We start from the raw sequence: 144,179 nt of genomic DNA, 5'->3' as shown, positions 1-144,179 counted from the left end.
AAAACAGGGATTTGTTTGTGCTCTGAAGAAGTCCATTTATGGTCTCAAACAAAGTGCACAGTGCTGGCACACTAAACTCACTGAAGTATTGTTTTCTCTAGGTTTTCAGCAAGGGAAAGCTGATCTATGTGTATTTGTCAAAGAGGAAGGGCAAAGGAAGCTGTATTGCTTGTTTTATGTTGATGATATTCTGTTCTTTTGGAAGGATGTCAAAATGTACAATGTACGACCTAGCTCAACTGAAAGAGCACTTTGACATGAAAGATCTTGGTGAGGTAACCAACTACCTATTTCTGGAACTAGAGAGAGGTCAAGATGGTAACATTCCAGTACACCAGTCATTAACCTGATGGATGCTAACCCTGTAGACACACCGATGACAACAGGTTATCAGGTAGATGACACTGAAGAAGCATTTTCTGACACTACACTGTACAGAAGTGTGCTAGGCAAACTAAACTTCATTGCCAGATGTTCAAGACCTGATATTGCTGTTAGCTGTAATTTGCTAAGCAGACAAGTCAACAATCCTACTGTTAAGGATTGGAAAGCTCTGAAACGCATAGCACACTATTTGAAAGGCAGTATGCATTACAGACTGAGATATAGCAATCAGAAGTCTGGTGGTCTTGAGATATTTGCAGATGAAAGTTTTGGAAGTGACACTACAGACAGGAAAAGCCTGTCTGGAGTTTGCTACATGTACAATCAGGGTCTATTTGATTGGTCATGCAAGAAGCAAACAACAGTTAGCTTAAGTACTTTTGAAGCTGAATTGAATGCACTGTCTTATTCACTGAAGGATTGTGAATGGTTGTTACAATTGTGCAAAGACATGAAAATTCCTGTCAAATGTCCAATCCAGGTTTATCAGGACAACAAAGCATGTTTGGCTTTGCTGAATTCTGAAGGTTGTAAGCAAAGCACGAAGCACTTGCAGTTGAAACTGCAACATGCTAGGGAATGTGTTCAGAAGGGACTCGTAACGGTGTCCTATATGCCAGGTAATGAAATTCCTGCTGATGTATTGTCCAAGGTTGTATCAAGGGATCAACACTGTACCTATGTGCAGAAGTTGGGTTTGTACTGATACTGTACGAACATGCTGCCCAGTGATGTTCACAGAAAGGGGGAGGATGTTGGTTTCTGTTTCCCTCACTGAGCAGCAAAATGCTTGTCACAAGACAATTGTTTACATTCCACAGTCAAAGTTACTGTTGGGTTCCCACGGGAATGGGAGACTGGATGTGACGTACACTGGTTTCCTGTTTTTCAGTGTTCTCTCGGCTTTCTTTGTGTCGGGAGGGGTAGTTGCTTCTCTGCTCTTGCAGAGGCAGGATACATGTTTGTATGCTCTCAGTATAGCTTGTAAATAAAGTCAGCATGTGGCACATTACCTGCTTATCCTTCTGCTGTGTGACGATGCTCTGCTTGGGCTCAAGATAAGACGAGCCTGTATCAGCTTCAGATGGGCCGAAGCTGGTCAAAATCTCACACCTCCATGGGCAGGCTGCTAGAAGGCCGCACACACTGCTGTGGGGTACAATCCCCTCTTAAAAGGCCCATGCTTCACCTGAAGGTCTAAATAGGCGAATAAACCATATTTCTTAAAGCCACAACATTCTCTGATATGTCTCAGTTATCCAAAGGAGCACAAACCTTGTGTGAGTGCCTGGAATGCCCTGGGCTCTTGCCACCCAACTTTTGTAACCATACCCATTCCTTCCCTCTGCAAAGACTGCCCTTCCCCACCATCCCCAACACCACCAAAGACCCTTTATTTGGCAAATTCTTCATGTGTCCCCTCCATGAGAGGTCCAAAGGGCTTCAACATGAGAAAAGGAGCTTATTCTTTATTTGACCAATACAGACACAGAACACAGTTTTATTTGCCATACCATTTTATTGTGATCATGATCAAGAGAAGTTTAAGCATACACTATAATATCATGAGGAAGAGTACCCAAGCCCCACTTTTCTACTTTAGCTTATCCATCCCTGCATCCCATTCACCCTACACTAAATGCCAAATAGGGGACTCTGCAGACCTGTGAACCCCACTTTCTCTGCACTCCCAATATCAGGTAAGCAACTTCCTCCCCCAATGCAGCTGCAAATCATGGATGTCAAAGGGGAAGACTTTGCTATCTTCTAATTACTCATCAAGGTTGGACTTCTTTACTCTTCAAGGTTGGTGGTGCTGCAGTATGACAGCATTGTGCTTGATAGATTCTGCCAAAAATGTAATCATAAGCCACTGATGTCCTTGCCAGCGTGCAAAAATCCCGTGTTGCACAGCCTTTGAAAGCCATATCAGAACGACTAAAGCCATCTAATAAAGAGAAAAAAGCATAGTCATACAAATCCTTGGGTAGTACCAAGGTCACAGGGTGCAGGAGACAGAGAATGGGAACATTTTAATCATTATAAACTGTATTGTGCATATAGAATCATGTTAAAATCACATCCTAATATCATACTGATGTTTAAATAAATAAATAAAAGTCAACTTTGTTCTTATGTAGCAGGGGCCCAACCCACATGGATATGGAATTCAAAATCCATGGCTGCTTTAAGTTGTTTATATTTAAGGCTCTTTAAATTTCTCTCTCTCTGTGTGTGTGGGTGGGTGTGGGTGGGTGTGTGGGTGTATGTGGGTGTGTGTTTGTAATTTAACAAACAGATTATTTGTCTCTTTCTCATATACATGTACACACCAGAGGCAGAAGCACATAGTCTCATCCAGATGCCCCATGGGACACAGAAGCCGTTTAACTGGCCATGAGCCGCCCCAGAACTGAACAACCCACTTGGTGAGTTCCTGCGCCGCACTGTGGCATGTCACGTAACAGCACAGGGACTCACTTCCGCGGCGTTGGAAATCACGCACGCAGATGCCAGAATTGTGTCTTCACATGCGCAGACTTGCAAGGATGCTGGAAATCGCGTCTGTGCATGTGCAGACTCAGGCAAATGCCAGAGATCGCAGGATTTGCACCCTCACGCACACTCACTATCCAACCCACGGAGGGGCTCCGTGGGACAGATCCAGTCCAGGCAAGGTAAATCTTGCCAACACCTGGTCTCTTCCATATAAGTAAAGATGGTCAAGGACCCCTGGACGGTTCAGTCCAGTAAAAGGCAACTGTGGGGTTGTGGCGCTTATCTCGCTTTCAGGCTGAGGGAGCTGGCATTTGTCCACAGACAGCTTTCTGGGTCATGAGGCCAGCATGACTAAACTGCTTCTGGTGCAACAGGACACCATGATGGAAGCCAGAGCACACAGCAACACCATTTACCTTCCCACTGCAGCAGTATTTACCTACTCGCACAGGAGTGCTTTTGAACTGCTAGGTTGGCAGGAGCTTTGACCGAGCAACGGGAGTTCACCCCATCACGCGGATTCCAACCACTGACCTACCGATCGGCAAGCCCAAGAGGCTCAGTGGTTTAGACCACAGCGCCACCCACTCACATTATATGCAAAGCCTATTGGAATGCTAATATTATTTGGGGAAAGAAAACTCCCCTTCCCGTACACATACTATGTATTTTCTGGCAGGAAGCCACAGATTGAATGAGAGAGCATCCCCACACACACCCTAGCAAACTGCGTCCACCTCCCACCTCTGACTCAATGGTTAACCAGAGTACTTACAATAAGCCATCACAAACTCTATGCACAGATTCTCTTCTCCTCTACACCTGACAGTCTCTGAGTCCTGACAATCTTCAAAGCTGGAAGAAATACAGCCTGGGCACACCAAACCGTTGTAGGGCGGATCCGACTCTGCCAAAAGCAACCATTAGAATCAACACCTGAATCCAGACCAGATGTCTCTATTTTAATTCCTAGGCTTCAGTTATCTAATCCTATGAGACGTTGGCAGTGTTTCCATCACATTCTGCTTCTAGAATCAAGTGTGCATTCAATGCAGTTGAAGAGTCTGACAACCAGCTTATGAAGAAAAGGGAGCAATTTTAGTTGCTGCTGTCCTGAGATAGACTGGAGAGACTCTACCCACACTATGGGTGAATTTCACTCTTGAGGGAAGGACTTACTGCAGGAGGTGACAAAGAAACCTCTTGGCATCAATATCTTGGCAAGATTCTTGTGGGAAGTTGAGATTTACCAGGTTGTAAGGCTAGGTGAGAAAATGAACGCTCCCAGAAGATAACTGAAGATGGTCTGTCATTTGGGGTGAGAGATTAGGAACTACTTTTGCACTTATTTTCTCTCACTCTCTTTCTCTCTTCTCTTTCATGCTGTTGATAAATAAGTGTTATGTTTAATAGTTGCATCTGAGTTGAATGGTCCTAAATGGAGTAACTATGCCCCTGAAGGACCAGGTGCACAGCCTGGGCCTCATTCTGGACTCACAGCTGTCCATGGAGGAACAAGTTAATTCTGTGTCCAGGGCAGCTGTTTACCAGATCCATTTGTTAGGCAGGCTGAGACCCTGTCTGCCTGTACACTCTCCTGCCAGAGGGGCGCATGCTCTGGTTATCTCCCACTTGGACTACTGCAGCACACTATGTGGGGCAGCACACTATGTGGGGCTGTCAGACCTCACCTGGAGTACTGTGTCCAGTTCTGGGCACCACAATTCAAGAAGGACACTGACAAACTGGAACGTGTCCAGAGGAGGGCAACGAAAATGGTCAAAGGCCTGGAAACGATGCCTTATGAGGAACGGCTAAGGGAGCTGGGCATGTTTAGCCTGGAGAAGAGGTGGTTAAGGGGTGATATGATAGCCATGTTCAAATATATAAAAGGATGTCACATAGAGGAGGGAGAAAGGTTGTTTTCTGCTGCTCCAGAGAAGCAGACATGGAGCAATGGATCCAAACTACAAGAAAGAAGATTCCACCTAAACATTAGGAAGAACTTCCTGACAGTAAGAGCTGTTCGACAGTGGAATTTGCTGCCGAGGAGTGTGGTGGAGTCTCCTTCTTTGGAGGTCTTTAAGCAGAGGCTTGACAACCATATGTCAGGAGTGCTCTGATGGTGTTTCCTGCTTGGCAGGGGGTTGGACTCGATGGCCCTTGTGGTCTATTCCAACTCTATGATTCTATGATTCTATGATTGGTGAGTGGGAGCAGCTGCCGGAACCATATAACACTGCATCCTGGCGCCAGTGGACAGAAATTATGGACAGTAGGACGGAGAGCACTGGATCCCTGCCAGCTCTTCTAGGGCCCGGAGGAGCTGGAGGGGGTTCTTTTGATCTTGGAGGAATTCAAATAATTCTCACATAACATAGAGTCGGGAAGCATGCACCACAATACAGCATTTTATACAGACATATGCAGATATCAGGTCATTAAGAGGCATCAGAGAGAATTTGTTGACTTGCCATTTATAAACTCTATTTTTGGAAAGCCACTCCTGACCTAAAGAGGGGGCAGGGTTTCAGGCTCACTCCCCCATCTACAATCTTGCGGGGCTGGCGTCAGCTCCGTGGGACTCGGGGATTCCCCTTCTCATTAATATTCATTGCCCTCGGTGCCAGCCAATCGGCTGGCGCTAGGGACGGGCTTACCACGTGCTCTTAAGGTCGGGGCAGCCCTGGCTCGCCCCTTTTCTTTCCTACAGCAGCTGCGGTTTCCCATCCACCCACCCTCTAGGTTTGCACTCGGACTTTGCTATGGGCTTCGGCTGATCACCGTAAGGGGCCTGGTAGGAGTTTTTCCATTTGGCTAATTGGCTGTATGTTGAAGCCACTTGGTTTTTTCGCCTACCTCATAGCAAAACGTCACAACTCCTTGGTTTTGGCGGTTAGGCATTGGCAGGGGTATTGTTATGCAAATGAAGTCGGGGGAGGAACGCCATCACCTCCCCCAAATCTTGAAGGGTAGTTCGTTAAAGGACTCCGAGGGGCGTCGCCTCGTCCGAAACCTACGGAGGCTAGGGCCTAAAGCGCGCTCCCGAGCGCTAACCCCTTGGGGAGTGCCTAGGGATGTGCATCTCGGAGGCTCCCCCTGATGATGCTTAACCCTTCCCGGTTAGACCGGATAGTCTGTTAGGGCCAATGCCTAAAAGCCAATACCGCTCTTACCTGTAATCAATAAAGTTGTGGCCATTTTCACCCATTAACCTAAATTCTGGTGTCTGGTGTCTTTATTTACTCCATCTGTGGGAGGGGGCGGGAATCGCCACGCAACAAAGCCTGTTGCCATTAATGAGAACTTGGCAGTCAAAGGAGAGATAAGAGGACTGAATACCAAAATAATTGGACAGAGAAGGAGATGAATTAAAAAATGCCTGCTGTGTGTTAACAATACAAAAACTTTGCTACAGAAGATGTGAGCCACAGAAACGACTGATTAGACTGAGAATCAGGATGAATAATATTAGTTTTGAATTTGGAAAAATAGCCGAAACATGAGAGACATGAATGAGGATGAATATCTCTAGACAACTAGAACATGGGAATTCCCCAAAATTATTTATTATTGGAATATATAATTGGTGGTATTGTTATTATTGTAATATGCATTGATTTGATTTGATATTAATTGGAAGATTGTTATTGAAAGTGAATAAAAAAATTAACACAAACACTGGCTCCCAGTATGTTTCTGGGCATAAACAGCCACAAACCAGTATACCTGAAGAAGCATCTCTACCCCGATCATTCAGCCTGGACATTCTGTATTGGAAGGCTTTTAACATTTTATGTTTTATTATGTTTTTGTTTAAGCTGGAAGCCACTAAGTTTGGCTGGGACAACCCAGTCAGATGGGTGGGGTACAAATATTATTAGTATTACAAACCCAAGGAGACATTGAAACTCATCATTTATTGAAATAGCCATTCTAATTACCACCCAAGACTCACACAGATCTACTGTTCCCAACAGCAAACAGGCGCTCTCATAAATTGCCATCTCCCACCAAAGGATAGGTGGAGCTGCACACATCTGCTACCTGGTTCTCATCCTTTCCACCAAGGAGTGCACTCAGACAATTCAACCCACACAAGATGAACCCCCCCCCAAAAAAAAACCCCTTTGCAGAGGGCACCCTCAACCCAACCCCTCAGCAGGGCTGCTTTGTAGTTTTCTAGATGGCCATTAGTACCAACAGATGGTTCCCCTCACTTCCTCCTCGGATCTGCACAACAGAATAACACCCAGGGTCAGCACGGCTATCAAGGAACAAGGAGGACATTTGTTCTTCTCTCTCTCTTTCTCTCTCTCTCAAATCCCCCAATTTATCCAAGGTGTTTTCTCCACATTCTCAGGGGTCATCTGAAGCTGTTGATCAATCAACAGTTAACATAGGCTATCCGCTTTCTCTTTGAGAAACAGGTGGTGAGGGTGATTCTAACCGTATGTAGTTGCAAAAGCATGCAGATATTTACCAGGTGCAGATTGGTTATTGCAATTATTACCCTTGCAGCAGTGTATTCTACGTCGGAAATATATATCTTCTAGTGTAGTAAAGCTGTAATCCCCTGGCGTACAATTTGAAGTGCATCCCCTCATATCTGTTTTTATTATCGTATCATCTGTGAGAGGGACAAAGAAAGAAATAGGTATAATTCAAAACCCAAATTTTTCAAATCATCCCCCTAATGATTGAAATTTATATGATGCTTCCTAATACAGTGTTACCTCGGGTTAAGTACTTAATTCATTCCGGAGGTCCTTTCTTAACCTGAAACTGTTCTTAACCTGAAGCACCACTTTAGCTAATGGGGCCTCCTGCTGCTGCCATGCCACTGGAGCACAATTTCTGTTCTCATCCTGAAGCAAAGTTCTTAACCCAAGGTACTATTTATTTGTTAGCAGAGTCTGTAACCTGAAGCGTATGTAACCTGAAGAGTATGTAACCCGAGGTACCACTGTATACATATTGATGCAACAGAGAAGTCAGATAAATGCTGCTGAGTGACAACATCTTTACCCAAAAGAAAAGTGCCTAACCTGCTGATAACATAATAAAGAATGTAAGGAGGGAGCTGGAGCCCAAGAAAGGAAAAGAGGTGGTAAGGGAACAACTAGCTATTTTAAGTCAATTCCAATCTCAAGTGCCCGATGAGCTGCACCCAATGATACTAAAGGAGTTTGTGGATGTAATAGAAATACAATTTAGAATCACCTAGCATATTACACTCTTTGCTTAAAACAGGCAAGTGATTCATGGGGGGGGGGGAAGGATGGGGCCCTGTGGCTATGGACTCTCTAGTCCAATTTTCAAACTATGGCATGATAGAGTTAACTCATTCAAATCGAGATGCCCCAGAAACATTAAATTCCTGTTTTATGGTTACACTACAATATTGTTTGTTGTTACAACATTGTTACAATATTTATTGCTAAAATACAGAAAATAGAGTTGGTTTGTCCTCTCTATATACAGTATTGTTCCTACTTCCTGAAGAGCCCCGGCAGGTTGTATTATTTCCTGTTCTTTCCTTTTCCCTCTACTCTTTTCATTCCATTGATCTCGCCTCAATCTGGCTCTCACAAAATGAAAAATGTTTTGCAAGTAAGCCTTTGTGGGGATGGATGATAGATAAATGTTTGTTCTTTTAAAAATAGATCTCTTATGGCTTCATTTGATTTTAGAATGTATCTGTCGGAGTTTGAAGATGTGAGCTGTCACCGGATTGTTGCACTTCTTGACATTTTGACAAGAGCACAGTCTGTGGTCATTTTGCATTCATACATGCACATCATCTATTATTATTATTATTATAATCCCCTGATAATACAGGACCCACACACTCAGCTTTATTGGACTAAGAGGCTTTACACTCACCTATATTAAATCGAGTAAAATTTGAAATGCAGCTATCCTCTCCAATACGACAGAACTCTGACACTCCCCTTCCACGGTAAATATGCCAGTAACATTGATGCCATACATCTAGGAGGAAAGAGTAGGAAACAATCAGTGCCATGGGTTTCTCATTCCTTGAGAAATGACATCTACATACATTCACAGAGAGAAATCTGACCTTGATCTCAGCTGTTGGATGCAAACCACTATTAACAGACACGAGGAATCTTACATATCTCAAGATTCCACATGTGTACACAAACACACACACACACACACACACACACACACACCATCTCGTCTATCTCTCTCTCACACAAATATACACAGACACAGACACATGCACAGCCTTATTCCCATGCACACACATTTCCCTGCACCTCAACACATGGCAATAGGAAGATTCAAACCTCCCTCTCATAGTCCCAGTGTTGTTCTCAGTTCTTGCCATCACCAACCATTTGAGCAGTGACATTTTAGATAGGATTTCATAAGTACTATCACACACTTCCATACACAGCCACGTTATTGGTGCTGGTAAGTGTGCTACCAACAGCCAAAAAAATAGCTGTTGGCTGGATGGGGAGGGCCTGAAGGTTATAGGAAGAAAGGTGCACCAGGAGAGACTACCCCATCCACCTTCCTTCCCAAACACTGTCAATTACCAACACAGGGATGGCAGGTAGGCAACCTGTTACAGGCTGCATGAGGTCTTCATGAACAGTGTATCAATCCCAAACAGGGTAGCCAGAACAGCACAGGAAGCGCAACTGTTTACCTTGAAGTCAAGCAGCACCTGAGATCCCTGTGTTTTATTCCACCCACTCCCCATTTCTCCATTTGGTGTCACCAATCACTGCTTCAGGAAGAAAAAATATGAAAGAATCTGGGTGTCACATTGTTGAGCTGACCTCAAGTAACAGAAATACCCTCTACTAGTGTAATAGTCACCTTTACAAAATTTGCTACACCATCTGAATGTGAGGTATGTATGAGGTGCATGTCCATGATGCATGTTGGACACATTTGTGCCCCATTCTAAACTCCTAATACTCCACTCTTCTATTTACACTTGTTTTACTCTGAATGACAAGAAATAATGACTCACTGCCTTGTGGTTGAGTTCAGTTGTTTGCAATTTGGAGCGGTCCCTTTATTCTGCTGGGCCACTGATTCCTTACAGCTGAAACTGAGTTGAGATTCTATGGGTCATTCACAAATCCTTGTGAATGAACCATAGTCTTCACTCTTTTTAACACTCAGATCCATGTTCGCTTGGCTCCTTTAATCCACCTCTAACCCATTCAACTCAACCAAGCTCCCAGTCAAAAGAAAATAAACATAAAAGCAGTGCTCCTTTCCAGACTTCAAAATGAGGTCTGTAACTTAGAACATGTAACTGAAGTTTGCTGGTCTTCTCCCCTCTCCAAAATTTAGAGTCCAGATTCTCAGATCCTCCTATTCTTATCCATATTTTCAGCTCCTTTTCTCTTCCAAAAACCTATTTCAGTCTTTCCATTCTGACCCCTGCTAACACCCATCCAGATATGATTAAGAGAAACATTCCTACTCACCAGAAGAAACTAGGACAAAGAGAAAGCACATACTCAGGAAAGCCTTCATAATGGCAGAGCGATCAAAAGCCAAGGAGCACTTGAAACAAACCACCAGGTGAGCTGTGGAAGAAGAAGCTGGCTTGGGAAAATTTATAGGAGAAGGAAAGGTGCCTGAGAATTCTAGCTGGGAAGGAGTGGTGGGATATTATGGAAACAGAGAGTGCATGCTGTCCCCAAAATCCTGTTTTTTTTAAAATTGGAACACAAAGCTCCCTTTTTGATTGTGGATGCAATCATTTTTAGGACTTCTGTGGCAGCCAGCCAGATGCCTCTTCCAGTCCAACCGCACCCTCATTGTTAGTCATCTGGAACTTTAAAGAAGTGAATTCTTTCCAGTCTTTTCTCCAGCTCTGTTTTATCACAAGGCCTGTGGAGGTAACCTATTCCCAACAAGGCACAAAGTAATCAACAATCACACACACACATCTCTTTATCTTCCCAGCAATCAGGTGAACCTGGAACCTGCTTGCATCCATGGAACCACTCCTTTGCATTGTCAGTTTTGTAGCTTCTCAGTATCTTTTTAAACGTAGTCATGGTGGCTACCTTCCCTCCAGTATGAGAGGCAGTAAGCCTCTTACTACCAGTTGCTGCAGATCACATGTTGAGAATGTGATGCCCAAAGGGATGCGAACACAGCACCACTGCTTTCTGGGCCTACGGATCAATTTGAAAGTGAGGAGACCCAGAGATTTGTGTGTGTCAGACACTTCCTCTCCTAACAGGGATGGCTGCCTGAGGCTCAGAAGAGAGAGAAAATAAAAGTTTCAGATCTCTGTGGCAGGGCTGATAGGGCCGATCTTACTCAGGGCTTGCTCTACAACAATGGCTCCAGCCTCGGATGAAGTTTTTTTTGGGGGGGCGGGGTCCATGGACAATCACACATTCTAAAGAATAGCCCCCAGAGGAAGACAAACACTAGAGAAGCATGTGGGAGAGCAACTGAAAACAGGTTGGACAACACAACCCGAAGCTGCACAAGAGAAACATGCCTACATGATAGGAATGAATCAGTTTTCTGATTTGACTGACACAATGTTTAGGCAGGAAATGCTTAAGTTCAGTCCTAAGTGGGGCCATCACTTAATACTGTTCCTGGCACACTCAATATTGTTAGATGGAAGTATGTTTTGAATTGTAATTGTTTTTAGAATGTATTAATCTGTTTCTACTTCATTTTTGTTTTTCAATCTTATGCCTCTTTGCTGACCTAGGCCCCTTGAGGAGGAAGGGTGGGATATAAATTCAATAAATAGTAATTGTGTGTTCAGACTTTTAAACCTTCCCTTTAAACAAATTCTGACAAGACTCAAATTTTGGTTTGGTTTTTGGCAGAATTTAGGCCACAACTTTATTTATTACAGCATGTGAGTGGTTGCATAGGCCCTGATTCGACTAGCTGCCTGCACCGTTGCAGGTAGCGCTGACCCAGAGCACCAGCATAGGTCAGCCTAGGGTGAACATCCACATAGGCGGAAAGCTGGGAACAGGTTATGTCCACCAGCCAGATGTCCCCCTGGACTCTGGCACGGGCACAACCCCCTCACAGGGTTGACCAAACCATTGAGTCCCTGGATTCCTTTAATGGAATACCCTTCACATAGGGATGGCGAGAGTGTATCCCTATCACCTGAACCAGAGCCTATCCTCCACACGAGCCCCGTGCTCGCCAACAACCACTCACACCTGTAACCAATCCCTTAACCCTGCTGACACGGAGGTCAGCCAAAAAAATCATTCCCAGTCACAGACAGATGAACCCCATCAAGCTTGTAAAGGGACGCATCATGGAAGGTAATGCTTGGGTGAAAGCTCACCATCCCTGCCCAAGGCCAGAACTTTTTTGGCCACTGTGCTCTGGGTGCTCATCTTGGCCCTCCTGGTGGCAGCTGGGCATTGGCTACCTTGCCACATGTCACTGCCATCAGTGACCAAATTTTGAGTCCAGGAAGAGCCTCCTTCAACTCTTCAAAGTCCTCCTGCAAGCGGGACCGCAAGCTCAGCCAGGGGCTTCCGCCAATTGCGCTCAGCTGCACCACCACCACCGCAGGCGTGCCTCCACAGACACCTTCGTCTGCACCATTGGGAGAAGCCCCTCCCAAGGCATTCCTCATCTGGACACCCAGAAGACGCTCACGTGGTCAGGGAGCCCGAACCTGCATCCGAATTCAGACTCCGCTGCCCTCTTGCTGACCCAGTGGACAATGCTGTGCCCAACTATCCAGACATGCAGGATAGCCAGACCTAGGAATGAACAAAATAACATTAGCAACTGCACCGCAACACCACATCTGAACATAAGCCTTGTATGCTTCAGATTTCCAGCGGCCTAGGTCCTTAATCCTGTCGACGGACAGGCCCCAATGTGCAGCGGTGGTAGCTGCCCCAATACGAAAGGAATGAGGTGTGAACTCGCTGGCCGACAGGAGGCATGCTGCGATAGCCTTACGCATTAAAAGAAGAAGAGAAGAAGAAGAGTTTGGATTTGATATCCTGCTTTATCACTACTCGAAGGAGTCTCAAAGCGGCTAACATTCTCCTTTCCCTTCCTCCCCCACAACAAACACTCTGTGAGGTGAGTGGAGCTGAGAGACTTCAGAGAAGTGTGACTGGCCCAAGGTCACCCACAGCTGCATGTGGAGGAGCGGAGACACGAACCCGGTTCCCCAGATTACGAGTCTATCGCTCTTAACCACTACACCACACTGGCTCTCAATTAGAGCAGCAAATTGATGCCTCCTTAACATGGATCCATCCTCGTGAACCAGGAAGGGACCATCCCCAGGTAGGCAAAGTGACAATATTTCTTGGCATCCTTAACTGGACATGGGCCGGGCTTACCAGTGGCAGGCAGCCTCATCAAGGCGCCTTTGCCCAACTGATCAGTTTTTGAATTGTGAATAGTGAGCACCAGATCAGCATCAGACAGCTGAATGTTCTGCAAAAACAAGCCCATAGGAGCCCCTCCACCTGCTGACTCCAGCATCACTTCACCCACACGCAGTGCACCAAAAAATGCAATTGAAAATGCTGCCAAAAAGAGTCTCACTTCATAAGTAGACCAGCAAATTACCCTCAGCATGTTGCGCATAGCACAAATAATGTCCAATGCGACCGTCCGTCTTCCTGGTGCCCTAGGTGGCCGCAATTTGGCCCAGCCCTCCAGAGCCTTGTGCACCACAAACTTTGCACAAGGGTCTCAGGAGTAAAGGGACTTACAGAAAAATAAAATGGCAGACGAATGAATTCGGATGGACTTCACAGCACGACCCATAAAACGCAGGTGAGCCAAATACTGCAACACCTGCTGTGTAGAAGATGACTCTGTGCTAGGACTAGTTGTGAGCTGCACTCTGAAAGCTAAAAAGTCCATCCAGGCCTTCTTATAAGACCTCAAAGTAGAAGGAGAAATAGATGCCACCACTCCCTGGAAAACTAGCTGCTGCCAAGTTTCCAAAGTTGGACTGGGAAATATTCCAGAAGCTTCTGGGCACCTGGAGCCAGGGATCTGAAGCGCTCCATCTGAAAGCAGGATAGGGCATCAGCAATATCATTATTAGCACCAGGAATAAAACGTGCGGAAAACACAATATTAAACCCGAGGCATCGCAGCAGAAAAGTGTGCAAGAGGGCAAAGACTCTGCCAGAGTGGGATGACTGCCTTGCCCACCACGGCCTGCTTATCTGATGAGAAACAGACCCACTGGTACTTGAACTCCTTGGTCCAGATGTGCACTGCTACTACAATGGGGAAAAACTCAAGAAAGGTTAAATCGCGGGTAACAGCAGTGTCTTGCCAATGCTCTGAGTGTACCAGCATCCACGGAAATAGAGCCCCAAACCCAATGAGCCAGCAGTATCCAAATGGTCCTGAAAATCAACTTGCAGATTCAAGGTATCCTGCCACAAGGATAGACCATTGAACTCCCTCAGGAATTCCAGCCACATCTGGAGGTCTATCTTGACCTCCCTATGCAATTGCACCCGATGATGAGCAGAACGCAGGCCTGCGGTAAGCCTAGTCAGTGTGTCCAGGGCTGAGTCGGGGTGGCCGTCCATCAGCAGGTAGAGCTGAGTGTCATCAGTGTATTGGTGACAACCCAGCCCAAAGCTCTGGACAATCGGGGGGGCCACCAGGTGGTGCATTGGAAGATGGCCGACAATAACATCTCTCTGACCCACATGAGGTAATTAAGAGGCTGCTATGGGAAGTATGCAGCCTTCCCGCCCACCCCCCAAGGAGATGGGGGGACTGCCTTGCCAGCGGTGTCCATAATGCACCCCCGGATTCGAAAGAAGGGGGTCTGGTCACTTGGCACAAGCCCTCGGTGAAGTCAGCTCTTCCTGACGCCATCTCCAATCAGCGCCTGGGTTCGCTTTAGCTCGAAAATATAATTGGAAACATATAATTGGAAAGAAGCTAAAGCACATACATCAAGCGAAATTCGGGAGATAAGACTGCTGATTAATTGATCTCTGTGACCGGAGCGACGGATGGGACAAATAAATCAAGTGATGAACCACCATTAAGAGACTGCTATGTTTGGAGTGAAACGGAAGGGGGGTGGAGGAAGAAACTTTTCTTTTCTTTGCCTTATGTGAGTATTAATAACCCTCCACCCCAGAAAGAAGTTCGTTGCATTTTATTAATCACAAGCAGGAATTCAAGAACTCTGTGGAGTGAATTATAGATCAACGAGATAATGGGTAAACAATGGAGAACGGAGGAAAGTTTTATGACGCAGTTTTAAATGGTGTCTCGCTAAGACAGGCTTGTCTAAGAAAGACGGGGGGAAGAGGACCAGGATCATCGGAATGTGAATCATGACTGGAATGTGATCTAAACCTGGCAGAGCCCTCCTGATATACTTGGCAAGCCGGGAAAATTAAAGGACAGACCGAGGATAATTTTTTTACAGAAGTGTGGAATGGTGTCTGTCCCTAAGTGATATGATTTATGGAGAGTGTAAAACCCACACAGAGGATGTTTGTTTCCAACCCGCTTGTGAAGATTATCAGAGATCGCAAAGAAAGGATTATATGATAACAACAAGAAGATGAAGAAAGTAATAAAGAGACTATCTGGACAGAACTGGATAGAACTGTTTAATTAAAGCAGCAACATAAGTGATGCTTGGACCCCCGTTTGGAGCTTGAAGTATGGGTACCCCCAACAAAATTTAAAAATTTGGCTGTATAATTTGGAACTAATGTGATTTGGAAATAATGTGATTTGATTAGCCTGTTAATAAAAATTATTATAAAAAAAACAAAAACAAAGCTCTGGACAATCTGGGGGAGGGAGTGCATTAAGATATTGAAAAGCATCGGGGAAAGGATTGCACCCTGCCGCACTCCACACACCAAGGAGTGGCATGATGACATCTCCCTCCCTAGCGCCACCCTCTGTCCCCAACAGAGATGAAGGAGTGCAGCCATTGTCAGGCTGTGCCCTGAATCCCCACGTCCAGAAGATCATGATTGACCATGTCAAAGGCTGCTGACAAATCTAAAAGAATCAGCAGTCCCGACCTGCCTCGATCCAGTTGTCTACGGAGGTCATCTGTTAGGGCGACCAGAGCCGTCTTGGTCCCAAAACCAGGACGGAAACCAGACTGAAATGGATCTAAAGCTGATGTTTCGTCCAGAAACCTACCAAGCTGTTCAGCAACTGCTCTCTCAATTACCTTACCCAGATATTAAAGATTCGAAACTGGGCAGTAATTGGATAGATCTAAAGGATCTAATGAAGTTTTCTTTAAGAGCAGACACACCACTCCTTCCTTCAACTCTCCTGGGAACATCCCCGTGCCAAGGGACAAATTGATGATTTCAACTGGGGGGCCCGCACGATGTCTGGACATGCTCTAATCAGCCGAGACGGGCACGGGTGAATCAGAAAAGTGGTGGGCCTACCAGCTTGGAGGAATCTGTCCACATCAGCGGGGAGTATCCAATCGAAATGGTCCAACAATGGACCTGAAGACAGTCAAGGGGCCTCCAGTTCCGTTACTGTATCCAAATTGGCAGGGAGGTCACAGCGGAGCAGCAGGACTTTCTCTGCAAAAAATCTCGCAAATGCCTCACAGCTATGAGTCGAATTTGTGTTTAAATTTGGTTGTCCCCCTAAGGACGTTATCAACCTGATTATTGTAAAAAGTTGTGCCAGGCGAGAGCTAGCAGATGCAATGGAAGCTGTGAAGTAAGATTTCTTAGCAGCTTCCATTGCAATCTCATAGGCTTTCATAAGCATCCTATAAGTTCCTGAAGCTCCGTCACGAGTCTGTTGCCATACCCGCTCTAGCCGTCTGAGGTCCGCTTCATTTTCAGGAGCCCTTCAGTGAACCAAGGGGCCTGGTTTCAGCGGGGTCGCAGAGGGTGCTTAGGTGCGATCTCATCTATGGCTGCCAAGAACTGGTTGTTCCAGTCCTTGACAAGGTCATCTAATGAGTCGCCAGGGGGAGCAGGGTCCCACATGATGGAATCTATCAGGATCCATCAGCCTCTGTGGGCAAGCCCAAAGCAGGGGAGGAGCGGGAAGTCAATCTTGGCTTTCAGAGCATAATGATCATATACCATGGCACTTCCACGGCACTTCCATGGCACTTCCACGGGGGGGACATGATCACATGCCGGCACCAAAGATCAAATCTAGCGTGTGGTCTGCTTGATGAATGGGGCCCAAAACAAACTGGGAGAGCCCTAGTGTAGCCATGGAAGGCACTAAGTCCAGAGCCCGGGGGGCAGCATCGGCATGGATGTTGAAGTCCTCCAAAACCAATAAGTTTGGGAACTCCAAGGCCCAGCCTGCCGCCAACTCCAGCAGGTCTGACAGGGTGGCTGCTGGTGTGCCAGACAGCCAAGCTCTCCTTGGTACCCCACACGAGACTGACACATTCAGTGACAGGGATTGATGGTGCTGGCAGAGCCCTGAAAGAACAATCCTCCTGGATTAACAACGCTAAGGAACCCGTTCTGTGAGTCAGGAGTGGAAGGTATAGTGATAAAGTGATTCAGATCCCATTTCCACAGCTGATTTCTGATAGGAGTAATAATATATTTCTGTTTGACCCCTTAGAACTTGTGCTCTGGAGTCCTTCAGGCTTCCATTGTATCCTCCTTGTTTTCACCATTTATTTGAAACTATGTGATAACGACAGTCAGGTATTTAGAGTAATGTGCCATCAGTATGCTGATTAAATTCAGTTCTGCTTGAAGCTCTTCCTCCATGCACCTCTCCTTTCACTGAACTGGTGTTATTAATTCCTATTTGTAAATCCCTCTCTTACCTTTGAATTTTGATGTGCGACAAAAATACTTAATTTCACATATCCCCTCATGGAGTCTGAACTGGCAGTGTCTGACTGGGAACAAGATCTTGAAGTCGTATTGGATAGAGGTTAATAAAGACCAGCTCTGTATATAGCAGTTGTGAAAAAGGCAAATTCCTTACCTAGGCTCACTGTGAGAGGAACTGAATATAAAACGAAAGATATCACAATACCAGTATACAAATATTTGTTGTTTAATGCCAGTAAAGGAGTTTGGATTGGATTATTTGCAATTAGTGTACTTGCAATATTGTGTACAGTTGCCTCCACCCAAAAAGGATATTGTAGAGTTGGAAAGGGTTCAGAAATGGGGAGTCATGATGCTGAAGGGGAAGGACTAACTCCCTGTGAGGAAAGATTACAAGATTTGGGGCATTTTAGTTTAGAAGGAAGGCAAATTACAAGATGATAGAGGTGTATAAGATCATGATGCCTTAAACCTAGTGTTCACCTCTATGGACGTGGATGATCTAAGAAAAAGCAAAACAAAAGAAATACCATGGTTGGATCACTTCCTGGTGCAACTGGACTTCTCTATGACCCTTCCCCTCTGCAGGGAGGTGGGACCGATTCGGATGGCCCGCCTATGCCACTTAATGGCTCCAAAAGGTTCCAGAGTGTGGTTATGTTGTTGTTTAGTTGTTTAGTCGTTTAGTCATGTCCAACTCTTCGTGACCCCATGGACCAGAGGGGGTGGGGTCATGTGCAGGTATCCCTTCACTGGCCCTGAAGGCCCAACCCAGGCATGGCTTGCCTCCCTGTGCCTGTGACCTCGATAAGGGAACCTGTCATGAGGTTACCTTTGTTGCACTCCCTCAGAAATTTGCACCCAGGGCCACAGTCCCCTGATCCCCCATGCTATGCTGCTGTCTGAACGTCTGTTGCTGGGATTCACAAGTGGGCAGAGTGGTGTTGCTGTCCAGTCCCGCTTTTAGGCTTTGCACAGGCATCTGGTTAGCCATTGCAACAACAGGGTTTTGCAACAGAAAGCCCTGGCCAACTGAAGCTGGTGGGGAATCTAACTTCAGCCAAAATATTAATTGCCTCAAAGTGGTACTCACCCAGTGTACCTGCTGAAGAAGAGGAGACTCATAATGAACTTGCTGAAGAAATGTGGTTTCACAATTTTGTCTAAAATCACCAGCCTGCTCACTTGGCTGAGTAAGGGAGGCCAACAGAGAGAAATAATTGAGAGAATATAGAGCCCTTTTGTAATATGTACCAGGGGTGGATAACCTGTGTTGTGGGGGTGAAATGTGGCCCCTGCATTCCTACATGTCACAGGGGAAAGACTGGGAAGAGGAGGTGTCAGAAGCTTAAGGGATACCACAGCTTCTTAGTGAGCTGGGAGAGTCTATGGCAGAAAGAAAGCTGAAGCTGGCAAATGGCACGAGGGAGGTCAAAAGGGAAAGATGAGCCTGACAGTTGAAGAGTCATGCGTGTCTCCCCCTCCTGCTGTGACAAGTTCCCCTTCAACCTCCCCACAAGAACCAGGAGAGGGATGAAAAGGACGAAAGTCTCTGATTGCTTGTAAAAAAAACCCTGGAGAGCAGGAGACATAGACAGGTGTGGGGAGTCAGGGATCTTTAGTCTCAGCAACTGATTTCATGGAGTATGACCCACAGGGAATGAGTTGCTGTGCTCATAGGTCTGACACACAGCCGTCTGTGAAGATCATGTTTTTGCTAATAAAGAGTTAATTCCAGCTTGAACTGCATGATTTACTGAGTATGTGAGACATACAGACATATGACATATGGCAGACATGTCCAACACATCGATCACGATCTAATGGTCGATCGCTGGATGGATTTTGGTCAATTGCACTATGGCCAGGCAGCCTTTGCTCCTCCCTCACAGCTGGGGCTCTTGCCATCCCATGGGCTTGCAAGGCAGCTGCAAAAGGGATAGAGTTGCACCTCCACTTTCACCTCCCATGAGCTCCAGTGTGCGCACCAGTGGGTTAAATGGGACTTGCAAGGGGCTCGGCTGCAGGAGGGAGAGAGCTGTGCCTCCGTTTTTGCTGTCCTGTGAGCTCCAGAGCTTGCACCTCTCTCGCTTTGCTCTGCTAAGGAAGCCGCCCTTGGCTGGGTGGTCCTCGCTGGGTGCTGCATGGCCTCACTCGTGCGGCGGGAAGAGCGTGCAGTGGTCCCCCTAGGGAGCGAAGTAAAGTGGGGTGTGAGGGTGCCGATGTTCTGCATTTGGGACGAGGCTGATAAAAGGAGAGTGCCTTTCCTTCCTCCTCCATGCAGAGTGGCCTGTAGCTTAATCAGCTGTCATCTCCATTTGTGCAATACATGCAAGAAGATGATGGAATCCACCACGAATCTGTGCTAAGAAAGGGTTTTTTCCTGGCCACCAACAACGCCTTATCACTTGCCCCTAAAGTGAAGATATGAAGGATGACCATGGGAGAGTGGGGTCAATCACTGCCAGTTTTTGATACTGGATACTTGAAGTTGGACATGCCTGACATATGGAACTGAATTTGGAAGGTGAGTAGAGGAATCATAAAATAAGCCTTGCCACTGGCTGTATCACAAGCGAGTTTCCATCTCCAAAGGAAATAGAAAAATATATTGCAGAAAGTGAAAAAGGGGGTCAAAAAATGCTCTTTCAGGTTGCATTAACTGCAATTTTAAAAAATTCATCAGTATACTCAAATATGGAATTGTAGCAAGAAACTGATGGCAACCTTATCTCCAAACAAGGAGCTGCTGATCTGGATAACCTTGCACAGTATTTTGATAGTGGGGTAGATTCAGAAAATGAGACTGACAAAGGAAAAGACATACAAACAAATGGGGAAGTGATCTTAGAAGGTGAGAGGAGTAATCGCAATGAAGGCCTTGGCACCTCAAATTTCAGTGGCGGTGCCAAAACTCAGCACCCCCTGTCTCTTGCCTTCTGTTGGGGCACCTGCTGCAGCACCCCAGAAGCTCTGTATCTTACCAGACATGCTCCCCTAGATCCACCTTTGCATAGGATGTATCACAATTGAGTTTCCAACTCAAAAGCAAATAGAAAAGTATATCACAAAGAGTCTCATCCCTGAGCCTAAAACATTCCTAAAATATACCTGCAATCAAATTTTCCCAGAAAGCATCCTGAAAATTTCAGGGTACTAATGGAGAAGCACATGCACAAGAGTGCCTTGTCTGGAGTCAACAAAAGTAGCTTTATATTGCTTTCCATGTTGATTATTTTGGAACTAGGCAGTCAAAATTAGCACTTCTGTGTCTAAGCCTGCACTGGTATCTGCTGAAGGCTGGGATTTTAATGGGAAGTGGTGGAAACTTTCCCATAGGATCCTCAAACCATAAAAAGGCAACAACAACAACAACAACAATTTATACCTGACCCATCTAACTGGGTTGCCCCAGCCACTGTGGGTGGATTCCAACATAATATACAGCAACACAACAAAAACAACAGAACAGAACGGAAGGATTGAATCTTTTGAAACAATGTGTTTTGCTTGAGAGGCCATCTGCAAAGTACTTTGCAATATGAGTATATTCTAAGCCAGATTGTTCCCATATCAACATTTATTTTGAGATATATACTTTTTAAAGAAATACAGTATGAGATTCAAGAAAGATTTCTCAAGTTGGCAGGTTGTAGCAACAAAAGTTGAATAAATTGCTCATTTCATAACATTAAATGAAACATGGTCAGTGTTTGTCAAGCTCAAGCCTACAATAATGGGGCAAATATGACTGCAAAATACAATGGTGCACAAGCAAACATTCAAGAAGAATACTCAACGTCTCCACCCCCCTTGTGGTTGTCACACAATCAACTGATGTGGAAATTATGCTGTTGAATGCCTACCTGAAGAATTACCTTTTTTTTGGGGGGGGGGGGGTAATTCAACCTGTTTCCTACCTTTCAATTCCAGTCCTGACTGAAAGGAATTCCAGGAACAGTAGCTTCTGCAGAGAGGTCATTTAGCAAACTTAAGTTAATTAATAATTATTAATTATTTAAGGACTACAATGTCTCAGGAACATCTTGTGGATTTGGAAAGGCTAAGTAAATTAAATAATCAAGCATTGCCAGAACAATTAGTTTTCATGCTGTGATTCTAAAGTTTTCACAGAAACGGCCAGAAACAATCCTTTTCTAAAGTACTCTGTAAATAGTATGTTTATCCATCTATCATCTTTCTATCTATCTTTACTAATGCTAATGTTTTGTGATTATCTGATCTGCATTTCAATATAAAAGGATGTTTTGATGTGAATTCATTCTCCTTATTTGTATTGTAGCACAAAGAAAGGTGTTCAAATCAAATGTGCTTTCATTCCATCATGGGACTGAAACCACCTTGGTCGTGCTGGGCGATGATCTTCAACAGGCTAGGTACAGAGGTAAAAGTTGTTTCCTGGTTCTGCTAGATCTCTTAGAGGCTTTTGATACCATTGACTGTGACTGTGGTATCCTGCTGGACTGTCTAGAGGAGTTGGGAGGTGGGGGCACTGTTATGCAGTGGTTCCACTCCTTCCTCATGGGCAGTGTCCTGAATGTGTAGCTGGGGAATAAATGTTCGGATCGCTGAGTGCTCACTTGTGGGATATCTCAGTACTCCATCCTCTCCCTCATGCTTTTTAACATCTATATGAAACCACTGTGAGAGATCAACAGGGTTTTTTTGTGAGTGATATCCAGCTCTACCTCTCCTTTAAATTGTTATCAGTGAAGGCACTGAATGTCCTGTGCGAGTATCTGGAGGTGGTTGGAGGATGGATGGCAGTTGACAGATTGAGGCTGAATCCCAACAAGACAGAGGTACTGTTTCTGAGGGACAGGAGCTGGCGGGTGTTGGGGACTCTGTAGTCTTGAAGGACCAAGTGCACAGTCTGTGTGTCATTTTGGACTCACTGCTTGCTGTCCATGGAGGCACAGGTCAAGTCTGTGTCCAGGGCAGCTGTCTACCATCTCCTTCTGGTAGGCCAGCTGAGACCCTACCCCCCCCCTGCACACTGTCTTGTCAGCTTGGTTATCTCCCACTTGGATTACTGCAATGCACAATAGGGACTACCTTTGAAGGTGACTTGGAAACTACAACTAATCCAGAATGCAGCTGCTATACTTACGACTGGGAGCGGCTGCCAGCAGCATATAACACCAGTCCTAATGGATGTACATACTCCCAGTATGTTTCTGGGCACAATTCAAAGTGTTGGTGCTGCCCTAAACAGCCTCAGCCCTGTATACCTGAAGGAGTGTCTCCACCCCTATCATTCAGACTGGACACTGAGGTCCAGCTCTGAGGGCCTTCTGGCACTTTCCTCATTGCGAGAAGTGAAGTTATACAGAACAAGGCAGAGGGCCTTCTCAGGAATGATGCCCTCCTTGTGGAATGCCCTCCCATCACATATCAAGTAGATCAATAACTATATAACATTGAGATGACATCTGAAGGCAACCCAATATCAGTGAGTTTTTAATGTTTGATGGTTTATTATGTTTTTATGTGTGTTGGAAGTCAACCAGGATGGCTGGAGTGACCCAGCTGCATGGGCAGGGTTTAAATGTAAATCTCATCATCATCATCATCATCTCTGACATAAAATGAGGTAATGATGTATATGATTGGTGGAAATTGAAATGCTTTGTCTGAAGTTTTTAAATACCACTTCCTGGACCACTGGGCAAGGTTGCAGTTTTGCAGAACGATCCGACTGTAACCTTGCATTGCAATAAACAACGTTGGACCCCAAACTCCTCTCATTTCTGAGTTTTATTGGCATTAACTCAGGAGATAAGCCATTTTCTGGCTTATAACATTTGGTGCTGTGACTTGGATGTACCAGGAAAATTTGGGGACATTCTTTTCTTTTCCTTTACTTTTCTTTTTCTGGATTTTATTTTATTTTAATTAAATTAAATTTTTATTGATTTTCAACCAGAATACATTTATGTACACTTGTTATACAAATAGATCTCATATAAAACCTTTAGCTCTGCCGAGCTTCAGACTTCCTTCCCCCCCCTTTGGTAAGTATCTTATAATTTCATTACATCTCGTACTTTATTCGTTTATCTAATTAACCATATGCTGTTGAAGTTAATCAAACCCTGCCAGTGTCTTTAAAGATTTACAATTATCTCTTATATACACCAAATATTTACTCCAATTTTCAGAAAACTTCTGATCTTCCTGATCTCGTATTCTCCCTGATAATCTAGCCAGTTCTGCATAATTTATCAATTTAACCTGCCAGTCCGAAATAGTTGGTAATACATTTGTCTTCCAATTCGGGCCAACATAATCCTTGCTGCCGTCGTGGCATACAAAAATAAATTATTATCCTTCTTTTTAACCTCCTTTCCCACTAATCCCAAAAGAAAGGCTTCGGGGTTTTTTTGAAAGGTATACTTAAAGATTTTTTTAAGCTCGTTATAAATTAAATCCCAAAAGCCCTTCACCTTTCGACATTTCCACCACATGTGGTAGAAATCTTTTTCTGGATTTTAAACATCCAGTGTGATATTAGGATGGTGATTTTAACATGTTTCTATATGTACAATACATTTTATAATGATTAAAATGTTCCCATTCTCTGTCTTCTGCACCCTGTGACTCTGGTACTACCCAAGGACTTTTATGACTATGCTTTTTTCTCTTTATTAGATGACCGTAAATGTTCTGATAAGGTTTAGGAAGGCTGTGCAACACAGGATTTTTGTACGCTGGCAAAGATAACAACGGATTATGACTTTTTTGGCAGTATCAGCCAAGCACGATGCTGTGATACTCCAGCACCACCAAAGAAGTCCAACCTTGATGAGTAATTAGAAGATAGCAAAGTCTTCCCCTTTGACATTTATGATTTGCAGCGGCAGTGAAGGAGGAAGATGCTTGCCTGATATTGGGAGTGCAGATAAAGTGGGGTTCACAGGACTGCAGAGTTCCCTATTTAGCATTTAGTGTAGGGTGAATGGGATGCAGGGATAGATATGCTAAAGTAGAAAAGTGGGGCTTGGGGACTCTTCCTCATGATAATATAGCATTTGTTGATGTTTAGTCTTTTAGTCGTGTCTGACTCTTCGTGACCCCATGGACCAGAGCATGCCAGGCACTCCTGTCTTCCACTGCCTCCCACAGTTTGGTCAGACTCATGCTGGTAGCTTCGAGAACATTGTCCAACCACCTCATCCTTTGTCGTCCCCTTCTCCTTGTGCCCTCCATCATTCCCAACATCAGGGTCTTTTCCAGGGAGTCTTCTCTTCTCATGAGGTGGCCAAACTATTGGAGCCTCAGCTTCACAATCTGTCCTTCCAGTGAGCACTCAGGGCTGATTTCCTTAAGAATGGAGATGTTTGATCTTCTTGCAGTCCATTGGACTCTCAAGAGTCTCCTCCAGCACCATAATTCAAAAGCATCAATTCTTCGGCGATCAGCCTTCTTTATGGTCCAGCTCTCACTTCCACACATCACTACTGGGAAAACCATAGCTTTAACTATACAGACCTTTGTTGGCAAGGTGATGTCTCTACTTTTTAAGCTGCTGTCTAGGTTTGTCATTGCTTTTCTCCGAAGAAGCAGGTGTCTTTTAATTTCGTGGCTGCTGTCACCATCTGCAGTGATCATGGAGCCCAAGAAAGTAAAATCACTGCCTCCATTTCTTCCCCTTCTATTTGCCAGAAGGTGATGGGACCAGTGGCCATGATCTACATTTTTTTAATGTTGAGCTTCAGACCATATTTTGCGCTCTCCTCTTTCACCCTCATTAAAAGGTTCTTTAATTCCTCCTCAATTTCTGCCATCAATGTTGTGTCATCTGCATATCTGAGGTTGTTGATATTTCTTCCGGCAATCTTAATTCCGGCTACGGATTCATCCAGCCCAGCCTTTCGCATGATGAATTCTGCATATAAGTTAAATAAGCAGGGAGACAATATACAGCCTTGTCGTACTCCTTTCCCAATTTTGAACCAATCAGTTGTTCCATATTCAGTTCTAACTGTAGCTTCTTGTCCCACATAGAGATTTATCAGGATACAGATGAGGTGATCAGGCACTCCCATTTCTTTAAGAACTTGCCATAGTTTGCTGTGGTCGACACAGTCAAAGGCTTTTGCATAGTCAATGAAGCAGAAGTAGATGTCTTTCTGGAACTCTCTAGCTTTCTCCATAATCCAGCGCATGTTTGCAATTTGGTCTCTGGTTCCTCTGCCTCTTCTAAATCCAGCTTGCACTTCTGGGATTTCTCGGTCCACACACTGCTTGAGCCTTCCTTGTAGAATTTTAAGCATAACCTTGCTAGCGTGTGAAATGAGTGCAATTGTGCGGTAGTTGGAGCATTCTTTGGCACTGCCCTTCTTTGGGATTGGGATGTAGACTGATCTTCTGTCAAGTGTCTCTTTCATCAAGCATCCGGGGCTCCGGAACAGATCCCGGACTAAAAACAAGGTACCACTGTACTTGAAGAAAATAAACTTGTTCATAAACAGCATAGTCAAAGAGTATACAAAGAGTGCTCATAGCAGCTATCTGACTCTTCACAGAGGCACAGTCTTAGTGATTTACTAGAATCCTGCAACCACTCTGTCTGCCTTAGCTTTATATAGCAATAACAACAGCATTATTCCACAGACTACTCCATACATAATCCATACAGCTCTCTGACTGAGGCCCATAGAGAGGCTGGCTACTTTTTATAGGAAGAATGAGTCATCACCTAAGATGAGTCATGAGTCACAGTGACTTAGCAGTTTGCTGTTAGCAGTTAACCAGTTAGCAGGCTTAGGCTTGAATAAGGTCTTATAGGCCTTACTGCTTCTTCTGCTCTCAAGAACCTTTGTCTCATGACACAATCTAGATATTAATTCAAAATGTGGATTTTATGTTAAACTGTATAAGTGTATTGGGTAATCGGGCTGGAGGGAAAAGGGTTAGGAGGGTGGAAAAGTACAGGAAATTCTGTTTACTGGAAAGTGTTACTTGGTGCCATTGACAAACTGATAAGGTATTGCTGGAAAACTGGCTGTTTTGAGAACAAGGGAAAGGGAAGAATACGGCAATTTAAAAGCAGTCAACCTCAAGTTTGGATAGAAGGGACTCTGAACAGGACCCGGGAGGTAAGTCCTATTTCGAATTGGTAGAGCTTTTCTTTGAATTGAAAAGACAGCTGATAAAAGAGATGAAGGAAAATTTAGACAAGTTAACAGACAAGTTACTAGCCCAAATGGATAAAAACACTGGAATGGTGACAGAACTATTAAGATAGAACCATTGACAAAGAAAACAGAAGTGGGGTGTGTTTTTTATGCAAGGATTTGACATGAAGAAAGATCAGGAGATACCCATGGTAGAGATGGATGGTATGGGTGGCAGGTAGGAATCATTTGGGAATGCCTTGGTGGCAGAAAGTACAGGCTCTGAGACTGAGAAAAGCCTGTGTGGAAGGTGAGCAGGATCTTAAATCTGATCCAATTGCCTTCCGGTGAAATTTAAGTACCGTATTTTTCCATGTATTGGACGCCCCCATGTATAGGACACCTCCTATTTTGGGGGACCCCAAATTAAGAAAATGGGGGGAAATTGACCTGACTTGTTGAATTTTTAGGGAGGAGGATTGCCCAGATGCTAACAGCCCCATGTGTCTAACAGGCCGCCTATCAGCTGTTCCCTCACCAGCAATCGCTGAGCTTTTGGGGGGCAGAGTTGAGCTTTGGGGTGGGGAGAGTGGTGAAGCTTTTTTTCCAATTACTTTTAGCACTTTTTGCCTTTCCCATGGAGCCTCCATACAGTATTCTGCTTGCCTCCTCCCACTCTGCCCACCATACAGCTGGGAGGGAGGCTGTAGGCAGTCCACTTTTGCTGTGCGGTGTCTTCGCGCGGTTTCATTTGTGCACGGGCAGCATAAAGTTACACAGGAGGAGCACGGTGATTGAAGTAATATCCCCCTCTATGCCTTTAGCATCAGCGAAACATCACGCCTTGCACTCCTCCTGTGTAATATTGCACCACCTGCACACAAATGGAGCCGCGCGGAGATGCCACACAGAAAAAACAGATCACACCTGCAGCCTCTGCCTGTAGGGTGGACAGAGTGGGAAGAGGCAAGCAGACTGAGAATGCCCCACGGGAAAGGCACTGTCTCTCCATTTGGCCGCGGTGATCAAAGATATCTCTCCCCTCCGTGTCTTTCCCGTGGGGCATTATTTTCAAAATACAGTGCATGATTACCAAAATCAACAGCTCCTTGTTGGGGGACGAGGTTTTCCACAGGGTTATCTTGCTGCAATCCTACAGGTAAGTAAGAAATGAAATGAAACTTCACTTATTTCAAATTGAAAGAGCGTTTGTTGACCCCCTTTTTTCATTTGTCTTTTCTTCTCATTTCTTCTCTTTTATGGTCTCCTGATCTTTTTTTTAAAAAAATTTTTTTATTGGTTTTACAAATTTTAAAAAACAGACAAACACTTAAGAAAACAAACATACACGTATAAATTCATAACATATTTTCATAAACCTCTTTTCTGGGACTTCCCCATACCCCCCCTTTCTGCATCCCAATGTCTATAATTTTATAGCAACTCCCAGTTGTTACTTTCCAACCTCAGTCATCTTAGTCATCTCTATATTCTAACCTTATGTCACTGTATCCCTTTGTTCCTAAGAACCAAAACACTCTAACATTCATTGAGTTTATAATAGTCCTTAAGGTAACTTTTGAATTTTCTCCATTCTTCTTCCGCTGTCTCTTTTCCTTGGTCACGGATTCTGCCTGTCATCTCAGCTAATGTCATATAGTCCATCACTTTCATCTGCCATTCTTCCAGAGTGGGTAGATCTTGTGTCTTCCAATGCTTTGCGATGAGTATTCTTGCTGCTGTTGTAGCGTACATGAAAAAAGCTCTATCCTTCTTTGACACCAATTGGCCGACAATGCCCAAGAGAAAGGCCTCTGGTTTTTTAGGAAAAGTACATTTAAGTACCTTTTTCATTTCATTATAGATCATTTCCCAGAAAGCCTTTATCTTCGGGCATGTCCACCAAAGGTGGTAGAAGGTACCTTCAGTCTCTTTGCATTTCCAACATTTGTTATCGGGCAAATGATAAATTTTTGCCAGCTTGACTGGGGTCATGTACCACCTGTATACCATTTTCATAATGTTTTCCTTTAAGGCATTACATGCCGTAAATTTGATACCGGTGTTCCATAACCATTCCCAGTCATCTGACATGATGTTATGACCAACATCCTGTGCCCACTTAATCATGGCTGATTTGACTGTTTCCTCCTGTGTGTTCCATTTCAGCAACAAGTTATACATTCTAGATAAATTCTTAGTACTAGGTTCTAACAATTCAGTTTCTAGTTTTGATTTTTCCATCTGGAAGCCAATTTTCCTGTCCTGTTTGAAAAATTCCACTATTTGATGGTATTGAAACCAATTTTGTACCTTATGCTTCAGTTTCTCATAACTTTGCAATTTCAACTTATCTCCATCCTGTTCCAAAATTTCCCAATACTTCGGCCATCCGACCTCCATATTGAGTTTCTTCACTGCCTTGGCCTCCACTGGCGAGACCCATCTAGGGGTTTTGTTTTCCAACAGATCTTTATATCTTCTCCAAACATTAAACAGTGCTTTTCTAACAATGTGATTCTTAAAGACACTATTAACTTTGTCATACCATAGATATGCATGCCAACCAAAAGCATTGTTAAAACCTTCCAGATCTAAGATGTCCGTATTTTCGAGGAGCATCCATTCTTTCAGCCAGCAAAATGCTGCTGCCTCATAGTACAATTTCAAGTCCGGCAGGGCAAAACCCCCTCTTTCTTTAGCGTCTGTCAATATTTTAAATTTAATTCTGGGCTTTTTGCCCTGCCAGACAAATTTCGAAATATCTTTCTGCCACCTCTTAAAACATTCCATCTTATCCAGGATCTGCAAGGTCTGGAACAAAAATAACATTCTAGGCAATACATTCATTTTGATCACAGCAATTCGGCCTAACATTGACAATTTCAGATTTGACCATATTTCTAGATCTTTTTTAATCTCCGACCAGCATTTTTCATAGTTGTCTTTATACAAATTCACATTTTTAGATGTCAAATAAACCCCTAGATATTTCACCTTCTTAACCAGTGTCAACCCTGTCTCCTCTTGAAACTTCTCCTTTTCTGCCTCTGTTAAGTTTTTTCCTAAGACTTTGGTTTTTTGTTTATTCAGCTTAAATCCAGCTACCTGGCCAAACTGTTGTATTATTTCTAAAACCTTTTTCGTACTAGTGTTTGGCTCTTGCAAAGTCAATACTAGGTCATCTGCAAACGCTCTTAGCTTGTAATGTTTAGCTCCGACCTGCACTCCCTTAACCTGCTGGTCTTCCCTTATCATATTCAGCAACACCTCCAGAACTGTGATAAAAAGTAATGGGGAAATTGGACACCCCTGTCGTGTTCCTTTTTCTATCTTAAGTTCCTCCGTCACTACATTATTTACAATCAATTTAGCTTTTTGTTCAGAGTATATTGCGGCCATACCATTCTCAAAACCTTGACCTACCCCCATCCCATGGAGATTCTTTATCATGAAGCTCCAAGAAATATTGTCAAAGGCTTTCTCCGCGTCCACAAAGATCAATACTGCTTTAGTGTTTATATTCACCTCTAGCTTTTCCAAAATATCTATCACATTCCTTACATTGTCCGCTAGGTGTCTTTTAGGGAGAAAGCCTGCTTGGTCCCCATGAATCTTCTCCATCAACACTCTTTTAAATCTTTTTGCCAAAATGTCTGCAAAGATTTTGTAATCCACATTAAGTAGTGATATTGGGCGGTAGTTCTTCAGTTGAGTCTTTTCAGTCTCTGTCTTTGGTATGAGTGAAATATATGCTTCTTTCCACGATTCAGGTGTCTTTTTCCCCTCAAGGATCTCATTGCAGACTTCTTTCAGTGGTTGAATCAGCCATTCCTTCAGCGATTTGTAGTATCTTGAAGTCAATCCATCTGGTCCTGGGGACTTGCCCAGTTGCATATTCTGAATGGCAGCCTCTATCTCTTGTTCTGTTATTCTCTGGTTCAAATCCATCTTATTTTGATGAGAGATCTTTTGTAATCCATATTTATCAAGGAATTTATCTATAACTTCTTCATTTTGCGGGCCTTGAGTATAAAGCTTTTTAAAATAACTCAGGAAGCAATTTCTAATTTCATTAGGTTTAGATATATTCTTTCCATCCACTTCTAAGCTTGTGACTGTATTTAGTTTCTGCCTTTTCTTCAGTTGCCAAGCCAGAAGTTTACCACATTTATTTGCTGATTCAAATGTCTTTTGCTTCATCTGCTTTATCTTCCATTCAATCTCCAAGTTCATCAGTTCCATATATTGTGATTGATATAACTTGATCTCTCTTAAAATCTCCTGGGACTTTGGTTTTACTCTTAGTTTTTTCTCTGCTTCTTTTATCTTTTCCAAAATCTTTTCTTTTTTCTCATTTTGTTTTTTCCTCATTATTGAGTTTTGTTGAATCAAGAAACCTCGCATCACCGCTTTGCTTGCGTCCCAGATCACTCTTTTCTCAACGTCAGCCCTCAAATTTATTTCAAAATAGTCTTTTAAGGTTTTTTGGGCCTTCATCAGGATTTCCTTGTCTCGAAAGAGGGCGTCATTCATTCTCCATCTAAATTGACCAGTTGTTGTTAGTTTCATTTCCATCTTCACGGCGTTATGGTCGGAGCAAGTTTTTGGGCAGATTTCTACCTTCTTAATCTTTGGAGCCATGCCACTAGTAATCCAAATTTGATCAATTCTGGTCCAGGTCAACATTGCTTGGGAGAAAAAGGTTCCCTCTCTCTCCAGAGGGTTCCTTGTTCTCCATATATCTATCAAGTCCATGTTTTCAGTCATTTCAAAGAAAGTCTTAGGAAGTCTCCCTTCCTTACTGATTGTTAGTCTTTGTGCCTTATCCATATTAGTGGAGACCACGCCATTCATGTCTCCCATAATTATCATATTGTAATCCAGGTAGTCCGTCAGGGTTTCATGAAGTCTCTTAAAGAAGTCAGATTTGCCTTCATTTGGTGCATAAATTCCAACAACTAAAAGTTTTTCTCCTTGTACTTGTATCTCCACTGCCAAGTATCTCCCTTGTTCATCTTTAAATATCATTTTTGGAGCCCATTTTTCTTTCACATATATTACAACTCCTCTTTTCTTAACTTTGTCTGATGAAACAAATTCTTGTCCTAGCCTTTTATTTGTAAGTAGTCTCCTGTGGGCTCTAGTTATGTGCGTTTCTTGTAGGCATATCAAGTCCAATTGTTCTCTGTTCAAAATATGAAATACTTGTCTTCTCTTCAATGGCCCATTCAGTCCATTACAATTCCAACTAAGGAATTGCAAAGCCATCTTGTTATTTTCTTAAGGCTCCTCCAACAGCTCCAAGTTGTTGCTCTTCTTCTGATGGTGGTGGTTTTTGTCCAATCGAGAGATTCAGGATATCTAGTGCTCTCCTCTGTTCTGCCAGTACATCCACAGTCCCCTTCTGTAAGTCCTCCTGATTTCTTGCCAAAAATTTGTCTTTATCTTGAATTGTCTTTATTTTCACCTTTTTTGCCTTGTAATCAAATGACAATCCTTGTGGAAATTCCCACCTGAAGCGGATGGAATTTTTCTTTAACAGAAGAGCCAGGTCCTTGTAGAAGTTTCTTAAGTCCAAGATATATTTTGGGATATCTTTGAAAATCTGTACAGTTGAGTTGCCAATTTGCAGGGCCTTTTCAAAATGTAGTCCTAATATTTTGTCTCTTTCCTCCTTGGTTCTAAATGTAATCAGGCAGTCTCTCGGGGTCTTTCTGTCCAGTTTTTTACCCAGTCTAAAGGCTGTTGTAATTTTAAATTCGTCTTCCTCCAGATCCCAGCAGTCCGCAAACTCCCGTGTCAGGTATTCCGCAAGGTTGTCTCTCTCGTTCTCCGGGATCGATCTTAATTTCAAATTTCTCTCTTTTCTCTGTAACTCCCACAAGGCCAGAGTTGCATCATGCTCATAGACCTTCTTGGCAATCGGCTCTAATTTCTCTTGCGTCTCTCCAGCAACAGCTTTGGCATCTTCGGCAATTTGGCGTGTAGTAGCGTTTTCCTCGACCAATTTATTAATAGATTCTGTGTTCTGGTTTAATCTTACTGATATTTCTGTTAATTTTTGTGTATTTTCTGAAGTCTGTTTTGTCAAAGACTCCAGAGTTTGATTTATCTTAAGCAAAGCATCTGTCACAGCTTCCATAGAGGCAGCTGCTCCTTTTTCCTGTTCTGTTATTCCTGCTGGTCCTGGAGTTGCAGCTGAAATTGAGCCTCTTTTCTTTGTCTGTTGCTGTTGCAGCTGTTGTTGTTGTTGCCTAATTTTGGCTCTTGTGACAATCTCTTCTTGTGCGCCACTCATGTCAAGGTCACTTCCCACGGGAGCTGTTTCCTGTTGGAAAATTCCACTGTCCTAGGCCGTGTCGAACTTTACTTACCCTCTAGGGGGAGCAAATCAAAATGGCCATAAAATAAAGTGTCCAAATACAAGAACAAAGGAGAATGTCCAAAGGTATAGAAAAAAAGAGATTAACACAGTCAAAGTCAATATTGCTATAAGCTTGTAGCTATAAATTGCCACAGTTTCCCAGTCTATGCTGTTTCTCCTTGTAATACACTGTAGCCAGTCACTATGTGGACTTTGTTTCACAGTATCACTTTGCGGGCAAAAGTCAGTTCAGTGACCTATTGTTCTGAGAAGGCAGACCGTTTCGTGCTTTCAATAGATGAGACAGCAGAGGATTTTACTTCAGGTAAATCATGCAGTTTTTAAAGTCTTATTCACCTCCCCTCTGCCCTGCTAGCTAGAGGGGAGATCCAAAGTCTCAGTGCCCGGTTAAGTTAATTAAAAAGCGGGTTTCATCGGATGCAAGTTTAAAGTTCCGTTGCTTTCACTTTCATGCAGTCGGGGGGAGGCAGACTTCCTTGATTTAATCCCCCGCTTTCAGCTCAATTTTCAAAATTTAAAAGGGTCCCAATTGTTTTTCAAATCCTACTCACGGGAATTCCGTCCAGAATTTCTTTTCAGGAAGAAATCGGCGCTCTCCGCTTATGGCGACGCGGCTTCACTTCGCAGGCTGGGTAACGACTCTCAGCACCGCGCTCACTCCCGATGTCGATCCGTAGCCTTTAAAAAGGCTCTTTCACGGTACCGGGGGGCGCAAAGGTGCCCACCGAGTCTCCTTGTTCTCAGGCTTCAGCGCCTGAGATTTTAGGGGTCCCCCGCTCGCCGTAGCGGGTAGGACCCGAACTTGCGAAGCAGTCCTTCTCCGGAGCTCGGAGGCAGGACCGCCATTAAGCGCTGGCACCGACCGGAAGCTATGGTCTCCTGATCTGTGATACAATTTGGATGGGTGATTTATAAATTATTTGGGGGTTTTATATATCTGCATAAAGGGAGAGAGGAAAGCAAGACAAAAAAATTTATATCCTAATAATTTAGTATATAAAAAATTTTTATATACTAATAATTTAGTAGAAGAAGAAGTTGCGGCAGCAGTGGTAGTAGGCTAGTAGTAGCGGGGGCACATTGGCCATGAGTTCTAGTGTTATGAGTGTCAGGAGCATCTTACACATGAGTAGGCATCTGGCAGAGACACATTGTGATGGCCTGGGAATCTGATTCAGAGGCTTAACCGGAGGATTCCCAGCCTGTACAGGGGCACGGCCTTGAATCTGAAGGGCCCGCACCTACGCCGGATCCTCAGGAGCATACACCAGATGAATCCACTCTGGCTCCGGGGGTGATTGAGGACCCATTGCCTACAGGTGCTCCTCTCCCAGCCCGGTCAGGGGAAGGTAAGGGTGCCTCTGGGTCCAGTAACCCTCCAGCCTCTTCTGAGCTGCAGAGGCTCAGGGCAGAGAGGCGGAAGGAGTTCTATCAGGAGGAGTGCTCGCCTTAAGGCCAGGAGAGGCGGGTCACCTGTGGGCCGGGACCACCCCTGGCCTCAGACGAGATAAAGGCCAGTCAGCCCAGTCCCTGGTTGCAGGAGCAACATCATTGGAAACCTGTTTCTGCCAGCACCCAGACCTGTTCTTCCAGAGTTCCCAACCACACCGGGCTTCTTGCTTTGGACCCCGCTTCACCCTTTGTGGACAGACTCCAGACCCTTGACCCAGGACCGAACTCTGACCATGCCTCATGGTAACCTCCCCCCGGGACCAGCACACACATGCCTGACTGGCATGTTCTCTCCCTCCTGGTCAGTCGTTCGGGAACTTCAAAAGCTTTCTCCAGCCCGAACATCACAGTGACTGATACCAAGAGGCACCAGGACACTTTAGGATCAGCAGAGTGTGTGCAGTTCGCGTGTTGGACTCAGTAGCGCAGCATTTTGGCTAAACTACTTTATTTACATATAATACACTCGGAACATTCTTCCTTCCTCATCAGCATCAAACAGCAAAGAGAAAGAACAAAAAACAATAATCCTACATCACGGAACACAGTAATACAAACATGCTGTCTCCATCACTTCCCACTATGTGGAATGAAAACATACACTGTCATGTGATAAAAAACAATCCCATGACTGCAAGCATGGGAAAAGCATCCTAACAATGAGAGATGAATAAAAAGTTTTCTTTATCCATTTTTCCACACTATCAACAAATTTGTATACCTCTTCATGCCCCTTACTTGCCTTCTTTTTAAACTGAAAAGCCCCAAATTTTGCAACCTCATTAGTGACTTGCTCTTGATCAATTACTCCTCCTTTTCTGAAACGTTTCAACTCTACAATAGCCTTTGAGGTGGGAAGATGGTACATCATATTCCTAATATTTGCATAATGGCATCATGATATTGGAAGATTTGTTCAAAGGTAGCCAAGATATCTACAAATAAGAATAAAAATTCACACCATTGCAGTGATAGACGTTTTAATGCTGTGAACCCCTCTGTCATAGGCTCAGGTTGAATAGATGTGAAAATAGACCATCTCTCATTAAGACACTACAATGTCTACTGTGCCTCATTCCCAAAGGAAACACAAACCCGGCTTAAACACCTGGAACCCCTAAACTGTCACACTGCTCAGAGACTGGGGTGGTGTGCAACAATAAAATGATAATAATACAGCAGAGTGTACCTGTGCAAGAGACAATGGCATGATGATGGTTGAACTTTTTTATTTTTATTTTTGAATGTCAGAGACAGGGGCCCCCGAGTGAAGAGGATGATGATGTTGGGGACAGAGAGTCTGAGTTTGCCTGAGACAGGGCTCTCCAGAGAGACAGAGGAAGAAGGAGTAGTTCTCTTTCCTTCTCAGGCATTTGAAGACAGTCCCCCGCAACCACCTTTCTCCTCAGCCGGAGGAGAGGAATTCTCATGGAAGCAAGAGAGGGCTGGAGAGAGGCCAAGGCACTGATAAGTGGTCTCTAGTAACAACACAGAGGAGGGGTGAATTGTTAGAGGAAGAGGTAGTTCACCAGCCAGAATCCCCCTCGTGCTCGTAGGTTAACGAGGGTCAAGGAAAGACGTCAATCAAAGAAACAAAAGGGGGGTTTCTGGAAGACATCCTGTTGGCGCTGGAATCGGAGTCCAGTCCAGGAGTCTTGTAAGGAGTTGGTAGCCGTGTGAACTGCTCTGGGTGTGATTACAGTGTATAATAAATCTGCTTGAAAACTGACGAAGTCTGCTTGCTGCCTGATTAAGCCAAGGAGCCAACTAGATTGTGACAGCTGGGGACATTCATCTCTATTTCTCCTTTACATCTGCAGGTGAGGCAGTGAAAGTGCTGTTCTGGTGCCTTGCCTCAATAATGGACTGAATCAGAGCCAAGAAACTGAAACTCAATCCAGATAAGACTGAGGCACTGTGGCCTAGACCAGATGGGTGGAAGATTGCCTCTTGATGGGGTTGCACTTCCTTTGAAGGAACAGCTTCATAGCTTGAGGGTACTCCTGAATCCTTTGCTCTCACTTGAGGCTCAGCTGGCCTCAGTGACATGGAGTCCCTTCCATCAGCTTTGGCTGGTGGCCCAGCTACACCCCTATCTGGAGAGGGATAGCCTTACTACTGTTGTGTATGCTCTGTTAACCTCAAGGTTAGATTACTGAAATGCGTTATATGTAGGCCTGTCTCTGAAGACAGTTCGGAAGCTTCAGATAGTGCAGAATTCAGCAGCCAGGTTGCTCAACGGAGCAAGACGGTTTGAGCATATTACACTGATATAAGAATTAGAAATCCCAGGTCTTTATTTTATTATTCTAATAATGTTTCAATGTTTCACTTCAATTGCATTTATTTATTTATTTTTAAAAAAAATTGGGGTTTTACATTTTTATCACAATCACATCATAACCGGTAATAACAAATTACATTCCCCGCTCTCTCCCCCTCCATGACTACCCTCATCTTCCCCTTCTGGGTTTTTTTACAAATGAACTTGTCCTGCTTGCTATACTATGCTTCAATATTATATTCTTTACATTAAATGTTGTTATATTCTTATCATTTTAACATCATCTTTATAACTTCTATATTAATTTTGTTAATTGTATGTGTTTACTCAAAACCTACTAGTGAGTCCATTTCTTTTTTTTTATTTATTTTTTTATAATAGTTTTTTTATTTGCTTTTTTCCAGGGTAAAAATACAACATCAGTAACACAACAAAAGCGGTTTTACAGAAAAGAAAAGAAATTATAAAGAGAAAGAAGAAATTCACTTTTTCAGATCAATTTTCATAATCAACCAGACTTCCCCACGTCCTCCATCCCCTGCTTTCTTTACAATAAAAAATAAACAGCAAATTAATACCTTATTTCAGTTGTTTTTGTGTTTTCATTTAGTTATATAGTCCGTAATTTATACGTTTCCAAATCTTAAAACTTAGTTTCAATCATTTACCAATTTCAATACTGAAGCGTGTTTTTCCAAAGCACTTAGCAAACTCTCAACATTCATATAACTTATAATGTTTTTGTAAATAGTCCTTAAATTTTTTCCAGTCCTCTTCCACTGCATCTTCTCCCAGGTTTCGGATTCTGCCTGTCATTTCGGCTAATTCCATATAGTCAATCAGCTGCGAATGCCATTCTTCCAGCGTGGGTAGTTCCTGTGCTTTCCAGTATTTAGCTATAAGAATCCTTGCTGCTGTGGTTGCATATAAGAAGAAAGTTCTATCTTTTTTTAACACTCTCTGGCCCACAATGCCCAGGAGGAAGGCCTCTGGTTTCTTACAAAAGGTGTATTTAAACACCTTTTTCAACTCGTTATAAATCATTTCCCAAAAAGCCTTCACCCTCGGGCATGTCCACCAGAGGTGAAAAAAAGTTCCTTCAGCCTCCTTGCATTTCCAACATTTATTATCAGACAAATGATAAATCTTTGCAAGTTTGACTGGGGTCATGTACCACCTGTATACCATTTTCATAATGTTTTCCTTTAAGGCACTACATGCCGTAAATTTCATACCGGTGGTCCACAACCTTTCCCAGTCTTCAGACATAATGTTGTACCCAATGTCTTGTGCCCATTTTATCATTGCTGATTTAACTATCTCATCTTGGGTATTCCATTCAAGCAACAAGTTATACATTCTTGAAAGCACTTTCGTCTTAGGTTCAAGTAGTTCTGTCTCTAATTTTGATTTCTCCACCTGGAAACCAATTTTTTTGTCCTTTTTAAAAATCTCTAGAATTTGGGCATAATGAAACCAGTCTCGCACCTTTCCTTTCAATTTTTCAAAGCTCTGCAACCTCCAAGTATCACCATCTCTCTCAATTATATCACAATATCTCAACCAGCCACTCCCCATATTACGTAGTTTTATGGCCTTGGCCTCCGTCGGTGATAACCACCTCGGGGTCTTGCTTTCAAGTAAGTCCTTGTATTTAGTCCAGACAATAAGTAAGGCTTTCCTGACAATATGGCTTTTAAACAATTTATGAGACTTTGCCTTGTCGTACCACAAATATGCATGCCACCCATAGTGAGTCCATTTCTTTACACTGATTCTGTAAACACAACATAAATGGTTCCGTCTTTTTGGCTAACCTGATCCTAAAACACCCACTCACCCCACCCACACATGAAAGAAAGTTCACCACAGCCAATCACAAACAACCATACCCTAGGCCACCCCAATCTCTCTCACTGCCAAAGGAACACAAGCAAATAGCAAAGAGAATCTGCACAAGCGACGCTGACACAAAACTCCACACATACATTAAGTAAAATAGAAACATTGCCACCCAACCCTGCACCCACCCCCCATGGCCCCCTCCACCTCTACCCCCCTTTTCTTCCTAATGTAACACTAATGTCTCAACAAATGAAACTGGTCTGTAGAAAATGTAACTTGAAAAAAGAGACATTGTACATACTTTTGTAAAGCAAGAAATCTTTAATAAAAAATACATGGAAAATACATGGGAAAAAAGAATCCATTAGGCTTGATTTTCATGTGTTCTGCATTTGTAAGTCTCTCCCTCCTACACTGCATTCCATGTCTCCTTATCTAACCCTGAAAGTGGTACTAATGGCAGGATGTTTTAGCACAAGAGTTTTAGCACATGAGTATATATCAGCTATCTTAGAAGTTTTCTGAGACCCAGGAAGAGGATTTTATGATGCTCTTCCCTCACTTAATGCTAGTTTGCCAAGGTAATGCTGGACATCCAAAACCTAAAATGGTCAAATGGTCTGGGCACATCGGGGCCACTCTAAGGTCATTGGAGGGGTGAAGATATCAGTATGGAGCCATAAATGTGTTATTTCTCCAGACATCTAACCTTTCCTGATGTATGCGAAGATGTTTTATGACCCTTTGTTGGCTGTTTGAGAACTACTATCTAAGCTTTTGTTCTGAGGTGCCTCGGGGCAGACCTTCTCAACTGGCACGTTGAGTTGAGTGAGCTCTGTCTTGTTGCTATAGCTATAATAAATGCTGGGTCCTTAAATCTGGATGCTAGACTTGAAAATTGTTACCTTGGTTCTGTGGTCTATTCAAAAGTTGGTTGTTCCTCACCTTGGTAATGAACAAGGTGGTGTAGAGGTGAATTCTTACTACAACACCAATCCTAGGCTGAATGCAATGGCTACCAATTAGTTTCCAGGCCCAAATCAAAGTGCTGGGTTTGACCTATAAAGCCTTAAACAGCTCAGGACCGGGACTTCCGGGGTGGCGCCATCGGTAATGGCGGATTCCCTCTGATCCGGAGGGACTGGCTCCATGGAAAACGGGTCTGTTCCGCTACGGCGAAGCAGGAACCCTTTAAAAAATCACAGGTGGATGAAGCCTGTGACCATGGGACTCGGCGGGCACCTTTTGCACCCCCCCAATTCGTAAAGGAACCCAATTACGGGCTCCGGAGCGAAGAGGGGCTAGTGGTGTGGTGCTGAGAGTCAACTGCTTCTTTCGTGGAGCGAAGACGCACAGCCGTTGCCGGAGAGCGCTACCTTTTTCCTGGGACAATTTGGCTACAAAACAACTACCCGTGAGCAGATCGAATTTGGACAATTGGACTTTAAACAACGATCTGTGAGTAGAACGGAAAATTGGATTAAGAAATTCCTCTTAATTTGGCACTGAAGCGGGAAGGTCTAAACACGAAGTCAGCCTTCCGTTTCTTGTAGATAGATTAAAGCAAAGACATGAGTTTAGAAAATCGTTTCTAAAGGATCAACTTTCATCATCTAAAACTACTGAACCCCCTTCGGAAGCAGGAGAAGAGGGGGGATTTTTTCCGGACTGTTTAAACCTGCAGAAGAGAGTGTAAAGAAAAGTAATTTTCCACCGTCTTGAACCTGGGAGTGGGGTGTCAGGACAGATGTTTTTGGGAAGTTCATTGACTATAGACAAATGTTTTTGACAGACAGTTAAAAGAAGAGAAACATAGTGATTCCATTGTTCTCTTTCGCATTTTAAAGGAACAAATATTGACAAAATATCTGAAAAAGGAAACTTTGTTGTTAGATCTGCTGTTAAAAAAAAAGAAAAAGAAAAGAGATTGATACAAATAGAAGTTCTTCCCCTAGAGGGAGCTTGTGAAACTGTTATTAAATTTGAACTGGGGAGCTTCGCAGCTGCAAACAGATTAAGATCGTGGGAACAGACTTCTGACCTTGCATAACAATGTATTCAGAGGCTCTGGTGCGTGCTTTCTGCAAGACAAGTTCTTTATTGGAACAATTACATGAGAAGACGGATTTGATGACTGTTGCGATTAGAAATTTTGGACAGGTAGTGGGTATCTATATAGAGCCCACCCAGGAATCAACTCAGGAGTGTGCTCTGACAGATCAGATGAGGGAGGAGGTTGTTGCTGGACCTCGGGTGGCAGAGATGGAGGGAGCTGTGGCCCAGCAGGAACATGAGTTGTTGGATCTGACAAATCAACTTGGAAAAAGCCAGATTTGGAGAGATAGAGTTTTGTTTGGCTTGGAGATGGGGGGCTGGATAGACCCCCTATGCAGAGATGTCTTGACTTTTCAAGTCTGGCAATGGGCCGTGAGGAGTTTGGGGTTGTGGGGGTCCTCAACTCTGGAGGGACCTTGAAACATGCTTTTAAATACCACATGGAGTTCAGTGTGGACTATGGAAAAGGGGCTGATCTGTCGAGAAGGGACAAAAATACTGTCAAGTTGGAGTTTCCACGAGTGAAAGGACCAGGAGACAAAGTAAAGTACAGGTATAAATATGAAGAAGATCTGCGGAAGGGACATGGAAGAGACTTAAGGGCCTTGGACATAAGATTACCAGGTTAATGAACTAGATGGATGGGATAGAAAGGACTGACAAAACCCGGGACCAGGAGGAAGAGACGTTGGATGAAGATTGGAAGAAAGAAAATTTATTATTTAGGATTGCTTTGTAAAATTAATGAGTATTAGAAAAATGTTGGAACGACACATGGATTTGTCTTTAGCAGAAATGTTAAAAAGAACTATGCAAGAATATGTTATGATTATGAGAAATCGGTTTTTTATAGTAAGATAAGGTTAAAATAGATTAAGGTAATTTAATGACAGAATATTATGAAAAATGGGAAGGATTTGCTGTGATAATTAATAACTAGAATACAGAAAAGGGAGGTGTGAGGAGGTCGATGAAATAAGGTAATGACAGTTAAGGATTTGAGAATATTGGATCTGTTTTTAAATTTTTGTGGTTTACTTTTGTTTTTTGATTTTGATGTGTTATGTGTTTTGGTTTTGCTTTTTGCTTTTGATTTTTATTGATTTGTATTGTTTAATTGCTGTTTGTTTTTCCCTTGTTTTTTTTCTTCTTTGTCTTTTTGTTTTTTCTGTAATTTTAAAATGCTTAATAAATATCATTTAAAAATAAATAAATAAACGGCTCAGGACCGTAATATCTCAAGGACTGCAACTTTCCATATGAACCCACCCAGATCCTGAGATCATCTTCAGAGGCCCTTCTTCACGTGTCTCATCCTCAAGAGGTCCAGAGGCTGGAAACACAGAAACGGGCCTTTTCTGTAGTAGTTCTCCATTTTATAATGAAATGATTTTAGAATCATTTTAGAATGTTGTACTATTTTATTGTTGTTAGCCGCCCTGAGCCCGGCTTCGGCTGTGGAGGGCGGGATATAAATAAATTTTATTATTATTATTATTATTAGTGGTAGTAGTAGTAGAATGCTTCATTATACACCTTTATGCACCAGGTAAAAACATTCCTCTTTAACCAAGCCTTTGTTTGATTGGCATCCTATGCCCTTTTAAAATGTGTTGGGGGAGTTATTTGGTTTTTTTTACTTTGTTTGTGTATTTTGTGGTTTTATATTCTGTGAACCGCCCTGAGACCTCTGGATATAGGGTGGTATATAAATTTTAACAACAACAATTACTTAGAGACTTCAGGTACCAAGCAACTAACATGTCTAAATAAGAAGATGATGGTGATGAAGAAGAAGATGATGGTGATGGAGGAGGGACACTATCACAATCACTATCACAAGAAATCTTGTGATACAGTGAAACTGTAATTCATTGAGGGACAATTTGTAGCACATCCCATGTCATCCTTGCCATGTATTTTAGACCCACCTGTGATGGAGAAGAATTAAATAACTACATCTGCAAAACTTCTCATCAGTTCTCTCCTTTCTGAAATCTAGAAGATGTTTACTAATTTAGTTTTTGGCCAATTGGGTGATGGAGGAGGGACACTATCAGAATGGCACTCTCCCTGCCCCCTCCATCATGATTCCCAGCATCTGGGAGTCCCAATGTTTCTCATTTTTAAAAGAAAGTATCTAAGCTTCAAGAGTCAATTAGATAACAACATTATACCATTATCCTCCTCATGAGGAGGAAGTGAGGAAATCTACATTGTTCATTTTATTACTGTTTCGCAAAGGAAACTAGTAAAGGACAGATACCTCTATCCCCTCTCATTGAATTTTATGCTGCTGATTCTCAGGGAAATCTGGAAAATTGGCCTGGGCTTCCAGAAACATAATGCGATTAGTTATTAGTAACTTTATTAACTAATAGTCAAAATAAAACTTAGTTTATTAACTAATAATTATCCATTTGTTCCTTCTAAAGACTCTGTCCTTCACCACCACCACTGCTAAATATTGTTAATTTGATAAATGCAGAAACACAACAAAATTTTATTTGCCACACTAGTTTATTATGTTTATTATGAAGGAAGGAAAAATTACCCCATAAACCATATCATGAGACATAGCTCCCAAGCCCCACATTTCTCTATGCCCTGCATCCCATTCAGCCTCCACCAAATGCCAGATAAAAGACACAGGAGTCCTGTGAATTCCAGAAACTCTGCAAAGCCACCATCAAAGAGGCAATCTCCACCTCTACCGAGGCTGCAAGTGGTGGGATCCAAAATGATGGAGACATTCTTCTCTCCTAACTACCCTTCATTGTTGAGCTTCTTTCCAGAAGGCAGAGTATCACCGCATCGTGCTTCTGTTATAGTGCCTGAAAGGTAGTCATAATACGGTGATGTCCTAGCCAACTCACAAAACGTTGGAGTGGCACAGCCGTTATAAACCTTATCAGGAACCGAACTGTCATCTGGTAAAGAGAAAGAGGCATGGTCACATGTGTATTTTTTTGTTATTATGCAAGAGAGGCTTAATCCACATTCTGGGATGAAGAGAGAGAGAGAGAGAGAGAGAGAGAGAGAGAGAGAGAGAGAGAGAGAGAGAGAGAGGCTCAATATTGCATTTTGGATCACCGCTCCATAGGCTCAACTATATACTGCATAATACTGTAATATGTTCAGGGGAAAAACCCCTGTCCTTCCCCACAAAACTTGAAATCTTTTTTCTGGCAGGAAGTTGCAAACAGAATAAGAGAGCAACCAACCCACCCTGGCAAGCTGTGTTTCTAATCTCCCGCACATTTGTTGCCAGTGATACTTACCGTGAACAAGGACAAACTCAAAGCATCGAGTCTCATCACCATTACAGCTGAGATTTTCCCACTTCGGATAATCTTCTGGGCCAGAAGCATGACACATTAGCCCATTGTTTTCATATGATGGATCTGCCAAAAGCAATCCATACAGTAAACACATGGATCCAGCCATATATCTCCATTAAAAATCCTAGGCCTCAGTTCTATAATCCTACAAGAGGATTGCATTAATCAAGCAGACAATGCAGATCTGGTTATTACCTTGAATACTTAGACTGAGATGCCAGCTGTCGGATTGCAGGACTTCACCTGCCTGGATGGTGTGTTTTGGGATGGGGAGAGAAAAGCCAGACAGGCTTCAGGTGGTAGGCCACCCATTTGTGAGCCAGGCCCAGCCCTGGTAGGCATATGTTCCAACATTTCCTGAGAGGACATTGGGACATCTCCCACCCCCGCCCCCCCCCAAACACATGGATATGGCCGGGGAAACCCAGATGTTTGGCAGCCCTACATTATGCTGTTTACTTTGTTACTATGTTGTAAACTATGCTGTCACCTATTGCTGAAGGGTATACACATATATATCTAGATATAGATATATACATTTTTAAAATAGTAAATACAGCTTCTTCTTCTTCTTCTTCTTCTTCTTCTTTGTATTCAATATACTTATATATGTTTTAAACTTTTATATACCACAATACAGTCTCAAAGTGGTTTGCCAAGTAAAAATGTGCGTGTGCGTGTATGAAACTGTGAAACTACAAAAAAACCAAACAATTTTACACATAGCTACAATGCAATGCAATAAAGCAATCAAATCTCAAAAGAAATAAAACTAAGTTATATTTAGAGTCAGGGATCATTTCCCTCTCTTCAGAGACCCTTTTGCCAAGACATCTCCCAGCTCACTACACATTACATTGAATTTATGCCCTACATTTACACAAATGATAAAATACCTGCTACTCAGTCAGTATCACAGATCACATTCTGTTTCACAAATGCACACAAGCACATCATCTGCCCTGTCACTCCAGCATTTCTTACTCAAGTCACCATCCTCTATCGCTAGTCACTCCTTCCACACAACAAAAATGTACTTCAAAAACTGAAGAAAGAAAGAAATGGTTCACTTACTGAACCATATATAATAATAATACAAATTGCCACCCATTAGTCACACATATATTCCTGACAACAATTTCGCTACTTCCCAGGTCACAGTTTCCCTTTCCAGACTCTCACCTGAGGAGGGGTGGAAGTGCACACAACCCTCCTGGTACCCCTTCCTTCCACCAAGGAGGGTCCTGAGACAATTCAACCTGCACAAGAGGCCATTTTTAAACCTTGGCTGAGGGCACCCTCCTCACAGTCCCAACGCCCTTTGGCGCAGCAGTGCTGTTTTGTCGTTCTCTGGCTGGAGAGCCATCAGCAGCAACTACAGGTCAATTGACTTCCTCGACAGTTCTCCCGTGCAGGAGAACTCCTAGGATCTAGTTGGGCTAGTAGGGAGCAAGGAAGAAATGTATTGTGTGTCCAGGCAGAGACCCCCCCCTCTCCCCTGGGAGACAGGCCCAGAGCAATGAATCATACATGTCAACATTTATTATGATTAAAATGGCCACAACATTATTCACAGTTTCACATGTAGGAAACTTTGGATTAGGCATTGGGCGTGTATCCCTCTCAGCCCCCCAGCCAGGGAACTGAGGCACAGCAGAGCTACTCGGATCAGAGGAGGCCTTGTAAAATGCATCTTTACATAGCCAGCCCCCACTTCTCCAAACAATTTTGGGAAGTTCACCGACAACCTACCAGTGTATGGCCAGTGACCCCCTTCACACAAGCCCTGAACCCTGAAAAAGCCATTGCAAGGAGGGGTGAGTCACCACTGCAGTCCCCCCCCCTTTAGAATGACGACTAAAGTTGTGACAATTCCTACGGGGAAGGTGAAACCTGCAGAGCAGGGACAATTTCTTCCTGGCTCTTCAACAGCAACCATCATAAGACAATCCTGAAAGGAAAATGGTTAAACTAAAATAAAAGGAAAAGATTAAAGAGAGGGTTGGGTGGGTGTAGCTCAGAAAACGACTGTTTGGCAGGAACCCCAATGGTCCGTGACTATTGGAAGGCAGGCCAGCTCAGGCCGACTGGCTTCTCTCTAGGGAGATCGGGAGTACTGCGCACTGGTCCGCAAATGGCACCCACTGTCAGATGTTTTAGTGGTTATTCATCTCTCTATCGCTCCCCAATCCGCCAATAAATGAAGAATCACCCAGGGGTCATTTGAAGCTCTTTGTCAATAAGTGCTTGAGACAGGATACTTGCTTCCCCCTTGAGACACTGATGGTGATGTTGATTCTAATCATCTCCCATGTAAACTAGGAAGATGGCTATTGCATTGGAACAGCAGCATTTGTCTATGAGCAACCAATGGGGAAATGGGAAACCTCAATGATATTCATGCTCAGGGATACATAGAGATATATAATTCTACAAGAATGCAGCTACTTACCACGAATATATCTTTCGTTGCAAAAGTCATCTTGGCAGCAAACAATGACACTCCTTAAGTAACCTTCAAATGTAGAGAAGGTGTAATTCGTTGAGGGACAATTTGTAGCACATCCCTTTTTTAACATGGTGGGTATTGGAGACCCATCTGTGAGAGAAAATTGAAAAGACTAAATGTGCAAAAATTCAAATCACATCTCTCCTTACTGAAATCTAGATGATGTTTTTAAACATTTTTTTTTGTCAAATGGGTGACTGAAGAAAATAAAATATGTCAAGCGCTGAATTTGCAAGCTAGTAATTCAAGTCATTTCATTAGTAATCAACCAATGAGTACAACATAGTTTATTCTCCAAAACCGTGTAAATATTCTAGGATATTTCCTTTAAAAATTGCACATAAATGGGTCAAGGCAGACTTATTTTTGCTAAGGGCTCGAAACAGGCTAATCTACCATCCATCTCTACCTAATGATCAGTTAGTTGTTTCAGAGGCCCACTCAAGAATATGCCATATACTATATTTTTAAGAGGCAGAAGAAGAATATATTACTATGCTATACATTTTTGTGTTTTTATACTGTAAACCGCCCTGTGATCCTCGGATGAAGGGTGGTATAGAAATTTAATAAATAAATAAGATGGTAAGAAAAACTGGCAACCCTGGAAAAAGAAAAGGCTAGTATGGAGGTGGTGAATGTTCACTTCACAGGCCAACTTTGTAGGAGAAAATAAAATACAATGAAAGAATTAAAGGCAATAAGAAAAGTACAATTAAAAATCACACAGCTTTTAGCACATCAGTTGATAACTGCTGCAACAAGCAAATGTCTTGGGGGCGGGGGGGATTGGGGACTGCGTCTGCAGAGCTCCCAAACTCAACATCCCTACTGCCTCTTTGCCTCAATTTGCAAACTATATCAGGTTGGTTAATTCACTTAACTCATGATGCTCCAGCAACTTTACGTTCCTGTTTATCATTATGGCCTGTCACTCAGGTACAAGTCACTATAGTGTTGAAAATCACCCACTGAAGACAACCAGAATGACTACAAAGCACTACCACCCACCCACAGCTCAGATAGCTTTTCCAGGAGGATCCAGTAGTTGGTGCATGTAACCTTCTAAGAGGAAATGTATATATGTCTGTTCATATTGGCTTTGTTTTTTAAGAGAGAGATTTGTGTGAAATGTCAGAGTGTGCCTGTCAGGGTTTGAGGAAGTATGGTATTATAATATTGCAGACCTACTTGCCGCAGCATTGCATGAGCCCATGGTGCTCAGCATGTGTATCTGTGGGCACCGGAGGGCAGGGCAGACTGGGAGAGGGACGTGGAAGATGAAGGAGCCCACCACAGCACCCCAGTAGCCCCACGTACTGAGGGAGAAAAGAGCTCCCACAGCCATGCAAGGCACAGTGGCAGATGGAGTTCGTTCCTCCCTCGGCTGCAATATCAACACCTCTCCAACGCTTCTGCTCCCAAGGAATGGACCGGCTGCTGCTGCCACCCACACTCCAGCCCCAAAGGCCAACCCGGTTGTGGGCTCCCTCAGTGAGGGAGCTATAGTGGCAGCACATGGTGGCACCCACTTGAAAAAATGTGCCCAGGGCAATGCCCCCCCCCTACATCACTGCCTACTTGACAGCAGCTGCTTTGGAGGCAGAGAGAAGATGACTTTGAATCTTGCTTCAGGTCATTTAATTCTGGTTGGTCAAGGAAACAGCAGACCCCGATAGGCTTATGTTTCTTATCAGTTGGTATTTAACTGTCAGTGAAGAATTAACATACATGGCAGTTGGGAATATCAGTTGAGGAGGGAGGCGTGAGGCAAAGGTCAGAGAATATTCACAGAAAGCATGTTAACAGTAATTGGCTGCCCTGTCTAAAGTCCATAGCTGAGATATTACACACACTATTAAGTTACAGAGGAAGGGCCCTAACTCACTAGTAGATCATTTGCATTGGATGCCTAAGGTCCCAGATTCAATGACTAACATCTCCAGGTATGGATGGGGGAAATTACCAATAGACAGTAGACACCTCATGCCTATTGGTTTAGACAATGTAAAGATGGACCAAGGGTTTGAGTCTGCAGGAGGTAGCTTCCGCTTCCTGTCTTCATGTGAGCAGGTATTATATCACCGAAACAATGTAATGTATAAACCCTCTTTCATTTCAATGAAGAACATATGTGAGGCTTGAATTAAATGCATTACTATTTGCATAGATTAGTGCTAGCGCACTCCCAGTTATGTCACTTTCTTGGCACTCTCTAAATGTTATGGAATGTGACTCTAAACAACAAAACTCTTGCACACATGCACAAAGAAAATACAGAGGTGTGTTACAGCACTATGTTGTATGCAAGCAAATAACAAGGTGTCACCATGCTCTCACTTACTCCTGCAGCCCCATTTGGGAGAAAACTTGGAGTACACTAAAGCAATCACTTTTTCAAAGGTTTGAAGCCAGCACCACAACACGCCTCTGATTGCCCTTCATCTTTGTGTTCTGTCTCAAAGGGCAGTGGCATCCCATACCCTTTCTGGGTCTCTCCCAGGACTCAGAAGAGTGTGCTGGTCACCTACATCTCTAATCCTAAACTCACAGTAGGTTCTAGTCATGTGTGGATTCTAAAACCCCGACATTGGAAGACATGTACACTTAAGCAGTCAAATTAAGAAACCTACTAGGAATTAAGGTAACAGGGAAACATGAAGAAAGTCAAAGCAGAATACAAAATTAACCCAAGCACTGTGGTTCCAAACTAAACTAATCTTAACCAAAGCACATCACTTGTTATTCAGGTTTACTCACAAAGAATCATCAATTTTTAGAAGATTCCATCTTGGAACCACAGTGCTGGAAAGGCAACTGGATCCCCTGCTGTTGGAAGGGGAACAAACTGCAAGAAGCAGCTCAGTTTTTTAAAGACCCACTCCTCTCTTATGGGAACGGAGAAGCCTTGGCTATTTCTGATCAAGTTTCTCTGGTCCCTCAAATAGGCCCTTTAAGTATCCTCTTTGCTAAGAAGAGGCTTGACTCAGAATTGATGTGCAGCTCAGGCTCTTTCTTCACAACATGTTTCCTGGCTGAATTTCTTGGGCCCCAGAAAGAGAAATCTTCCAGATGTACCCAAATCCCTTGAAAAAAGCAAGCCTATTATATGTCAACAGACTCTACAGGGTCTTCTGGGGAGAATCACAGGCCTGGTTCACATATACACTCACCTCAATTCATCTCCAGTTCTTTGGTTGTCCAGCACTTAATGACTCACCTGAATGCATGACAGGTCATCCTTAGATACTCCAGGGAGCAAATGGTGGACCCACACACCCAATTTTAATTAAACAGAAAAGACATACTCACCTAAAAAGCCCTCGAAATAATGTTTAAAGCAAAAGCCGTTGTCAATTTCGCAAAAAAGCTTGAAATGTTTGCCACAGAATAGATTTGCCACTTCTGTGAGGAGAAATGAGGAAACATTCAGTGGCACCACAAAGTTGCTCATTCCATGATAAACAGCATCCTACATTCACGGTTAGAAATATGACCATGAGCTCAACCTTTGTTGGATATAATCCAACAAACGAAATAGGAGCAGCTTTCTTTCTTTTTTAATATAATATTTATTAAAGATTTTAAACAGTGTATAAAAAATCATCATACATAAAGACAGAAGAAAAATAAACCAAAAAAGAAAAAAGAAAACATTCAAAAAACAGCAAAGTTAACACACAAATGAAAACATTAAAAAAAATTATTCACTTTCATAAACCAGATTTCCATAACCCTCTTTCTTCGACTCCCTCACATCTCCCTTTTCTGTGATCCCCTTTAAAAAATCTCATTCAGCAGTGCTTCACCTTCTTTCAAAGCTTATTTAAAATTGTGCATCTCAGTTTTTATGCCTCATATTTTGCCCTTTGTTATCATGTATTCAAATATTTAAGCCTTGACATAAAATTGTTCAGATTTCACCTTTGTTCTTATAATTCAGTTATTTTCATAATCATTTCCACTGGTTCACTAATGCCATGTTACCTTTATGTCCTGCATCATTCTAACATTCATACAAGTTACAATGCTTTTGTAAATAGTCCTTAAATTTTTTCCAGTCCTCTTCCACCATCTCTTCTCCCAGGTCTCGGATTCTGCCAGTCATTTCTGCCAGTTCCATATAGTCTATCAGTTGCGTCTGCCATTCTTCCAGAGTGGGCAAATCTTGTGTCTTCCAATATTTTGCGATGAGTATTCTTGCTGCTGTTACTGTGTACATAAAAAAGGTCCTATCCTTCTTTAAAACCATTTGGCCAACAATGCCCAACAAAAAGGCCTCTGGTTTCTTAGGGAAGGTATATTTAAATACCTTTTTGAGTTCATTATATATCATTTCCCAGAAAGCCTTAATCTTGGGGCACGTCCACCAAAGATGAAAGAATGTTCCCTCATTTTCTTTACACTTCCAACACTTATTGTCTGACAGATGGTATATTTTTGCAAGCTTGACTGGTGTCATGTACCACCTGTATATCATTTTCATAATATTTTCTTTCAAGGCATTACATGCCGTAAACTTCACACCAGTGGTCCATAACTTCTCCAAGTCAGCAAACATAATAGAAATAGGAGCAGCTTTCATCAACTCAGGATCCACTTGTAATAGTGGATCATGTGGGATGAAAGCATCCAAAATGCTAAATAATGCTCACAAGGTCTGTAGAACTCTGTAATGTCATATGTTTGAGACAGTTATGTCAGGTGGTACAGCAGCGGCCCTTATTAACCATCTTCTGTATGAGAGCAGCAGAAGTGGTGTACTGCTATCAGCCTCAGTTTGTCTCTAACAGTATTTATGTTAGAAACAATCATCTATATAAGATGTATTAACAACATTTTCCTACATTGTGCATATTAATCTGAACGTGCAAGCACACAAAGTAAAAGTTATTTCTTATTTAAAGTGTCTTGTTCAGCTTATAGAGGAGGGAAGAGGAACTCATTAAAGGGTCAGATGACCCTTTATCATACAGCAATCTTATTGGTTTTCAGGATCCACAAGCAGTGGTGGGTTGGAAGATGCATGTACACATATACACACCTTCCCCCCATTTCTCACACACAAACATACCCACTCACTGTGACAGACAGATAAATAGCTTTATGGTGATTCATGCATCCCCACACCAAAGCAATGGCATCTCCTTCCCCCATTGCAGCACATTCTACCTTACCCTTCCCTGTTCCCAGATAATTGACTGTGTGATTCCCCCTTCATCCCTGCACCAGTCAAATGGGCATTAAGTTGTACAGTGCAATTTCAAAAGTCAGAGTATGAGGGCAATGGGGAGAAAGGTACACCAGAAAAGGCTTCCCCATCCACCTTCATCACAATCGAATGTGTGCTCATCTGCCCTGCCAAACACCTGCTTGGCCAACTGAGCGAAGGACAGTTACTGAAACAGGACAAGGGGTCAATCCGCAGGTATGTGACATAGACAACCGATTGCAGCTGACATGAGGTCCATAAGCAATGAAATGCTGACTTATGCTGGAAGTAATGGGGAGGTGGCCCAGTCTCATGAGAAGTGTAACAAGCCCAAACAGAGCAACCACATCAGCACAGGAAGCACTAACAGGCAGTGCCATTGCTGGGAGGGAAGACTAGCCAAGTTCTTTGCCCTTGGTGAAGCCTCCAGAGGCTCCATTGCGGCTCTCAGCCTCTGTGTGTATGTTTGTGCAAATGCATGTGGGGTGTGTGTGCCAAACTGGGTGTTTGACCTGGGTGAAATAAAGCCTAGTTTCGCCCCTGCTACCAGAGATTACTTTCTATTTTGATTCCCAGATGCTCTTGGTCTTATCCAATCTTTTCAGCATTTTTTTCCCCCTTCAATGAACCTATCTCAGTCTCTCTAGCTTAGTCCACCCCACATCCCCTCCCAGGTAGTGAAAAGAAGAATCCAGGATTTCAGTTTCCGACTCACCTGGGAGAAACAGGGCCAGGAGAAGGCAGGTACTGAGGAAAGCCTTCATAGCGCTGAAGAGATCAAAAGCTTAGGAAGACTCAGAACAAGCCAGCAGGTGATTTGTGGAGGAAGAGGCTGATGTGGGGGAATTTGTAGGACAAAGCGGGGAGGCCTGGGAGTAGAGGTGGGAAGAACTGGTCCAGTGAGGGGCGGGAAATGATGAAATTAGAAATTGCATAGAATGTTTTCTTGGTACACAAATTTCAGTGCTGAAATTAATAAAATGTGTTTTTTAGAATGGCATGATCTTCTGCCAACTGCCTCTTCAATTCCATGTCATTAGCAGGGTTAAGAAACAACAATCGATCTCCTTTGTATGTAATTTTACCAAATGACCTTCCAGTCCTTCTCCACCCCAATTTCCCCACAATGTCTGAGGAAAGTCTCTAGAGTCAGCCAACTTGGCACGTTCAATTTTGTAATATACAATCCTTTTACAGAATGTATCCTGCAAAACAAAACAGCTGAATTTTTAAACCCCACAAATTAAAAGCTGCTTGAGAATGTTTTAAACAAATTAGAAACTTGGAGCAGGGAAACAATAGCAGAACCGCCCCCCTCCCCCGGCCGCTGCCACCAAGCCCTGCCCAAAGAGTTCATTCACATGAACTGCCCTGCCCAAAGAGTTCATTCCACCTCATAGGTCAGCCTTACAAAGGGAACAGACCCTGCAGTCCTCACCACAGTCAAAGGTCCAGTCCTCACTGGAGCAGGAGTTTTTATAGCTGGAGTGCAAGGGCCTGGGCCGTGCCCTGTAGGCCAGATGGTGAAGGCCTTGCGAGGGGCAGGCCCTTCAGTCCTCACCACAGCCGATGGTAAGTGACCAGTCAGGTGACAGTCAAGTGAGATGCAGAAGGCTTTACACAGTCAACCATTTTGTTTCAGACATAACATGAAGAGAACAACCAATATGGTTTTGTAGTAAATTCGCTCCATTTTGGTCTGGAACTGAACCGGTGGTACACAGCTTGAATTGTTCCAAGAGAGGCTAGTGCTTCAGGCATGCATTCAGCGGCATCATTTGCACATCACTTGAGTGTTTGACAACCGCAAGCTGAAGCACTGTTTCTGTATTTTTGCTTGTGCGCTGCTGTATTTTCCAGCCATATTTGCCCATTATCATAGGCTTGAGTTCTATTCCTCACAGAAAGGAATAGTATCTTTCAGCGGGACTTCATTGCTGCCTCTCTGGATTGGCTGGGAGAAGTAGGCAGGAGTGTATTGGCAGAAGAGGAAGCAGACGGAAGAAGAAGTGCCATGGTATTTTATGTAGTATTACACAAAAATGTAAATTCTAATCTTCACACAATATATGCAAACATTTTCCGATGTCCAGGTAAATTTCTGGCTCCACTCCTTTGGCTCCCAGGTTCTTGTTTGACCCCAAGCACAGATATGATGTACCACCTGCAATCCCATCCCCTGGGCCCTTTGGAGAGGCATGCAGGGGCTGCTTTGGCCCCCATGCCAAATGTTCTCCAGTCCTGAAATAGATTACAAAAGGGCTCCATATCTTCTCTGTCTTTTGGCTTCCCTTTTTCAGCCAAAAGAGCAGACTTGTGATTTTAGACCAAATTGTCAAACCACATTTCTTCAACAAATACATTATAAATCCACTCCTCTTCAGAAGGTAAATTGGCTGAGCAGCATTTTGAAGCAATTAAGATTTTGGCTGATGTTAGATTTCCCATGAACTTCAACTGACAGAGCTTAAATGAACCTGCTGAACGAGGCCCTGCTCTCACAATGGCCAAACAGATGCCTATGCAAAGCCTGAAAGCAAGACTAGACAGCAACACCACTTTCCCCACTTCTGATTGTTTGTATATTGTTTAATTCGATCAATGTTTAATTTTATCAATATTTAATTGTTGTTCATGCTTTTTATCTTTGATTTTTATGGTTAATATTTTTGTTTGTAAACCGTCTTGAGGCCCATCGGGGGAAAGACAATAAAGAAACATATTGTTATGAGGGGTTTTCAGGGCGTGTGAGGGGGTTCTAAGATGTATTCCCTGGATCCAGTAAGTGTTAAAGGTTAGTCAACCCTTCTAATTTGTGGAAACCATCTTCGTGAAGAGCTGATGGAGTATTAAGGGGCTCTGTGCAAGACAGAAAATGGGTGGGGCCCCCTCCATCAAGAAACAAAGCCAGAGGTGAGAGCAGAGTTTTGCGGTGATGCGAACCAGATGTTAAAGCAGCAAGGTGGGCGAAGACAGAGAGATAAAGCAATTTTGATGTCTGTCACGGTGTCCCATTGTGTCAGAAGGGGAAAGCTGTCTGCAGACAAATGCCAGCTTCCTTGTCCTGAAGCGAAATGAGCGCTGCACCCCATAGTCACCTTTGACTAAACTTAACCATCCAGGGGTCCTTTCCCTCTTACCTTTTACCTGTGTCAGAGACAAAGGCATGATGATTATGGACTGCGTGTTTTCCTAGGACTCCTAGGACTTTAAGGCACATGGTTGAAATCCATTGCTGGAACACCTGTCGCCCCCTCACAATAAGTTTCATACCACTAACTCTTAGTGAAATCTGGCAAAATTGCTTGAGGTTCCAGAAACCTAATCCAATTTTTGTGCTCAGCTTTGAATTCTTGCATAACCTGTGGGGACTCATTTCCCCAGGGTGGTGAAACTGAGGCTGGCACAGATTAGGAGGGACGTGTCCTTGGAGTTCTTGGGAGTGGAAAGAGATTTAATTTGCTTTCAGCACTGTGCTTCAAATTCTGGTATAGTGCAATTAAAATTCTAGCAGTTCACTGTGCTGAACCTGTTGTTCCTGGGTGCTGCCAAAGTGCTCCTTGTCGTGGCCTATACTTTCCTCCAACTAAGCCTCTTCATGCTTCCCTGTTTGGCCCACTGCTGTTCCTGACTCTTCAGCTATTACAGGGTTTTAAATAAAAATTACAGGGTTTTACAAGTTACACTCAACCAGCTCTTAAAACGGTAAAGTATGGAAGGCCTAGTGGGGGGCTGGCGGTGCTGGTGTCAACCTCTCTTAATGTATCAATTCAACAGTGTCCCTCGTTGACCACCCCTAATTTTTTAGTGTTGTCCCTTTCTGATAGTCTCCTGAGAAATACTTATTGCATCTGTGTGTATATACCTCCAGTAAAGTCTTGTGGGGAACTGAGATCATATTGGGATAAACTTGACCAACTACTCGAAAGTATAGACTCTCTGTCACCTAACCCTCGGTTTGTCTTGGGAGGTGACCTCAATGCCCGGATCGGCCTTGTTTCCCCACAAAATACAATATTATCTGGTCTAAACTTGGAGGACGAACCTGAAATCTGTCAGAGGGCAGCAATGGACACCACCTCCAATCGCGCTGGGAAACATCTTTGTGAACTTATAATAAAGCATAACCTTTTGTTATGCAATGGGCACGGTCAAGGGGATCAAGAGGGTTATTTTACTTTTATCTCCCCCAGAGGATTTACTAGCACCATAGATTATATCCTAACATCTAATAATGTGCCAGTTAACCGAGATACCTTCAGGATAATTCCCAGAGCTGAAAGTGACCACTTTCCACTTGAGTTATCTATGACATCATTCTTTTCTCCTGCCTTTCCTAAATTATTGAATGAAACAGAATATCTGATACTTGGAAATAGAAGGTTAAAATGGAATGCACAGGTCCAAGAAAAAATGATTCAGATCCTGGATCCCCATGAATCTGCTTTATTAAAGGGGGAAATGTTGTTAGAAACAGGAAACGTAATTGGACTTTATGAGAACATAATTAACCGAATGCGCCCACTGATGACCACAGCTAGAGTGATAAAAAACAAAAAGTTTAAGAGACAGACTTGGTTTGATAAGAAATGTCAGAATAGCAAAAAATGCCTAGCTAGGGTACTTAGAAAACTGAAGTTAAAACAGGATAAGCACAATCTTGCTCTATAAGCTGAGGTAGCCCAGTTACGAAACAACTATAAATTATTACTTAAAAGCAAGAAACAAATATATTATTGTCAGGGGCTCAGGAGCAGAGGCACAGGGGAGAGAGGAAATGGAGAGTGAAGGGGAAGAATCTGAGGGCAGCGGAGGGGAGAATGACAGTGACCCAAGAGATTCCATGAGCCTCTCCAGCGAATCAGAAGATTCCCAGAAGGGGGCGCCGATGGTCAGGGCAAGGGGGGTCCCAGGGGGGACGCACCAGAAGCAAGGGGCCAGCGGGGACTCCCAAAGCAGCAGCGGGAGATCAGGACCAGCTTCCCCACCAGAGCGTAGCGGGAGGGAAGAGCCCCATGTGTCAGGGCCAGCGTCTCCTCCAGCAGGGAGAGAAGATGAGTCAGGGCTGACCACGCCTCTATCGGAGAGCGGGGGAATGGAGGGGAGGTCAGATCCAGCTAGCCTCCCCGAAGGGGGAAGCAGTGACAGGAGCAGTGTAACGGTCAGGAGGAAGGTGACCGGCTGGGCGCGCGTGCTAAGTTCGAATGTACAGGCGCGTGGGACAGCAGAAAACCCGGATTGGGAACCAGGTCCTAAAGCCCGCCGGAAGCAGGGGGAAGACTCAGGGGACTCAGCGTCAGAAGAGTCTAGGAAGGTGAAGACCCCAGCGGACAGGCGGACCCAGAGGAGGAAAGAGCAAAGGAAGAGGTGGAGCAAGGCTAGAGTCTTAAACTGGTGTCTGGGGGGAGGAGACTCAGACGGAGCTTCGGCGGTCTAGAGTTTGAGACGTAGAGCTGCGCGCCGCGGCTGTGAAAGCGAAACTGAGCTTCAATAAAGACTGTTTTATATAACAACGAACTGGCGTTGGTCCTTTGTGAGCTGGGACCTAGGGCAGCTCTGACAGTAAGCTCCGTCTCATAAATTCAACCCTCGCAGCGTGAGTTGGCGCAGCGAGGGGCAAAACTTGGTGTTTTGCGAGCTCACGAAGATAGGCAAAGATGACTACAGAGGAGAAGGTGAAAGAGCTGCAAGAAGCAGTCACGACACTTTACGCAGAAGTAGCAGCATCCAGAAAGAGAGAGGAAGACGCAGTAGCGCTCTGCCAGGATCTGCAGACCAGGTGGGAACGTTTGGGCAAAGAGGGGCTGCCAGGAACCAAGCCGGAGGGAGTTGGCCTCGGGAAGAGGGGGGACAGCATCGTAGCCCACTTCAACGGGAACCTGCAGCAGTATCCTAACTTCAGAGCAGACATAGTTTTCGCGCTCAATTTGCTTCGGAAAGACTTTAGAGACGAGGAGGAGAAAGTGGGCTTCATAATAACTCACCTGCATGGGAAAGCTAAATCGTGGCTGCGCAATTTATGGCGCGAAAATGATCCCGCCCTCCAAGATTCAAAAGCATTTATCAAGGCTATGGACGATTGCTTTAAATCAACGGTAGATGTGGATGTGGCCAGGAGGGAAATGCATGGGCTGAAGCAGGGCAAAGCCACTGTGAGACAATATCACTCCTGCTTTTTTGCGTTAGTAAATGTGCTGGGCTGGGAGAAGGACTCCGCTGCCGTCAGGGATCTGTTCTGGGAGGGACTAAATGGGGCCGTGAAAGATGAGCTGGCGAGGGGGGAGAGACCTAACAGCACCACAGAAGTTGTGCAGAGAGCGCTGGCGATAGGGGTGCGCCTGGAAGAACGCCCTTGGAGCAGGAATGAGGGAAGTATGGGGCGCACACCAGCCAGAACAACTCCCTTCCTACCCAGAGAGACAGGGCGCGCGCAATCCATGCCTCCACTGGGGAGGGGAGAAGAGCCGATGGAGATAGGTGGTGCTAGGGCTCAGACAGCGACCGGAGCCCAAACACCAGGAGCAGTCAAGGCGAAGGCTCCTAGAGGGAACAGGAAGTGCTATATCTGCGACAGTGCACAGCACATGGCCAAAGAGTGTCCCCAGAGGATCCAGAGGCACACTGCAGCCTCAGCAACAGTAAGGGGAGCAGTTCAGCAGGGGGAACAGATACAGGGAAACGACGAAGCCTGGCTGGAGGCAGAGGCACTGGGGCCCAGCCAGGCGAGTCAGTGAAGCAGTCCCCAGAGATTTTACAGCCCACAGACCCCCTCCCACCCAAACCAGTGGTGCAACTCACCACATCGCTCCAGCTGCCCAATGGACTCACCCTGGAAGTTCCTATTACCATTGACTCTGGCAGTAATGCAGACTTTGTAGGAGTGGACTTCATCAGGCAACATTGCATAGCGCTCTTACCAGCCACGATGCCCCTAAACGTAGTCACGGTCGATGGCAGAGAGCTACTGGGAGGACAGGTGGTACAGCAAACACCCCCTATGGTAATGCAAATTGGAAATCACCGCGAAGTCATCAGCTTCAACGTCACCCACCTGTCGGACACGCCCATAGTGTTGGGCATGAGTTGGCTGGATAGGCACAGCCCGGCTTTAGCATGGTACCAGCGTCAATTGACCTTCTGCTCCTCCTACTGCGTGGAACACTGCATCTGGACCAGCCAGGAAGAGGAGGGGCGACGCCGGGGGCGACGCTGCCAACTGGAAAACTGTATTCCATGTCTGAAGACGAACTGCAAGAACTCAGGGAGTTCATAGAGCACAACTTGAAGCGGGGATTCATCCAAGAATCCAAAGCAGTGGGGGGCAGTCCCGTGTTTTTCGTGAAGAAGAAAGACACGCCCCAACGGAGGCTGGTAGTTGATTACAGAATCATAAATTCCAGGACAAAGCCCACAGCATTCCCCATGCCCAAGATCGACGATCTGCTCGCGACGGTGAGGAAGGGACGAATCTTCACCAAGTTGGATTTACGAGGGGCGTACAACCTTATACGCATGCGGGAGGGCGATGAGTGGAAGACGGCCATGTTTACGCCTTTAGGCACCTATGAATATCGAGTTATGCCGTTTGGTCTCCAAAATGGCTCCCATTGTTTCCAAGCATTTATGCAGCACGTGTTAGCGGGACTCCTCTACAAGAAGTGCGTCTGCTTCCTAGACGACATCCTGATCTTCTCGTAATCGCAGGAGGCTCATGAGGGAGATGTCAAGGAGGTCCTGCAGAGACTACGGGAGCACAGACTTTACGCCAAACTGGAGAAGTGCCAGTTCGACATGACGGAGGTGGATTTCCTGGGCTACAAGCTGTCCGACAAGGGACTCGCCATGGACAGCGCCAAGGTCTGCTCGGTGTTGGACTGGAAGAGCCCGCGCAATCGGAAGTCCAGAAGTTCGTCGGATTCGCCAACTTTTATCGCAAGTTCATCAAGGGGTTCGCGATGGAGACGGCGGCCATCACGGACACCCTCAGCTCCAAGAAGAAGAAGTTCACCTGGACGGACCAGGCGGAGCAGTCCTTTCGGAGACTCAAGCGTCTCTTCGCGTCCGAAGAACAGCTGCTGCACGTAAACCCCAGCAAACCAATGAGGGTTGAAACGGACGCCTCGGACAGAGCGGTGGGGGCGGTCCTGTTGCAGCAAGATCCGCAAGGGAACTGGAAGCCATGCGCATTCTACTCCAGGAAACTCAGCAAGTTGGAACAGAACTACACCATCTGGGACAGGGAGTTGCTGGCCATTCATGCAGCCTTCAAGGCGTGGCGGCACTTCCTCATCGGAGCCAGACACACAGTGCAGGTCCACACGGACCATAAGAACCTGGAGTACTGGCGCACGGCGCGGTTCCTGAACCAGAGACACATCCGCTGGGCGGAGTTCTTTGCGGATTTCGACTTCTGGATAGAATACATCCCGGGAGACAACAACGTCATGGCAGATGCACTATCCAGGAAGCCGCAGTATCTCGAGGAAGTGGCACCGGTGGCGGCCAAACACATTTTTGCACCGAAAGCGTGGGCGTGCGCTTCAGCCACCGTGGACCTGGACGCGGTGCGTCGCGCGCTGCAGACGGACTCGTTCGCACAATCCAAGATGGAGGAGGTGCAAAGAGGCACAGCAAAGGACGAAGAGTTCCAGATACGCGACGGACTGCTCATCCGCAAAGGGGCTCTCTACGTGCCGGGAGACGACCTCCGCGCGAAAGTCCTGCAGCAGTTACACGACGCGCCCAGCGCTGGGCACTTTGGCAAGGACAAGACGGCGGAATTAGTAGCCAGAGACTTTTGGTGGCCCAAGATGAGGGGAGAAGTCGCGGATTACGTCGCTTGGTGTGACACATGCCAAAGGGCCAAACCAGTACACAGGGCGCTGGCGGGACTGCTGGAACCGCTACAGACGCCACTCGAACCGTGGGAGAAAGTGGCCCTGGACTTTGTCACAGATCTGCCCAGCTCGCGAGGCAAAACAGCGGTACTCGTGGTCGTAGATCTGTTCACCAAGATGGCGCACTTCATTCCTTGCGCGAAGAGGGGGAGGGGGGAAGGGGGGCTTCGAGGGGGGATGGATGTCAGGGGCTCAGGAGCAGAGGCACAGGGGAGAGAGGAAATGGAGAGCGAAGGGGAAGAATCTGAGGGCAGCGGGGGGGAGAATGACAGTGACCCAAGAGATTCCATGAGCCTCTCCAGCGAATCAGAAGATTCCCAGAAGGGGGCGCCGATGGTCAGGGCAAGGGGGGTCCCAGGGGGGACGCACCAGAAGCAAGGGGCCAGCGGGGACTCCCAAAGCAGCAGCGGGAGATCAGGACCAGCTTCCCCACCAGAGCGTAGCGGGGGGGAAGAGCCCCATGTGTCAGGGCCAGCGTCTCCTCCAGCAGGGAGAGAAGATGAGTCAGGGCTTACCACGCCGCTATTGGAAAGCGGGGGAACGGAGGGGAGGTCAGATCCAGCTAGCCTCCCCGAAGGGGGAAGCAGTGACAGGAGCAGTGTAACGGTCAGGAGGAAGGTGACCGGCTGGGCGCGCGCGCCAAGTTCGAATGTACAGGCTCGTGGGACAGCAGAAAACCCGGCTTGGGAACCAGGTCCTAAAGCCCGCCGGAGGCAGGGGGAAGACTCAGGGGACTCAGCGTCAGAAGAGTCTAGGAAGGGGAAGACCCCAGCGGACAGGCGGACCCAGAGGAGGAAAGAGCAAAGGAAGAGGTGGAGCAAGGCTAGAGTCTTAAACTGGTGTCTGGGGGGAGGAGACTCAGACGGAGCTTCGGCGGTCTAGAGTTTGAGACGTAGAGCTGCGCGCCGTGGCTGTGAAAGCGAAACTGAGCTTCAATAAAGACTGTTTTATATAACAACGAAGTGGCGTTGGTCCTTTGTGAGCTGGGACCTAGGGCAGCTCTGACAATTATGAACAACAGTGGAAAGAATTGGGAGATGCAGCACTTCAAATGGGCTCACGGAAATTTTGGCACAAATGGGCTGGGCTACTCATTAGAAGCATCTGTCCAAGGAAAGGATTGGGTGACATATTTTACAGAAATATATGGCCCCTGTCCTGACCTACCCCCACAAGTTTACTATACTCAGTTATCAGAACTGCCAGAATGGCCAGACGTCACGCCCAATCAGATTAAGAGGCTAATCGCAAGCCAACTAGCTAATAAAGCTCCAGGAGAAGACATGATCCCAATGGAGATCTATAAGATAAGACCTGATTTCTGGTCACCCATTTTTGCAAAATTGTTTTCATAGATTAACAGCTCAGGTCATATACCTGAAGGGTGGAAGTTGAGTATAATTGCCCCAATATATAAAAAGGGCGATAAGAAAAACCCTGCCAATAAGAGACCCATTAGTTTGTTAGATGTAGCCTCCAAACTATATGTCAGGCTCCTTCTTGGGAGACTAGAAGAATGGGCAGATACAAATAAGATGATATCTGAAGTCCAGGCAGGTTTCCAAAGAGGGAAATCCACATTGGACCAGTGCTTTGTGCTGAACTTTCTGCTATGTAAATACATCCATAATTTGAAGCAAAAATTATATGTTGCTTTCATCGATCTAAAGTCAGCTTTTGATATGGTCCCAAGACACGCATTGTGGCAAAAATTGGAAAGACTCTTCAGCTCTTCAGAGAGTAGGAAGGAATGAGATAGGATTTAGGTTATGTTTTAGGTTTTAGGTTATGTTATGCCTTAATAGGTTATGTTATATTCTGGATTTTATGTTTTTATAGATTATGTTTGAATAGGATGAGAGTGTCGGAGATACGTGCAAATGTATATGTGAACCCGGTCTTTGGGTGGGTGTTTGATTTTCGTTGTTGTGTATACTGTGTATATACGGACAATGACAATAAATTTATCTAATCTAATCTAATCTAATCTTTCTAGAATGATTAAGACACTCGTATCACCTGCCTCCTCTTGGTCCAGCTTCCTCCAGGAAAGAGCCTCGGAAGAATAGACATATTATGGGTATCAAAGTCAACAGTATCTGTTCTAAGAACACTGAAATGCAACTGAGAACTTTATCAGATCATAATCTAATATTTACTATTATGAAAGGCCAACCAAATACCACTTTTAGATGGAAGCTGAATGACAGCTTGTTAGAAAGCTGTCTTCAGTCCAGAGAGACTGGTAATAAGCGACCCCTCCATCCTGAGAAGAGCACACTAATCTTCTGGCATCCAATCACAGAAGAAAGAGACAGTCCGTAGTCTACTCACTACTTTATTAAGACTATACACGCAGCTCTTACAAGCATGACTGCTTTCCTGAGCAGCAAACACAAGAGTCTATGACTCGACTCACACTTCAACTCAGAGGTGAAAGTAACTCTCCGGTTACAGGAGAACTAGCAGAGACTTCCTGTCTCACGCTCAGAGACATCACATGATGTCAGCAATGTAGCTGCTCTTCACAGCTGGTGAGATATAAAAATCCCAACAACCTCTTCCCCCCTTTTCTTCCTAATGTAACACTAATGTCTCAACAAATGAAACGGATCTGTAGAAAATGTAACTTGAAAAAAGAGACATTGTACATACTTTTGTAAACCAAGAAATGTTTAATAAAAAATACATGAAAAAAAGAATGTATTAGCTTGATTTTTGTGTGTTCTGCATTTGTGAGTCTCTCCCTCCTACATTGCATTCCATGTCTCCTTATCTACCCCTGAAAGTGGTACAAATGGCAGCATGTTTTAGCACAAGACTATATATCAGCGACCCTAGAAGTTTTCTGAGACCCAGGAAGAGGATTTTATGATGTTCTTCCCTCACTGAATGCTAAGTTGCCAGGGTAATGCTGGACATCCAAAACCTAAAATGGTCAAATGGTCTGGGAGCAGTGAGGCCACTCCAAGGTGATTGGAGGGGTGAAGATACCAGTATGGAGCCATAAATGTGTTATTTCTCCAGACCTCTAACCTTTCCTGATGTATGTGAAGATGTTTTATGACTCTTTGTTGGCTGTTTGAGAACTACTATATAAGCTTTTGTTCTGAGGTGCCTCGGGGCAGACCTTCGCAACTGGCACCTTGAGTTGAGTGAGCTCTGTCCTGTTGCAATAGCTATACTAAATGCTGGGTCCTTAAATCTGGATGCTAGACTTGAAAATAGTTCCCTTGGTTCTGTGGTCTATTCAAAAGGTGGTTGTTCCTCACCTGGGTAATGAACAAGGTGGTGTAGAGGTGAATAGCTATAATAAATGCTGGATCCTTAAATATTGATGCTGGACTTGAGAATTGTTTCCTTGGTTCTGTGGTTTATTCAAAAGGTGGTGGTTCCTCACCTGGGTAACAGACAAGGTAGTGTAGGGGTGCATCATTACCACAACACTGATCCTGGCCTGACTGCACTGGCTACCAATTAGTTTCTGGGCTCAATTCAAAGTGATGGTTTTGACCTCTAAAGCCTTAAAAAAGGAGTGCAACTTTCCATATGAACCCACTCAGATCTTGAGATGATCTTCTGAGGCCCTTCTTCACGTGTCTCATCCTCAAGAGGTCTGGAGCCTGGCAATACAAAAAAGGGCCTTTTCTGCAGTAATTCTCCACTTGTGGAATGCTTGCAAGGGAGGTTTGCTTGCGGTCTTCATTATATGCCTTTAGGCACCAGGTAAAAATGTTCCTCTTTAACCAAGCCTTTGTTTGATTGGCATCCTATGCCCTTTTAAAATGTGTTGGGGGAGTTATTGGGTTGGTTTTTTTTGTGTGTATTTTGTGGTTTTATATTCTGTGAACCGCCCTGAGACCTCTGGATATAGGGTGGTAAATAAATTTTAACAACAATTACTTAGAGACCTTCAAGTACCAAGCAACTAACATGTCTAAATAAGAAGGTGATGGTGATGAAGACGACGAAGATGGTGACGGAGGAGGGACACTATCACAATCACTATCACAAGAAATCTTGTGATACAGTGAAACTGTAATTCGTTAAGGGACAATTTGTAGCACATCCCATGTCATACTTGCCATGTGTTTTAGACCCATCTGTGATAGAGAAGAAATAAATAACTACATCTGCAAAAATTCTCATCAGTTCTCTCCTTTCTGAAATCTAGATGATGTTTACTAACTTATTTTTTGGCCAAATGGGTGATGGAGGAGGGACACTATCAGAATGGCACTCTCCCTGCCCCCTCCATCATGATTCGCAGCATCTGGAAGTCCCAATTTAGATTCTCATTTTTAAAAGAAACAAAGAGAATTATCTAAGCTTCAAGAGGCAATTAGATAACAACATTATACCATTATCCTCCTCATGATGAGGAAGTGAGGAAATCTACAAATTGAGTCATTGTTCATGTTATTACTGTTTCGCAAAGGAAACTGTGAACAGATACCTCAATCCCCTCCCATTGAATTTTATGCTGCTGATTCTCAGGGAAATCTGGAAAATTGGCCTGGGCTTCCAGAAACATAATGCAATTAGTTATTAGTAATTTTATTAACTAATAATTATCCATTTGTTCCTTCTAAAGACTCTGTCCTTCACTGCCACCACTGCTAAATATTGTAAATTTGATAAATTCAGAAACACAGCACAATTTTATTTGCCACACCAGTTTATTTTGATTATGAAGGAAGGAAAAATTAACCCATAAACCATATCATGAGACATAGCTCCCAAGCCCCACATTTCTCTATGCCCTGCATCCCATTCAGCCTCCACCAAATGCCAGATAAAAGACACAGGAGTCCTGTGAATTCCAGAAACTCTGCAAAGCCACCATCAAAGAGGCAATCTCCACCTCTACCGATGCTGCAAGTGGTGGGATCCAAAATGATGAAGACATTCTTCTCTCCTAACTATCCTTCATTGTTGAGCTTCTTTCCAGAAGGCAGAGTATCACCGCATCGTGCTTCTGTTATAGTGCCTGAAAGGTAGTCATTGTACGGTGATGTCCTAGCCAACTCACAAAAAGTTGGGGTGGCACAGCCGCTATAAAGCTTATCAGGAACCGAACTGTCATCTGGTAAAGAGAAAGAGGCATGGTCACATGTGTATTTTTTTGTTATTATGCAAGAGAGGCTTAATCCACATTCTGGGATGGGGAGACAGAGAGAGAGAGGCTCAATATTGCATTCTGGATCACCGCTCCATAGGCTCAACTATATACTGCATAATACTGTAATATGTTCAGGGGGGAAAACCCTGCCCTTCCCCACAAAACATGAAATCTTTTTTCTGGCAGGAAGTTGCAAACAGAATAAGAGAGCAACCAACCCACTCTGGCAAGCTGTGTTTCTAATCTCCCTCACATTTGTTGGCAGTGATACTTACTGTGAACAAGGACAAACTCAAAGCATCGAGTCTCATCACCACGACATCTAAGATTTCTCAACTTTAGACAATCTTCTGGGCCAGAAGCATGATAGGACGGACACCTTAGCCCATTGAGAAGATATCCTGGCCCTGCCAAAAGCAATCCATACAATAAATACATGGATTCATATCTCCATAAAAAATTCCAAGGCCTTGGTTCTACAATGCTGCCAGAGGGTTGCATTAATCAAGCAGACAATGCAGATCTGGTTATTACCTTGGGTTGGGGAGAGAGAAGCCAGACAGGCTTCAGGTGGTAGGCCACCCACTTGTGAGCCAGGCTCAGCCCTGGTAGGCATATGTTCCAACATTTATTGAGAGGATATTGGGACATCTCCTGCCGCCACCCTCTCACAAACACATGGATATGGCCGGGAAAACCCAGACATTTGGCAGCCCTACATTATGTTGTTTGTTACTTTGTTACTATGTTGTAAACTATGCTGTCACCTATTGCTGAAGGGTATACACATAGATATCTACATATAGATATATACATTTTTAAAATAGTAATTCCAGCTTGTTGTTGTTGTTGTTGTTGTTGTTGTTGTTGTTGTTGTTGTTGTTGTTATTATTATTATTATTATTTGTATTCAATACATTTATATATGTTTTATATACTACAATACAGTCTCAAAGTGGTTTGCCAATTAAAAATGTTTGTGTGTGTGTGTGTGTGTGTGTGTGTGTGTGTATGAAACTGTGAAACTACAATAAAATAAAAAGCAATTTTACACATAACTACAATGCAATGCAATAAAGCAATCAAATCTCAAAAGAAATAAAAATAAGATATATTTAGATTCAGGGATCCTTTCCCTCTCTTCAGAGACCCTTTTGCCAAGACATCTCCCAACTCACTACACATTACACTGAAATTATGGCCCTACATTCACACAAATAATAAAATACCTGCTACTCAGTCACTATCACTGATCCCATTCTGTTTCACAAATGCACACAATCTGCCCAGTCACTCCAGCATCTCTTACTCAAGTCACCATCCCCTATCGCCTGTCACTCCTTCCACACAACAAAAATGTACTCCAAAAACCGAAGAAAGAAAGAAATGGTTCACTTACTGAACCGTATAAAACAATAATACAAATTGCCACCCATTAGTCACACATATATTCTTGACAACAATTTCGCTACTTCCCAGGTCACAGTCTCCCTTTCCAGACTCTAGTTGGGCTAGTAGGGAGCAAGGAAGAAATGTATTGTGTGTCCAGGCAGAGACCCCCCCTCTCCCCTAGGAGACAGGCCCAGAGCAATGAATCATACACATCAACATTTATTATGATCAAAATGGCCACAACTTTATCCACAGTTTCACATGTAGGAAACTTTGGCTTAGGCATTGGGCATGTATCCCTCTCAGCCCCCCAGCCAGGGAACTGAGGCACAGCAGAGTTAATTGGATCAGAGGGGGCATTGTAAAATGCATCTTTACATAGCCAGCCCCCACTTCTCCACACAATTTTGGGAAGTTCACCGACAACCTACCAGTGTATGGCCAGTGATCCCCTTCACACAAGTCCTGAACCCTGAAAACGCCATCGCAAGGAGGGGTGAGTCACCACTTCAGTCCCCCCCCCCTTAGAATGACGAATAAAGGTTTCTGTCCAAGGCCTAAAACTGCCAGTGTTGTGACAATTCCTATGGGGAAGGTGAAACCTGCGGAGCAGGGACAATTCCTTCCTGGCTCTTCAACAGCAACCATCATAAGACGATAGCAACACCCATAAACCTGGAAGGAAAATGGTTAAACTGCCACAGAAGGAAGAGATCTAAACACTGGTTAAGAAAGTGAAATATTTAGGGGTTAACATGACTGCTAAGAACATGAATTTATTTAAGGATAACTATGAAAAATGTTGGACCGAAGTGAAAAAGGACTTAGAAATATGGTCAAATTTGAAGTTATCACTGTTAGGCCGAATTGCTGCGATAAAAATGAACGTATTGCCAAGGCTGCTGTTTCTGTTTCAAACATTGCAAATTTTGGACAAAATGGACTGTTTCAAGAAGTGGCAGAGAGACATCTCTAGATTTGTCTGGCAGGGCAAGAAGCCTCGAATAAAATTTAATATATTAACAGATGCTAAAGAAAGAGGTGGATTTGCCCTGCCAGACCTTAAACTTTATTATGAATCAGCCGCTTTTTGTTGGCTGAGAGAATGGATGCTTCTTGAAAACACTGATGTGTTGGATTTGGAAGGCTTTAACAATGTATTTGGTTGGCATGCATATTTGTGGTATGATAAGGTTAAAGCACACAAAGCGTTTAAAAACCATATTGTCAGAAAAGCACTGTTTAATGTCTGGATAAGATATAAGGACTTGCTAGAAAATAAAACTCCAAGATGGCTGTCACCAATGGAAGCAAAGGCTCAGAAAAAACTCAATATGGAGGCCAAATGGCCGAAGTATTGGGAAATTCTGGAACAAGAGGGAGACAGATTAAAACTGCAGAGTTTTGAAAAATTAAAAAACAGAGTGCGAGACTGGCTCCATTATTATCAAATAAGGGAGGCATATAATTTGGACAAAAAGCTAGGCTTCCAGGTGGAAAAATCAAAATTGGAAACAGAATTGTTAGACCCCAAAGTTAAGAATCTGTCAAGAATGTATAACTTGCTGTTGAAATGGAATACTCAGGATGAAACGGTGAAATCTGCCATGATTAAATGGGCACAAGATGTTGGACATAACATTATGATGGCTGACTGGGAACAGTTATGGACCACAGGTATGAAGTTTACGGCATGTAATGCCTTAAAAGAGAATTTAATGAAAATGATTTACAGGTGGTACATGACACCAGTCAAGCTTGCAAAAATTTACCATTTGCCCGATAATAAATGCTGGAAATGTAATGAGACTGAAGGTACATTTTTTCACCTTTGGTGGACATGCCCAAGGATTAAGAATTTCTGGGAGATGTTTATAATGAAATGAAAAAGGTATTTAAATATACCTTCCTGAAGAAACCAGAGGCCTTTCTCCTGGGCATGGTTGGCTAATTGGTGCCAAAGAAGGATAGAACTTTTTTTTATGTATGCCACAACAGCAGCAAGAATACTTATCGCAAAGCATTGGAAGACACAAGAACTACCCACCCGGGAAGAATGGCCGATGAAGCTGATGGACTACATGGAATTGGCGGAAATGACTGGCAGAATCCGAGACCAGGGAGAAGAGTCGGTGGAAGAAGATTGGAAAAAATTTAAAGTATATTTACAGAAATATTGCAAAATTAATGAATGTTAGAAGGATGCTGGAATGAAGTTATATGGCTTTAGCAGAAATGTTATAAAGAATTAAGCAAAAACAGATTGTTAATGAGCCAAAGTGGAAAATTTAAGGTTAGATTGTGTTAAGATAAATTATAGAACAAAAATTGAGAAAGATGGAAAGGACTTGCTGAAATAGCTAATTGAACAAGAATACAAAAAAGGGAGGTGTGAGGAAGTCGATGAAACAAGTAAATGAAAGGTAAAGATATGGAAATATTGGATGTGTTTTTAAATGATTTTGTTTTTCTTGTTGTTTTGCTGTATTGTTTTTTGTTTTTCTTTTTATTTTTGATGTATTGTAAGGTATTGTTTTGTTCTGTTTAATTATTTATTGTTACTTTTTTCTTTTTTCTGTAACTATTAAAACTTTAATAAATATTATTTTTAAAAAAAACAAAAACAAAAGGAAGAGATCTAAGAGAGGGTTGGGTGGGTGAAGCTCCGGAACCGACTGTGCGTCTCACGCTGGCTCCGCCCCACTTATAAAACCCCAGAGCAGACCGGAATGAAATTTTCTCACTGGCGGTCCGCTCACTTGGCCCGGCCCTAAGTGACACCACAGATTGGCTGGTTTAAATAGGGGTTTGGCAGGAAGCCCGACGGTCCGTGACTATTGGAAGGCAGGCCAGCTCAGGCCAACTGGCTTCTCTCTAGGGAGATCGGGAGTGCTGCGCACTGGTCCGCAAATGGCACCCACTGTCAGATGTTTTAGTGGTTATTCATCTCTCTATCGCTCCCCAATCCGCCAATAAATGAAGAATCACCCAGGGGTCATTTGAAGCTCTTTGTCAATAAGTGCTTCAGACAGGACACTTGCTTCCCCCTTGAGACACAGATGGTGATGCTGATTCTAATCATTTACCATGTAAACTAGGAAGATGGTTATTGCACTGGAACAGTATCATTTGTCTATGAGCAACCAATGGGGAAATGGGAAACCTCAATGCTATTCATGCTCAGGGATACATAGAGATATATAAATCTAAAAGAATGCAGCTACTTACGGTCAATCTGTCTTGCGTTGCAAAAGTCATCTTGGCAGCAGTCGATGTTACTCTTTAAGTAACCTTCAAATATGGAGAAGCTGTAATTCGTTGAGGGACAATTTGTAGCACATCCGATTTTAAAATTGGATTCTACTTGAGACCCATCTGTAAGTGAGAATTGGAAAGACTAAATCTGCAAAAATTCAAATCACATCTCTCCTTACTGAAATCTAGATGATTTTTTTAAACATTTTTTTTTTTTTTTTCAAATGGGTGACTGGGTCATTTCATTAGGAATCAACCAATGAGTACAACATATTTTCTTCTCCAAAACCATGTAAATGTTCTAGGATATTTCCTTTAAAAATTGCACATAAATGGGTCAAGGCAGACTTGTTTTTGCTAAGGGCTCCGAACAGGCTAATCTACCATCCATCTCTACCTAATAATCAGTTAGTTGTTTCAGAGGCCCACTCAAGAATATGCCATATACTATATTTTTAAGAGGCAGAAAAAGAATATATTACTATGCTATGCATTTTTGTGTTTTTATACTGTAAACCGCCCTGTGATCCTCGGATGAAGGGTGGTATAGAAATTAAATAAATAAATAAGATGGTAAGAAAAACTGGCAACCCTGGAAAAAGAGAAGGCTAGTATGGAGGTGGTGAATGTTCACTTCACAGGCCAAGTTTGTAGGAGAAAATAAAATACAATGAAAGGATTAAAGGCAATAAGAAAAGTACAATTAAAAATCACACAGCATTTAGCACATCAGTTGATAACTGTTGCAACAAGAAAATGTCTTGGGGGGTGGGAATTGGGGACTGCAGAGCTCCCAAACTCAACATCCCTACTGCTTCTTTGCCTCAATTTGCAAACTATATCAGGTTGGTTAATTCACTTAACTCACGATGCTCCAGCAACTTTACGTTCCTGTTTATCATTATGGCCTGTCACTCAGGTACAAGTCTCTATAGAGTTGAAAATCACCCACTGAAAACAGCCAGAATGATTACAAAGCACTACCATCCACCCACAGCTCAGATAGCTTTTCCAGGAGGATCTAGTGGTTGATGCATGTAACCTTCTAAGAGGAAATGTTCTGTTCATGTTGGCTTTGTTTTTTAAAAGAAGAGATTTGTGTGAAATGTCAGAGTGTGCCTGTCAGGGTTTGAGGAAGTATGGTATTATAATATTGCAGACCTACTTGCCATGACATTGCTTGAGCCCATGGTGCCCAGCGTGTGTATCTGTGAGCACCGGAGGGCACGGCAGACTGGGAGAGGGATGCGGAAGATGAAGGAGCCCACCACAGCACCCCAGTAGCCCCACATACTGAGGGAGAAATGACCTCCAACAGCCATGCAAGGCACAGTGGCAGATGGAGTTCGTTCCTCCCTCGGCTGCAATATCACCACCTCTCCAACGCTTCTGCTCCCAAGGAATGGACCGGCTGCTGCTGCCACCCACACTCCAGCCCCAAAGGTGAGCCCGGTGGTGGGTTCCCTCAATGCGGGAGCTATAGTGGCAGTACATGGTGGCACCCACTTGAAAAAATGTGCCGAGGGCAATGTCCCCCCCCCCACGCTACATCACTGCCTAATTGGCAGCAGCTGCTTTGGAGACAGAGAGAAGATGACTTTGAATCTTGCTTCAAAGGGCTGGGTTCAGGTCATTTAATTCTGGTTGGTCAAGGAAACAGCAGACCCCGATAGGCTTATGTTTCTTATCAGTTGGTATTTAACTGTCAGTGAGGAATTATCATACATGGCAGTTGGGAATATCAGTTGAGGAGGGAGGCGTGAGGCAAAGGCCAGAGAATATTCACAGAAAGCATGTTAACAGTAATCGGCTGCCCTGTCTAAAGTCCATAGCTGACAAATTACGCACTCTATTAAGTTACAGAGGAAGGGCCCTAACTCACTAGTAGATCATTTGCATTGGATGCCTAAGGTCCCAGATTCAATGACTAACATCTCCAGGTATGGATGGGGGAAATTACCAATAGACAGTAGACACCTCATGCCAATTGGTTTAGACAATATAAAGATGGACCAAGGGTTTGAGTCTGCAGGAGGTAGCTTCCGCTTCCTGTCTTCGTGTGAGCAGGTATTATATCACCGAAACAATGTAATGTATAAACCCTCTTTCATTTCAATGAACAACATGAATTCTGCCAAAAATCTCAGAAACCTCATCAGGAGGGCTTTAAACTGACTAATGTGGGGGAGGGAGACAGTGCTCCTGAAGGTAGGAGTCTATCAATTAATGAAGATGATCATCCAAATGTCATAGACCAAATGGAGCAAACAGCACGCGGACCTAGTGGTGGGAGGAAAAAATCCTTAAATAAGAGACACGGGGGAATGATTAATGGACTTCAATGTCTGTACACTAATGCGCAAAGCATGGGAAATAAACAAGATGAGCTTGAGCTCTTGGTACAGCAAACTAAATATGACATAATAGGCATCACTGAAACCTGGTGGGATAAGTCCCACGATTGGAATGTAATAATGGGGGGATACAATCTATTTCAGAGAAACAGACCAGACAAGAAAGGAGGTGGAGTGGCGTTATATGTCAGGGATGTGTATACCTGTGAAGAGATCCAAGATTTAGAACCTCAAAGCCAAAGTGAGAGCATTTGGGTCAAAATTAAGGGAGAGAAGAATAACAGAGACCTCATTGTGGGAGTTTACTATAGATCCCCAAGCCAAACGGAGGACATAGATGATGCCTTCCTGGAACAGATGGCCAAGCATGCAAAAGGAAGGGAGATAGTAGTAATGGGGGACTTCAATTACCCGGATATTTGTTGGACGTCAAACTCAGCCAAGAGCATAAGGTCAAACAGATTCCTCACTGGCCTTGCAGACAACTTCATTGTCCAGAAAGTGGGAGAAGCAACAAGAGGAACAGCCATTTTAGATCTGGTCCTAACCAATGTTGATGACCTGGTTAGTGGGGTAGAAGTGGAAGGATCATTAGGCGCGAGTGATCATGCTCTTCTGAAGTTTACTATACAGCGGAAAGGAGCAGCCAAGCATACTAGGACTCAATTTCTTGACTTTAAGAAAGCCGACTTCATAAAACTTAGGGAAGTGCTGGGTGAGATCCCATGGACAGCAATACTAAAAGGAAAGGGAGTTCATGATGGCTGGGAGTTTGTTAAGAGGGAGATAGTAAAAGCACAACGTCAGGCAATACCAATGAGACGGAAAGATGGAAGGTGCCTAAAGAAGCCAGGGTGGCTATCTAAAGAACTTTTAACTGAATTAAGATTTAAAAAGGATGTGTACAAAAAATGGAAAAGGGGGGAAACCACCAAAGAGGAATTCAAACAAATAGCCAGCACATGTAGACACAAAGTCAGAAAAGCTAAAGCACAGAATGAACTCAGGCTTGCTAGAGAGGTTAAAAGCAACAAAAAAGGCTTTTATGGGTATGTTCGTAGCAAAAGGAAGAACAAAGAAACAGTGGGGTCACTCAGAGGAGAAGATGGTGAAATGCAAACAGGGGACACAGAAAGGGCTGAACTCCTCAATGCCTTCTTTGCCTCAGTCTTCTCCGATAAAGAAAACAATGCCCGACCTGAAGAATTTGGAGCAAATGATTCAGCAAAGGAAACACAGCCCAGAATAACTAAGGAGACAGTACAAGAATATTTGGCTAGTTTAGATGTATGCAAGTCTCCAGGGCCAGATGAACTGCATCCAAGAGTATTAAAAGAACTGGCAGATGTGATCTCAGAACCACTGGCAGTCATCTTCGAGAAATCCTGGAGAACAGGCGAAGTCCCGGCAGACTGGAGGAGGGCAAATGTTGTCCCTATTTTCAAAAAGGGGAAAAGAGAGGACCCAAATAATTACCGCCCAGTCAGTCTGACATCAATAGCAGGGAAGATTCTGGAGCAGATCATTAAGCAAACAGTCTGTGAGCACCTAGAAAGGAATGCTGTGATCACCAATAGTCAGCATGGATTTCTGAAAAATAAGTCATGTCAGACTAACCTGATCTCATTTTTTGACAGAATTACAAGCCTGGTAGATGAAGGGAACTCAGTGGATATAGCCTACCTTGATTTCAGTAAGGCATTTGACAAGGTGCCCCATGATATTCTTGTAAAGAAGCTGGTAAAATGCGGTCTTGACTCTGCTACCACTCAGTGGATTTGTAACTGGCTGACTGACCGAACCCAAAGGGTGCTCATCAATGGTTCCTCTTCATCCTGGAGAAGAGTGACTAGTGGGGTGCCACAGGGTTCTGTCTTGGGCCCGGTCTTATTTAACATCTTTATCAACGACTTGGATGATGGACTCAAGGGCATCCTGATCAAATTTGCAGATGACACCAAACTGGGAGGGGTGGCTAACACCCCAGAGGACAGGATCACACTTCAAAACGACCTTGACAGATTAGAGAACTGGGCAAAAACAAACAAAATGAATTTTAACAGGGAGAAATGTAAAGTATTGCACTTGGGCAAAAAAAATGAGAGGCACAAATACAAGATGGGTGACACCTGGCTTGAGAGCAGTACATGTGAAAAGGATCTAGGAGTCTTGGTTGACCACAAACTTGACATGAGCCAACAGTGTGACGCGGCAGCTAAAAAAGCCAATGCAATTCTGGGCTGCATCAATAGGAGTATAGCATCTAGATCAAGGGAAGTAATAGTGCCACTGTATTCTGCTCTGGTCAGACCACACCTGGAGTACTGTGTCCAGTTCTGGGCACCACAATTCAAGAAGGACACTGACAAACTGGAACGTGTCCAGAGGAGGGCAACCAAAATGGTCAAAGGCCTGGAAACGATGCCTTATGAGGAACGGCTAAGGGAGCTGGGCATGTTTAGCCTGGAGAAGAGGAGGTTAAGGGGTGATATGATAGCCATGTTCCAATATATAAAAGGATGTCACATAGAGGAGGGAGAAAGGTTGTTTTCTGCTGCTCCTGAGAAGCGGACACGGAGCAATGGATCCAAACTACAAGAAAGAAGATTCCACCTAAACATTAGGAAGAACTTCCTGACAGTAAGAGCTGTTCGACAGTGGAATTTGCTGCCAAGGAGTGTGGTGGAGTCTCCTACTTTGGAGGTCTTTAAGCAGAGGCTTGACAACCATATGTCAGGAGTGCTCTGATGGTGTTTCCTGCTTGGCAGGGGGTTGGACTCGATGGCCCTTGTGGTCTCTTCCAACTCTATGATTCTATGATTCTATGATTCTATGAAATGCATTACTATTTGCATAGATTAGTGCTATCACACTCCCAGTTATGTCACTTTCTTGGCACTCTCTAAATGTTATGGAATGTGACTCAAAACAACAAAACTGCACACATGCGCAAATAAAATACAGAGGTGTGTTACAGCACTATGTTGTATGCAAGCAAATAACAAGGTGTGTTGTCGTGGTATGTGTGGCAGTGGAGGGGTTCCCAAGAAAGGCTCTAATACGTTTTGTGTTGGCCAACAGCAACACAACAGCCCTGCAGCACAGCCAGTAGATCCTTAATCTCCAGTAGTTGCTGTCACCACACTCTCACTTACTCTTGCAGTCCCAGTTGGGAGAAAACTTGGAGTACACTAAACCAATCACTTTTTCAAAGGTTTGAAGCCAGCACTACAACACTCCTCTGATTGCCCTGCATCTTTGTGGTTTGTCTCAAAGGGCAGTGGCATCCCATACTCTTTCTGAGTCTCCCAGGACTCAGAAGAGTGTGCTGGTCACCTACATCTCTTATCCTAAACTCACAGTAGGTTCTAGTCATGTGTGGATTCTAAAACCCCGAAATTGAAAGACATGTACACTTCAGCAGTCAATTTGAGAAACCTACTAGGAATTAAGGTAAAAGGGAAACATGAAGAAAGTCAAGGCAGAATACAAAATAAACCCAAGCACTGTGGCTCTAAACTAAACCAATCTTAACCAAAGCACATCACTTGTTGTTCAGGTTTACTCACAAAGAATCATCAATTTTTAGAAGATTCCATCTTGGAACCACAGTGCTGGAAAGGCAACTGGATCCCCTCCTGTTGGAAGGGGAACAAACTGCAAGAAGCAGCTCAGTTTTTTAAAGACCCACTCCTCTCTTATGGGAACGGACAAGCCTTAGCTATTTCTGATCAAGTTTCTCTGGTCCCTCAAACAGGCCCTTTAAGTATCCTCTTTGCTAAGAAGAGGCTTGACTCAGAATTGATGTGCAGCTCAGGCTCTTTCTTCACAGCATGTTTCCTGGCAGAATTTCTTGGGCCCCAGAAAGAGAAATCTTCCAGATGTACTCAAATCCCTTGAAGAAAGCAAGACCATTATATGTCAACAGACTCCACAGGGTCTTCTGGGGAGAATCACAGGCCTGGTTCACGTATACACTCACCTCAATTCATCTCCTGTTCTTTGGTTGTCCAGCACTTAATGATTCACCTGAATGCATGAAAGGTCACCCCTAGATACTTCAGGGACCAAATGGTGGACCTACACACCCAATTTTAATTAAACAGAAAAGACATACTCACTTAAAAAGCCATCAATATGATGTTGAAAGCAAAAGCCGTCGTCAATGTTGCATAAATCATGGTAATCTTCGGCACAGAATAGATTTGCCACTTCTGTGAGGAGAGATGAAGAAACATTCAGTGGCACCACAAAGTTGCTCATTCCATGAGAAACGGCATCTACATTCACGGTTAGAAATATGACCATGAGCTAAACTTTTACTGGATATAATCCAACAAACGAAATAGGAGCAGCTTTCATCAACTCAGGATCCACTTGCAATAGTGGGTCATGTGGGATGAAAGCAACCAAAACACTAACTAATGCTCAAAAGGTCTGTAGAACTCTGTAATGTCATACGTTTGAGACAGTTATGTCAGGTGGTACAGCAGTGGCCCTTATTAACCATCTTCTGTATGAGAGCAGCAGAAGTGGTGTACAGTGGTGCCCTGCAAGACGAATGCCTCGCAAGACGGAAAACCCACTAGACGAAAGGGTTTTCCGTTTTGGAGGTGCTTCACAAAACAAATCTCCCATGGGCTTACTTCGCAAGGCAAAAATGTCTTGCGAGTTCCTGTGGGATTTTTCCCCCTCCCCCCTTTTCCTAAGCCACTAAGCCGCTTATCAGCTGATCCGATAAGCTGATAAGCCACTAATAGCGCTAATCCGCTAATCTGTCAATGGGCTTGCTTTGCAAGACGAAAAAACCGCTAGACGAAGAGAACGGATTCTTTTCGTCTTGCGAGGCACCACTGTACTGCTATCAGCCTCAGTTTATCTCTAACAGTATTTATGTTAGAAACAAATCATCTATATAATATGTATTAACAACATTTTCCTACATTGTGCATATTAATCTGTACGTGCAAGCACACAAAGTAAAAGTTATTTCTTATTTACACAAAGTAAAAGTTATTTCTTATTTAAAGTGTCTTGTTCAGCTTTTAGAGGAGGGAAAAGGGAACTCATTAAAGGGTCAAATGACACTTTATCATACAGCAAACCTATTGGTTTTCAGGATCCACAAGCAGTGGGTTGGAAGATGCATGTATACATATACACACCTTCCCCCCATTTCTCACACCCAAACATACCCACTCACTGTGACAGACAGAGAAATAGCTTTATGGTGATTCATCCATCCCCACACCAAAGCAATGGCATCTCCTTCCCCCATTGCAGCACATTCCACCTTACCTCTCCCTGTTGCCCAGATAATTGACTGTGTGGTTTCCCCTTCTTTCCTGCACCAGTCAAATGGGCATTAAGTTGTACAGTGCAATTTCAAAAGTCCCATAACACACTGCTGCACACAGCCCACATTATTGGTGCTAGGAAGTGTGCTACCACCAGCCCAGAGCATAAGCAGAGCATGAGGGCAATGGGGAGAAAGGTGCACCAGGAAAGCCTTCCCCATCCACCTTCATCACAATCAAATGTGTGCTCATCTGCCCTGTCAAACACCTGCTTGGCCAACTGAGGGAAGCACAGTTACTGAAACAGGACAAGGGGTCAGTCCGCAGGTATGTGACATAGACAACCGATTGCAGCTGACATGAGGTCCATAAGCCATGAATTGCTCACTTCTGCTGGAAGTAATGGGCAGGTGGCCCAGTCTCATGAGAAGTGTAACAAGCCCAAACAGAGCAACCACATCAGCACAGGAAGCACTAACAGGCAGTGCCATTGCTGGGAGGGAAGACTAGCCAAGTTCTTTGCCCTTGGTGAAGCCTCCAGAGGCTCCATTGCGGCTCGCAGCCTCTGTGTGCATGTGTGTGCAAATGCATGTGGGGTGTGTGTGCCAAACTGGGTGTTTGACCTGGGTGAAATAAAGCCTAGTTTCGCCCCTGCTACCAGAGATTCCTTTCTATTTTGATTCCCAGATGCTCTTGGTCTTATCCAATCTTTTCAGCATATTTTTTTCCCCTTCAATGATCCTATCTCAGTCTCTCTAGCTTAGTCCACCCCACATCCCCTCCCAGGTAGTGAAAAGAAGAATCCAGGTTTTCAGCTTCCGACTCACCTGGGAGATACAGGGCCAGGAGAAGGCAGATACTGAGGAAAGCCTTCATAGCGCTGAAGAGATCAAAAGCTTAGAAAGACTCAGAACAAGCCAGCAGGTGACTTGTGGAGGAAGAGGCTGATGTGGGGGAATTTATAGGCCAAAACGGGGAGGCCTGGGAGTAGAGGTGGGAAGAACTGGTCCAGTGAGGGGCGGGAAATGATGAAATTAGAAATTGCATAGAGTGTTTTCTTGGAACACAAATTTCAGTGCTGAAATTAATAAAATGTGTTTTTTTTAGAATGACATGATCTTCTGCCAACTGCCTCTTCAATTAAGAAACAACTCTTCAATTAAGAAACAACAATCAATCTCCTTTGGATGTAATATCACCAAATGACCTTCCAGTCCTTCTCCACCCCAATTTCCCCACAATGTATGAGGAAAGTCTCTAGAGTCAGCCAACTTGGCACGTTCAGTTTTGTAATATACAATCCTTTTACAGAATGTATCCTGCAAAACAAAGCAGCTGAATTTTTAAACCCCACAAATTAAAAGCTGCTTGAGAATGTTTTAAACAAATTAGAAACTTGGAGCAGGGAAACAATAGCAGAACCGCCCCCCTCCCCGGCCGCCGCGGCCAAGCCCTGCCCAAAGAGTTCATTCACATGAGTCTGGTTCCACCTCATAGGTCAGCTGGTAATGGCCTTACAAAGGGAACAGACCCTGCAGTCCTCACCACAGTCGAAGGTCCTGTCCTCACTGCAGCAGGAGTTTTTATAGCTGGAGTGCAAGGGCCTGGGCCCTGCCCTGTAGGCCAGATGGTGAAGGCCTTGCGAGGGGCAGGCCCTTCAGTCCTCACCACAGCTGATGGTAAGTGACCAGTCAAGTGACAGTCAAGTGAGATGCAGAAGGCTTTACACAGTCAACCATTTTGTTTCAGACATAACATGAAGAGAACAACCAATATGGTTTTGTAGTAAATTCGCTCCATTTTGGTCTGGAACTGAACCGGTGGTACACAGCTTGAATTGTTCCAAGAGAGGCTCGTACTTCAGGCATGCATTCAGCGGCATCATTTGCACATCACTTGAGTGTTTGACAACCGCAAGCTGAAGCACTGTTTCTGTATTTTCGCTTGTGCGCTGCTGTATTTTCCAGCCATATTTGCCCATTATCATAGGCTTGAGTTCTATTCCTCACAGAAAGGAATAGTATCTTTCAGCGGGACTTCATTGCTGCCTCTCTGGATTGGCTGGGAGAAGTAGGCAGGAGCGTATTGGCAGAAGAGGAAGCAGACGGACGAAGAAGTGCCGTGGTATTTTATGTAGTATTACACAAAAATGTAAATTCTAATCTTCACACAATATATGCAAGCATTTTCCGATGTCCAGGTAAATTTTTGGCTCCACTCCTTTGGCTCCCTGTTTCCTGTTTGACCCCAAGCACAGCTATAATGTACCACCTGCTATCCCTTCCCCTGGGCCCTTTGGAGAGGCATGCAGGGGCTGCTTTGGCCCCTATGCCGGATGTTCTCCTGTCCTGAAATAGATTACAAAAGGGCTCCATATCTTCTCTGTCTTTTGGCTTCCTTTTTTCAACCAAAAGAGCAGACTTCTGATTTTAGACCAAATTGTCAAACCACATTTCTTCAAGAAGTACATTATAAATCCACTCCTCTTCAGAAGGTACACCAAGTGAGCAGCATTTTGAAGCAATTAAGATTTTGGCTGATGTTAGATTTCCCATGAACTTCAACTGACAGAGCTTAAATGAACCTGCTGAACGAGGCCCTGCTCTCACAATGGCCAAACAGATGCCTATGCAAAGCCTAAAAGCAGGACTTGACAGCAACACCACTTTCCCCACTTCTGATTGTTTGTATATTGTTTAATTCGATCAATGTTTAATTTTATCAATATTTAATTGTTGTTCATGCTTTTTATCTTTGATTTTTATGGTTAATATTTTTGTCTGTAAACCATCTTGAGACCCATCAGGGGACAAGACAATAAATAAATATATTGTTATGAGATTTTTTTTTTGGGGGGGTGGGAGGAAGGGGGTTCTAAGATGTATGCCAGAGCCATCTATTCCCTGGATCCAGTAAGTGTTAAAGGTTAATCAGCCCTTCTAATTCGTGGAATAGTCAAACCATGTTCCTGGTGAGCTGATGGGGTATTAAGGGGCTCTGTGCAAGACAGAAAATGGGTGGGGCTCCCTCCCTCAAGAAACAAAGCCAGAGGTGAGAGCAGAGTTTTGCGGTGATGCAAGCAAGATGTTAAAGCAGCAAGGTAAGAGAAGACAGAGAGATAAAGCAATTTTGATGTCTTTCACAGTGTCCCATTGTGCCAGAAGGGGAAAGCTGTCTGCAGACAAATGCCAGCTTCCTTGTCCTGAAGTGAAATGAGTGCTGCATCCCATAGTCACCTTTGACTAAACTTAACCATCCAGGGGTCCTTTCACTCTTACCTTTTACCTGTGTCAGAGACAAAGGCATGATGATTATGGACTGCATGTTTTCCTAGGACTCCTAGGACTTTAAGGCACATGGTTGAAATACATTGCTGGAACACCTGTCTCCCCCTCACAATAAGTTTCATACCACTAACTCTTAGTGAAATCTGGCAAAATTGCTTGAGGTCCAGAAACCTAATCCAATTTTTGTGCTCAGCTTTGAATTCTTGCATAACCTGTGGGTTTCCCCAGGGTGGTGAAACTGAGGCTGGCACAGATTAGGAGGGACGTGTCCTTGGAGTTCTTGGGAGGGGAAAGAGATTTAATTTGCTTTCAGCACTGTGCTTTAAATTCTGGTATAGTGCAATTAGAATTCTAGCAGTTCACTGTGCTGAACCCATTGTCCCTGGGTGCTGGCAAAGTGCTCCTTGTCGTGGCCTATACTTTCCTCCAACTAAGCCTTTTCGTGCTTCCCTGTATGGCCCACTGCTCTTCCTGACTCGTCAGCTTTCCAGAATGTTTAAGACACTCCTGATCACCTGCCTCCTCTTGGTCCAGCTTCCTCCAGGAAAGAGCCTTGGAAGAATAGACATGTTATGGGTATCAAAGTCCACAGTATCTGGTTTTAAGAACACTGAAATACAACTGAGAACTTTATCAGATCAAAATTTGATATTTAGTATTATTAAAGGCCAACAAAATACCACTTTTAGATGGAAGCTGAATGACAGCTTTTTAGAAAGACTGGGATAATGCAAAGGGGATTTTAATGTTTGACTGACTTCTTTGAGTTAAATATAGAGAAAGGTACAGATTTAAATACAGTATGGGATGCTAGGAATATGATTATTAGAGGCTCCTTCATGCAGCAAAGTGCGTGTCAAAAAAGGTGAAAGATCAAAAGACATATTAAAAGAAATAGCAAACTGTGAAAAGTCTTTAATTGACAAGCATGATGGTAATAAAATGTTACAAACTATTAAACTATCATTGTTTTTAAGCCAAGAGACGGAACAAGGGGGTTCTAAGATGTATGCCAGACCCATATATTCCCTGGATCCAGTAAGTGTTAAAAGTTAGTCAATTGCGTGTTGAGTCCCACAATGCCAGCCACCAAAAATTCACACTTCACACATCAATTTTTGTTTAAGGTTTTTGGCATAATTTTGGCCACAACTTTATTCAAATTACAAAAATTGTGAGTGGTTGCTTAGGCATTGGTTATGACTATTTGTCCTTGCCCTCAAGGACAGAGCTGGCCCTTCCGGACACCAGCGGAAGCCAGCGTGGGAAACAAGTATTGGGTGAGGAAATGAAGCTGGGCAACAGTCCCTCACTTCTCACCCTCATGTTCCTATGGGGCTTGCACGGCCCAAGTCCGATGCCAGGGACAAGGACGAAAAGAATGGCAAGCCCCTGGATTCCTTTAACGGAATTCCCTTTTCGCATCATTTGGAGGGATAGGCACTTACCCCTCCAAGCACCAATTTAACCAATGCCTAACCACCAACCTTACAAGTTGTGACGATTTGCTACGCAGTAGGCAAAAACCAAATGGCATCAGCCAAATGGCAAAATTCCTACCAGGCCCCCGCTCCAAGGCGGATGACCCCATGACAGGCATAGCAAGGTCAAGCGAGCAAGAAAAACCACCCTAATAAAAGGGAGGGAGGGCGGGTGATCCAGTGCAAAACGGCCAAGAGAACGCCCAGCGTCTGGCCCCTATACTTAAAGCCTCTGACCCCTCCTCCAAAATTGGCAACAATCAAAAATCCCCAGCAACCCAATTTTAACCCTTAAGGCTTGGGTTCCTTGCCAAATCTGCCTAGTCACTTCAGGGTGGCTTGTTCCCCCAACCGCAACACGTGCTCTCTGTTAGGGAGAACATGCTTTGGCAGAATAGTCAAACCATGTTCCTGGTGAGCTGATGGGGTATTAAGGGGCTCTGTGCAAGACAGCAAATGCGTGGGGCCCCCTCCCTCAAGAAACAAAGCCAGAGCTGAGAGCAGAGTTGAGGCAGCAAGGTGGGAGAATACAGAGAGATAAAGCAATTTTGATGTCGGTCATGGTGTCCCTGTGACTATTGCTTTTAATGAGGGATGTTCTGCTTTATTGTTGCTGTTGTTGTTTTTTTGTAGGAAAGTTTCCACCACTTCCCATTAAAATCCCAGCTTTCAGCAGATACCAGTGCAGACTAAAAAACAGAAGTGCTAATTTTGAATGCCTTGTGCCAAAATAATAAACATGGAAAGTAATTGTAGTGGTTGGGAGTTACTCGTGCGTAATCCTGCCCCGTTTGAGCATCGGATTGCCTGGTTAAACCCTCCGGACTGCACAGCCTATCTCAGCGTGGCTGCCCTTAGTCACTCGTAGAATCTGTCTGTGGGCGTTTCTTAAAGCGCTGCCAACCTAAGAGTTGTTTGACGCCTAAGCGTCTCCGCCTCTCACTGCGCGGGAGTCTCCTGCGCAGGGTGGGCATGGGCAGCGGGGTGCTTGGGCTCTCCTCACTAACTTCCAACGAAGAGTCCTGGAGCCCCTGCACCTCCCTGTCCCGTTGCTCTCCTGGATCCCTGGTGTTACACTCATTCTCTTCTCCTCTTTCCCAGCTGAGTCTCCCCCTAGCGCTGGGACCTTCTCCTGCAGAATCAGAGACCCTCTCCTTCTCCTGTGCCTCTGATGTCAGTTCCCTGACATCCACCTCCCTCCCAGGGCCCCCTTCACTCCCCCTCCTACCTGTGGGCTCTATTGTAGCCTCTGTTCTGGTCGGTAAGCCAAGAAAACCCCGGAATGAGCTGTCCTCTTCATTTGTGGGTGTGAAAACCTCTTCCCACCTGCTAAGGTTCCCACCCAAGGAATGACCCTCCCAATCCGATTCTTCTTCGGATTCTGAAAACCCTTTGAAACTCTCTTCCTCCTCTGTGGTACCGAATTGTTCCTCCCAGAATCGCTCTAAGGGCTGGGGCTTATCTGGGAACCGTCGGTGGAACACTTCCACCATATGCTCGTCGCCAACTGCCTCTGAGGGCACCCACGTGTTTTCCGACCAGGGCTCTCCTTCCCACGCCACCAAGTACTCCACTTGCCGACCTTGCCACCTTGAATCAACTATCTCTGCGGCCGAACTTTGGTGATCCCTTTCTTCTACCTGTGGTGGTGGCGTGACTTCTACCTCCCACCCCTCGAATTCCCGCCCCTCTCTGTGTGGTGAGAGTAAGGACCTGTGGAACACGGGATGTATTTTCATGTTGTCGGGCAACCTGAGCTTGAACGCCACGGGGTTTATCTGTTGTATGACTTCAAATGGCCCCAGTCATCTGGGCTGCAACTTCTTGCACCCTCCCTTAAAGGGTAACCCTTGAGTGGACAGCCACACGCGATCCCCCACCCTTATGGTTTCCCCTTCCCTTCGGTGTTTATCTGCTTGCTTCTTGTAATTGGCTTTGGCCCTTTCTAGGTTCATCTTGAGCTGGTGATGTAACGCTTCCATTTCTTCCACAAACTGCTCAGCTGCAGGCACACTCCAGCTCTGTTCCTCATTACCCGGGAATGCCCTGGGATGACACCCATAATTGGCCCAAAATGGACTCATTCCTGTGGATACATGTTCAGCGTTATTGTACGCAAATTCTGCTAACGCTAGTTTCTCTACCCAATCATTCTGCCTCTCGCTCACGTAGCAGCGTAAGTATTGCTGGAGTATGCTGTTTGCCCTTTCCGCTTGCCCATTGGTTTCTGGGTGTCTCGCGGTTGAGAAGCTGACCTCGACTTGCAGTAGGCTCATGAGCTTCCTCCAGAACCGGGAAGTAAATTGTTTTCCGCGGTCTGAGAGAACCCTCAAGGGGGTGCCATGCAGCCTGAAAATGTGTTCTACAAACAACCATGCCGTTTCTTCCGGCGTCACTGCATGTGAGCAGGCGATGAAATGGAACATTTTGGTTAGCAAGTCGACTACTACCATCACTGCTGTTTTCCCCCTCGATTTGGGCAAATCCATCATGAAATCAATTGACACCACCTCCCAGGGTTTGTTGGGTGTGGGTAAGGGTTCCAGCAAACCCGCTGGTACAGTGCGTTCCCCTTTGGCCCTCTGGCAGCGGTCACACCCTCTTACATATTCACGTACATCTTCCCTCACCTGTGGCCACCAAAAATGTCGAGTCACCAGCATCATGGTTTTGTGTTGCCCAAAGTGCCCCGCTGTGGGGGTGTCATGTAGTTGCTTGAGTACCCTTCTTCTTAGAGCCTCCCCCGGTACATACATCGCCCCCCTGTAGTACAACACCCCTTCCTTCTCTTTGAACCCTTCTGGTGCTCCCCTCCGCTCTTTGAGTTCCCTGATTTTTGTTCGTGCGAATTCATCGTCCCTAGTGAGTCCTGCCAGTTCTCTCGTGCCCACTAGAGTACCCCCCCACACACCCATCGGTCCTCAGGTGTGACGTGTCGGGTCTCCGGCGGCCCCTCTCCTTCAAAGTACTCTGGTTTCCACGAGAGAGCGTCTGCTCTCACGTTTTGCTCGCCTGGCACATACTGTATTTCGAAGGAAAACTTGGAAAACTCCTGCGCCCAGCGAATCTGTCTCTGGTTGAGCACCCGCGCTGTCCGCCAATATTCCAAGTTCTTGTGATCTTCTCCTGCAGAATCAGAGACCCTCTCCTTCTCCCGTGCCTCTGATGTCAGTTCCCTGACAGTAATATTAAGCTTCTTTCTGTTGACTGCAGAGAAAGCCCAGTCGTACATTTACTGCTTCATTGGTGCTTTGAAATTTCTAATATGCTATCTGGGAAAACTGGTTTTGGTAATGTTTTAGGCAGAGAGATGAGACTGTTCATAATAAACTTTTCTATTTTGAATGCCTTGTGCCAAAATATTAAACATGGAAAGTAATATTAAGCTTCTTTCTGTTGACTGCAGAGAAAGCCCAGTTGTACATCTACTTCTCATCAGTGCTTTGAAATTTCTAGTATGCTTTCTGGGAAAACTTGGTTGCGTGGCGAGTTCCCGCCTCCCCCCATGGAAATAAAGACACAGGACACAAGAATTTGAGTTAATGGGTCATATTAGGCCACAACTTTATTGATTACAGGAATTGAGCGGTATTGGCTTAGGCATTGGTCCTAACAACTAACCGGTTTGTAGGCCAGTAAGGGTTAACCACCAGTGGGAGGAGTCCTGCTGAGGCACGTCAACTAGGACCTCCCCCGGAGTCACCGCGTGGGGGCGTGACGTGGGCCCACACCTCCATAGGCTTAGGACAAGGCCACACCCCACAGAATCCTTTACTGGACTACATTTTGTTTGGGGAAAGGTGATGGCGATCCTTCCCCCCTTCATCTGCATAACAATAAACAGTACCCCCACCAATGCCTAACCGTCAATACCGAGGAGTTGTGACGGTTTGCTACGAGGTAGGTGAAAACCAAATGGCTGGTGCCAATCTGCCAATTGCAAAAAAATCCTACCAGGCCCCTTGATGGCGACCGACCAAAGTTCATAGCAACGTCAAAGAACCTAGCCTAAAGGGTGGGCAGGGAGGGAAAACTAGGTCAGCTGCGGCGAGGAAAAGAGGGGGAGCCTCGGCCGTGCCAGACCTAAGTAGGCAAGGCCACACCCCCGGAGCCAGCCGATTGGCTGGCATGGGGTATGATGCAGCCGAGGATTCCCTGCTATCGCGTGGGCTGGAGCCAGCCCCTGCGAGTGTGGGGAAGGGGCATGGAGCCCGCAACCCCACCTCCTCCTTATCTCGGAAATTGCTTTCTGGTAATGTTTTAGGCAGAGAGATGAGACTGTTCATAATATACTTTTCTATTTGCTTTTGAGATGGAAACTTGGTTGTGATACATTCAGTGCAAAAGATGGATCTAGGAGAGCGCGACCAGTGCAGTTCCATCAGGTGCGGAGCTTCTGGGGTGCTGCAGCAGATGCTGCAACTATGACATGCAACAAAAGGTGAGAGATTGGGGGGGGGCAGATTTTGCAGCACAAGGTGCCACTGAAATTTGAGGTCCCAGGGCTAACCACTGTCAAGTTTCAAGGCCTACATAATGATAACTCCTTTCTCCTTCAAAATTCGATTTCCCATTTGTCTGTTTCTGTTTCCAATCTCATTTTCTGCATGTACCCCTTCATCAAAATACAGTGCATGGTTACCAAAATCAACAGCTCCTTGTTGGGGGATGAGGTTTTCCACAGTGTTATCTTGCTGCAATCCTACAGGTAAGTAAGAAATGAAATGAAATGAAACTTCACTTATTTCAAATTGAAAGAGCGTTTGTTGACCCCGTTTTTGCATTTGTACTTTATTCACAGTTCTTCTCTTTTCTTGTCTCCTGATCTGTGATACAATTTGAATGGGTGATTTATAAATTATTTGGGTTTTTTTATATCTGCAGAAAGGGAGAGAGGAAAACATGATAAAAAATTATATACTAATAATTTAGTAGTAGAAGTAGTTGCGGCAGCAGTGGTAGTAGGCTAGTAGTAGCAGGGGTGCATTGGCCATACGTTCTAGTGTTATGAGTGTCAGGAGCATCCTACACACGAGTAGGCATCTGGCAGAGACACATGCCCGACTGGCATTTTCTCTCTCTCCTGGTCAGTTGTTCCGGAGCTTCAAAAGCTTTCTCCAGCCCGAACATCGCAGTGACTGATACCAAGAGGCACCAGCACACTTTAGAATCAGCAGAATGTGTGCAGTTCGCGTGACGGACTCAGTAGCGCAGCATTTTGGCTAAACTACTTTATTTACATATAATACACTTGGAGCATTCTAACTCAGCTCCTTCCTCATCATCAAACAGCAAAGAGAAAGAACAAAAAACAATAATCCTACATCACGGAACACAGTAATACAAACATGCTGTCTCCGTCACTTCCCAAACTGTGGAATGAAAACATACACCGTCACGTGATAAAAAACAATCCCATGACTGCAAGCATGGGAAAAGAATCCTAACAATGAGAGAGGAATAAAAAGTTTTCTTTATCCATTTTTCCACACTATCAATAAATTTGTATACCAGTTCATGCCCCTTAAGGTACCCCTGCCCGAAGGCCAGTCGTGACTGACTCTAGGGTTGCATGCTCATCTCTCTCAAGAGGCCGGGAGCCGGCGCTGTGTGAAGACACTTCCGGGTCACGTGGCCAGCGTGATGAAGCTCCATCTGGCGAGCCAGCACCAGCTCCTCACATGGAAACGCCGTTTACCTTCCCGCTATAAAGCAGTCCCTATTTATCTACTTGCACTTAGGAGTGCCTTTGAACTGCTAGGTTGACAGGAGCTGCGACCAAATGACGGGAGCTCACCCCGCTCCGGGGATTCGAACCGCCGACCTTATGATCGGCAAATCCTAGGCACCGAGGTTTTACTCACAGCGCCACCCACGTCCCTTTCATGCCCCTTACTTGCCTTCTTTTTAAACTGAAAAGCCCCAAATTTTGCAACCTCATTAGCGACTTGCTCTTGATCGATTACTTTTCCTTTTCTGAAACTTTTCAACTCTACAATAGCCTTTGAGGTGGGAAGATGGTACATCATATTCCTAATATTCGCATAATGGCATCTTGATATTGGAAGATTCATTCAAAGGTAGCCAAGATATCTACAAATAAGAATAAAAATTCACACCAATGCAGTGATAGACGTCTTAATGCTGTGAACCCCTCTGTCATAGGCTCAGGTTGAATAGATGTGAAAATAGACCATCTCTCATTAAGACACTACAATGTCTACTGTGCCTCATTCCCAAAGGAAACACAAACCCGGCTTAAACACCTGGAACCTCTAAACTGTCACACTGCTCAGAGACTGGGGTGGTGTGCAACAATAAAATGATAATAATACAGCAGAGTGTACCTGTGCAAGAGACAATGGCATGATGATGGTTGAACTTTTTTATTTTTATCTTTGAATGTCAGAGACAGGGCCCCCCAAGTGAAGAGGATGATGATGTTGGGGACAGAGAGTCTGAGTTTGCCTGAGACAGGGCTCTCCAGAGAGACAGAGGAAGAAGGAGTAATTCTCTTTCCTTCTCAGGCATTTGAAGACAGTCCCCCGCAACCACCTTTCTCCTCAGCCGGAGGAGAGGAATTCTCATGGAAGCAAGAGAGGGCTGGAGAGAGGCCGAGGCACTGATAAGTGGCCTCTAGTAACAACACAGAGGAGGGGTGAATTGTCAAAGGAAGAGGTAGTTCACCAGCCAGAATCCCCCCGTGCTCATAGGTTAACGAGGGTCAAGGAAAGATGTCAATCAAAGAAACAAAAGGGGGGTTTCTGGAAGACATCTTGTTGGCACTGGAATCGGAGTCCAGCTGCCTCAATGTCTTGTAAGGAGGCGGTAGCCGTGGGAGCTGCTCTAGATGTAATTACTGTGTACAGTGGTACCTCAGGTTACATACTTTTCAGGTTATATACGCTTCAGGTTACATACGCTTCAGGTTATAGACTCCGCTAACCCAGAAATAGTGCTTCAGGTTAAGAACTTTGCTTCAGGATGAGAACAGAAATCGTGCTCTTGCGACGTGGCGGCAGCAGGAGGCCCCATTAGCTAAAGTGATGCTTCAGGTTAAGAACAGTTTCAGGTTAAGTACGGACCTCCGGAACGAATTAAGTACTTAACCTGAGGTACTGCTCTATAATAAATCTGCTTGAAAACTGACGAAGTCTGCTTGCTGCCTGATTAAGCCAAGGAGCCAACTAGATTGTGACAGCTGGGGACACTCATCTCTATTTCTCCTTTACATCTGCAGGTGAGGCGGTGAAAGTGCTGTTCTGGATGCCTCAATAATGGACTGAATCAGAGCAAAGAAACTGAAACTCAATCCAGATAAGACTGAGGCACTGTGGCCTAGACCAGATGGGTGGAAGATTGCCTCTTGATGGGGTTGCACTTCCTTTGAAGGAACAGCTTCGGAGCATGGGGGTATTCCTGGATCCTTTTTTTTTTTAAAAAAAAAGATATTTTATTAAAGTTTTTTAAAACATAACAGGAAAAGTGAAAAAGAAAAAGAAAAACATACAAAATAAAAACACTTAAAAAACTTTAAATTTCATAACATATCTTCCTTACGCTTATTTCCCCAGACCTCCTCGTACCTCCCTTTTTTGTATTCCAGTTCAATTTGTTAGTTCAGCAAATCCTTACCATCAAGCTTTTACCCATTAAACCTCTTTTTTTTCATATCTCTTAAAGCATTACAGCAGGAAACCACTTATTTTCTATCCAACATCCTTCTAACATTCATTAATTTTACAATATTTCTGTAAATAGTCTTTGAATTTCTTCCAGTCTTCTTTCACCGACTCTTTTCCCTGGTCTCAGATTCTGCCAGTCATTTCCGCCATTTCCATGTAATCAATCACCTTCATCTGCCATTCTTCCAGCGTGGGTAAATCTTGTGTCTTCCAATATTTTGCAATGAGTATTCTTGCTGCTGTTGTAGCATACATAAAAAAAGTTCTATCTTTCTTTGGCACCAATTGGCCGACTATGCCCAGGAGAAAGGCCTCTGGTTTCTTCAGAAAGGTATATTTAAATACCTTTTTCAATTCATTATATATCATTTCCCAGAAAGCCTTAATCCTAGGGCACGTCCACCAAAAGGTGAAAGAATGTACCTTCAGTTTCCTTACATTTCCAACATTTATTATCGGGCAAATGATAGATTTTTGCAAGCTTAACTGGGGTCATGTACCACCTATATATCATTTTCATAATATTCTCTCTTAAGGCATTACATGCCGTAAACTTCATACCTGTGGTCCATAACTGTTCCCAGTCAGCAAACATAATATTATGTCCAACATCTTGTGCCCATTTAATCATGGCAGATTTCACCGTTTCATCCTGAGTATTCCATTTCAACAGCAAGTTATACATTCTTGACAAATTCTTAGTTTTGGGTTCTAACAGTTCTGTTTCTAATTTTGACTTTTTCACCTGGAAGCCAATTTTCTTATCCAAATTATATACCTCCATTATCTGATAGTAATGAAGCCAATCTCTCACTTTGTTTTTTAATTTTTCAAAACTCTGCAATTTCAATTTGTCTCCTTCTTGTTCCAAAATTTCACAGTATGTCGGCCATTTGGCCTCCATATTGAGCCTTTTCAAAGCTTTTGCTTCCATTGGTGACAGCCACCTTGGGGTTTTATTTTCCAACAAGTCTTTATATCTTATCCAGACATTAAACAATGCTTTCCTGACAATATGGTTTTTAAATGCTTTATGTGCTTTGACCTTATCATACCATAAATATGCATGCCATCCAAATACATTGTTAAAACCTTCTAAATCCAAAATGTCTGTGTTTTCAAGAAGTAGCCATTCTTTCAACCAGCAAAAGGCTGCTGATTCATAGTAAAGTTTAAGGTCTGGCAGGGCAAATCCACCCCTTTCCTTTGCATCTGTTAGTATCTTAAATTTTATTCTGGGCTTCTTGCCCTGCCAGACAAATCTAGAAATATCTCTCTGCCACTTCTTAAAACAGTCCATCTTGTCCACGATTTGCAATGTCTGAAATAAAAACAACATTCTCGGCAGTACATTCATCTTTATCACAGCAATGCGGCCCAACAGTGAAAGTTTCAAATTTGACCAAATTTCTAAATCTTTTTTCACTTCCGTCCAACATTTTTCATAGTTATCTTTAAATAAGTTCCCATTTTTTGGCTGTCATATTAATCCCCAAGTATTTCACTTTCTTTACCACAGTCAATCCTGTCTCATTCTGAAACCTGTCTCTTTCAATCGGTGTTAAGTTTTTCTCAAAGACCTTGGTTTTTAACTTGTTCAATTTAAAGCCTGCCACTTGACCAAATTCTTGAATTAATTCTAAGACCCTTTTGGTGCTAGATTCTGGCTCATGTAGCGTCAGTACTAAGTCATCTGCAAATGCTCTCAGTTTGTATTGTTTGGCTCCGACCTGTATACCTTTAACCAACCGGTCCCTTCTAATCATGTTTAGCAGGACCTCCAGGACCGATATAAAGCAGTGGGGAAATTGGGCACCCCTGTCGTGTCCCTTTTTCTATCTTAAATTCTTCCGTAACCACATTATTTACAATTAATTTAGCCTTTTGTTCAGAGTATATTGCACCTATACCATTTTCAAAGCCTTGGCCTACCCCCATCCCAGGGGGTATTCCTGGATCCTTTGCTGTCACTTGAGGCTTAGCTGGCCTCAGTGACATGGAGTCCCTTCCATCAGCCTTGGCTGGTGGCCCAGCTACACCGCTATCTGGAGAGGGATAGCCTTACTACTGTTGTGTATGCTCTGTTAACCTCAAGGTTAGATTACTGAAATGCGTTATATGTAGGCCTGTCTCTGAAGACAGTTTGGAAGCTTCAGATAGTGCAGAATTCAGCAGCCAGGCTGCTCAATGGAGCAAGACGGTTTGAGCATATTACACTGATATAAGAATTAGAAACCCTAGGTCTTTATCTTATTATTCTAATAATGTTTCAGTGTTTCACTTCAATTGCATTTATTTATTTATTTATTTTAAAAAAATTATTGGGTTTTACATTTTTATCACAATCACATCATAACCGGTAATAACAAATTACATTCCCCGCTCTCTCCCCCTCCATGACTACCCTCATCTTCCCCTTCTGGGTTTTTTTACAAATGAACTGGTCCTGCTTGCTATACTATGCTTCAATATTATATTCTTTACATTAAATGTTGTTAAAATAATAATAATAATTTATTATTTATACCCCACCCATCTGGCTGAGTTTCCCCAGCCACTCTGTACGGCTATATTCTTATCATTTTAACCTCATCTTTATACCTTCTATATTAATTTTGTTAATTGTAAGTGTTTACTCAAAACCTACTAGTGGGTCCATTTCTTTACACTGATTCTGTAAATACAGCATAAATGGTTCCCAGTCTTTTTAAAAACCTCTATTGCCCTTGTCTCCAAGTCTTTCAGTCAGCTTCGCCATTTCAGCATATTCCACCAGTTTTTCTTGCCATTGTTCTTTAGTTGGTATTTCATCACTTTTCCATCTTTGGGCTAGTTGTAGCACATCAATCCTGCTAGCAGCCCATTTCCAGGGTCAGAGCGGCAGTATTTTAACTCTCTTAGCTCTCTCCTGCAGGCATATTCAGTCCACCACTCCCCCCCCTTCTCCTGCCTCCAGGATTTAGTTCTTTACCGATGGAAATTTAGTCCTTTACAAAAGGCTTTCCAAGACTTTAGCTTGCAGTCTCCTTGCTTCAGTTAATCTACAAAAGAGGGAGGCGGATTTCCTGTATTGAACCACCCAGTTTCGATGCCAAATCAAACGTTTAAAAATCTAATTCTTCCCAATTCAGCTCTACTCACAGGTAATTACTTTAGAGTCAAATTGTCCACAGGAAAAAGTCAGTGCTCTCCGACAACAGCTATGCAACTTCGCTCCGTGGAAGAAGTAGACGATTCGAAGCACCGCAACACTCACCCCACATTGCTCCGGATCCCCGAAACCGGGTTTCCCCGCGAGTAGGGGAGGCGCAAAAGGTGCCCGCCGAATCCCACATTCACAGGCTTCTTCTGCCTGTGATTTTTACTGGTCTCCACCTTTGCTGTGGCGTACAGACCCAAATTCCCATGGGGCAAATTCCTCCCGATCAGAGGAATTCCACCATTGCCAGAGGCACCAACCCGGAAGTAACATTTTAACCTCATCTTTATAACTTCTATATTAATTTTGTTAATTGTAAGTGTTTACTCAAAACCTAATAAATAATAATAATAATAATAATAATAATAATAATAATAATAATAATAATAATAAAAATTTATTTATATCCCGCCCTCCCCAGCCGAAGCCAGGCTCAGGGCGGCTAACAACACTAAAATAGTGCAACATTATAAAAACATTATAAAATTAATTAAAATAAAAATTGATGGCAACCATAAACTAAAGTTTTGTAAAGATTGCCAAAGGAGGGAGTAAGGCTGCGCCCTGACCAAAGGCCTGGTGGAACAGCTCTGTCTTGCAGGCCCTGCAGAAAGATGTCAAGTCCTGCAGGGCCCTTGTCTCTTGTGACAGAGCGTTCTACCAGGTTGGAGCCGCAGCTGAAAAAGCCCTGGCTCTAGTTGAGGCCAGCTTAACCTCTCTGGGGCCTGGGACCTTCAAGATGTTTTTATTTGAAGACTGTAAGTTCCTCTGTAGGGCATACCAGGAGAGGCGGTCCTGTAGGTACGAGGGTCCCAGGCCATATAGGGCTTTGAAGGTTAAAACCAGCACCTTAAACCTGATCCTGTACTCCACCAGGAGCCAGTGCAGCTGGTATAGCACCAGATGAATGTGATCTCGCAGCGAAGACCCCGTAAGGAGTCTCGCTGTGGCATTCTGCACCCGCTGGAGTTTCTGGGTCAGTCTCAAGGGCAGCCCCACGTAGAGCGAGTTACAATAATCCAGTCTGGAGGTGACCGTCGCATGGATCACAGTGGCTAGGTCAGGGCGAGAGAGGTAAGGAGCCAACTGCTTAGCTTGGCGGAGATGAAAAAATGCCGCCTTTGTTATAGCTGCAATCTGTGCCTCTATAGAGAGGGAGGTATCAAAGATTACACCCAAACTCTTAACGGACGGTGCTGGCACTAATTGCGCCCCTGCAAGAGATGGGAGTTACCCCCTCAATCCCATATCATCCCGTCCCAGCCAGAGGACCTCTGTCTTCGAAGGATTTAACTTCAACCGGCTCCCACGTAACCATCCAGCCACAGCTTCCAAGCATCTGATCAGTGTGTCTGGGGCCGAGTCAGGATGGCCATCCATCAACAGATAGAGTTGGGTGTCATCAGCATACTAGTGAGTCCATTTCTTTACACTGATTCTGTAAATACAGCATAAATGGTTCCCAGTCTTTTTAAAAACCTCTATTGCCCTTGTCTCCAAGTCTTTCAGTCAGCTTCGCCATTTCAGCATATTCCACCAGTTTTTCTTGCTATTGTTCTTTAGTTGGTATTTCATCGCTTTCCCATCTTTGGGCTAGTTGTAGCATACATAAAAAGTTTTTTCTTCTCTTTTGGCATATCTTGACCTGAAATGCCTAATAAAAAGGCTTCTGGTCTTTTTACAAAGGTTATCTTAAACATTCTTTTCATTTCATTATAAATCATTATATATCATACACAGCCCAACAAGACAACGACAAGAATTCACCAACAACATACAAATCAGTATGGCTAACCTGATCCTAAAACACCTACCCACCCCACCCACACATGAAAAGAAAGTTCACCACAGCAAATCACAAACAAACAACCATACCCTTGGCCACCCCAATCTCTCTCACTACCAAAGGAACACAAGCAAATAGCAAAGAGAATCTGCACAAGCAACACTGACACAAAACTCCACACATACATTAAGTAAAATTGCCACCCAAACCCGCACACACCCCATGTCCCCCTCCACCTCTACCCCCCTTTTCTTCCTAATGTAACACTAATGTCTCAACAAATGAAACTGATCTGTAGAAAATGTAACTTGAAAAAAGAGACATTGTACATACTTTTGTAAAGCAAGAAATCTTTAATAAAAAAATACATGGAAAAAATGTATTAGGATTGATTTTCATGTGTTCTGCATTTGTAAGTCTCTCCCTCCTACATTGCATTCCATGTCTCCTTATCTAACCCTGAAAGTGGTACAAATGGCAGGATGTTTTAGCTCAAGAGTTTTAGCACAATAGTATATATCAGCTATCTTAGAAGTTTTCTGAGACCCAGGAAGAGGATTTTTATGATGCTCTTCCCTCACTGAATGCTAGGTTGCCAGGGTAATGCTGGACATCCAAAACCTAAAATGGTCAAATGGTCAGGGCACATCGGGGCCACTCTAAGGTCATTGGAAGGGTGAAGATATCAGTATGGAGCAATAAATGTGTTATTTCTCCAGACATCTAACCTTTCCTGATGTATGTGAAGATGTTTTTGTGGAGATTTCACCCCTCCCATACCCAAGAATCTCCTGATCATCTCCTGATGGTCTCTGCTGACTCTCCACAGAGGAGGAGGCGTGTCCTGCCTATCTACTTATTCTGCCCAGCAACATATCTGTGTGTGTGAGAGAGAGTCAGTCAGTCAGTGTATCGGAGAGAGTGAGAGTGTTGGAGATCCTAGAGATAAGGTTGCTGCTAAGAGCAGCTGCAGACTCTCAGTGTAGCATTGATTTATGCTTAGAATATTCAGCTCTGTATATAGTTTTGTATCATAGTTGTAGTTATAGAATAAAAGGAAGATATTCTACAGAGCTGCTCTCCGAGTGGTTTATACTCTGCAAGACTCTGCAAAACTCTGCTGCGCAACGACTGTAGTATTGAGACAGTGAATCTGGTGCTCTCAGCTCTAAGCTGTGAGTCCATAGCACTGTGACCTGTTCCTGTGAGAAAGGAGGTCTCTGGCGGTGCTACCCAGCTCGCCTAGCCCAGTCGGGGTTGAGGTGCATGAGTCCAGTTGGTGCACTGGCTCTAGGGCGATGCTGACAGTTTTATGACTCTTTGTTGGCTGTTTGAGAACTACTATCTAAGCTTTTGTCTGAGGTGCCTCGGGGCAGAACTTCTCACCTGGTACTTTGAGTTGAGTGAGCTCTGTCCTGTTGCAATAGCTATAATAAAGGCTGGGACCTTAAATCTGGATGCTAGACTTGAAATTGTTACCTTGGTTCTGTGGTCTATTCAAAAGTTGGTTGTTCCTCACCTGGGTAACGAACAAGGTGGTGTAGAGGTGAATTTTTACCACAACACAAATCCTAGTCCAAATGCAATGGCTACCAATTAGTTTCCAGGCCCAATTCAAAGTGGTGGTTTTGACCTATAAAGCCTTAGACAGCTAAGGACCGCAATATCTCAAGGACTGCCTCTTTCCATATGAACCCACCCAGATCCTGAGATCATCTTCTGAGGCCCTTCTTCACGTGTCTCATCCTCAAGAGGTCCAGAGGCTGGAAACACAGAAATGGGCCTTTTCTGTAGTAGTTCTCCATTTTATAATGAAACGATTTTAGAATCATTTTAGAATGTTGTACTATTTTATTGTTTGCTGCCCTGAGCCCGGCTTCAGCTGTGGAGGGCGGGATATAAATAAATTTTAGTAGTAGTAGTAGTAGAATGCTTGCCTGCAGTCTTCATTATACACCTTTAGGCACCAGGTAAAAATGTTCCTCTTTAACCAAGCCTTTGTTTTATTGGCATCCTATGTCATTTTAAAATGTTTTGGGGGAGTTATTGGGTTGTATTTGTTTTGTTTGTGTATTTTGTGGTTTTATATTCTGTGAACCGCCCTGAGACCTCTGGATATAGGGTGGTATATAAATTTTAACAACAACAATTACTTAGAGGCCTTCAGGTACCAAGCAACTAACATGTCTAAATAAGATGATGATGGTGATGGTGATGAAGAAGAAGATGATGGTGATGGAGGAGGGACACTATTACTATCACAAGAAATCTTGTGATGTAGTGAAACTGTAATTCGTTGAGGGACACTTTGTAGCACATCCCATGTCATCCTTGCCATGTATTTTAGACCCATCTGTGATAGAGAGGAAATAAATAACTACATCTGCAAAAATTCTCATCAGTTCTCTCCTTTCTGAAATCTAGATGATGTTTACTAACTTATTTTTTGGCCAAATGGATGATGGAGGAGGGACACTGTCACAATGGCACTCTCCCCGCCCCCTCCATCATGACTCCCAGCACCTGGGAGTCCCAATGTTAGATTCTCATTTTTAAAAGAAACAAAGAGAATTATCTAAGCTTCAAGAGTCAATTAGATAACAATATTATACCATTATCCTCCTCATGATGATGAAGTGAGGAAATCTACAAAATGAGTCATTGTTCATTTTATTACTGTTTCGCAATGGAAATTGTGGACAGATACCTCTATCCCCTTTCATTGAATTTTATGCTGCTGATTCTCAGGAAAAGCTGGAAAATTGGCCTGGGCTTCCAGAAACATAATGCAATTAGTTATTAGCAATTTTATTAACTAATAATTATCAATTTGTTCCTTCTAAAGACTCTGTCCTTCACTGACACCACTGCCAAATATTGTAAATTTGATAAATTCAGAAACACAACACAGTTTTATTTGCCACACCAGTTTATTTTGATTATGAAGGAAGGAAAAATTAACCCATAAACCATATCATGAGACATAGCTCCCAAGCCCCACATTTCTCTATGCCCTGCATCCCATTCAGCCTCCACCAAATGCCAGATAAAAGACACAGGAGTCCTCTGAATTCCAGAAACTCTGCAAGGCCACCATCAAAGAGGCAATCTCCACCTCTACCGATGCTGCAAGTGGTGGGATCCAAAATGATGAAGACATTCTTCTCTCCTAACTATCCTTCATTGTTGAGCTTCTTTCCAGAAGGCAGAGTATCACCGCATAGTGCTTCTGTTATAGTGCCTGAAAGGTGGTCATAATACGGTGATGTCCTAGCCAACTCACAAAAAGTTGGGGTGGCACAGCCGCTATAAAGCTTATCAGGAACCGAACTGTCATCTGGTAAAGAGAAAGAGGCATGGTCACATGTGTATTTTTTTGTTATTATGCAAGAGAGGCTTAATCCACATTCTGGGATGGGGAGACAGAGAGAGAGGCTCAATATTGCATTCTGGATCACCGCTCCATAGGCTCAACTATATACTGCATAATACTGTAATATGTTCAGGGGGGGAAACCCTGCCCTCCCCACAAAACATTAAATCTTTTTTCTGGCAGGAAGTTGCAAACAGAATAAGAGAGCAACCAACCCACCCTGGCAAGCTGTGTTTCTAATCTCCCTCACATTTGTTGGCAGTGATACTTACTGTGAACAAGGACAAACTCAAAGCATCGAGTCTCATCACCACGACATCTAAGATTTCTCAACTTTAGACAATCTTCTGGGCCAGAAGCATGATAGGACCGACACCTTAGCCCATTGAAACCATATCCTGGCCCTGCCAAAAGCAATCCATACAATAAATACATGGATTCAGCCCATATATCTCCATAAAAAATTCCAAGGCCTTGGTTCTACAATGCTGCCAGAGGGTTGCATTAATCAAGCAGACAATGCAGATCTGGTTATTACCTTGAATACCTAGACTGAGATGCCAGCAGTTGGACTGCAGGACTTCACCTGCCTGGAATGGTGTGTTTTGGGTTGGGGAGAGAGAAGCCAGACAGGATTCAGGTGGTAGGCCACCCATTTGTGAGCCAGGCCCAGCCCTGGTAGGCATATGTTCCAACATTTCTTGAGAGGACATTGGGACACCTCCCGCCCCCACCCTCCCGCAAACACATGGATATGGCTGGGGAAACCCAGACGTTTGGCAGCCCTACATTATGTTGTTTGTTATTTTGTTACCATGTTGTAAACTATGCTGTCACCTATTGCTGAAGGGTATACACATAGATATCTACATATAGACACCTACATTTTTAAAATAGAAAATACAGCTTCTTATTATTATTATTATTATTATTATTATTATTATTATTATTATTATTTGTATTCAATACATTTATATATGTTTTATATACCACAATACAGTCTCAAAGTGGTTTGCCAATTAAAAATGTGTGTGTGTGTGTGTGTGTATGTGTGTATGAAACTGTGAAACTACAATAAAATAAAAAGCAATTTTAGACATAACTACAATGCAATGCAATAAAGCAATCAAATCTCAAAAGAAATAAAAATAAGATATATTTAGATTCAGGGATCCTTTCCCTCTCTTCAGAGACCCTTTTGCCGAGACATCTCCCAACTCACTACAGATTACACTGACTTTATGCCCTACATTTACACTTGCTACTCAGTCAGTATCACAGATCACATTCTAAATAAAAAAAATTCCTTCCAGTAGCACCTTAAAGACCAACTAAGTTAGTTCTTGGTATGAGCATTCGTGTGCATGCACACTTCTTCAGATACACATCTGTAAGTGTGCATGCACACGAAAGCTCATACCAAGAACTAACTTAGTTGGTCTTTAAGGTGCTACTGGAAGGAATTTTTTTTATTTTTTTTATTTTGACTATGGCAGACCAACACGGCTACCTATCTACTACCAGATCACATTCTGTTTCACAAATGCACACCTGGAAGGAAAATAGTTAAACTGCCACAAAAGGAAGAGATCTAAGAGAGGGTTGGGTGGGTGGAGCTCCGAAACCGACTGTGTGTCCCACGCTGGCTCCGCCCCACTTATAAAACCCCAGAGCAGACCGGAATTAAATTTTCTCACTCGCGGTCCACTCACTTGGCCCAGCCCTTAGTGACACCACAGATTGGCTGGTTTAAATAGGGGTTTGGCAGGAACCCCAATGGTCCGCGACTCTTGGAAGGCAGGCCAGCTCAGGCCAACTGGCTTGTCTCTAGGGAGATCGGGAGTGCTGCGCGCTGGTCTGCAAATGACACCCAGATGTTTTAGTGGTTATTCATCTCTCTATCGCTCCCTAATCACCCAATAAATGAAGAATCACCCAGGGGTCATTTGAAGCTCTTTGTCAATAAGTGCTTCAGACAGGACACTTGCTTCCCCTTTGAGACACAGATGGTGACGCTGATTCTAATCATCTCCCATGTAAACTAAGAAGATGGCTATTGCACTGGAACAGTATCATTTCTCTATCAGCAACCAATGGGGAAATGGCAAACCTCAATGCTATTCATGTTCAGGGATACATAGAGATATATAAAGCTAAAAGAATGCAGCTACTTACAGTCAACCTGTATTTTGTTGCACAATGTATTTTGGCAGCAGACGACGTTACTCTTTAAGTAACCTTCAACTGTAGTGAAGCTGTAATTCGTTGAAGGACAATTTGTAGCACATCCCATTTGAAAATTGGATGCTACTGAAGACCCATCTGTGAGCAAGAATTGGAAAGACTAAATCTGCAAAAATTCAAATCACATCTCTCCTGACTGAAATCCAGATGATTTTTTTAACTTTTTTTTTTGTCAAATGGGTGACTGAAGAAAATAAAATATGTCAAGCACTGGATTTGCAAGCTAGTGATTCAAGTCATTTCATTAGTAATCAACCAATGAGTGCAACATATTTTCTTCTCCAAAAGCATGTAAATATTTTAGGATATTTCCTTTACAAATTGCACATAAATGGGTCAAGGCAGACTTGGTTTTGCTAAGGGCTCCGAACAGGCTAATCTACCATTCATCTCTACCTAATAATCAGTTGTTTCAGAGGCCCACTCAAGAATATACTATATTTTTAAGAGGCAGGAGAAGAATATATTACTATGCCATGCATTTTTGTGTTTTTATACTGTAAACTGCCCTGTGATCCTTGGATGAAGGGTGGTATAGAAATTTAATAAATAAATAATATGGTAAGAAAACCCTGGAAAAAGAGAAGGCTAGTATGGAGGTGGTGAATGTTCACTTCACAGGCCAAGTTTGTAGGAGAAAATAAAATACAATGAAAGAATTAAAGGCAATAAGAAAAGTACAATTAAAAATCACACAGCTTTTAGCACATCAGTTGATAACTGCTGCAACAAACAAATGTCTTGGGGGGGGGGATTGGGGACTGCGTCTGCAGAGCTCCCAAACTCAACATCCCTACTGTCTCTTAGCCTCAATTTGCAAACTATATCAGGTTCGTTAATTCACTTAACTCATAATGCTCCAGCAACTTTATGTTCCTGTTTATCATTATGGCCTGTCACTCAGGTACAAGTCTCTATAGTATTGAAAATCACCCACTGAAGACAACCAGAATGATTACAAAGCACTACCACCCACCCACAGCTCAGATAGCTTTTCCAGGAGGATCCAGTGGTTGATGCATGTAACCTTCTAAGAGGAAATGTATATATGTTTGTTCATGTTGGCTTTTTTTTAAAGAGAGAGATTTGTGTGAAATGTCAGAGTGTGCCTGTCAGGGTTTGAGGAAGTATGGTATTATAATATTGCAGACCTACTTGCCGCAGCATTGCATGAGCCCATGGTGCCCAGCGTGTGTATCTGTGATCACCGCAGGGCAGGGCAGACTGGGAGAGGGACGCAGAAGATGAAGGAGCCCACCACAGCACCCCAGTAGCCCCACATACTGAGGCAGAAATGAGCTCCAACAGCCATGCAAGACACAGTGGCAGATGGAGTTCGTTCCTCCCTCGGCTGCAATATCACCACCTCTCCAATGCTTCTGCTCCCAAGGAATGGACTGGTTGCTGCTGCCACCCACACTCCAGCCCCAAAGGTGAGCCCGGTGGTGGGTTCCCTCAGTGAGGGAGATATAGTGGCAGCACATGGTGGCACCCACTTGAAAAAATGTGCCCAGGGCAATGCCCCCCCCCTACATCACTGCCTACTTGGCAACAGCTGCTTTGCAGATAGTGAGAAGATGACTTTGAATCTAGCTTCAAAGGGCTGAGTTCAGGTCATTTAATTCTGGTTGGTCAAGGAAACAGCAGACCCCGATAGGCTTATGTTTCTTATCAGTTGGTATTTAACTGTCAGTGAAGAATTAACATACAGGGCAGTTGGGGAAATCAGTTGAGGGAGATGTGAGGCAAAGGTCAGAGAATATTCACAGAAAGCATGTTAACAGTAATTGGCTGCCCTGTCTAAAGTCCATAGCTGAGATATTACACACTCTATTAAGTTACAGAGGAAGGGCCCTAACTCACTAGTAGATCATTTGCATTGGATGCCTAAGGTCCCAGATTCAATGACTAACTTCTCCAGGTATGGATGGGGGAAATTACCAATAGACAGTAGATACCTCATGCCAATTGGTTTAGACAATATAAAGATGGACCAAGGGTTTGAGTCTGCAGGAGGTAGCTTCCGCTTCCTGTCTTCATGTGAGCAGGTATTATATCACTGAAACAATGTAATGTATAAACCCTCTTTCATTTCAATGAAGAAAATATGTGAGGCTTGAATTAAATACATTACTATTTGCATAGATTAGTGCTATCACACTCCCAGTTATATCACTTTCTTGGCACTTTCTAAATGTTATGGAATGTGACTCTAAACAACAAAACTCCTGCACACATACACAAAGAAAATACAGAGGTGTGTTACAGTCCTATGTTGTATGCAAGTAAATAACAAGGTGTGTTGTCGTGGTATGTGTGGCAGTGGAGGGGTTCCCAAGAAAGGCTCTAATACGTTTTGTGTTGGCCAACAGCAACACAACAGCCCTGCAGCACAGCCAGTAGGTCCTTAATCTCCAGTAGTTGCTGTCACCACGCTCTCACTTACTCTCGCAGTTCCAGTTGGGAGAAAACTTGGAGTACACTAAAGCAATCACTTTTTCAAAGGTTTGGAGCCAGTACCACAACACTCCTCTGACTGCCCTGCATCTTTGTGGTTTGTCTCAAAGTGTAGTGGCACCCCATACTCTTTCTGAGTCTCCAAGGACTCAGAAGAGTGTGCTGGTCACCTACATCTCTTATCCTAAACTCACAGTAGGTTCTACGCATGTGTGGATTCTAAAACCCCGACATTGGAAGACATGTACACTTCAGCAGTCAATTTAAGAAACCTACTAGGAATTAAGGTAACAGGGAAACATGCAGAAAGTCAAAGCAGAATACAAAATAAAACCAAGCACTGTGGCTCTAAACTAAACCAATCTTAACCAAAGCACATCACTTGTTGTTCAGGTTTACTCACAAAGAATCATCACTTTTTAGAAGATTCCATCTTGGAACCACAGTGCTGGAAAGGCAACTGGATCCCCTGCTGTTGGAAGGGGAACAAACTGCAAGAAGCAGCTCAGTTTTTAAAAGACCCACTCCTCTCTTATGGGAACGGAGAAGCCTTAGCTATTTCTGATCAAGTTTCTCTGGTCCCTCAAATAGGCCCTTTAAGTATCCTCTTTGCTAAGAAGAGGCTTGACTCAGAATTGATGTGCAGCTCAGGCTCTTTCTTCACAGCATGTTTCCTGGCAGAATTTCTTGGGCCCCAGAAAGAGAAATCTTCCAGATGTACTCAAATCCCTTGAAGAAAGCAAGACCATTATATGTCAACAGACTCTACAGGGTCTTCTGGGGAGAATCACAGGCCTGGTTCACGTATAGACTCACCTCAATACATCTCCAGTTCTTTGGTTGTCCAGCACTTAATGATTCACCTGAATGCATGAAAGGTCATCCCTAGATACTTCAGGGACCAAATGGTGGACCTACACACCCAATTTTAATTAAACAGAAAAGACATACTCACTTAAAAAGCCATCAAAATAATGTTGAACGCAAAAGCCGTTGTCAATTTCGCAATAATCAAAGTCATCTTTGGAACATAATAGATTTGCCACTTCTGTGAGGAGAGATGAAGAAACATTCAGTGGCACCACAAAGTTGCTCATTCCATGAGAAACGGCATCTACATTCACGGTTAGAAATATGACCATGAGCTCAACCTTTGATGGATATAATCCAACAAACGAAATAGGAGCAGCTTTCATCAACTCAGGATCCACTTGCAATAGTGGGTCATGCGGGATGAAAGCATCCAAAACGCTAACTAATGCTCACAAGGTCTGTACAACTCTGTAATGTCATATGTTTGAGACAGTTATGTCAGGTGGTACAGCAGTGGCCCTTATTAACCATCTTCTGTATGAGAGCAGCAGAAGTGGTGTACAGTGGTGCCCCGCAAGACGAATGCCTCGCAAAACGGAAAACCCGCTAGATGAAAGGATTTTCCGTTTTGGAGGTTCTTCGCAAAACGAATCTCCTATGGGCTTGCTTTGCAAGACAAAAATGTCTTGCGAGTTCCTGCGGGTTTTTTCCCTATCCCCCCCCTTTTTCTAAGCCGCTAAGCCGCTTATCAGCTGATCCGATAAGCTGATAAGCCGCTAATAGCGCTGATCCGCTAATCTGTCAATGGGCTTGCTTCGCAAGACAAAAAACCGCTAGACGAAGAGAATCACAGAACGGATTCTTTTCATCTTGCGAGGCACCACTGTACTGCTATCAGCCTCAGTTTGTCTCTAACAGTATTTATGTTAGAAACAAATCATCTATATAAGATGTATTAACAACATTTTCCTACATTGTGCATATTAATCTGAACGTGCAAGCACACAAAGTAAAAGTTATTTCTTATTTAAAGTGTCTTGTTCAGCTTTTAGAGGAGGGAAAATGGAACTCATTAAAGGGTCAAATGACCCTTTATCATACAGCAAACCTATTGGTTTTCAGGATCCACAAGCAGTGTTGGGTTGGAAGGTGCATGTATACATATACACACCTTCCCCCCCATTTCTCACACACAAACATACCCCCTCACTTTGACAGAAAGAGTAATAGCTTTATGGTGATTCATGCATCCCCACACCAAAGCAATGGCATCTCCTCCCCCCCATTGCAACACATTCCACCTTACCTCTCCCTGTTGACCAGATAATTGACTGTGTGGTTTCCCCTTCTTTCCTGCACCAGTCAAATGGGCATTAAGTTGTACAGTGCAATTTCAAAAGTCCCATAACACACTGCTGCACACAGCCCACATTATTGGTGCTAGGAAGTGTGCTACCACCAGCCCAGAGCATAAGCAGAGCATGAGGGCAATGGGGAGAAAGGTGCACCAGGAAAGCCTTCCCCATCCACCTTCATCACAATCGAATGTGTGCTCATCTGCCCTGCCAAACACCTGCTTGGCCAACTGAGGGAAGCACAGTTACTGAAACAGGACAAGGGGTCAGTCCGCAGGTATGTGACATAGACAACCGATTGCAGCTGACATGAGGTCCATAAGCCATGAATCGCTCACTTGTGCTGGAAGCAATGGGGAGGTGGCCCAGTCTCATGAGAAGTGTAACAAGCCCAAACAGAGCAACCACATCAGCACAGGAAGCACTATAAAATCAAGCACTAACAGGCAGTGCCGTTGCTGGGAGGGAAGACTAGCCAAGTTCTTTGCCCTTGGTGAAGCCTCCAGAGGCTGCATTGCGGCTCTCAGCCTCTGTGTGTATGTGTGTGCAAATGCATGTGGGGTGTGTGTGCCAAACTGGGTGTTTGACCTGGGTGAAATAAAGCCTAGTTTCGCCCCTGCTACCAGAGATTACTTTCTATTTTGATCCCCAGATGCTCTTGGTCTTATCCAATCTTTTCAGCATATTTTTTCCCCCTTCAATGATCCTATCTCAGTCTCTCTAGCTTAGTCCACCCCACATCCCCTCCCAGGTAGTGAAAAGAAGAATCCAGGTTTTCAGCTTCCGACTCACCTGGGAGAAACAGGGCCAGGAGAAGGCAGATACTGAGGAAAGCCTTCATAGCGCTGAAGAGATCAAAAGCTTAGAAAGACTCAGAACAAGCCAGCAGGTGACTTGTGGAGGAAGAGGCTGATGTGGGGAAATTTATAGGCCAATGCGGGGAGGCCTGGGAGTAGAGGTGGGAAGAACTGGTCCAGTGAGGGGCGGGAAATGATGAAATTAGAAATTGCATAGAATGTTTTCTTGGAACACAAAGTTCAGTGCTGAAATTAATAAAAAAAAATTTTAGAATGGCATGATCTTCTGCCAACTGCCTTTTCAATTAATTAACAACTCTTCAATTAAGAAACAACGATTGTTCTCCTTTGGATGTAATTTCACCAAATGACCTTCCAGTCCTTCTCCACCCCAATTTCCCCACAAAGTATGAGGAAAGTCTCTAGAGTCAGCCAACTTGGCACGTTCAGTTTTGTAATATGCAATCCCTTTACAGAATATATCCTGCAAAACAAAACAGCTGCATTTTTAAACCCCACAAATTAAAAGCTGCTTGAGAATGTTTTAAACAAATTAGAAACTTGGAGCAGGGAAACAACAGCAGAACCCCTCCCCTGGCCGCCGCCACCAAGCCCTGCCCAAAGAGTTCATTCACATGAGTCTGGTCCCACCTCATAGGACAGCTGGTAATGGCCTTACAAAGGGAACAGACCCTGCAGTCCTCACCACAGTCAAAGGTCCAGTCCTCACTGGAGCAGGAGTCTTTATAGCTGGAGTGCAAGGGCCTGGGTAGTAAATTTCCTCCACTTAGGTCTGGAACTGAACCGGTGGTACACAGCTTGAATTGTTCCAAGAAAGGCTAGTGCTTCAGGCATGCATTCAGTGGCATCATTTGCACATCAGTTGAGTGTTTGACAACCGCAAGCTGAAGCACTGTTTCTGTATTTTTGCTTGTGCGCTGCTGTATTTTCCAGCCATATTTGCCCATTATCATAGGATTGAGTTCTATTCCTCACAGAAAGGAATAGTATCTTTTAGCAGGACTTCAATGCTCCCTCTCTGGATTGGCTGGGAGAAGTAGGCAGAAGCATATTGGCAGAAGAGGAAGCAGATGGAAGAAGAAGTGCCATGGTATTTTATGTAGTATTACACAAAAATACTACATAACTGTTGACTGGCCTTAACTATCCGGGGGTCCTTTCACTTTTACCTTTTACCTGTGTCAGAGACAAAGGCATGATGATTATAGACTACATGTTTTTGTAGGATTCCTAAGATTTTAAGGCACGAGGTTGAAATCCCTTGTCTCCCCCTCACAATCAGTTTCATACCACTGACAGTGAAATCTGGCAAAATGCTTGAGGTTCCAGAAACCTAATCCAATTTTGCTGCTGAGCTATGAAATCTAGTGTAACCTGTGAGGCCTCATTTCCACAGGGTGGTGAAACTGAGGCTGGCACAGATTAGGAGGGACATGTCCTTGGAGTTCTTGGGAGGGGAAAGAGATTTAATTTGCTTTCAACACTGCTTTAAATTCTGGTATGCTGCTATTAGAATTCTTCTTCCTGGGTGCTGGCAAAGTACTCCTTGTCGTGGCCTATACTTTCCTCCAACTAAGCCTCGTCATGCTTCCAAGTTTGGCCCACTGCTCTTCCTGACTCTTCAGCTTTCTAGAATGATTAAGACACTCCTGATCACCTGCCTCCTCTTGGTCCAACTTCCTCCAGGAAACAACCTTGGAAGAATAGACATGTTATGGGTATCAAAGTCCATAGTATCTGGTTTTAAGAACACTGAAATACAACTGAGAAATTTATCAGATCATAAGCTGATATTTAGTATTATGAAATGCCAACCAAATACCACTTTTAGATGGAAGCTGAATGACAGCTTGTTAGAAAGACTGGAATAATGCAAAAGGGATTTAATGTTTTTTAAAAAATAATTTTTTATTAGATTTTTCCACCATAATAACACAAACCACAAAGCAGATTAATACACAAAAACAGAAAATTAAAAAGAGAAGAACAGAGAGAGAAAGAAAAAAAAGAGAGAGGAGGAAAAAAAGGGGGAAAGGGAGGGGGGAAAGGGGGGAACAATAAACAAATAGACAATAATAACAAACTTAATTCTTCACAAATCCAACTTTTTAAACATATTGATTGACTTCCTCAAAACCCTCCCTTCTGAGTTTCCTTGTAATTTAAAAGTAACAGCTTTCCAACATCATTATTAAACTAAAACAATTTCCAATTATAGTCATCTTATTCACTATTCTTGACATTCTGAATCCCATTTATTTAATTATAACTTAATTTGTCCTAGGCCTATTTGTTTCTTTCAAGTAATTTCTAATTTTTTTATATTACAATATTTGTTCAAATAGTCCTTGAATTTCCTCCAGTCCTCTTGAAGCTCCTCTTCTTTCTGGTCGCGGATTCTTCCAGTCAGATCAGCTAGCTCTGAAAAGTCGATCATCTTCATCTGCCAATCTTCCACTGTTGGTAGTTCTTGTGTTTTCCAATTTTTAGCAAGTAATATTCGAGCAGCCGTTGTGGCATACAAAAATAATTTAACATCTTTCTTGGGCAATTCTACACCTGTTATTCCAAGGAGAAAGGCCTCTGGTTTCTTAATAAATGTATATTTCAACATTTTTTTCAGTTCATTATAAATCTTCTCCCAGAAGTCTTTCACCTTGGGACAAGTCCACCACATATGGAAAAAGTACCTTCTTTTTCTTTACATTTCCAACAAAGATTATCACTTTTGTGATAGATCTTTGCTAATTTTACAGGGGTCAAGTACCATCTATACAACATCTTCATAATGTTTTCCTTTAACATCGTACATGCAGTGAACTTAACCCCTTTCCTCCATAGCCTCTCCCAGTCCTCCATCATTATATTATGTCCCACATCCCTTGCCCAATCAATCATGACCGATTTAACTTGTTCATCCTTTGTATGCCACTCCAACAACAAACTGTACATTTTAGACATATTCTTATCATTAGTATCTAACAACTCCGTTTCCAATTTGGTTTTTTCTGTTGCAAAACCATTTCTCTTTTTTTTTAAAAAAAAATATTTATTACTTTCCAATTTATTTATATTGCTTGGATCCGACTTCCAGGGGAGGCGCCTCTGGCAATGGCAGAATTCCTCTGACCGGGAGGAATCTGCTCCGTGGAAATCTGGGTCTGGCTGCCACGGCGAAGGCAGAGACCCGTTAAAATCACAGGCGGAAGAAGCCTGTGAACGTGGGATTTGGCGGGCACCTTTTGCACCTCCCCCACTCACAGGGAACCCTGTTTTTTTGGGCTCCGGAGCGACGTGGGGTGAGCGGCGCAGTGCATCGAATCGTCTGCTTCTTCCACGGAACGAAGCCGCATAGCTGTTGCCAGAGAGCGCTGACCTTTTCCTGTGGACAATTTTACTTTAAAGGAATTACCCGTGAGTAGAGCTGAAACGGAAGAATTGGATCTCTAAAAGTTTAATTTGGTATCGTAACGGGGAGGTTCAAAACAGGAAGTCCACCTTCCCTTTTTGTAAATAGACTGAGGCAATGAAGCTGCAAGCTGTAGTCCTGGAAGGTCTTTTGTAAAAGATCAAATTTCCAACGGTAAAGAACATTAAACCCCCTCTTGGAGGCAGGAGAAGAGAGGGGGAATTTGCGGATTGAGTATGCCTGCGGGAGAAAGCGAAGAGGCTTAAAACACCGCCGCTCTGACCCTGGAAATGGGCTGCTAGTAAGACTGACGTTTTTTGTGGGGGTTTTGGGGAATTTTCATTGACAGCACTTAGAACGTTCATTGACAGCTAGTTAAATAAGAGAAATACATTGTTTCTACTGTTTCCAGTTGTTTTTAAAAAAGGAGGAAAGTAACTGAAAATTGAAACTAACTTCGGATTATTGAAACTGTGTTTAAAAGAGGACATATTGACCGATACAAATACAATCTGTTTTCCCCTAGTGGAAGCTTTTGAAATTGGTTACTTTATAGGAGCTGGGCTAGGGGAACTTCCAGCTGCAAGATAAAAAAAGTGTGAGACTTTGGAATTGACCTTGAATCTCTTAAGTGTTATGGCAAACAGAAAGGAAAAAACAGACGGGATGTCGACAGAGGAGGCCTTAGTGGCTGCATTATTGAAAATAAACGATTCGCTGGAACAACTCCATAAGAAAACAGATGCGATAAATGTGAAATTGGATGTTGCAAATATTGAAACTGATTTAACTGTAGAAAGTTTAAATAACGTGGGACAAAAGGTGAATACCAATTCAGAAACCACCCAGAAACTGATACAGGAATCTACTTTGAAACAGCAAACTGCAGATGAAGTCAGGGAAAAAACCCTTGCTGCTGAATCTAAAGTAATACAACTGGAGAGGAGAGTCCCATCCATACAAAGACAACTTGATGAACATAAGCTGACATTCGTTATGATTGAACTTAAAGAAGAACGGATGAATTTGAGGACCAGAGCCCTATCTGAATTGGAAAAGGAAAGCCTGACAGAGTTTCAGGAGGCAACAGGACTAACATTGGTTGAGAAAGAGAGGTATTTGGGGGTTGTATGACCACCAAAAATGTGAATCTGCTCAAGGACAACTGTGAAGGATGTTGGATTGAAGAGAAGGGGGATTTGGAAATATGGACAAATCAGAAGTTGTTACTGTTGGGCTGAGTTATTGTGGTGGGGATGAGGGCTGCTGAGTTGCTGGGGATGTTGCTTTTGTTTCAAACATTGCAAGCTCTGGATGGGATGGAGGGTCTCAGGAGGTGGCAGAGGGATGCTCCTAGAGTTGTTTGGCAGGGCAGGAAGCCTCGAGTCAAACTTAAGATATTGATGGATGGTAAAGAAGGAGGTGGACCTGCCCTGCCAGACCTTTAAACTTCATTGTGAACCATCTGCCTTTTGCTGGTTGAGAGAATGGTTGCTTCTTGAAAACACTGAAGTGTTGGCCAATGGCAGATGAAGTTGATGGACTATAGGGAATTGGCGGAAATGACTGGCAAGATCCGAGACCAGGGTGAAGAGTCGGTGGAAGAAGATTGGAAAAAGTTTAAAGACTATTTATAGAAATATTGTAAAATTAAGGAATGTTAGAAAAATGTTGGAATGAAATTACATGGCTTTAGTAGAAATGTCATAAGGAATTAAGTATAAATAGATTAATAGAAAATTAAAGGAAAAGTATGGTAAGAATGTGTTAAGATAATTATAGAACAGAAAACAGAGTAAGATGGAAAGGAATTGCTGAAACAAATAATAGAAGTGGAATACAAAAAGGGAGGTGTGAGGAAGTCGCTGGAAATAAATGAATGAAATATAAGATATTGAATGAAATTTGATTTATTTTATTGTTGTTGCATTGTTTTGTTAGTTTAATGTATTGTATTGTATGTGTTTTTTCTTTTCTTTTAGTGTTTAAATTTTTTGGAAAAGTAATAAATATTATTTTTAAAAAAAATATATATATTGCTTGGATCCTACTACAGTGCCTTTAACCTCCTCCTCTTTCCTCAACATGTTTAGCAAAACCTCCAGAACAGAAATAAATAGCAGAGGGGAAAGCGGGCACCCTTGCCTGGTTCCTTTCTCAATTCTGATTTCCTCTGAGACCACATTATTAACTATGATTTTTTCTTTTTGTTCAAAATAGATTGCATTAATACCATTTTAAAATTCCTGGCCAACCTCAATTCTTTCTAGATTTTTCATCATAAATAACCAAGAAACATTATCAAAGGCCTTTTCAGCATCACTGTGCTGGTCCCGGGGGTAAGGTACCGTGAGTGTAGCAGAGTCCACACGAAGCGGGGCGTGGTCCGATGCAGAGAGACGGGCGGGGAACAGGAACGCTGGAACAGAAGGCTGAGCAGGTAACAGGAACACCGGATGGTCGGGAACAGGAGGCCGAGCAGGGAACAGGAGTACTGGGTAGTCAGGAACAGGTAGCCGAGCAGGGAACAGGAGTACTGGTTAGTCAGGAACAGGAGGCCGAGCAAGGATCAGGATCACAGGAAGGTCCGAAGCCAACAACGACGTTGCTCCCGCAACCTGGGGCCGGGATGAGTGGGCTTTTATCCTCTTCTAAGGTCAGGGGCGGTCCCGACCCCCAGGAGCCCCGCCTACTCTGGCCTTAAGGCGAGCACTCCTCCTGGGGGCAACTAGTTCCCTTCGCCTCTCTGCCCTAAGCCTCTGCAGATCAGGAGAGGCCGAAGGGTTACTGGGCCCTGGAGGAGGCTCACCTGTGGCCACTGAGTCATCAGGCCCCTCTGGGGCCAGGAGGACTTCACCTGGGGCCAGCTCCTGCTGCACTGCCACAGGTGCAGGCTCTTCAGCCTCTAGGCCTTGCCCCAGTTCAGCCGGCCCTGGAGGCGGGGACTCCTGTGCAGGCTGGGATTCCTCTGTTTCATCCTCCGAATCGGAATCCCAGGCCATCACACCATCCCCCCTCCCAGGCCCCCCCCAACCGAGGGTCCGGACCCGGCTTGCCGGGGTACGTCGCATGGAACTCTCGGAGGCAGGCAGGTGCGTGGACGTTGGCCGCTGGTTCCCAGGAACGGTCCTCCGGTCCGTACCCCTTCCAGTCAATGAGATACTGTAGCTTTCCCCTGCGGTATCGGGAGTCCAGGATGCGTTCCACCTCGTACTCAGGCTCTCCCCGAACCAACACTGGCTGCGGTTGGGGACGGTTCGGGTGGAACTCGTCGGGTGGGGCCACAGGACTCAAAAGGGACCTGTGGAAGACCGGGTGAACCTTCAGGGTTGCGGGTAACCGGAGAAGGAATGCCACAGGAGAGACTTGGTCCACGATAGGGAACGGGCCGGTGAAGCGGGCGTCCAACTTCCGCGAAGGTCGAGAGGGGTGGAGATGGCGAGTGGAGAGCCAAACCAGGTCACCGACGCGAAGTTCCGGCCCCACCTGGTGGTGGCGGTCGGCCTGGGCTTTGTACGCTTCCTTGGCCTGGTGCAGTTGCTCCACCAAAAGCTGTTGCTGGGACTGGAGCTCTTGAAGCCACTCCGTCACTGCCGGGACCGCGGATGCCGGCAGCACCTCTGGAAACAGCCGTGGATGATAACCATAGCTGGCCTGGAACGGGGTCTGCTGGGTGGACGCATTCACCGCGTTGTTATAGGCAAACTCCGCCAATGCCAGGTGGTCGACCCAGTCATCCTGCTGGTAGCTGCAGTAACACCGGAGGTACTGCTCTAGCACCGCGTTTGCCCGTTCCGTCTGGCCATCGGTCTGTGGGTGGTAGGCTGACGAGAGGCAGACCTCTGTCCCGAGGGTCTGGTGTAATGCTCGCCAGAACCGGGATGTGAACTGAACGCCCCGGTCGGACACCACGCGCTCAGGTAGTCCATGCAGGCGGAAGACATGCTGAAGGTACAGCTGCGCAGTTTCCTTGGCTGTGGGTACAGATGGACAGGGAGCGCAGTGTACCATCTTGGTGAAATGGTCGGAGAAAACCAGAAGGCAGGTACAGCCACGAGACGAGGGTAATTCCACTATAAAGTCCAACGAAACCGTGTGCCAAGGGCGCGGTGGAACTGGCAATGGCTGAAGTAGGCCGGGGGGTCGCCCGGTAGGACCCTTGGCGCGACGGCAGACATCACAACCAGCAACGTAGCGAGCCACGTCAGCCTTCAGGCGGGGCCACCAAAACTCCCGACTGACCAAATGGGTGGTCCGATACCGTCCAAAGTGCCCCGCTGCTGGGGCATCATGGGCCATCCGGAGAACCTCCAGCCTTAGTGGCCCTGGCGGGACGTACAGACGACCGTGGTGCAGCAGCAGGCCCTGATGCAGGACCAGCCCCGGATATTGTGGACTGGACCCTTCAGCCAGCTCCCGGAGACGATCCTGGGCCCAAGCGTCGACCCGCTGCTGTTCCCGCACCCGAACCTGCAGTGGCTGCGCCTCCTGGGTGGCCAGGAATGCAGCCGGAGGTAGAATCGTGGTGGGTTCTGCTTGCTGTACCGTGTCTGCGTTGTCTTCAGGTTTCCGGGACAGAGCATCCGCCTTCTGATTCTGAGAGCTAGGGATGTAGCGGATCCGAAACTGGAACCGGGAAAAGAACAACGCCCACCGGATCTGTCTTTGGTTCAGCTTGCGGGTGGTCTGGAGGTACTCCAGGTTCCGGTGGTCGGTTCTCACCTCCACCGGATGTCGTGCCCCCTCAAGATGGTGGCGCCAGACCTCAAAGGCTACCTTGATGGCCAGTAGTTCCCGCTCCCACACAGTATAGTTACGCTCCGCTGGGAGGAGCTGGCGGGAATAGAAGGCGCAGGGTAAAAGTGGCGCTTCCGGTCCGTGCTGCTGAGACAAGATGGCACCGAGAGCCGTACTGGAGGCGTCAGTCTCTACCACAAAGGGTCGAGAAGGATCCGGATGTTGCAAGATTGGCGCTCTCTGAAAACAGGCCTTCAACCCTTGAAACGCCTCCTCCGCCTCCTTGTCCCAGGAAAACGGCGTCTTGGGGCGCAGTAGTCGGGTCAACGGGGTGGTGCGGTGAGCATAGTCCGCAATGAAGGTTCGGTAATAGTTGGCGAACCCCAGGAAACGCTGTAGGTCCTTGCAGTTCCGAGGTGCCGCCCATTCTCGAACCGCTGCCACCTTCCCAGGATCCATCTGCACCCCACCTGGTGAGAGTCGGTGACCCAGGAAGTCCACAGACCGCTGATGAAACTCACACTTGCTGAGCTTTGCATACAAACGATGCTCGCGCAAGCGCTGCAGCACGGTCCGGACATGGCCTTCGTGGCACGCCGGGTCACGGGAGCAAACCAGAATGTCATCCAAGTACACCACCACGTACTTGTCTAGCAAGTCCTGGAACACGTGGTTGATGTACCGTTGGAACACAGCAGGCGCGTTGCACAAACCAAAGGGCATAACCAGGTATTCGAACTGTCCGTACCAGGTCCCAAATGCGGTCTTCCACTCATCCCCGGCGCGGATCCGAATCAAATTGTAGGCACCCCGGAGGTCTAGCTTGGTGAACACCTGCGCCCCTTGCACCCGCTCCAGTAACTCCGAAATAAGGGGCAAAGGGTACCGGTCCGGGATGGTGATTTTGTTCAGGGCCCGGTAATCATGGCAAAGGCGGAGCTCCCCACATTTCTTTTTAACAAAGAGCACTGGCGCAGCAGTGGGCGAGGTAGAAGGCCTAATGAACCCACGCTCCAGGTTCTTGCGCAAGAAGTCCTGTAAAGCCTCGCGCTCTGGCTCAGTTAACGAGTATAAGCGACTCACCGGTAGAGGCGCTCCGGGCTGGAGGTCTATGCCACAGTCAAAGGACCGATGCGGCGGCAGCTGGTCTGCCCCCCGTTCCTCAAACACGTCGTGATAGTCCCGGTATTCAGCGGGGAGCGTTGCAGCAACCTCCTCAGTGGGCGCAGCTGCTAGCATCTCAGTCTCAGCAGGAGAACTGGGGTCTGGGAAGTGTACAGTCCGTTTGACCCAGTCAATCCGCACATTGTGAGCCTCCAGCCAGTCCATTCCAAGCACCAGGGGGAACCGGGGCATGGAGGCAATATCCAGAGTTCGCATCTCACGGTGCTGCTGGAGGCACAGGACCAGGGGCTGGGTCTCCTGAGTGACGGCACCCGAACGCAGGGGCCGTCCGTCGATTGCCTCCACCTGCACCGGTTCTGGCTTGTTCCGCAGTGGCACCCGATGCTGGGCAGCAAAAGCAGCGTCCATATAAGAGCGGGTTGCGCCCGAATCCACCAGCGCATGGGTAAGAATCCATGGCCCTCCTGGAGGGTATAGATGTACCGGAACCATAAGGTGTTGTAATTCAATTGGTGCGGCCCCATTCTGTGCTGTTTGGGACCCCCGGTAGCCAGGGCCATCAGCTACTGGGGTTTGGTGGTTTCCCTGCGGCTGGCGTTTCTCAGGACAGTACCTTGCATAGTGTCCGCTTCCGCCACAATAGAGACAAAGATTCCCCTCCCGACGCCGCGACTTCTCTGCGGGGGAGAGGCGTGGCCGCACTGCCCCAAGCTGCATAGGTTCCTCCAATGACTTAGCTGGGCCCATGGGGCTGCTGGTCGACACTGGGGCCAAGAACTGGAGGTGCCGGCGGTCCCGAGCCTGACGCCGGTCCTCTAGCCGATCGTCAATCTGTAGACTCCATTGGATAAGGGTGTCTAGCGTGGTGGGGCGTTCCATCGTGGCCAGCTGGTCCAGTATCTCATCTGAAAGCCCCTCGAGATACTGGTCCCGGAGAGCCGAGTCGTTCCAGGTCAAGTCCTGTGCCAGCAGCCGGAATTCTGTGGTGTATGCGGCCACCGTGGACTTGCCCTGTCTCAACCGCCGAATCGCCCGGTTGGCTTGACTCCCTTTCTGGGGGTTGCCGAACGCGGCCTCCAAACGATTGCAAAACCCCGTATAGTCTGCCAGCAAGGGGGAGTCTTGCCTGAGTAGCGGCAACGCCCACTTGGCCGCCTGGTCCTTTAACAAACAAATCAAAAAGTGCACCTTGGTGCGGTCGTCAGGAAAGTTCCGGGCTCGCCCCTGAATATATAGCTTGGCCTGGGCCAGGAACATAGGAAAGCTGGCCGGGGCTCCATCAAATTTCTCAGGCAAAGCCACTGGGTACTTGCCAGGAGTTGGGGCGTCGGCCCCAGGAGCCGGTAGGGCTTCTAAGCGTTGCTGAAGTGCCATGACCGCGTCACTGAGCTGCTGCACGGTGTGAGTTAAGGCCTGGTTCTCCTGGGCCAAAGTCACCAGTGCAGCCGCCTGGTCCTCCATGGCCTCTGGCTCTTCCCGAACGCACCCCTACGAAGGGGGAGTGCGGGTGAGGCGGGAGCAAACTGTGCTGGTCCCGGGGGTAAGGTACCGTGAGTGTAGCAGAGTCCACACGAAGCGGGGCGTGGTCCGATGCAGAGAGACGGGCGGGGAACAGGAACGCTGGAACAGAAGGCTGAGCAGGTAACAGGAACACCGGATGGTCGGGAACAGGAGGCCGAGCAGGGAACAGGAGTACTGGGTAGTCAGGAACAGGTAGCCGAGCAGGGAACAGGAGTACCGGTTAGTCAGGAACAGGAGGCCGAGCAAGGATCAGGATCACAGGAAGGTCCGAAGCCAACAACGACGTTGCTCCCGCAACCTGGGGCCGGGATGAGTGGGCTTTTATCCTCTTCTAAGGTCAGGGGCGGTCCCGACCCCCAGGAGCCCCGCCTACTCTGGCCTTAAGGCGAGCACTCCTCCTGGGGGCAACTAGTTCCCTTCGCCTCTCTGCCCTAAGCCTCTGCAGATCAGGAGAGGCCGAAGGGTTACTGGGCCCTGGAGGAGGCTCACCTGTGGCCACTGAGTCATCAGGCCCCTCTGGGGCCAGGAGGACTTCACCTGGGGCCAGCTCCTGCTGCACTGCCACAGGTGCAGGCTCTTCAGCCTCTAGGCCTTGCCCCAGTTCAGCCGGCCCTGGAGGCGGGGACTCCTGTGCAGGCTGGGATTCCTCTGTTTCATCCTCCGAATCGGAATCCCAGGCCATCACAATCAATAAACATTAACATTGCTTTACAATTTCTTTTCGCTTCCAACCTATCTATTATATCAATTATATTTCTTATGTTATCTTTCATATGTCTCCCAGGCAGAAATCCGGCCTGGTCCTTATGTATATAATTTGATAGAAACTTTTTTAATCTATTGGCCAAAATGTTTGTGAATATTTTATAGTGCACATTAAGTAATGAGAGTGGTCTATAATTTTTTACATAGGCTCTATCTTGATCTGTTTTTGGAATCAGAGTGATAAATGCATCTTTCCAGGTTTCGGTAGCTTTGTCCCCTCTTAGAATCTTATTACACACATCTGCCAATGGTTGAATTAGCCAATCTTTCAATATTTTATAATATTTTGCAGAAAGACCATCCGGTCCTAGGGCTTTGCCTAACTGTATCTTATTTATTGCCATCTCAACCTCCTGTCTCGTAATCATGCCATTTAGTATCCTCGGGAATTTTCTGCATTTCATTCGCCACAAGAAATTGCTCAATTTTATCCTTTACCTTTTTTATACAGCTGTTTAAAGTATTTCTGAAAACATTTTCTTATATCTGCAGGGTTTTCCATAGATTTTCCATCAGATACAATGTTTGTAATAGTACTTTGCTTGTGTCTCTTTTTTAATTGCCAGGCCAACAATTTCCCACATTTATTTGCAGATTCAAAATTTCTCTGTTTCATCATTTTAATTTTCCATTCTATTTCCTGGTTAATAATTTGAGAAAATTGAATCTGCAATGCTTTAATTTCTTTTGGAATCTGTTGACTCTTTGGCATTAATCTTAAACTTTTCTCTTTGTCTTTTATTTGAGACAGAATTTTCTCTTTTTTCTCATTCTGTATCTTTTTCCTTATTGAGTTCTGTTGTATGAGGAAACCTCTCATTACTGCCTTACTTGCATCCCAAATGACTCTTGTTTCAACCTCTGTGTTCATATTTAGTTCAAAATAGTCTTTTAGAGTCTTTTGGGCCTTACTAATCATCTGTTCATTCCTCAACAACTCATCATTCATCCTCCATCTAAAGGAACCCTGCAGGTATAATTTCATCTCCAAAACTACTGCATTATGATCTGAGCAAGTCTTAGGGCAAATTTCTGTTTTAGTAACCTTAGGAACCAAATCTCTGGATACCCATATGTAGTCAGTTCGCGAGAAAGATTGATTTGAATTTGAGAAAAAAGTGAAATCTCTCTCCATTGGGTTTCGTAGCCTCCATATGTCTGATAAATCGTATTTACCAGTCATGTGAAAGAAAATCTTTGGTAGTCTGCCGGAACTTGGATTTTTCTGTCCCTGTGTTTTATCCATTAATGTTGATACTACTCCATTCAGGTCTCCCATTAAAATCAATTTGTAATCCATATAATCCATGAGTTTTAAGTCCAGATTCTTAAAGAATTCCACTTTGCCATCATTTGGTGCATAAATTCCCAGCAAAAGAAATTTATCGCCTTGTGCCGTAATTTCAACTGCAATGTACCTCCCTTCCTCATCTTTAAACAACAATTTGGGGTTCCATTTTTCTTTAACATAAAAAACCACGCCTCTTTTTTTCACTTTGACGGATGAAACAAATTGAGCCCAAGTTTCTTATTTTGAAGAATTTTTCTATGAAGTCTTATAAAGACTCTCCTCCCTGAAAGGGAGGGGAGGGGTTGTGGTCGGGGCCCGAGCTCCGGCTAGCAGGGGGCGTGGCCCCCTGCTGCCCGCTCACCTGGCTGGCGCTCACGCCCCCGCAGTGGCCAACCAACCGGGGGTCACGGCGGGGGCGTGTCCAGCAGCATTTTGCTGCAGCGCCAGCCTTCCCCCGGCCTCATTCTTCGTACCTTCGCCCCTCGCGAGTCAGGAGTTGGAGACCACGAGTCATCGAGAGGAGTCGGAACCGCTGAAGCCAGGGAAGTATTCCGTTTGCTTTCTCAGTCCCTAACGCGGTACTGTGCTGTGCGCCCTTAATCGTTTGCTGGGAGCGTCCTCTGTTATTTTCGTCGGTCTCCGTAGCGGCATTCAGACCCTTCTCAGGGCTACAGCCCACGTGGGCGCTACTTAAGCGCCGCCGCCGGCCGCTCTCAAGCCGCTCAACAGCTGACGGGCGCATTGCTTTACGCTCGCTTCTTACCCCCGCAGTATCTTTATTAATCTTCCTTCCAGCTGCTGCTGCTTGTATGTGGAGGGGGAGAAGGGTTTAAGGGACCGCGGCTTGGTCAACCACGCAGCGCCATTGGGATCTTGACCTTTGTTTGTTTATGTGTGTGTTCTGCTATCGGGATTAGTGGTTCGTGCCTAGGTTTGCATTAGACTTGCGGTCATTCCAGGTCGGTAGAGGTGTGTTTACTGGGTCCTTGGGACCTGGGCTGGGGATTCACCCCTTGTGCGTGCATTTGCAGGTCCCCCCCTTCTATTTCGCGGCCTTTTGCGGGTGTTCTCCGCCCCCCCTCCAACCAATTCTCCTCGGCTTTTCCGTATGCAGTCTTGTGTAGTGTGAGCAGTCAGTCTGCAAATACCTAGCCCCACGTGTTCCTGCAGCCGCTTTGTGGAGGATAATAGAACGTCTGAAGCGCAGTTTGGGAGCCGTTTATCCTCTCAGTGTAATAGTTTTTGAGGCATCCTCCCACCTCCGATCCCTTGGTCTACTGAGTGTTTCTTGCAGCCTCCTCCCCCCCCCCGGTCCGCTCTCCATTTGCTGGCAGGGTTCTGCCTTTGTTGTCGTGTGCGTGGGTGTGTGTGTGTCTTCTTAGTTTGCCTCCTGGTTTGGGGCCCCCGTTTCTGCTTTTTGAGCGTTAAACAGAGCTCAGGAGGTCTTGGGGATGTGCGTTTGTGTGTGTTTTTTGTGAGTGCTTGTTGGCTCCTGGTTCTGCCTGCCTGCTTGAGGTTCCGCTCCTGCCTGTATTGTTTAGTGTGGACCACATTTGAGGGTGTGTAGGCCACCTTGCCAGGTGGCTTTATTTCTTGAGTCCCAGGTGGTGGTTGTGACCCTGACCTCCCCACTTAGCCAGCTGGTGATTGGCTTTTAAATGGTAGTTTCTCCTTCTGCAGCTTGAATTATAGTGTAAGGAGGGAGAACCACTTCCTTATTTGCGCAAAGCGGCAGAGCCAAGTGTTCCCTCCACGTGCTCACCATCCCTCTTTTTTTTCTATGCTCCCCCATCTTTTGCTGTGATTCTTTGTACTTGGTGTGGAAGGTAATAGTTGTTACTGAGTTGCTGGTGTCTCTGATCTTGCTGTGGCCTCCATTTTCCTTTGTCCTTCGAACTTGCCAACCCTGCTAGTTTATTGCTTCCTCACACTCCTTTTCTTTGTGTGTGGGTCTTCGACTGGGTGCCACCTGGTTGGCCTAATCTCAATCCTTTTGTGTTTGCTTATTTCCTGGTCTGCCAGGGGACCCTGTTGGGTTGCCATAGAAACGCCTCTGCTGTTGCCTCTTAAAGAACAGCTATTGTTGTCGGCTAGCTCTTATGTTGCCATAGAAATGCCATTGTTGCTGCTGGCCAGCAGGACAATTTAAATGCTAACGAGCGATATTTAAGCCTATTGTTTCCCAGAGGCACATTTTCAAGGGCTTTTGCAGCTTATCTCGCCTGTGGCAGTCAGAGGATTCCTGAGCTTTTGTTCTTTTGTATGAGGAAGGGAAGCTTGGCAGCAGTCTGCAGCCACCTATAGTACCTTGGCAGGCAGTAGATTGCTCAGTAGATTGCTCAGCTATTGTTCTTTTGTTTGAGGAAGTGAACCTTGGCAGCAGTCTTGGCTTTATTAATTGGAGTTTAGTGGGAGCGGCTTTTCTCCTAGCTGCTGCCCTCACCTGGCTAACACACAAAGGGGGAGTTATATATACCCGATTTACTGCCTAGTGACAATACGGTGGTTACCAGCCCACTGAGCCACTGCCTGCTGGCAGCACAGGCAAACTGGTAGAATATATTTTGTTTTATTAGCAATAATAATCACAAGGTTTGGATAAATTGAGAATTTATTGGTGTGTTTTTGATTTGGTTATTTAGCACAACCTATATTGGGAAATATTAAGTGGACTATATAGTAAGAGAGAACAAATACGAAATTAATAAATAAATAAATAGAAAACCATAGTATAATCAGATATATAGATATAGTTAATAAATAAATAAATAAAGAAAGAAAGAATTAATAAATTAATTAAATTGATATAGACATACTAATAATAATAATAATAATACATATATATATATAAAATAATTAATTAATTAATTAATTAATACACACACACTCACTCACACACACACACACGCACACGCACTAACAAACACCGTTGCATTTGTAGTGTACAAGGCACACCTTATGGCTCCTAAGAGGAAGCGTGCGCCTGCGGCCGCAAGTAGCTCAGCAGAGAGCGCATCACGGGGACGACAGGGCAGGGGTAATAATACAAAGCCTCCCGTCTCCCACTTCCTAAACGCTTTTAGATCTTTTATAGATGAATACGAACAACGCTTCCCCGACGCGAACCCCAGTCCCCCCTCTTCCCCTGATGTCATCCCAGATACCCAGGAGTTCCCAGAGAGTTCTCAATCTTCCCAATGGGACGAACTGCCTAGTACATCGGCCACCCTCTTTAATGATACACAACCGGTGCGGACTAGGTCCCAGTCACGGGCTTCAGCATCCGGGTCTCGGGCGCGGGGGGGGGGGAGGAAGCTACTCCTAAGTCTATTCGCAATAACAATCCTGCTGCCCACAGCTTTTCTAATCGCTCACAGGACAAGCGGCCCAGGGTCCAGTCGCCTGATTCTGCGGCTTCGTCGGCTGCTGAAGACGCGCAACAGGAGGAGGAGGGCACCGTCGCTGCAGCACCAGTGGAGAAGCCTTCTGGTAAGAGGCGCGAAAAGAAGAAGCATGTATGTAGGAAGAGCAGGTCTCGGAGGGAAGAAACGGATGATGATACAGGTACTTCTTCTGAGTACGACAGCGACGCGTCCTTAGGTTCCTATTGGGGGAAAGGGGAGGAAGTGTCTGGTCTTCCGGACTGGGCACTGTCAAGGAGGGCCAATTCCCATCGTAAAAAGTTCGGGGGGACCCAAGAGTGGAAGGATGGGGCTCTGGTAAAAGATGCCACCATATCCACCTACTCAACTTCAGATGTTATACCGGGCGATCATCTATCTCCTAAATTACGAGCTAAAATTTTAAATGGTGAGTTTGTTGACATGTTTAAGTTAGTGCCTCCAGCGGAGGAGTTGGGTAGGGGAGAAAAGAGACCCTCGCATGGTAAGAGAAAGAGCAAGTACCCTTCCATGCCTAGGACATTTGAAAATTGGCTCGATGGTTTTCAGGCCTTTATGGGGACGATTGTCGCTGCTTACCCCAAGCGTGCGGTTCACCTTGTTGCTTACCTTTTGCATATTCGCACGGCCTGTGCCCTCTCAGGGGAGGCCGCAGCCATAAGTTATGATAAGAAGTTCCGAAGGAAGGCGTCCAGGATTCCATTAGCACATTGGGATCAGATCGAGAACGGAATTTGGTCGGTGGCGGTTGGCCCATACGTGGAGAAGCGACCAGTCGACCCATATCGGTCGGCTAGGAGTGATCAAAGGAGGGATTTTAAGCGTCGGGTATGCTGGGAGTACAATAAAGGGTTTTGCCAAAGGCCATCTTGTAAATTCACGCATGAATGCGAAAGATGCGCCGGGGGTCACCCAGTTACATCCTGCTTAAAAGGGGGGAAGCAGCCCTTTCGTGGAGGCCGGGGGTTCCATCATCCCAGTTCCAGGGGGGCCCCCGCAGCAGGGAACAGAAGGTGAGGTAGTCTTAGAATTGGCCTTTTCTCCTATCAAGCTCGTCCCCCTTTGCAACCTTCTGTCTCTTTACCCGGATAAGGAGGCAGCTTCCTACCTCCGGGAAGGTTTTTCCAGCGGGTTTCGTATTCCCATAGCAGGTTCCTTAATTGCAAAGGATTCACCCAATCAAAAATCAGTTAGAGAGAGACCGGAAGTTGCTGAAAGAAAGATAGCAAAAGAGGTCAGCGCGGGCAGGGTTGCAGGCCCCTTCGATAGTCCCCCCATACCAAATTTGCACATATCTCCATTAGGCATTGTGCCCAAGAAGACCCCCGGTGAATTTAGGCTCATCCACAATCTGTCCTTTCCAAAGGGCGGCTCGGTCAACGATGCCATCCCGCCCGAGTTATGCACAGTTAAATACGCCACCTTCGATCAGGCAGTTAAGTTGATCCGTAGTTTCGGCCCCGGGGCGTTGTTGGCAAAGTGTGATATCGAATCGGCCTTCCGCCTCTTGCCAGTACATCCCGCTGATTTCCGGCTGCTGGGTTTTAAATTTCAAGGAAAATACTATGTTGATAGGGTCATGCCAATGGGCTGTGCTGTTGCCTGTTCGGCATTCGAAGCCTTCAGCACCTTCTTGGACTGGGCCCTGCGTTTCAGGGCAAATACCATTGGGGTCACGCATTACCTGGATGATTTTCTTTTCGTGGGTGGAGCCAACACGGGGGAGTGCGCCTCCTTGCTTGAGGCCTTCTCAGCCCTGGCCGAGGACCTTGGGGTCCCTCTTGCTGCGGAGAAAACTGAGGGACCAGCCACGTGATTAACTTACCTTGGCATTGAGCTGGATACAGTGGCCCAGTCATCCCGCTTACCTGCGGAAAAGATTGAAGCCCTTAAACAACTAATTCAGGACACTCTTAAGCTTAGGAAGATCACCCTTAGGCAAATTCAATCTTTATTGGGCCACTTTAACTTCGCGTGCAGGGTGGTGTCCCCCGGACGCCCCTTCTGTGCTCGCCTTGCCAGATTGTCAGTCGGTTTGAAACACCCCCTCCACAGGGTTCGCCTCCCCAGGTCGGTCAAAGCGGATCTTGAGGTGTGGACAGCCTTTTTGGGAAAATATAACGGGGTTTCTCTTTGGCAGGATGTCTTGAATCTGTCATCAGACTTTCAGGTCCAATCGGACGCAGCAGGGTCTTTAGGTTTTGGGTTGTACTTCAAAGGGCGCTGGTGCGCGCAACGCTGGCCCTCAGCATGGCAGGGTCAGGCCATCACGCGGGATCTCACCTTTCTTGAGTTCTTTCCAATAGTAGTGGCCGTGCACATCTGGACGGAGGAGTTTCGGGATCACCAAGTGTGCTTCAGGACCAACAACCTGGCGGTGGTGAACATTCTGGCCAAGCAGTCATCTCGGTCTGCGAGGGTCTCCTCCCTCCTGCGGGCGTTCGTCCTCCGTTGCCTTGAGTACAATATTTTATTTTCAGCCAAATTCGTACCCGGAGCCAATAATGATATAGCCGACGCCTTGTCTCGATTCCAGATTCCTCGCTTCCGGTCGCTCGCACCTGGAGCACAACTGTTGCCCGAACCCTTTCCGGAGTAACTGTGGAACGTTGGAGACGCAAAGTGATACAGGGAGTATTAGCGTCCGTGGCACCGTCCACGCTCAGGTCCTACAAGAAGGCCTGGTGTGATTTCCTGGGTTTCAGGTTTGGGTTGTCTGGGCTGTCACATAACACACACCCCTCTACTGACGACGTCCTGCAGTACCTGTCCCATCTGGATGATCTCGGACGTGCTACAAAAACTTTAAAGATCCACGTAGCAGCCATCAGCTTCTTTTCAAAGGCGACGTTTGCGCAAGACACATGTAGCGATTTTCTGATCCGTAGAGCCATTGAGGGTTGGGGCAGGTTGCAACCGCCTAGGACCGTTGGCCGTAAGCCGATTTCTTACGGATTGTTATCTCAGATACGCGTGAAACTCAGGACAGTTTGTTGGTCCAGGTTTGAGGCACGGCTCTTCTCTGCGGCTTACACTATAGCCTTTTTTGGTGCGCTCAGAGTTGGTGAGGTGGTGTGTGAAGCTAGTGCGTGGGGTTTAACTCGCGGCCTCCTGTGTGAGGATGTACAGCTATCCGAATCTGCTGTGTCAGTGCTCGTGCGTCAGTCCAAGACCGATCAGGCTGGCAAGGGTGTCTTGCTCAAGCTCACGGCGTCGGCCCAGCAGGGCCCATGTCCAGTAAAGGACACGAGGCTGTATCTCCGCCTTAGACCAGCCGTCCCGGCACCGTTTCTGATACACGAGGATGGGTCGCCCCTGTTGAGGTACCAATTCACTAGAGTAATGCGCAAGGCTATCAAGGCTTGTGGCCTACCCCCCCATGAGTACGCTGCACATTCGTTCAGGATCGGGGCCGCCACCACGGCCGCGCACCTGGGGTTACCGGCGGAAAGGATAAAAGAGTTGGGCCGGTGGAAATCCAATGTTTATAAGTCATATATTCGCAACCTTGCGCCTACTCCTTAGTCTGCTTACCCTTCCTTTTGTTCTATCTTTGTCCCCAGCTATGCCCGGAAGAAGCGTGTGGATTTGCGGCCACAGTATAGTCCATTGGGCCCGCGTGCGAGCGGTGAGCTGCGGCCTGGCACCCAACCTTGGTCTGCCACGTGATGTTCGAGTTTCCTGGTTTTCGAGAAGAGGCATGCGTTGGGAAGAGTTGATGCCGTTGCTGCGGGAGAAAATAGCCAAGCTCGGCTCTCCCGACATCCTGGTGATTCATTTAGGGGAGAATGACCTTGTCAACAAAAGAAGTGTGGACTTGTTGTCGAGCATAAAAAGAGACTTGAACGCATTCGCAGCCTTGTGTCCCAGAACGAAAGTATTTTGGTCCTCCTTCCTGAAAAGAACTGTGTGGCGCGGTGCGCAAAACTGTATGGCCATTGAAAGAACCAGGAAACTCGTAAATCGGGCGGTAGCCCGTTGGGTGCGCTTTATGGATGGCCGAGTGATTTATGACCGTATCCGGATTAGTGACAAAGCTTTATACCGGGATGACGGTGTCCACCTATCGGATCTGGGGAATGACTTTTGGTTAGCTAGTGTCATTAAAAACATCTGGGATTGGTTGCAGCTTTGAGGGATTGGCGGCGAGCCTTTTGGCTCGGGTGGCGGTTAGGCATTGGAATAATGTGTTGCGCTGTGTGGAAGTGCTAGGTGTGGCCATCGCCTAAGCCTTCAATTTTTAGGGGTATTCCGTTAAAGGAATCTGGGGGTCGTGTATTCCGTCTGATGCCTGCTTGGCGGGAGGCCTTGGCACGACCCTCGGTGACAGCAGGGGTGAGCTTATAGTTGGATTAGCATCAACAGGCTCCACCTACTGGTGAAGAACCCACTTGTTTCGATCCAATGCCTAAGCCAATACCTTTTCAATTGCTGTAACCAATAAAGTTGTGGCCTTTTCTAGCCCATTAACCTTATATCACGTGTCCATGTGTCTTCACTTCACTTCACCGGGGGTCGGGTCCTCAAACCACAACATATGTTTCTTGTAAACAAATTATATCCAAATTCTGTCTTGCCAGTACGTGATAAACTTGGTTCCTCTTAAAACGTGAATTTAGACCATTCACATTCCAGGAGTAGATTTTCAATGACATCCTGATTTATTAGGGGCCCACTGCCCCTGCCCCTGATGAAGGAGAACTTTCCAGTCTGAGCTCTTTGGCGTTTTTCTCCAAAAATCTTTCTTTCTCTCCGACAGTTGTTATTCTTTGTTTCCTTCCTTGAAATTTAAAAGATAGTCCTTCTGGGAACTCCCACCTGAAGAAAATGTTCTTTCTTCTTAGGGCACTGGCCAAATCCGTATAATTATTTCTCAGGGCCAAAAAGTATGTCGGGATATCTTTAAACAGAATTATTCCCTTCTCATCTATCTTTAAACTTTTTTTATAATGGTGGCCTAAAATAATGTCTCTCTGCTCTTTAGTTTTAAAAATCAGTCATGTGTGATCTTAGTATCTTTTTTAGGTCCAAATCTGTAGGCCTTGTCTATCCAGGAATTTAATTCTTCTTTTGAGAGGCCCCAGTACACTGCAAATTCTTCAATCATCCCGCTCTTTCTGGGGTACGCCCCTCAATCTCAGATTACATTCCTTCTGTTTTAGCTGAGGGACGCAATTGAAATTTGAGATTGTTGCTGATTTTCCTCTAAGTAAGGAATTCTCACAGTTTCCAAATGCGCCAGTCTTGACTCATGTGCTGGTACATCTGAATTAACTTGTGTCAAATCTTGTTTTAATTGAGCAAAGTCACTTTTTAATTCCTGTATAGACTTTTGATTTCCTCTTACTTCTGTTTTAATTTCCTGAAGCAATTGCAACACAGACTCCTCAAAAGTTGATGACTTAGAGTCCCTCCTTGCTTTGGTTCTTGTTTTCTCTGTCCTCTCTCCTTTCTCTCCCCCATCCATAACTTGCAGTTCTTTTGTTCAAGGTCAGTCTCAAACACAAATGGGAGATAAGGAGATAAGGAGACAGACAGTTTCTCTTCTCAAGCCTCTCCACCAGTCTTAATATGCCAGTCAACAGTCTCTGTAACTTGTAATCCTTTCTTAATTCCCCAGAAGTTAATAACACAGTCACAATTTACAATTTATATCTGGGGGTAGAGGTACTGTTTAAAAGAGAAAGGGAGAAGAAAAACCTTTGAGGGCAGCTGCAGTTACTCCCCCCCCCAAGTAGGAAAACGAAAGTTGAAAGTGTCCTTTTCTTTACGACGTCACAATGGAGTCTAGTCTTCCCGACTGAGAAGTCCGCTTCCACAAAGAAAATACCTCGTAAATCCAAACTATCTGCAAGGATTAAAACACTCTGAAAAGTATCTCCCCCCTGCTAGCAGGAGGAATGCAAAGGTTAACTTAAAAGTCTTTAGAAAGTCGTAAATTTTAGATCACTGCTTTGGCTAATGTAGCTGTTTTGTCTCTTAATCAGAGGAAGGGACTGACCTCCGTTGTTTTTTTAAGCCCTTGTCCGTTCCAAATGAATGTCCAAATTTTTAATTTATTACTCACTCTTTTCGAATCAAAGCTACTTGGAGAAATTGGCCGCTCACGATCGCTGGACTCAGAGCTTCATGCGATGAAGGAAGCGAGTCTGTTCCCAAGTGCCTCCGTCTCCAACCCCACCCGCTCTCGGAACCCTTATCAAGAGCTTACCGGGGGGTGAGGGAGTCGTTCCAGGCACCGCAGGAATACCAAGTCCTCGGAATGCTCAATCCGAGGTTTTTAAGGGTTACCGCGTTGCTCTAGTGGTTTCCCCAACCTTCAAAGCACCGGTGCTCTTTCCAGCGAAAGAGCTCACCCTTCCAGCAGAACAGGCAGCCAACACGGAAGTCCAAAAGGGATTTAATGTTTGACTAACGTCTTTGAGTTAAATACAGGGAAATGTACAGATTTAAATACAGTATGGCATACTGGGAAGGTGATTATTAAAGGCTCCTTCAAACAGCAAAATGCTTATCAAAAAAGGTGAAAGATCAAAAGACATATTAAAAGAAATAGCCAACTGTGAAAACTCTTTAATTGACAAGCCTGGCGATAATAAAATGTTACAAACTATTAGACTGTCATTGTTATTAAAACCATAGCTGTCAACTTTTCCTTTTCTTGAGAGGAATCCTATTCGGAATAAGGGAATCTGCCTTTAAAAAAGGGGAAATTTGACAGCCATGATTAAACAAAGAGATGGAACAAAAGTTAAAATGTTTGAAGCAGAAGCACTTGAAATTTGACACTTCTATAATGATGTCACAACTCCTGTCCAAGACAGCAGGCATCTTTCTAGTTCTGGGAATGTTTTAGGCAGAGAGATGAGACTGTTCATAATATACTTTTCTATTTGCTTTTGAGATGGATACTTGCTTTTCCTACATTCAGTGCAAAGATGGATCTAGGGGAGCACGACTGGTGCGGTTGCATCAGGTGTGGAGATTCTGGAGTCGCTGCAGCAGATGCTGCAACTATGACATGCAACAAAAGGTGAGAGATGGGTGGGGGGTAGATTTTGTTGCACAGGGTGCCACTGAAATTTGAGGTGCCAAAGTTAACCACTATCAAGTTTCATCATGATTACTCCCCTCTCCTTCCAAATTCGCTTCCCCATATGTCTGTTTCTTTCTGTTTTCCATTCTCATGTTCTGCATGTGCCCCTTCATCCAAATACTGTACATGATTATCCAGTTCAACAGTTCCTTGTTTGGAGATGAGGTTTTCCACAGGATTATCTTGCTGCAATCCTACAGGTAAGTAAAAAATAAAACAAAATGAAGCTTCACTTAATCCAAATTGAAAGAGAGTTTGTTAACCCCTTTTTCATTTTTCCCTTCTTGTCTTTTCTTGTTCCTGATCTGTGATACAATTTGGAAGGTTGATTTATAAATTAATGGATTTTTTATATATCTTCAGAAAGGGAGAGAGGAAAATAAGACAAAAAATATTATATACTAATAGAAGTTGCAGCAGCAGTGGTAGTAGGCTGGTAGTAGGCGGTGGCACGTTGGCCAAGTGAGAAGGGGGCAGGGGAAGAATTGTTGTGGCATTTTATACAAGCTGTCAGGGAACTGCCATCGGAGGAACAGGTGGGGAGAGGGCTCACGGAGGCTGGGAGGGACTCAGCAGCGGAAGCAGGGACCAGCAGGGGGAGAGATGGATCTCTGGAGGAAAGTCTCACGAGGGCTGAGAGAGACGCAGCAGCTAAAGCAGGAACTAGCAGGGAAAGGGGAGGATCTCTGAGGGAAAGCGAGCAAGAGGGAGGGCTCAGGGACACGTCCAGCGAGAACAGTGGGGAGGTGTCAGAAGCTCCCATAGGGAGACCCATTCCTCGCCGGAAGCTGTCACGTCGTGAGTCCAGAAGACGTGTTTCCGTTAAGGAGCTTCTATGCTGGAAGCGCTTCCGAAAACAACCACTGTCGGAATCTGCAAGTGACTAGGGCAGACATGTCTGAGGAGCTCTGTCACGCACAGAGGTTTGTGGAGTTGCACAAACTCTGAGGGACCACGATTTTACGCACAAGCAGCTAATCATCCCATCACAGCATTCTGACAGTCTTTGTAAGCTGCCTGTGCAGGAGAAGGCATCATGAGTGACCCAGCCGGAACCGGAGAGGCAGGAGTTGGAGCGGGTCCAAGCTTGGAAGAAAGGTACCGAGCGTTGGAAATCCAACTGGCGCTGCAGACGGCGAGGCTTGAGGAGAGAAGGGCTCAGGATGCAGACAAGAAGGGGAGAGCCACCCAGTTCACCAGAAAGGTACCAGGATTGGTGCAGAAGTTTGGGGGGGACCCCAAGGACTACCATGCCTTTAGAACAGAGATGCAATATGCCCTCAATGTGCAGTTTGATGAATTCCCTGACGAGGAATCGCGAGTGGCTTTTGTGATTGGGCATCTTGAAAAAGGGGCGAGGGACTGGGTTCGACCCCTGATGGCAACGCACAATGACGTCCTAAAGGACACCATGAAGTTCTTTCGTGCAATGGATCTCATGTTTTCCAGCGATATTGAGGAGGGAGTGGTGCGCAGACAGCTAATGGCTTGCAAGCAGGGAAGCCGATCTGTCCGTGAGTACTGGACTGAGTTCACCATGCTGGTTCACAGATTGGGGTGGGACTTATCGGCGGCACCCATTCAAATGTTATTTGAAGAAGGCCTTGCTTCGGCTGTGAAAGACGAACTTTCCCGGGGTCCTAGGGCGGATTCTATGGATCAGCTGACTAAATCTGCGCTGACCATAGGAGCGCGCCAGGAGGCGAGAGCTTTGGAGAGGCGGGAAGGGAAGGGGGAATGCTGGAAGGAGTTCCGCATTCCTGACATTCCAGAGACAACTTTCCCGCCAGCAGAGCCGATGGAAATCGGAACAGCGCGCGTGCGCGCAGTTTCAAAGCCCAGTGAGGGGGGAAAGAAGGAGGGAAAAGGCGCCCGGAAATGCTATCTCTGCCAACAGCCAGGTCACTTTGCCAGAGTCTGCCCCCAGAGGAAGGAATGGCAAGGGATGGTGGGAGCTGTTGAGGGAAGAGAGGAGGGAAAACCAGAGCAGGTAAAAGCCAACGCCTGGTTGCCACAGTCGGGGCACAGCAGCCAGGCCAAAGAGCAGTGAAAGTGCCCATGCCAGAAGCTCCTCAACCTGCCCTAGTGATTGAAGTGTCGCTAGAGCTGCAAAATGGACACCCCTTAAAGATAAAGGCGCTGTTGGACTCAGGCAGCTCCTGCAATTTCATGAGCAAAGAGTTTGCAGCTGAACACCAGATACAGACTATCCCTTTAAGCAACCCCCTGCAGGTGACCACGATCGATGGCAGGGAGTTGTTGGGAGGAGAAGTCAGCTTTCAGACCGTCCCAATGATAATGAAGGTGGCAAGGCACACAGAACTGATAGCGTTTAATGTGGCCACCTTGGGAGGAGCTCCTATTATTTTGGGGATGAGCTGGCTAGCGTTACATGATCCGCTGGTGGGCTGGCATCAGAGAGTGGTTTCCTTTGGTTCAGCACATTGCTTAGAACACTGCAAAGGGGGAAAGGGTTCAGCAGGGGCCCAAGCCACCCTAGCAGGGACAGAAGTAATGGAGAAGGTGAAGGTACCACCACAATACGCAGATCTCAGCGAAGTGTTCAGCGAGAAGGAAGCTGACCAACTACCCCCGCATAGGCCCTTTGACTGTCAAATCAATTTACTCCCTGGGGCACAGCTTCCTGTAGGCAAGTTGTATGCCATGTCAGACAGAGAAATGCAGGAGCTAAGAGAGTTCATTGACAAGAACCTGAAGAGAGGCTTCATCAGAGAGTCCAAAGCAGTGGGAGGTAGCCCAGTGTTTTTTGTGGATAAAAAAAACACGGACAAGCCGAGACTTGTGTGTGACTTCAGGGCCTTAAACGCAGTGTCAGAACCCTTGGCTTTCCCTATGCCCAGGATTGACGACATTTTGACCAGGGTGCGGAAGGGAAAGATTTTTACAAAGCTGGACCTAAGGGGGGCGTACAACCTGATACGTATAAGGAAAGGGGATGAATGGAAAACCACCATGTTCACCCCTTTGGGGGCATTTGAATATCTCGTGATGCCATTTGGCTTACAAGCAGGCTCGGCGTGCTTCCAATCGTTTATGAACCACGTACTGGGGCCTTTGCTTTACAAGAATTGTGTGGCCTTCCTAGATGACGTGTTGGTGTATTCTGAGAATGAGGAGCAGCATGTGAGAGACGTCAGAGAAGTGTTGAGCAGGCTGCAAGCCAACCAGCTGTGGGTGAAACTGGAGAAGTGTCAGTTTCATACCAAGGAGGTGGAATTCCTGGGGTACCGCCTGTCAGACAAGGGATTAGCCATGGATCCCGGCAAGGTCCAGGCAGTGCTGGAATGGAAAACACCCAAAACCAAGAAGGATGTGCAGAGGTTCCTAGGGTTTGGGAACTTTTATCGTAAGTTCATCCGAAACTTTGCACACCTGACGGCGCCCATTACGGACTGTCTCAGCAGTAAGAAGAAATTTGTTTGGACTGAGGAGGCGGAGCGAGCTTTTGAGGAACTGAAAAGGGCCTTCGCCTCTGAAGGACAACTTCTGCATGTGGATTTACAAAAAAAGATGAGGGTCAAAACAGACGCATCAGAAAGAGCCATAGGGGCGGTGCTTCTTCTGCAGCCAGGGAAGGAGGAGTCAGAGTGGAGACCGTGTGCCTTTTTTTCGCGAAAGCTGAACAAATCCGAGAGGAACTACACGGTGTACGACCGAGAACTTCTTGCTATTCATGAGGCTTTCCGGAGATAGAGGCACCTGCTAATTGGTGCACAACATAAGGTGCAAGTGTGCACTGACCATAAGAACCTAGAGTATTGGAGAACGGCGCGAGTGCTCAACCAACGGCAGTTGAGATGGGCCCAGGAGTTCTCCAAATTTAACTTTGAGATTTGTTACGTGCCAGGCCCAGAGAACGTTAGGGCGGACGCTCTCTCACGCAAACCTGAATATTTGGAGGGGGAGGGAGCACCCGAAGAAAGACATGTCATTCCAGAGGACCGCTGGGTGTGTGGGGCGGCATTGGTGGGGCAAAGGGAACTGGTAGAGGGAACGGTGCATGATGAATACGCCCAGGACAAACTCAGGGGTCTCAGGAGGGAGGGAGACAAACCCGGGGTTTTTGAGGAGAGAAACGGGGCGTTGTATTACAAGGGAGCGTTATATATACCTGAAGGTGATTTGAGGGAGAAGGTACTCAAGCAACTGCACGATAGCCCCACAGCAGGGCATTTTGGGCAACACAAAACCATGTGGCTGGTTACCAGGGAATTTTGGTGGCCCAAGGTCAGGGAAGATGTGCGGGAGTATGTGAGAGGGTGTGACCAATGCCAGCGAGCCAAGGGGGAGAGGCGGGCACCGGCAGGGTTATTAGAACCACTACCCACACCTGAAAGACCATGGGAAGCAGTGGCAATAGATTTCATGACTGATCTGCCAAAGTCCAGAGGGAAAACAGCCATCATGGTTGTGGTAGACCTGTTAACCAAAATGGCCCACTTTATAGCCTGCTCACATGCTGTCACGGCAGAAGAAACCGCTAAACTGTTTGTAGAAAATGTGTTTAGGTTGCATGGCGCCCCCTTGAGGGTGGTTTCAGACCGAGGGAAACAATTTACTTCCAGGTTCTGGAGGAAGCTCATGAGCTTACTGCATGTAGAGGTCAATTTTTCGACTGCCCGGCATCCTGAAACCAACGGGCAGGCGGAAAGAGCCAATGGCATCCTCCAGCAATATTTGAGGTGTTATGTGAATGACAGAGAGAATGATTGGGTGGAGAAGCTGGCGTTGGCAGAATTTGCCTACAACAATGCGGAGAACGTGTCCACGGGGATGAGCCCCTTTTTGGCTAATTACGGGTGCCATCCCCGGGCTTTCCCAGGGGGGGAAGGGGAGAACTGGAGCGTTCCAGCTGCCGAACAGTTCGTAGAAGAAATGGAAGCGATCCATCGCCAGCTCCAACTTAACTTAGACAGGGCCAAGGAGGAATATAAGAGGCAGGCAGACAAAAACAGAAGAGAAGGTGAAACCATTAGGGTGGGGGACCAGGTGTGGCTGTCAACCCAAGGGTTACCATTCAAAGGGGGTTGTAAGAAGTTAAGACCCAAAAGACTGGGCCCATTTGAAGTCACGCAACAGGTCAACCCAGTGGCTTTCAGACTCCGGTTACCGAACCACATGAAGCTGCACCCAGTTTTCCACAGGTCGTTGCTGTCACCGTATAAAGGGGACAGAGAAGGGAGGGTCACTCGGGGACCAGCAATGGAGGAAAGGGAACACAGCTACCATGTAGCGGAGATCCTCGATTCCAGGTGGAAGGGAGATCAAGTAGAGTATTTGGTAACGTGGGAAGGGGAACCGGAGTCGGAAAACACCTGGGTCATGGCAGAGGATGTCAATGACGAGGTTTTAATAGAAACTTTTCATCAGAGGTTCCCACGTAAACCTCAGCCAGTGGCGAGGTTCCGGAGGGAATACTTTGCCACCACCGACGAAGAAGAAGAGTTGGAGGGGTTCACAGATTCCGAGGTGGAGGAGGATTCAGCGAGCCGGAACGGCGACCGATGGAGGGAAATGTTCGAGACGTCTGAAGATGAAGAGGATTCTTTTCGGGGTTTTACCTCCTCACCGCCCAGAGGAGAGGGAATGGGCGGGGGTGAAGGGGGTCCTGGAGGGGAGGTGGATGTCAGGGAACTGCCATCAGAGGAACAGGTGGGGAGAGGGCTCACGGAGGCTGGGAGGGACTCAGCAGCGGAAGCAGGGACCAGCAGGGGGAGAGATGGATCTCTGGAGGAAAGTCTCACGAGGGCTGAGAGAGACGCAGCAGCTAAAGCAGGAACTAGCAGGGAAAGGGGAGGATCTCTGAGGGAAAGCGAGCAAGAGGGAGGGCTCAGGGACACGTCCAGCGAGAACAGTGGGGAGGTGTCGGAAGCTCCCATAGGGAGACCCATTCCTCGCCGGAAGCTGTCACGTCGTGAGTCCAGAAGACGTGTTTCCGTTAAGGAGCTTCTATGCTGGAAGCGCTTCCGAAAACAACCACTGTCGGAATCTGCAAGTGACTAGGGCAGACATGTCTGAGGAGCTCTGTCACGCACAGAGGTTTGTGGAGTTGCACAAACTCTGAGGGACCACGATTTTACGCACAAGCAGCTAATCATCCCATCACACAAGCATTCCCCAACTTTGCACGGCCGACAAGCACGACTGCATATGCTCACAGTGCCAGAAAATAAGTACATGAACAAATAGAATACCAGGAAATGATGGGAGAAAGCAGGAGAGTCCTCGTGGCTTGGGAAGAGACCCTCCCAGAAACCCGAAGTAGACTTCAATGAGGGTGGATGAAGCCCCAAAGACAGTGGAGGTGCAGTGGGGCTTTGTTTAGGCTGCTCAGCCTCCCTTCCTAACAGGTGATGCACATGGTATTGCAGATGTTGCTGCTGCTTTCCAGCACATCCTCCTATCTCCAGGCACCCCAGAGCTTCAGCTCCAGATATTTTGGTCTGATCTGAAGAGAGAGCGTGAGTGCGGGGAATTCCTGTGTAAGCTTACACAAAATGGAAATGCTAGTCTTCACACAATATATGATAAGAAATATCTGACTCTGGACTTCCGGAGGCGGCGCAAAACGGCAATGGCGGTCCCCTTTGCGCTGTGAAGGGGAGCTCCGCAGAAATGGGTCGTCCGCTACGGCAAAGCGGAGACCCATAAAGAAAAACCACAGGCAGAGCGAGCCTGTGGCCATGGAACTCGGCGGGCACCAGAACCCCCCCCCCGAAATGAAGAAGGAACCCCGTAAGGGGCTCCGGAACGTGGAAGGGGGAGCGGTGCTGTGAGTTGATCGCTCTTTCTGCGGAAGTGAAGCCGCGCGGCTGCTGCCGATGAGCGCTGACCTTTTTTCCTGGAATATCAGACTCTAAACTACAAACCCGTGAGTAGGGGAACTTAAAAATTTCGGGACTAAAGTGATTGAATTTGGTTGAAAACGGGAGACGCAACCAGGAAGTCCGTCTCCCGGCCGTGCTTAAAGAATCAAAGTAAAGACTTTGACAAGCTGGAAGCGCTTTAAAAAGGGCTGTAAAAAGTGTGAATTATCGCGCAAAATTTGAATTTGCTTTGAAGAAACTAAGAGAGACAATTTTGCTTCATCTTTGCTGGTGTTAGATTGGACTTTCCCCCTCCTTTGTGGATTTATAAATGACGGAGAAGCCCAAAGTCACGGGCTGCCAGGATAAAAAAGAACTGTCAAATTGCTGAAACTGTTTTACTATTGAAGGCGTTACATTGGAGTGTTACAGTTTGGATACAAATAGGGAAACTGTTTCTCGCACCTATTTAGAGACTTTGTTTTAACTTGGGGAAAGTTCTGCATGCCAAAAGGGAACTGAAGGATCCTTTTAATGTGTTTTCAACTGCTGGGACTTTAATGGCGGAATAACTTTTTCTTTCTTTTGAAGTACTGCTGTACTCCCCCTAGAGGATTTTGGATTTACAACTGCCTGGGAACTGCGTTTTGTTTTGACTCTTTGCTGCCTTGCTGTTTACTCTCTGGAACTGTCTTTCCCATGGGACTGCACATAGCCTGACCTTGGCACGTAGACAGGATTGGAATGAGTGGTGCGGGGAAAACAAGATTGGCTAAAGCGAAAGCTAAACAACTGGTACAAACAACTTTGACTCCTCAGCCACGCAGATCATCTGTCCCAGCTGTTTTAGGGATACAAGAAGGAGAAGTTGAGCAGACATCATTAGAGGATATGGCTACAGGAGGATCTGCAGCAGTCTTAGAACAAATTTTGGGACAACTGGAAATTTTAAATAAGAAGGTGGATGAGCATTCGTCCAAAATTGACCAAGCTACAGCCACTATTAGTAAATTGACTGAACAAGTTGCTCAACATACACAAGCAATTGGGAACCTTCAGGAAGCAACTGTAGAAAACCGCAAATTGGCAGAGGAAGCTAATCAAAAAGCCGTGGAAGCCAATCAGAAGGCCGAGGCAATACAGGTGGAGGTAAAACCTTTGCACAAACAGATTAGTGAACAGCAGGCCTACCTGTCTATGGTTGAACTAAGAAATAGGGAAAATAATCTCAGATTGAGAGCCATCCCAGAACTCAAACAGGGGGATTTGATTGGCTATTTGACATCAGAATTTTCAAAGTTCTGGGGTATAGAAGAAGACAAGGATTTTAAAATCGTAAGTGCTTTTAGATTGGGAAGAGTGGTGAGGAAGGACAGATCCAGAGACTGTTTGATCATTTTGAGATCCAAGCAAGAGAGAGACAAAATACTAGGCCTTCATTTTGGAAAATCACTTGATATTCAAGGCACCAGAGCAGAAATCTACAAAGATATTCCGAAACAACTTTTGGACCTTAGAGCTACATATACAGAATTAACAAGACTATTGAAAGGCAACTCAATTCCCTTTAGGTGGGAATTTCCTCAAGGATTATCCTTCAACTTCAAAGGAAAGGAAGTTAAAATCAAAACAGCAGAAGATCTACAAAAGTTTTTGAACGACCACAAAGAGGACCTTCAGAAAGGAACAATAGGATCTTGGCCACCACCTCCGTCTGTACCTACACCTGTACCTGTACCCTTGGGACCAGAGGATCCAAAGAAAGAGACGCCACCATCAAAGGAATAACAGATTGATCCAGGATGTCTCTGCAGCTTCTCAGCTGGAATATTAATGGCGGGAACTCCCCGGAAAAAAGAAGAAGAATATTTCATATATTGAAAAAAGAACAATTGGACATTATTTGCTTGCAGGAAACGCATGTGACTAGGCTCCATAGGAAAGTGCTAATTAATAAAAGACTAGGCCAAGAATTTATTTCATCGGACAGAGTCAAGAAAAGAGGAGTGGTGATTTATGCAAAGGAGAGCCTGTCACCAAAATTCTTATTTAAAGATGAGCAAGGAAGAATTTTGGCAATCGAGATACAGACTCAAGGAGAAAAGTTTTTAATATTAGGAATCTATGCACCGAATGAGGGGAAATCAGAATTCTATAAGAAGCTGCATGAGACAATGCTGGACTATTTGGACTATACCAACATCATTATGATGGGAGATATGAATGGGGTGGTCTCTACAAACATGGATAAGTCACAAAATCAAAATTTGACGAAAGACGGCAGACTACCTAAAACTTTTTTCGAGCTAAATGACAATTTGGACTTGATTGATATTTGGAGGACAAAGAACCCCCTAGGAAAAGAAGGAACATTCTTTTCTGAAGCCCATCTGACATGGACAAGAATCGACCAAATATGGATAACTAGAGGACTGGCACCTAAGACTAGAAAAGTGGAAATCTGCCCAAAAACCTGCTCCGACCATAACGCTATGAAATTGGAAATGAGATTAATTCCAATCGGTTCCTTTAGATGGAAAATGAATGACACCTTGCTAAGAGATCAGGAGATTGTGAAGAAGGCCCAAAAGACCTTAAAAGACTATTTTGAAATAAATTTGAATACTACAGTTGAAAAAAGAGTAATCTGGGATGCGAGTAAAGCTGTTATGAGGGGGTTTCTGATACAACAGAATACGATAAAGAAAAGACTTTGGAATGAGAAAAAGGATAAGATCTTGGAGAAGATAAGAGATGGTGAGAAAAAATTAAGATCAAAACCAAAATCACAGGATATCCTGAGAGAAATTAAATTTCACCAAGCACAATATTCTAAACTGATAAACCAAGAAGTTGAGTGGAAAATCAAATTAATGAAACAAAGATCATTTGAATCAGCAAATAAATGGGGGAAACTGCTAGCTTGGCAGTTGAAAAAGAGACAAAAACTGAACACGGTTACAAATTTAGAGGTTGAAGGGAGAAACATCCAGAAGCCTGAGGAAATTAGAAAATGCTTCCAGAGATACTTCAAACAACTCTACACGCAAGGGCCGCAAAAAGAGACTGAGATAGACCGATTTTTAAAAAATAACGGATTACCAAAATTATCCCAGGAAAAAAGAACAATTCTGAACTATAAAATAACACAACAAGAAATTGAAGGTGCCATTCAGAACATGCAACTAGGTAAATCTCCAGGACCTGATGGACTCACCTCCAAGTACTACAAGATATTGAAAGACTTTTTGATACAACCATTGATGGAGGTTTGTAACCAGATTATGGAGGGGAAGAAGGCACCAGAATCGTGGAAAGAAGCATTCATCACATTGATTCCTAAATTGGAAACTGAAAAGACTCAACTTAAGAACTACCGTCCCATCTCACTCCTAAATGTGGATTACAAAATTTTTGCAGATATTTTGGCAGGCAGATTTAAAAAAGTGTTGCATGAAGTAATTCATAAAGATCAGGCAGGCTTTCTCCCAGGTAGGCATTTATTTGACAATACTAGGAACATCATTGACATTTTGGAGCTTTTGCAAACAAACATTAACACTAAAGCAGTGTTAATCTTTATAGATGTGGAGAAGGCCTTTGACAATATATCTTGGAAGTTTATGAAGAAAAACCTTGAGGGGATGGGAGTGGGACAGGGGTTCGGAAATGGGATAGAGGCAATTTATTCAGAACAAAAATCTAAATTGATTGTTAACAATGTGGTGACAGAAGAGTACAAAATTGAAAAAGGAACACGACAAGGTTGCCCGATATCCCCTTTGTTATTCATTTCAGTCCTGGAGGTGCTTTTGAATATGATTAGAGAGGACCGGTTGGTGGAAGGAATACAGGTGGGAGTGAAACAGTATAAATTCAAAGCCTTTGCAGATGACTTGGTTTTAACACTACAGGAGCCAGAATCTAGTACGAAAAGAGTTTTAGAATTGATTCATGAGTTTGGTCGGGTGGCGGGATTTAAATTGAACAAGCAAAAAATCAAGGTTTTGGGGGAAAAATTGACACCTTTGGAATCAGAAAGGTTTCAGAAAGAGACAGAGTTAAATGTGGTTAAAAAAGTGAAATATCTAGGGGTTAACTTGACTGCCAAAAATCTGAACCTATTTAAAGACAACTATGAAAAATGTTGGTCAGAAATTAAAAGGGATTTAGAAACTTGGTCAAGACTGAAACTTTCCTTGTTGGGTCGAATTGCAGCTATCAAGATGAATGTATTGCCAAAGATGCTGTATTTGTTTCAAACCCTACAGATTGTGGACAGAGTGGAATGTTTTGGAAAGTGGCAGAAAGATATCTCTAAGTTTGTCTGGCAGGGCAAAAAGCCCAGGATAAAATTTAAAATTCTAACTGATGCAAAGGAAAGAGGGGGATTTGCCCTGCCGGACTTAAGGTTATATTATGAAGCTGCAGCTTTCTGCTGGATGAAGGATTGGTTACTCTTAGAGAACACTGATGTCCTAGATCTGGAAGGGTTCAATAATGCTTTTGGATGGCATGCATATTTGTGGTACGACAAGGTAAAGGTTCATAAAATGTTCAAAAGCCATATTGTCAGGAAATCAATATTTACCGTCTGGACAAAATACAAAGACTTATTAGAAAATAAGACCCCAAGATGGTTATCACCAATGGAGGCTAAAGCCCGAAAAAGACTCAATATGGAGGCCGGTTGGCCGAAATATTGGGAAATAATAGAAAAAATCAGAGACAATTGGAGGTTGCAGAGCTTGGAGAAATTAAAGAACAAGGTGCGAGATTGGTTACATTACGCTCAAATTAAAGAGGTTTTTAATTTGGACAAAAAGATAGGATTCCAGGTGGAAAAATCGAAATTAGAGACAGAATTGTTAGAACCAAGGACTAAGGTACTTTCAAGAATGTATAACTTGCAGCTTAAATGGAATACTCAGGATGAGACAGTCAAATCAGCCATGATAAAATGGGCTCAGGACATTGGGTATAACATTATGTTTGAGGACTGGGAAAGGTTATGGACCACCGGAATGAAATTCACGGCATGTAATGCCTTGAAGGAAAATATTATGAAAATGATATATAGGTGGTACATGACCCCAGTCAAGCTTGCAAAAATATATCACCTGTCTGATAATAAATGTTGGAAATGTAAGGAGGCTGAAGGAACATTCTTTCACCTCTGGTGGACTTGTCCAAGAGTGAAGGCCTTCTGGGAAATGATCTATAATGAGTTAAAAAAGGTATTTAAATATACCTTTACTAAGAAACCAGAGGCCTTCCTCTTGGGTATTGTCGGCCAGAAAGTGTTAAAGAAGGACAGAACTTTTTTTATGTATGCGACTACAGCAGCAAGAATACTTATTGCAAAGCATTGGAAGACACAAGACTTGCCCACACTGGAAGAGTGGCAGACGCAATTGATGGACTATATGGAATTGGCGGAAATGACTGGCAGAATCCGAGACTTGGGTGAAGAAACAATGGAAGAGGATTGGAAAAAGTTTAAAGACTATCTACAAAAACAGTATAAGCTATATGAATGTTAAAAAAAATGCACGATCCAGAAAAATAAGATTCCAGTAACTTGATTATGTGATACAGAAAAGCAAGTGATATGTAAGAAAAGATCGAAACTTAAAGAAATATTATGTCTAATTTAAGATATAATTAATTGACAAAAATCACTTTAAGCCTAGAAATATAACATTTGAGAAGTACAAAATAAGGAATGAAACAAGGTAATAATTTGCTGGTATTTTTATTATAGAGAACGCAGGGTAAGGGGAGATGTGAGGAAGTCCAGTTAGTTATATAAAAATGTTATGACCAGTGGTGTTTTTCTTTTCTCTTTTTTTTATATTGTTTGTTGGTGCAATTGTAATTGTTTGTTTGTTTGTTATTTCTTTGGTGAAGGGTTTTGTGTGTTTGATATATGATTTTCTATTTTATGTTTGAAAACTTAATAAAATATTTATATATAAAAAAAGAAATATCTGACTCCTCTCCTTTGGCTCTATGGTCCTTTTTTGACCACAGGCGTATGATGTACCACCTGCAACCCCCTCTCCTGAGCGCTGTGGAGAGGCATGCAGGGGCAAGCCCATTATATGTCAACAGACTGAACAGAGTCTTTGGGGGAAAATCACAGGCCTAGTTCACATATACACTCACCTTGTATCATCTCTAGTTCTTTGGTTGTTCAGCACTTAATGACTCAGCTGAATGCATGATACATGCATCCGTAGATACACCAAGGACCAAATGGTGGACCCAAACACCCAATTTTAATTAGACACAAAAGACTTATACTCACTTAAATAGAACACATAATGGTCAAAGCAAAAGCCATTGTTAATCTTGCAATGCAATATGTAAGAGTCATAATAGCCACAAAATAGATTTGTCACTTCTGTGAGGAGAGATGAGGAAACATTCAGTGGCACCGCAAAGTTGCTCATTCCATGAGAAATAGCATCTACATTCACGGTTAGAAATATGACCATAATCTCAACTTTTGTAGGATGTAATCCAGCAAACTAAATATGAGCAGCTTTCATCTTCTCAGGATCCACTTGCAATAGTGGGCCACGTGAGATGAAAGCATCCAAAACTCTCAATAATGCTCACAAAGTCTGTAGAACTCTGTGGTGTCATACATTTGTAACAGTTAAGTCAGGTGATACAGCAGTGGCCCTTATGAACTGTCTTCTGTGTGAGAGCAGCTGCTGTGTGGTGTGCTGCTATCTGCCTCGGTTAGTCTGTCTGTAAGAGTATTTATGTTACAAAAAATAAATTTATTATGTATTTGACAAAAGTAACATGTACCTGCATTGTGGGACGCGGATGGCGATGTGGGTTAAACCACAGAGCTTAGGACTTGCCTATCAGAAGGTCGGCGGTACGAATCCCCACAATGGGGTGAGCTCCCATTGCTTAGTCCCTGCTCCTGCCAACCTAGCAGTTCAAAAGCAAGTAGATAAATAGGTACTGCTCCGACGGGAAGGTAAACGGCATTGCCGTGTGCTGCTCTGGTTCACCAGAAGTGGCTTAGTCATGCTGGCCACATGACCCAGAAGCTGTACCCCGGCTCCCTTGGCCAATAAAGCGAGATGAGCGCCGCAACCCCAGAGTCGGCCACGACTGGACCTAATGGTCAGGGGTCCCTTTACCTTTACCTATACCTGCATTGTATTTTTTAATCTGCAAGTGCAAGCACACTAAGTAAAAGTTATTTCTTATTTAAAGCATTTGGTGCCATTTTTAT

At 44.8% G+C, this 144,179-nt stretch overlaps 3 protein-coding genes and 2 long non-coding RNA genes across 9 annotated transcripts in view; all 5 read right to left on the bottom strand.

Annotated features, from left to right (window-relative positions):
- The window catches only part of LOC308590567 (phospholipase A2 inhibitor NAI-like), a 177,357-nt gene extending 166,815 nt beyond the window's left edge, over nucleotides 1–10,542 (bottom strand). Inside the window, exons 1-5 of one of the 2 annotated variants that reach the window (XR_014009794.1) lie at nucleotides 10,365–10,542; nucleotides 8,770–8,877; nucleotides 7,367–7,513; nucleotides 3,659–3,790; nucleotides 1,946–2,332 (exon numbers count right to left, since the gene is read on the bottom strand). Coding sequence is in view for 1 of the 2 variants with exons in the window: in XM_081200718.1 (XP_081056844.1) it covers nucleotides 8,770–8,877; nucleotides 10,365–10,413 (157 nt within the window). In the remaining variant the exon portion in view is untranslated. Of the gene's footprint in view, nucleotides 1–1,945; nucleotides 2,333–3,658; nucleotides 3,791–7,366; nucleotides 7,514–8,769; nucleotides 8,878–10,364 lie in introns of those variants that run through there. The other variant, XM_081200718.1, reaches the window with a different exon arrangement.
- Nucleotides 10,543–43,370: 32,828 nt separating this feature from the next.
- On the bottom strand, nucleotides 43,371–102,665 carry LOC308590568 (phospholipase A2 inhibitor gamma subunit B-like). 2 transcript variants are annotated; one of them, XM_081200721.1, is made up of 4 exons: nucleotides 102,459–102,665; nucleotides 46,663–46,809; nucleotides 44,151–44,273; nucleotides 43,371–43,799 (listed from the first exon to the last, which is right to left on the bottom strand). In XM_081200721.1, exons 1-4 carry the CDS (start codon nucleotides 102,481–102,483, stop codon nucleotides 43,636–43,638), a joined length of 459 nt encoding a protein of 152 aa, XP_081056847.1. In that variant the 5' UTR covers nucleotides 102,484–102,665; the 3' UTR covers nucleotides 43,371–43,635. The 2 variants fall into 2 exon arrangements, with proteins under 2 accessions (XP_081056847.1, XP_081056846.1); XM_081200720.1 differs by lacking the exon at nucleotides 102,459–102,665 and adding an exon at nucleotides 47,911–48,343.
- LOC308590565 (phospholipase A2 inhibitor gamma subunit A2-like) lies at nucleotides 65,489–77,097 on the bottom strand. 3 transcript variants are annotated; one of them, XR_014009792.1, is made up of 4 exons: nucleotides 77,073–77,097; nucleotides 70,571–70,717; nucleotides 66,226–66,357; nucleotides 65,489–65,914 (listed from the first exon to the last, which is right to left on the bottom strand). XR_014009792.1 is itself a non-coding variant. In XM_081200715.1 (4 exons), exons 1-4 carry the CDS (start codon nucleotides 71,917–71,919, stop codon nucleotides 65,751–65,753), a joined length of 600 nt encoding a protein of 199 aa, XP_081056841.1. In that variant the 5' UTR covers nucleotides 71,920–72,138; the 3' UTR covers nucleotides 65,489–65,750. The 3 variants fall into 3 exon arrangements, 1 of the variants encoding a protein (XP_081056841.1); XR_014009793.1 differs by lacking the exon at nucleotides 77,073–77,097 and adding an exon at nucleotides 72,147–72,299 and having other exon boundaries at nucleotides 70,571–70,705; XM_081200715.1 differs by lacking the exon at nucleotides 77,073–77,097 and adding an exon at nucleotides 71,763–72,138.
- On the bottom strand, nucleotides 98,598–99,683 carry LOC308592569. Its single transcript, XR_014010559.1, has 2 exons — nucleotides 99,332–99,683; nucleotides 98,598–99,023 (listed from the first exon to the last, which is right to left on the bottom strand). It is a non-coding gene; the product is annotated as an uncharacterized lncRNA (long non-coding RNA).
- A 5,643-nt stretch (nucleotides 102,666–108,308) lies between the features above and the next one.
- LOC308590634 lies at nucleotides 108,309–143,791 on the bottom strand. Its single transcript, XR_014009821.1, has 3 exons — nucleotides 143,229–143,791; nucleotides 129,921–130,285; nucleotides 108,309–108,440 (listed from the first exon to the last, which is right to left on the bottom strand). It is a non-coding gene; the product is annotated as an uncharacterized lncRNA (long non-coding RNA).
- Nucleotides 143,792–144,179: the final 388 nt, after the last annotated feature.

The sequence above is a fragment of the Podarcis bocagei genome (genome assembly GCF_964188305.1).
Source record: "Podarcis bocagei genome assembly, chromosome: 7".
In the NCBI taxonomy this organism is placed as follows: Eukaryota; Metazoa; Chordata; class Lepidosauria; order Squamata; family Lacertidae; genus Podarcis; species Podarcis bocagei.
This window is presented reverse-complemented; position numbering and strand designations above follow the sequence as displayed.

What these genes read in the sequence shown, in the direction of transcription:
- LOC308590568 (XM_081200720.1), bottom strand. Translation starts at nt 48,067, where the DNA reads ATGGCTGTGGGAGCTCTTTTCTCCCTCAGTACGTGGGGCTACTGGGGT. An exon ending in CTCATGCAATGCTGCGGCAA is followed by an intron (nt 46,810 to 47,910) that starts GTAGGTCTGCAA and finishes TTTCTCTCACAG; the next exon opens with ATGGGTCTCCAATACCCACC. An exon ending in CAACGAAAGATATATTCGTG is followed by an intron (nt 44,274 to 46,662) that starts GTAAGTAGCTGC and finishes TGCTTTTGGCAG; the next exon opens with ATCCATCATATGAAAACAAT.
- LOC308590565 (XM_081200715.1), bottom strand. Translation starts at nt 71,919, where the DNA reads ATGGCTGTTGGAGGTCATTTCTCCCTCAGTATGTGGGGCTACTGGGGT. An exon ending in CTCAAGCAATGTCATGGCAA is followed by an intron (nt 70,718 to 71,762) that starts GTAGGTCTGCAA and finishes TCTCACTTACAG; the next exon opens with ATGGGTCTCAAGTAGAATCC. An exon ending in TGAGTTTGTCCTTGTTCACA is followed by an intron (nt 65,915 to 66,225) that starts GTAAGTATCACT and finishes TCTCTTTACCAG; the next exon opens with ATGACAGTTCGGTTCCTGAT.